The sequence below is a fragment of the Hyperoodon ampullatus genome (assembly GCF_949752795.1).
Source record: "Hyperoodon ampullatus genome assembly, chromosome: 4".
Lineage (NCBI taxonomy): Eukaryota > Metazoa > Chordata > Mammalia > Artiodactyla > Ziphiidae > Hyperoodon > Hyperoodon ampullatus.
The window spans coordinates 148,965,924-149,110,102 of NC_136917.1; the positions used below are offsets into that span (position 1 = coordinate 148,965,924).

Sequence of the window (144,179 nt, forward strand, 5' to 3'; positions counted from 1 at the left end):
AATGGGATTTAAAGAATGAAGCCCTTGGGGACTGACCAGTTCAGCTGAGTTACCATGGGCTTCTCAAGCAAGGGGTGAGAAGGCCAGGTCACATCAGGAATCCTGCTCACCAAGTGGAGTGAAAGAATTAGCGATTTTCATTGAGATAAGGCATGCCTGGACTCTGTATCTTCTACATGATATATGAGAACAGCAATATAAAATCTATTGAGGTTACCCAGATAGATCTTCTCTCTTCGAGTTCTGTGTTAAACTAACAGTGTACTACGCTTCCTATGCTTTTCCATATCCTGTTTGGATGTAATAATTGTAAAGACGAGAATCATGTGAACATCTAACTGGCCCCCAGCCCTCCAGAGGGCCACTGGATGTACTCACTCTTTCTTGCCTATTCATAGTCCTTGATTTATATAGCAGAAAGAGTCATTCATACTTTAAAAATTCAGGAAATCATTGCAATTTGAATACCCAAGTCTATGGCTTGGTGGGAAGAACACTCCCTGCTCTTTTTTATTTAGCATAACATTGCATCTATGTAAACAGTGTATATTGGGTTCCTCAACAGAAACATTTACAATGTACCTGAATTCCTAAAATAGAAAAGAAGATAAAGTTTGGGTTGTTGTTGGAGGTTAGGTATGAAATTGAGAGTCGAATATTGAGTCAGAAATTCCATCACAGAAACATAGATATGATACCTGAGGAGGACTGAGCATGCTTAGCAGTGAGGGCAGAGAGAGGAAAATGCCAGTCCTTTGAGGCAGTAGCTGGGCCATGCAGATAATAACCTGAAAATTAACTTATTATCAGCTATTACAGTCATTTTATTGATTTTATAGGAGTAAAATTAAGTGTATTAAAAACACCGTTTGCTCTCTAAGAGATTAAAAGAAGATGGTAGCCAGTCTCTGAGAGTTTATATAGTTCACACAAATGGTTTCCAAGATGGAGGCTGATGATGGAATTCTCATTCTATTTAGGAAATTATATTCTTTTCTCTTGGTGAAGCCTGTAAAAATTTCTCTGCTCTACTATGAGTGTGCTTAGATCATTTCTACATTAGAATACAATGTTTAAAATGTCACAAGATGGTGTTATGCAAATGGTATGGACTGAGATCTTACTTGGAAGACCTACTATATTTCAATTGTTTTGAATTGAGTTACTTATTTATTATTTATTTACTTATTTTATTTTTGGCTGTGTTGGGTCTTTGTTGCTGCACGCGGGCTTTCTCCAGTTGCAGTACACAGGCATCTCATAGCGGTGGCTTGTCTTTGTTGTGGAGCACAGGCTCTAGGCATGCAGACTTCAGTAGTTGTGGCACACGGGGGCTCAATAGTTGTGGCTTGCAGGCTCTACAGCGCAGGCTCAGTTGTGGCGCACGGGATTAGTTGCTCTGCGGCATGTGGGATCTTCCTGGACCGGGGATTGAACCCGTGCCCCCTGCATTGGCAGGAGGATTCTTAACCACTGCACCACCAGGGAAGTCCCTTGGATTTTTATTTTCTATATTTTTTATCATGTTGCTAACTTTACCATGTGTGCCATGTGGTGAGTGGGGGTGGGAGTACATTTAAGGAGGTGGGAGAGTCTAAAAAGTTCAACAATGAAGCTTCCAATTATCAGATCCCCAGGGATTCTCATCCTTTTGTGCCATTCTCCCTTTGCCATCCCACAACTTACAATCCATACACAAACCTCACTAAAATACTAAGGGTTTCTTGTGAGACAACAATTTGGGAGTATTAGCTGAGGCTGCAAAAACATTTTCATATTTTAAGGATTTCTGTTATAAGAATCGAAATCTTTGCTCTCTTAGCAGACCCTTAGGGCAGAACTCTCTCCAGGGCTCTTGTTAAGCTGGGAAGTTCATCCTAACACTCAAGATTCTTTTTTAGGATCTGAGATGTCTTTCATCCACTAGTATAAAAAAAGCACTAGACTTTTGAAGCCCTGGGTTCTAGACCTGAGATTATTGTTTGTCAGCTGTGAGATTTTGAACAGATCATTTAACTTCTCAGAACATCAATTTCTTTATCTGTGAAAGAGAAGTGTCATTGTTGGGTTGAGTTCTGGGTTCACCTACTAGGAAGACAAGAATGACAGACAGTGGTGTGCTGGTGAGCATTTAACAACCGTGTCTCTGAAGGGAACGTGCCATGGTTTGTAGTGTTTGTTGATTTCCGTGGTGTAAATACTCGTATCATGACCCATTTCTAGCTACTTGTGTGACATCACTGAAGGTGGAGCTGGGAAGAGATGTACTGTAGCAAGCACACCATTATTTTGTATTTCCGTACAGATACCTTACAGATAGAGTAATGTAAATAACCTCAAATGCATAGGTAATGGGAAAATGTAGTAATTAGAAAGTGATGGTTTGAGTCTTTATTTCCTTTGCTTTTAATAAGATTTATTTAATTGTGATCTAGTTTTTAAGAATGGCTTTATTTACCCACCAGCTCACAGAGTTCCTGAAAATGTAATAAATTTTTCTTACAAGCCAGTAGGAGCCAGCTCCAACACACCACCAGTGGGTTTGGTTTCTTTATATGACAGAGATGAACCAGTTGGCAATTAATTCTTTTTTTTTTTTTTTGCGGTACACGGGCCCCTCACTGCTGCGGCCTCTCCCATTGAGGAGCACAGGCTCCGGACGCGCAGGCCCAGCGGCCATGGCTCACGGGCCCAGCCGCTCCGCGGCATGTGGGATCCTCCCAGACCGGGGCACGAACCCGCGTCCCCTGCATCGGCAGGCGGTCTCCCAACCACTGCGCCACCAGGGAAGCCCGGCAATTAATTCTTAAATAAAATATAAGAAAGGCTTTCAGCCAAGGCTTACTTGAATGAGAAGATACAGGATCTTGGATGGGTAGAAGTGAGAATAAAATGCAAAAAAGCATCCACAGTGATATGCAGGACTTGGGCATCAGGGGCTATTCTTTTTTCTCTTAAGTCAGAGCAGCTAAGTTTAAAATGGCTTAAAGTAAGGAAAAAACAGTTTCAGTGTGATGGTTTGGAAGGACACACTGAGTGGAGGTCTCTAATATGTTGTCACATTATTGTCACTATCCTTATTGTTGTTATTATAATAAGCTGATAAGTAGTGATCTGTGTCACTATAGAAGCTGCTTGTAAGGTAGCTAAAAGTTCAACATTGGGGACTGGTTTTGAGAAACAGCTATGAAGCCTTTGAAGGAAAGAGCTTCAGTCTGAGATGTTTGTTCTGCCAACAGTTTGGGTTTGAAGATGACTTAATCATGACTAGTCAGAATGTGAGGGGTTGCTCAAAGAAGGGCAAAGATAAACTATTAAGAATCTGGGCTGGAACACAGGTTTTGTGTGGCCCTTAAAAGAATCAGCCAGCAATTTTTACTCAGCAATATTTACTCAAAAAATATCTCTAAGCTCCTGGGATACATAAAGGGGAGAAGGCTGACCCAGAAGACAAGATACAGTCTTATGTAACAATGAATAAACAAGCGGACATTTTGTAATTCCATCAGACAACAGACTATGTTTCTAGACTGGTGGATTTCAGGAATTTCAACCATTATTTGCCAACTTTTTATTTGTCTAATAAAGACATTTAGAAAAAAACAAAAACTGGGGCTTCCCTGGTGGTGCAGTGGTTAAGAATCTGCCTGCCAATGCAGGGGACACGGGTTCGATCCCTGGTCCGGGAAGATCCCACATGCCGTGGAGCAGCTAAGCCCGTGCACCACAACTACTGAACCTGCGATCTAGAGCCCACGAGCCACAACTACTGAAGCCCGTGTGCCTAGAGCCCATGCTCTGCAACAAGAGAAGCCATCGCAATGGGAAGCCCGCTCGCCGCAACTAAAGAAAGTCCGCGCGCAGCAATGAAGACCCAACACAGACAAAAAAAAAAAAAACACACTACTAGTGTCACTACCATTTTATAATAGAAAAGGTATTTTTTTCACAACTCAGACACAAAATCACTAAGTTATAATCTCAGAAAAAGAGCCAGTGCTTTAAATACTGAATCAACTTGTGTTAATGAACATTTCCCTATTATTGTCCTAATTTTTCATATTTCAGCACAAACTGGTAAAACTACATGGATTGACACAAGTCTGCAAATGGTATTGATACTTGGGAACCTCTGAGCTACAGTCCTAAATTCTGCTATAAACATACTATCCTTTTCTTATCATAGTGATTGATGTGTGATAGGACAGGAGGTGACAGAGGATTAAAGGTGGAGGGTCTTTGGGGGTCTTGTAGACATACTGAGGACATTAGGACACCGAGTGTGCCTCTGGTGTATTTCAGAGGGAGGAGAGCTTGGGTTCTAGAACCAGATTTGTTACTTTCACGCCTTGGTGCTGTCATTTCCTGACTGGGGATCAGGGCAAGGTGTTGAAGCACTCTGTGTCTCAGAGGTGACCACAGTGCCAGCCTCGTAGGGCTGTGGTAGGATACGGGACTGCATAAGATACAGGACTTAGAACAGCCTCTGGCAGAGGGTCTGTGTAACAGACGTGAGCTATTGGAGCTGCTCTGTGCCAGGAACCTCACAGCCACAATCTTGGTACCCCTCAGCATCCTCATCTATGAAATGGGGATAAGGTTAGAAGGATGCATGTCTACCACAAGGTTCATGGCAAAAAGACCCCACGTCCTCTGTTTGGGACCAGGCTTGACACCAGGAACCAAGAACTTGAGGCAATAAGTAAAGCTGCCTCATGAAAATAGTAACAGCTCCAATTTATTGAGCTGCTACTGCATATCAGACATCGCTTGAACCCCACAAAGTAGTTAATATTCTCCTGATTATACAAAGGATGAAACTGAGGTTGAGAGAGGCCTGTGGTTTGCTGGGCCCCAGAGCTAGTAAACAGAAAAGCAGGGATTTAAGCTCTGGAGTCCTCCTTGTGGGAAGACACTTAAGAATATCCCAGTTTTAAGAAAATTTCCCAAAGCAGAAAGATTATGGATTGAGTATTAACATTACAAAACTACATGGAGTCTCTTTGGGTAATAATTCCCCTGGGGAGGGAAATATTTTATTTTGGAATCACTTAGCACTTGACAAAGATGATAAAGCAAGAGAAACAAATTTAAAGTGTCAGAGAAATTGTTGAAGACCAGCAGCTTGGAAGTTATGATGTTGAAAAGATAAGTAAGGTGGCAATAGAAGAAATGGGGTAAAGCTCCACGTGATTGTCCAGATAGCTGTACATGCAGAGTTTGCAAGCCCCAGAGCCCTGATGTAAATCAGAAAACTGGGTGTAAGAACATCAAGACTGTAAGGATCTGGCAAACTGGAGAGCATTTGTCCCATCCAAAAACATTCAAATTCCTTTTGTTTTTTTTTTCCTTTCTAAACACTGGCTGGCCAAACAAAACACATCTGCAGACCACCCATTCATAACCCCTGCGACAATAAATGCCACAAAATAGAGTAGCGCTCATCCGAGGCGAGGGTGGATAAGGAAGCTTACAGAGGAGTTGGGATGTGAACTGCAGATAAAGGATGGATGGACCTGATTAGGAAGCAAAGAGTTTTCCAGGTGGGAGGAACAGTGGGAATAAAACGCTGCTGGCAGGAAAGTGCAGGGAATGTTTAGTGGATGACAAGTAAATCAATCTGAGTAAGTCAATGTCAGCATAATTTGACTGAACAAGGAATAGTGAATAATAAGGCAATAAAGGAAGACTGAGGGGGTAGGGCTGTGACACCAGGAACTGAATATGGAAGCTGACCTCTGAGGATTGGGAGTCATTATAAGTTACTGAACAAGAGAGAAGCATTATCACAGCAGTATTGTAGGGAGACTGACATGGCAGTGGTGAGACAAATGAGTTAAAGGAGGAGAGCTCAGAAATAAGAGTTAGGAGACTGCCCCCTGCTAATTTGGGGTGAGGTGATAAAGGCCTGGTTTGGCGGGAGTAAACATGGAGAGGGAGAGATGGATGAGACTCTGATTGGATGTGGAAAGTGAAAAGGGCGCGAGGTCTACTGATAGAGACTGAACTGACCACGAGCCACGGGATTCAGTTGTGGCTAAGGCCACCAGTCTGCCTTCAAATCCCAGCCCTGCTGCCTAGTAGCTGGGAGGCCTTGGGCAAGTTACTTAGCCTCTCTGTGCCTGAGTTGACACACCTCTAAAGTGAGGAGGATGACCATAGTCCTGCTTCGTAGGGGTGATGTATGGATAACCATGTCTGGTGAAATAAACGAGCACAGTTTAGCTGCTCGGTGCAGTCTTGGCATGTAGGGAGCGCTCCATAAATAGCCACTGGGGTTGGATTGAGATGGGGACACGCTCCTTCTCATTCTTCATTTTCCTTCCGAATAAAATGCTGAGAGTAGTCATCAAGGGTATATGACTAAGATACCAGGTGGCAAGTTCTATTTAGATAGGGCCTCTTGCTGGATTTTTGCCTGAAAGCATAAAATAACTTTGACGGCACCCAAGACGGCCACTGCTGGGGGAGCACAGCTCTCATGCGCAGCTGGTGCTTCTCAAGCATTTTATGGAGCTGGTCCACCCCCGCCAGAGGGTGCCCAGTGCTGGCCCCTGCAAGAAGGGATGTGGAGGAGGGGCCACAGCCTGGAATGCAGCCTCCCAGACCTGCCTCACCCGACCCTGTGTACTGTGGCAGGCTTTCCAGAAGAGCGCTCTGTCTTCATCTGGTCTCTGGGGCCGCTAGGTCCCATGGGGAGAAGCCCCACAAGCACCAGGGATTCCATGGCTTTGATGAGGTAACTTTCCAGCAGCCAGCATGATGCCTGGTCTCTCTTGGCCCACTGGAGTGGCCATGAAAAAAGAACCCCCTTTTGTCTACACTGGGAAATCCCCCCCATCCACTAACACACTTATGAGGTGCCACTGTTGCATTTGGGACAAAATCCCAGCATTCTCAGGGGAGGCCTGGGGTGAGGGCAGCCCCTGGTGGGAAAGATGTTCTTTAGGGCCCACGAGAGCCCCTCATGTTGCAGGGGAGAACGTACTGCTCTGACTGATCACAGCTGCTAGCGTCGTTGCCCGGGGGGATGAGGTCCAGGGAGCGGTCCTTAAGGTCCTCTCAGCCAGCGGCGGAAATCAGGATGTGTGTGGCAGGTGTGACACACGGGTCCAGCTGAGGAGAAAACAGATTTGAATGAAACTGCTCACGCCCTCTGACAGCTTCATCACTGTCCCCTCCTGTCCCTTGTCTGGACCTTTTGGCGGGTGGGGGAGACAGTGTACAGAAAAGGGACCTCTTTCTCTTCATAGTCTCTCATTTCATCCTCTAAGAAGGCAGGACTAGGTGTCATCAAGCCAAATTGTCTTGAAAAGGCTCAAAAATGGCCAACTGAGAGTTTTGTCTCCTTATCCAAGGAAACAGGAGAGTGTGGTAATCGTTCTTTTGAATGCTTCACTGTGTGGCAAGTTTGAAGTCCTTCCAGCAGCCTGATGAACTCGGTACTATGATTATCCCCATTGTCACACAGGTTACACAGCTGCAAGGATCAGAGTCAGGATATAAATCCCAGGAGTCTGGCTCCACTGTGTCATCATCTATGAAATGGGAATGATAGGGCTTTGGCAGCTATGACAGTCAGAGATGCACAAAGCCTGCAAAAGGAATTATTTTTCATGGTTCTAGTTCGGTGATAATAGATGGCTTATTAAATTGCTATTTTTTAAAGACCCACAGCCATTGGTACCTCTCCCAATAGTAGATGCTATTTAAGTCAACCTCAGAAGTCCATGATTTAGGGTTAGGGTGAGGCCCTAAATCAATGGTTTTTGGAGCTCCCAAGGGTTCTTCCAGGGACATACCCCCCTCTAGTCACAGTCATGAGGCATCTTTGGCCTATTGTGGGGTGTTGGGTGTTCATGAAGAAATTCAAAATGGGTAGGATATGGAATGGAAAGATTCAGGGAGGTCATGGTCCCCAAAGTGATGTAGGAAAGTAGTGATAATACTCTGTGCTATGGACTGAAAGTTTCTGTCCCCCTTAAAATTCATATGTTGAAGTCCAAACCCCAGTGTGGTTGTATTTGCCTCCAAGGAAGCAATTAAGGTTAAATGAGGTCATAAAGATGGGGCCCCATCATAGGATTAGTGTCCTTATAAGAAGAGACACCAAAGAGCCTCCTTCCTCCTTCTCTCTCTCTCCCTCCCTCTCACTCTCCACACACACACACACACACACACACACACACAGGACAGGCCATGTGAGGATGCAGGAAGAAGGCAGCCATTTACAAGCCAGGAGGAAAGCCCTCATCAGGAACCAAGCTTTCCAGAACTGTGGGAAATAAATATCTGTTGTATAAGCCCGAGCCTATGGTATTCTGTTACAGCAGCCCAAGTAGACTGAGACACCTGTGTTTCCTGGAGGTTTCCTGGCCCCACCCTTCATTCCTGCCAGGACCCCCACTCCAACCTCCAACCCTAGAGTCAGCATCCTGATGCAGAATCTTCTCAAACTCCAGTACCCAATGTGTCATTGGTGGCATTGCCAGGGGACCTCACTGGCGGTGGCAACAGCAGCAGCAGGGCCCGGGGCACATTGATCGAACCCTGAGGATTGCTATGTGTTTCTTGGGCCTAAAATAAATCATGACTAACTTCCCAGAAGTGAAGCAGCTTTTTACAAGCCAGAGTCACCTATAGATGCTCCAGGCTATTGACTTGTTTAGTACCCTAGAAACTGAGGAGCTCTTTTTTTTTCTTTTTTTTTCTTTTTTTTATTAGTTTCTGCTTTATAACAAAGTGAATCAGTCATAATATACATCTGTTCCCACATCCCCTCCCTCATGCATCTCCCTCCCTCCCACCCTCCCCATCCCACACCTCCAGGCGGTCACAAAGCACCGAGCTGATCTCCCTGCGCTCTGCGGCTGCTTCCCACTATCTATCTACCTTACGTTTGGTAGTGTATATATGTCCATGCCTCTCTTTCGCTTTGTCACAGCTTACCCTTCCCCCTCCCCATATCCTCAAGTCCATTCTCAAGTAGGTCTGTGTCTTTATTCCCGTCTTACCCCTAGGTTCTTCATGACATTTTTTTTTTAATTCCATATATATGTGTTAGCATACAGTATTTGTCTTTCTCTTTCTGACTTACTTCACTCTGTATGACAGACTCTAGGTCTATCCACCTCATTACAAATAACTCAATTTCGTTTCTTTTTATGGCTGAGTAATATTCCATTGTATATATGTGCCACATCTTCTTTATCCATTCATCCGATGATGGACACTTAGGTTGTTTCCAGCTCCGGGCTATTGTGAATAGAGCTGCAATGAACGTTTTGGTACATGTCTCTTTTTGAATTATGGTTTTCTCAGGGTATATGCCTAGTAGTGGGATTGCTGAGGAGCTCTTTAGAATGACAAAACTGACTTAACACCTCTTCAGAGTGGGCAAGGGACATAATAATATGAGGCCAACGTGTAGCTACGTGGTGTCCTCAAGCTGTAGAGACTCAGGATATCATTCACAAAGATTTCTCCCCTTACCTGCCAATTCAAGGTTTGCTCCTCATTTTAATAATATATTCTTTTCTTATTTCTGCAAATTTCCTTTTCCTGGGAAGAAATTCTTGAGTTCTTTCATGGGTACCATTCAGACAGCACAATTCATCACATCTGCTAATTAATCTTTTACTTAAACTGGTCCTAGGAGACCAGAAAGTCCTCGGAGAATATGGATATGTGCAGTGTATGTTGGTTGAATTATAAACAGGAAAATGTTTCTGTGGGATGTATTTTTTTAATGAGAACACATTGTTATACTGTGAGCATGTGGCATTCTTGCTTAACAGAAACATTTACAAGAACACATACACATTTATATCCAAACACCAAATGAAGATATCTTAAATGACCAATTTGCACCAGAAATAAAATATATTATACAAAACAGGGGTTATATCCACAGTCATTAATTCTCGTTTTCTACACAAAACAACAATAAATTAAATCACATTATATGCAGATAGTTCTACTTACATTAGAATAATAAACTGTATGTAGTTGTCAGCTTTTACTTTTACTTTTATACCAGACTCATGGTAGGTATGTATTGTTCGGTAGTCCTATATAGTAAATTATCAGTGAATAATATGGCCCAGAAGACAAGGACTGCAGAAGTAATCTCCCATGTGTCTGTTCTGTGTCCTCTTGGATTCAATTATGCACCATGCACAGGGAACAAAGCTCAGATTCCCAGGGCCCTCCAGAAAGATCTGCAAACTCACAGCATCTCCAGGCTGTTACGGGCACCTCATTGCTGTCTTGTAAGACACACTACACTGAACATTTTAAGATCTTGGCATTGAATACTAAATAGGATATCCTGTCTCAAAATCCAAATTTTCCTCTTTCTCAACCTTCTCTGAGCAATTATTGTGTGCTATGACAGCTTTGTTCTTCTAGCAAATAGAAAACACTTTGGTAGCCTATGTTGTGACTTACCCTGGTGAATGGGCCCTTTCTTCCTTGCACGTAGAAATTTAGGTCTTTAAACATGTGAATCAAAGCAATGCAGCACTTTTGCTAACTCTTAATTCTGCTTGTTCAAATATGTCCCCTAGGAATCATCCCACACCTGATACATCAAAGAGTTATTGTAACATATGGATTTTTACTTCTGAGACTCAGCTCCCACTGAAACCCTTTCACTGTGTTTGAAGTGGCTTAAAATATGAACACTAACAACATCAGCTGGTTTAGAATTGCTTTGCCTTTGGTATGAATTAACATTAGTGGTTAATGAGAAATTTGAACAAACTCCAATCCAGCACCTTTTGAAAGTCGATTTAATCCTGGAGTCTAGCTATGGGGCACACCTGCAAGCTCTACATGCTGAAAACCGAAGCCAGGTTTGTTGGAGTATATGCACATCAGAGGCTTGAACTGCCCTGGGAGCCCGTGATCAAGTTAGGTAAGGGTTCTGATCAAAAGCCAGCTACATTCTTACAGCCAGCACGTTGTCTTCTTTCCCCCTGAGGAAGCATGGATGTTCTACTCGCAAGCTGATACCTGCATGGGCACGATGCTGATGCATCTTTGGAGCCATGGTGGACAGTGGATAGGGTATTGGGGGGAGGGGTGGTAAAGATGCTGGCAGCTGGCAACACTACCCTCTTCTGTTTCTTTCGGAAGAGCTTGATCCTGATTCTTCTTGCTGGGTGTGTCCCAAGCTTCTTACTGAAGATGAACTAAATTATAGGTTATTCTTTAGTTCTAAAGATCAACTGAAAAAGAAACAGATTCCTCTGAACAGCACCATCTCATTCTCTGTGCTTCCGCACTGCCCCCAAAACATACTCCATGTTATTAGTTTCCACTTTTTCTACTGAAGAAGAAACTCAGCTCATCTTCAGCTTCCTTATGAAGCACTGAACCACACGCATAACTAAACAAACCCCATGAAATGTAGACTGAGGGACCTGATTGTGGTTGGTGTTTGGCTTTATGACTGCATCCACTCAGGATCTGAATACTTTGTGTCCCAGGAAACATAGGTATGTGTTCCTTTCAGTTTATAAACACTCCCTAATACCAGTGGCATAATATTCTATTTGGTCTCCTAAGAGACTTCCACAAACAGCTACTTTATGCTCACTCACAAGAAGGTGGTAAGCCCACTGGACCTACTCTGAATTCCTGTCTCTGTCTGTATAAGGTCTATACAATGGCCTTACTTTCACTCTCAACAACAAATCTCACACTCCCAAAATCAGCGGCAACCAGAAGGAAAGTGGTCAATTAGGGGAGCAAAGGGCACAGATGCCTTGAATAAGTGAATGATACCAGGAGCATGTGAATAGGGAGAAGTGCCTGACATTCCAAAGCAAAAGACTTTGAATTTAAGGAAGAAGAGAAAAGGAGGCATTAACTTTCCCTACCTTTCTCCCCTTCCTCCATTAAATATAGCTTCTGAAGTGTAAAGAACCATTTTAAAGCCTGTGAAACCATGTCTGTGGTTTAGGAAAGGACAGGCTGATGGTTCTTCCAAGAAATGTAGTGTTTACAGGGACTTCCTTGTGGAGCCTGTGGTCATTCTGGGGGAAGCTCCACACTCTACACAGAAAGTTCTTCCTGGATAGAAGTGATCACCTAGAGAAAGCTTTTATTTCTGAGTCCAGAAAAGAAAAAGTCTAAGATGATGATGATGACCATAAAAACCTATACTTATTTCCAACACCAAGAGTATACACACAAAAAGTATATACTCATTCTGACCTGTATCAATGTCAGCTTATGTTTGGCCAGATAAAAAAATGCTGATAAAGTATCCCCTTTGAAATCTGAACGCCCTGAATTTCAGGATAATAATTTATGAACGATTTAAGATCTAAAGTCCTATTTATTTTACCATATGAGATGTGGCTACTGGAGAAGTTGCCACATGAATAACTAGTTGTCAAACATGTTAGCAGTTAGGAATTTCAATCCCGATTTATAATCTCCAGAAGTCTTAACCCAGGGTAACCTTGGGCCAAACACCTACACTTTTAGCAAAGGTTTCCCAACTTAAGGGAGCTTTCAGAACTTAATAGAGTTTTGTAACTCATGTGACAATTTCAAGGAAGAAAGGATAGCAAACAGACATGTAAATAAACAATCTTAAGAACACTAGAATCGCTTTAAGATTGGAAGAGAATGGTATTCAAATATCAGAAACCTTATGATTTGCTCTACCATTTTTTTTTTTTTGAGGTATGCGGGCCTCTCACTGTTGTGGCCTCTCCTGTTGCAGAGCACAGGCTCCGGACGCGCAGGCCCAGCGGCCATGGCTCATGGGCCCAGCCGCTCCTCGGCATGTGGGATCCTCCCAGACCGGGGCACGAACCTGTGTCCCCCGCATCGGCAGGAGGACTCTCAACCACTGCGCCACCAGAGAAGCCCTGCTCTACCATTTTTAGAAGACTAAATTCTCACTTAAAATTTTTAATATTTTACCTGGGAATATAATATTAAGTTTAGAACTATTCCTCTACCTGAAGTAGAAATAAAAGACATTTGCTTTAAAAAGATTAGAGTTAACAGCCCCTATATAAATTCTAGAAAGGTTAGAAATATTTCTACCCAAAGACTGCAGCCAGGTAAGAGTGTTTTTTCCCTGTAATAAGCACATAGGCTCAAAATTTTAATGTTTTTTACAAACACAAGATAATAGAGAATGAGTATCTCTAAAATACATGGAAAACATCACTGAAAAACATAAATGAGAGAGAAATAGTCTCTCAACTCACAAAAATAAGATGGATGCAACTCTTCCATTCTGTTTTCACGTTGAGTCCTGAGATGTTATACGCGTCGCTTTCCTGGATTTTACTTCCCAAACTGTCTTCCTGTGTCAGAATTTCTGAAGCTGGCCACTCTTGCCTTCTTTTTCCATCCTGTTTTGAATTCAGCACTTTTTCATTTGCACCCAGCATGGAGAACTACAACATAGTTCCTTGAGTTGATCAGAGTTCATTCTTTTATCATGTTCTCCAACAGCCTGCGTTCCATTTTTAAGCAATAGAGGGGGAATGTGCCTCACGCAGAAATAATCCATTCACTTTGACTGGTTGAAGTACGAGTGGTGGATGCCTCCAGGGAAGCAAGCTCAGGCCAACTTCCAGGACACACGGCTCTCACTCGCCCTGCCTCATCTCCACCATTACTAGTGTGAGCCACAGCCTCCATCACTACCTAGGAATTGCTCCAATTCCGGTATTCCCCTATTTTCTTAAACTGCCCTATTTTCCTCCTATAGATGGTCTTTTCCAGACATTAAGATAATTTTTAAAACTATTTTCCAGCTGCTCAAAACATTATTGAGGAAAGACCTTTGTGACGTCATGATAAGATGGTACACTGATCTGGCAACTTCCCATTCTTCCCTCACTGTCTATTTTCTCCACAAATTATACATGAAAACGGCAACCTGAGTTTAAACCCATGAGCAGAGTACTAGGCACAAAGTAGGGATTTGGTATATACTTATTCAACCCTGTCCAAATTCCTCATATCCCCACTCCTGTTACATGGGTTATTAGTGGATGACTGCAAGCCTCTCTGGAGTTTACTAAAAGGGAAGATAGTAGCTATTTAGATTCCCTCTTTTAACCAAAATCATCATTGTGAATTTTGGCAAAATGTCATTTATTAAATGTATCGTTTCTGTGCTACTGTCAAGTTCTAACTCTATAAAGTTCTTCTTGAGAAAAAAAAAAGACTGCCTCCCTTTTATAAAACCTGACTTAATTCTATTAAATTTCATCCTTGGTCTTGATACTCATCACTGGCCAGAACTGGAAGGAGTCTATCACTAAAACAAGTTGCATTTAAAACAGGTAACTTGATGTATTCCTGTAGAGTCTATAATCTGAATACATTTCCAGATCTCTGTAATTAAAGCAGCAATTCGTATTGGGCTACAGCCACGGGGAAGAGGAAAACACGGAGAAAAAGAGAAGCATCTTTCATCATTATTGGTTTGTTGTACACTTTACCATGCTTTTAAAATATAAGTGAAATTTAATCTTCAAAATGAAAAAATAGACACATTTTCTAATAGTAAAATATAAGATTAAAATACTTAAAAATAAAGTGTTAGTGTGAAATAGGGCTTTTTTATATTAAAAAATGAAACCTCTTAGATTTGCTTTTCTTGTATAAATCCTCTTAACTTATTAATAGTTGCAACTTTCCAGAGTAGCTTTCATGAGATGCTGAAGGAGGCGGGGGGCAGGGGGGGATTCTTTTTCGAGATATGAAGTCAGGACCTGAATGTATACATCGGACAGAGCAGTTTTCAACTTCAGATCTGTCCACCAGCACTAGACAAAGGAATGATGTATTTCCTACTTTGAGATTTTTCATTACGTTTTCTTCTTCTTGGGGTTAAATTCTTTTCAAGAATATTCTACTTGTAAAAATTATTTTATTCTAGCTATAAAACATTTCATTTAAGAAAAACACATTTTATAGCCTTGCATAAAATCCCCACAAAAGCCATCAAGATATGGAGACATCAGACCTTCAAAACATAAATCTGATCATGTGCCCTTGAAAAAGTATGAACATTTAACAAAGTGACGTTATATTCTTATATTTGTTTGTCATGAGATGAAAGGCCGGGAGGCAGATGGCAATTAATAACAGTTCCTGAGCTTCTGAAGAAATTTTACAACGAAATGACTAACTGCTTAAAAGACTGAGTTTTTCAAGAGCGCCCCTTCTGTTCCATTGATGTCTTTCATCCCATTTATCTCCTTAAAAAATCTCAAGCCAAAAGAATAGGCTTCCTTTTAAGCCACCGAAAAATGGGATCTGATGGAATCTTCCCGTAACTCCCGATGTTTTCCAACGTTGCTTTCTTCTTGCTGGTTTCGCCTCTCAATGGTTATTCTGTATTTTTTCCTGGGTAAAGGGAAAGTGAATGTAGTAATAAAACCTCGCTTGGCTACAAAATACTATGGTTTCTCTTACAAAGAATGCCCTCAAGGGACATCTGGGTTTGGGTTAATAAATGAGAAGTGACACAATATGAAACCCTGGTCAAAGATTAAAGTAGTGTGCCCTAAGGCATTGTGCCCTTATTCAAGGAGGAAAATTGGCCTGCTTTCCCAGATGCCATAAAACAAGCCTTCCCCTTCTTCCCTGGGTGCCTCGTGGGTTAAGTCTTGTCTATTCTGCCACAGAAGCTCTCCCCAGCTCCCAGGATATGCCCTAGATAAAGATCAGATGAAGCGTACAGGAATACAATTGTCCCCACAAAGAGTCACATACACCTGGAGTTTCAGTTCCATACAGAAATGAAAAAACTCATGGTCCGCTGACTTAAGAATAAGCCACAAACTCAACCACCAAAGACTGCAAAGGAATGAACAGGTCTCAAGATGCGAAACTATTGGCATCTTGAACACACATAAATATTACAACTTTACAAGACTCGGGGCTTAACCACAGTGGTCACTAAGCATGTGGGTTCTCAAATACTGAGCACAGACGTCCTGAGAACATAGGCTGCTTGGAGCCACTACGTCCTCTACAGAGGGTGAGCCCAGCACCTGTTTCTAAACTGGAGGAAGCCAGAGACTGGGGAAGTTGATTCTCCCTTTGTCCAGATTCCCTCTCCACTTTCGCATGTGGTGGGTGGTAGGAATGGGGTCAGAATATTTGTGAGCCAAGGACAGCATTGGCTCTGTGGCCCATAGGGGGAGGCAATAGAAACCCTGACCCACTGCCTGGTATGCTAACCCACTGACCATCAAACCAGCGTCACACCAAAGGAATGGCTCAGTTCTTCTCACCACATGCTTTTTGGGTAAGAGCAAGAGAGGCACAGGTCACAAGGAGGATCGTTCAAAGGCAAGTGGCAAAGGCAATAAAGGGGAGTGAATTTTAAAACTTTATAAAGTGGTCCTAACCTGAAAAAGTAGAAGGCCATTAGCAAACCAGCTCCTAGTAAGGCTCCCACAACAATTCCTGTCACCGCTGACTCTTCTAGGCCACCTGCTTGAAAAAGAAACAGAGATAATCTGAGTTCATGTTGAGAAATAGCTAGAAATACCTCATTCTGACGTTTCAGTCATTGAAAACTTTCATTCATTGGAAGATGTTTCTCAATTTCCCACTTGGGGCAAATTTTCCAATTTTCCTTTCTTTTTGAGAACTATTTTCTAGGGTATCCTGTTCATTGTTGTGGCAGTGGTGGTTGTGGTTTGGTTTTGGGTTTTGGGGTTTTTTACCAAGTGCAAAGCTCAAAAAGCACTTAAGAAAATCCTAGATGAATGACTGTTACAAAAAAAAGAAAGTGAGCACAGTGGGAATAAAGCAAGTTCAAGGAGGAATTGAAGAAAACTGGAAACTGAAGTTTTCAGATCTAGCCACACTCTTGAGATTACAGTCAGAGAAGACAACCATGCGGACCATGGGACTGAGCCAGCTCTTCTCATTTTCAGTGTCACTTGGATGGTGACACTTCCAAGTGCTGGAAGATTTGGTGAGAAAATTCATTGGGTCAATGTTCTGTTTTTAGATGTTCTCTCACCAAAGCCAGAGTTTCATGTCAAAATGTCTTATATAACTTTGTGAAAATGTAACAGTTTGAAACAATCAAGTTCAGTAGTGTCCCAGTTATTATATAAAAATGATAAATAGCTAGCTTGTGTAGAAAGAGTTTAGGACACAGTCTTATATGCATTCGTATTTAATCCTCAAAGCAGTCCTAAGAGTGGGATACATTTCTTTCGTTTTACATATGAGAAAACTGAGGCTTAAAGAAATGGAAGGAATGCTCCTGGGTTCACAAAACCAGTAAGTGACAACTGTGGGATTCCAAATCCAGGCCCAATAACTCCAGAGACTGTGTTCTTAACATATTTCTGCCTTATGCCTTCCCGTAATTATTGCATATACACAAACACCTCACAGGTTAAAGACTGTTCCCAAGACATAAGGAGCACACATACATTAGCCTAAAGTGAACAAGTTCCCTGAAAGGTCAATACTCACTTTGCCCTCCCTCAATAGTTTATCAAAGGGTCTCGCTAAAGCAATGATTTCCAACCATTTTCCTACTTTTAAGCTCCTTATGAGACCCTCCACTTGCTTCTATGTTTATGACAAGGCTGCTCATAAATAACAGATTTCACACTTATTTGCCAATTTGTAAATTTTCAGGTGCCTAAGGGACACTGGTTCTGAGGGATAAGAGGATAAATACAAACTTTGAAACAAGGGATGAATAAGTGAGTGACATTTAGTATTTGATATTTTAATCTTCCCTAAAAGTGTAAACCTCAAATACTAAGAAATTATAGTAAGAGATGTAAAAATAGGGAGATGCCTTCTACCATTTTGGAAAAGAATAGAAGGGAAGAAGGACCTAGAAGCCTCTGCTGAAGGCAGATGCCAGTTTGTGAATTGTTCCCACGGGTTTTACCACATCAGAAACAGTAATCTGCACTTTCAGGGCATGGCCCCTGCATTATACTGATACCATAGGTGATGAAACACAGAGCGAATTAAGTCTCTAAACTTACATGCTTTGCAAGGAGAGCTGTTTGTGTGCTCCACCATTCTGGTTTCATCTATTCTCAGCTTTAAAGGTCCCCAAGGATATTTGACATTCGGCCGCATTTCAAAACGACCTTCTTTTCCAAAGTAATCACCAATAACCTATATAAAGGCAAAAAATATATACATATACACACTGAAAGGTCAAAGTTATCTGGTTCCAAAGGAGGCACAGAGTGGGCTCCTCTGTCCTTCACACTGACTACAATGGTGTGTTTCTGAGGACTTTGTAGGTCAAGATTTGCAGGCGCCAACAGCGCTCTTAAGGTGAGCATAATTTATGGAGAGCGGGCTCCCAATGGCAGGGAAGGTGGTTATACAGAAAGCAATAAGCTGGGAAGGCATGGCTTTTCCCCTGCTCACGGGAGAGGGTGCTGCTTCTCCCACCTGCCACAGAGCAGCCCACGTGGTCAGCCATCTGTCAGGCCCAAGTTCCTTTCAGGGGTGAGTGAAGTCAGGACCCATCTTACGGGTCCCAGGCTAAGTGGGCCTCACACCACTCAATTAGCTTGGCATATAATTCAAGCATTACAGAGTGTCTTTAGGAACTTCCCACTTCACCCTCCTTTGGTTGCAAAACTATTCCCCATCCTGACTTCGGGGATTAACGTTCTCCTCTCTGATGAATTTACCCTATTCACACCCCACCTCCAAGCTGAACTCCTTTTCAATTAGTTCCTGTGGACCCTGAAAAAAATCAGTATTCTTTTATGGGTCAGTTCAAGGTTCACTCTCAGTTTCGGGTTCAACAGCCGTTTCATCAGCTCCCTGAGCCCTGACCTGGAAGTACCTTCGCACCCAGGTTCTCGGGATCCGTTTCCCTTTTGTCTGGGCACCGGCACCTGCTCCTGAGCGGCCTGTGACACTCCCTCCCCCTCTCTCTCCTGAAGGAGGCCCAGCAAGCTCTCATAGGCCATTTCATGTCAGAATGAAAAGAATTCTAGATAACAGGGAGATCAGCTCGGTGCTTTGTGACCGCCTGGAGGGGTGGGATGGGGAGGGTGGGAGGGAGGGAGACGCAAGAGGGAAGGGATGTGGGAACAGATGTGTATGTATGACTGATTCACTTTGATATAAAGCAGAAACTAAGAAAATAAATAAATAAATAATAAGAAAAGAATTCTAGATAATCACCAAACTAACAATCACTGGCATGTACTGAGCACATACCAAGTACTTTACACACATGCGCTCCTGAATCCTCACCACAGCCCTATCTATAATAGACCGTTACTATCCACCTTTTATAGAGGGGGACACTCGAATATACACGAGACCCAGACCATCGAAGAGTAAAAAAACGTGCTGTAAATGCAGCAAGTGCGGGTCCTGCCGGCTCAGCCCCTCCCACAAAGGCCAAGTATGTGTGGACTGAGGGAAGAAGAGCCAGTCCTTTATGCAGGGTCGCATGAAGTGTGACAGGAGCATCAACTCTGGGTGAGAGCCTTCAGAGAAGCAGAGAGGGAGCCGCATTACGTGACCTGAAACACTGCATATTCCGATAATCTTTATTTATATATTTATCATGTAAAGTTTATATAGTACTTTTCTAGGTTCCATTTTATCTGGTGCTCATGATCGTCATGTGAGATCAGCAAGGGAGAGATTATGATTTCTTCATTACAGCCGAGGGAGCTGAGGCAAAGAGCTTGCACCCCAGGAAGTGTCAGAAACTCCTCTTTGTGTCCAGGGCACCCTTTTCTCTTCGTGATGCTATCCTGAAACTCCATCATCTTTTACTTTATTTATTATTTATTTATTTATTTATTTTACATCTTTATTGGAGTATAATTGCTTTACAATGGTGTGTTAGTTTCTGCTTTATAACAAAGTGAATCAGTTATACATACACATATGTTCCCATATCTCTTCCCTCTTGCCTCTCCCTCCCTCCCACCCTCCCTATCCCACCCCTCTAGGTGGTCACAAAGCACCGAGCTGATCTCCCTGTGCTATGCGGCTGCTTCCCACTAGCTATCTATTTTACGTTTGGTAGTGTATATATGTCCATGCCACTCTCTCGCTTTGTCACAGCTTACCCTTCCTCCATCATCTTTTGAAATACTAATGCATGTCCAGTTTGTACCCAGCCCCGCCAAAAACAATTTTTTTTTCAAATTTTTAGGGAGGAAGTAAATACACAATTTCACTTTACGTCTCTCAGCTGATGATGCTGTCCTGCATCTTAGGACTGAGGTGTGATTCTTGGCCACTTGAAAGGTAGGATTGCCCCACTTAGGATAAACGTGGAACCATTTCCTGAACTCTTCCCTGATACCCTCAACCAGAAGGAAGCCCTCTCTTGGAAACTCCCTGTGTGCAGCTCATTTTTATTTGGAGGCTGCTTTGGGGGCAGTTATTTGGACACCAGGACAAATACATTCCCTGGAATCTCAACAAGCAGAGGAGCGGCTGGGGCAGCAGTCCTGTTTGCTCACCTCCTGGGTACCCGCCTCCGTGTCGGTCATGGCAATCACGGAGAAATCCCCGTACCGGTCTCCGCTGGCATCTATGGACACCTGCCCGGCAATACCTGGAGGATGAGATGTAAAGAACTCCAGTTGGTTACTTAAAATGCCTCTGTCCGCCAACAAAAACAAGAAAATGAATTGACAGGACTTTTTTAAACAAACTCATGCCACAGGGAATCTCATCAAACTCGGAGCATTTTTGTTGGCATTTGAAAAGACATTGTAATTTCATCTGTGTCTGCATTCCTAAATTCTTAACATTTCTCCATTTAAAAATGAAAAGAAAAAGAAACAAATGACCTTCTTTGGGGAATATGTTAAAGAAAAAAAAAAAGATTAAGCCTAATCCTGAAAGCAGTATGCTTATCCCGGAGTTTTGTATTAAGTTTTTAAAAAAATGCAGAGCGAGAAGTGGAGTTGTAGTACAGTTCCTAGACTTGTCATGGGTTCACATTATCACTGGGCAAACATTATAAAAGAAAACCCATTCCAGGCCCAGGACTCAGTGAATGTGCTTGCCTATGGGCTCCTTGGACGCCCAGGAGAGCAAAGGGCCTGCTTCGCAGGTCATGGGAGCCAAGGGCAAAGATGAGCTAGTTTTATCGCACTTGTGTTCATTCATTCATTGTTTTGGGGGTTTTGTTTCTGTCTTCCAGTTTAATGGAGATGTAGCTGACATATCTCACTGTGTGAGTTTCAAGTGTACAGCATAAAGGTTTGACTTACAGATACTGTGAAATGAGTTTGACATTCATCATCTCATATAGATACAATAAAGCATTCCTTGTTTATCCAGTGATAACTAGGGGCTGAATTTAATGCTGAGGCAAAGATGATCTGGACACAGTGTCTGCTCAAGAGAGAGGCAGCCTGGACAAGGGGTTTATTTTGGTGGTGCTGGAATCCAACTGCCTGCATCTGAATCCCAGCTTTCACATTTCCTAGCCTATGACCTTGGGCAAGGATTTAGCCCACTGAGCCTCAGTCTCCAGGACTGTAAAAGAGGCATAGTAGTAGCTCCCTGCCAAGAGGCTGCTGAAAAGATTAAGTGAGCTAAAATAGGTAAAGTACTTTCAATATGGGTTTAAGAGAAGTCGGTGGTTTTCTTCTTTTGTTATTACTTCTATCGCTATGCCTGGAATCTGGGAGAGGACATTCTGACTATGCCCACACCACTCAGAGGAGGAGCTGGCACATCTAGTTGGAGACTCCTGGGGGACTCAGTAAAAGAGCAGGTCTTTTATAGGAATGTTGGTGAAGCCTCTGATTCAGACAAGCAGCCAGCAGAGTGTGGGAGTGTTCTAGGCAGAAAGGCAGCCCTGTTAGTATTTGCAAAGACACAAAAGCTGAAAGGAACCCAAGGGATGGTGAGGTTTTGGGTGAGGTGGCCCATGTGTATGGAAGGGAACAGTGAGATGTAAAGCTGGAACAGCTGGAACAGGGTGGCCAGAGCATGGAGGGCCTTGAGTGCCACACAAAGGATTTGGATTTACTTTGGTGAGCAATGGTGGCTTACAGCAGCTAATCAATAAAAGCAAATATGTATATAATATTAGTTGATATTAAATATGTCTATATTGCAACTTTCATTAACTAAGAGAATTTATATGTCAGCCACATTCTAAGTATTTGTTTTCTTTCAATTTAAACTGTTGCAAAGTTCAGTGTAATTCTTAATTGACACCTCTACCGATGTGGTTCTCTCCGGAAGTAAAATGAATGTCTGGGTAAAGGGATCCCAAGGGAGAGCTCCATCCTCTAGTGTGGTTTGGAGAGGGCAAGTGTTTGGGTTTACTGTCCTCTGGGTTGCTGTTTGAAGGCCCACTGATTTTTCCAGACTTTGGTCTACTTTGCCGGAAACAGAATGGAGCTACTATTCATCTTGATTTCTTTGTCTTCTTAACATAGACTGATTACAAAGGATACACCTATCTCAAGCTAGCTTATCCTTGACAGTCTATACAACTTTTAAGTAATTAATGTCATTTAAATATATATACATTTATCTGCAAACCTATTGGCTGTCCAAAACCATATGCCGTTCTGTTCAGAGGTGTTTATGATGGTGTGTTCTGCTGCGTGTTTTGCAGAGTATTTTATAAGGCAAGGTGGCCCTAGTAATCCAAGACCTCATTACACTTTAAGCTATTACAATTCTCCCAAGAAATGGGGTGTGAACCCTCAGGGTGGCCAATTATCAAGTGAGACTTCACCTGAGAGTATTGTACATAAGGTGAGATCGTCAGGCTGACAGCAGAATTTTCCTGTACATAAATAATGAGACTTTCCACCCTCATTTCTATTGGCCTGTAGCAGAGCTCAAGGTTTGAGCCACAGTCCTATTTACCTTGTCACTCTGACCTCTCACACAGAGAGGAAATTCAGCTTCTTCCCAGGCATTTATTGAAAGCCTTGAGATTTGGTCATAGGTTTAACCGTAATGAAATCCAAATCTGTCAAATAACGTCCAGAGTATTTTTCCCTTGACAACTTTATGGTCACTTACAGTGACCATTAAAATTTAAATTGTTTTTAATTTTAGAACAGTTGGGGATTTTTTTTATAGTTCTTTTGGGGGCTACCCTCAGATTGATCATTGTTTAGCAAATAAAATGGGCTCTTCAAACACTTCAAGGTCAAAACTTACCTTGGCTTCAATTATCTTTACATTTGGACAAATGAGATTCTACGTTTAGACTGAACTATACAGTTGATTGTTTTGGGACTCATTTCATATTGCCTGTGTAGACCCAGCCCTAGAATGGAAGTATCAGGTTGGCCTATGGGAAAATTTAGTCCATGTCCTCTAAACAACACTGAGTTCCAGCCATTGTGGGCACCTGCCCTTCCCTTAACAACCTCCCTCAGATGACCAAGAGCAAATGACTACATCGTGTAGTGAAGAGTAACTAGGAACAGGATGTGGCCTACCAAGGTCATGTCCACATATGCCGGTTTCTTAGTGCACAGGACACACAACTTCTGGGAAATTTGACTCAGTCCTAATATGCCCCCTGACTTATCCTATTGGATTCCAACTCCTCAGCTGAAGCAGTCAGAGGTTGAGCAAGATAATCCTGGAGGCTTATTTTATTTATTCATGTCCTACCATCTGTCCAAAGTTAAAGCAGATGTCACTCTAGTTTTGAGTAAGATGTGGCATCCACTGAAACCACCAAGGAGAAATGAAATCCACCAAATGTCACCATAGCTGTTGCCCAGACAACTTTTGCTGGAACTTGACCTCTCTGTACCATCCTACCCTTTCTAATAACCAAGGGCAAGACGAGGCAGTGGAGTGGATGGGAGTCCCAAGGGAAAAAAAAATATGTGCCCCAAATCTAGCCTTGATAAATACATATAGGCATAGCCCCAGTGCATTAAAGGGCTCAAAGGATGAGTTGGCATGATGCAGAACTGAAAGGGTCTTTGTCAGTCATCAGCTAGTCCAACCCCCTTAGTACTGGTGACAAAGAAGAAGTCCAAAGGACTGAGGTCACAGCCAGTGGCTAGGTTGTGGGTTTCCTGACCTCTGGTCAGTGACCTGTATGGCAGTGGTCCTCAGATGATACCCACCAGAATACTACAGCTTATTTTCCTCAGCCCCCAGAAAGCCCCCATCTAAAAAAGACTCAATACAGATCCTGACCCTCGACACCCTCTGGTGGCTTTCCATCTCACTCAGGTGGAAACTCAAGGTCCTCAGTGCAGCTTCCAGGCCCACAGGATCTGGACGCACTACCTCTGACTCTGGCTACCATCACACTGCGGCTCACATACTACTGCAGCCACACCGGCCTCCTTGCTCTTACGGGGGCCCTCAGCACTCTCCAGATACACTCAGGGTCTCTGCGTTTGCTGCTGCCTCTGGAATATTCTCTCTTAAACATCTACATAATTTCTTTCACTACTCTGAGGTCTCTACTCAACCACCGCTTATCAGAAAGACCTTCCCGGACAACTCTATTTAAATTAGCAGTCCTACCACACCCCTCCCTTCACTTTCCAGTTCCCTAACCTGCTTTACTTTATAGCCCCTGAAGTGGTGTATTTATTCATTTATCACCAGTTCCCCCTACTACCATGGAGCTCAGTTGATTGCAGGGAATTTCTTTTTTCTTTTTTTTTTTTTTTTTTTTGCGGTATGCGGGCCTCTCACTGTTGTGGCCTCTCCCGTTGCGGAGCACAGGTTCCGGACGCGCAGGCCCAGCGGCCATGGCTCACGGGACCTGCCGCTCTGCGGCATGTGGGATCCTCCCGGGCCGGGGCACGAACCCGCGTCCCCTGCATCGGCAGGCAGACTCCCAACCACTGCGCCACCAGGGAAGCCCAGGAATTTCTTTAGTTCACTGCTGAATCCTCAGCACCTTGACCGGTGCCTGGCACATAGTAAGTGCTCAAGAATATCTGATGAATGAGTGAATGAGTGAATATGAAGTTGCTATCCGCAGGGCTCCAGCAGCTGGATCATTCTCATACTGAGTCTTATGTTCATTTTTTTTTTGACTGATGGGGAGGTGAGAGGAAACTAGCCTTCCACATGCTGTTAACAAGAATATGGACTGGTAGACCTTTCTGGAAGATATTTGGCAATACCTAATGCACTTTAAAAGGTACCAACATACTTTTGGACCCAGATAGGCCATGACTAAGAATGTTCCCTATTGGATGTACTCACAAAAATTCATCAAGATGTGTAAGATCATAATAGCATTTTGCATAATAGCAAAAACTGTAAACAACTGAAGTGCCCATCAATAGGAGACTGGTTAAAGAAATACTTGTACAGCCAAACAGTGGAAAAATATGGAACCATCATTTAAAAATGTGCTGAATCTATGAGCGCTCATATGGAAAATTCTTCTCCTTGACATACAAGTGAAAAAGCTAAGATGAGGAATGGCATTCATAGTATGACCCTTTTGTGTAAATTTTTTAGATAAGATATACAAATGCATATGTGCTGGCAGAAGGCATAAAATATTTTTAGGCTGAATCATAGGAAATTGTTAATAGTGATTACACTGGGGACAGGGAACTAGGGTGTGAAGGGAAAACTTTCACTTTTCATTTTGTACATTTTTGTAGCATTCAAATTTTCCAGCCAAGAATGGTCTCATTCTTGTACAATGTTTAAATGTCAACAGAGATTGCTTGAGTGATGAGAGGATGAGCCATTTTTTTGTTGTTGTTGTCCTTATACTTCTCTGTTCTTAAGCAGCAGCTCGTATTCAACATTTTAAAAAGTAAAATATAAGCAGAGAGCTCAAATGGACCTCCTTATCATCTCAAAGCCCCCAGTTTTGAACAGAGGAATGTATATCTGGGATTATTCCTTTTAAAACTGATCACAGAACTCTTCACAAACTATTTGTTGTGAATGAGGCTTGTGATTAATTTTAAGAAGCCTAGAGTTGTCATCTAGTAATCAGGAGACAAGGCAATTCCTATTTCAGTGGGACTCTTTCAAAGCACTTTCACAAGCTTTATCTCATTTAATTTTCACAACAAGCCTGTGGAGTGGGTTGATTTTGACTTCTTATCCTTTTTCTACAGCTGAGAAAAGTAAGACACTGGCAAGGTCCCAAAGTTGTAAGAGAGAAAAACAGAACCAGGAAAGAAGCAGCTTGATCAGCTGCAGAGTGTTGTTGCCTTGTAGACTGAAACCTCACCTTCAAATGTTCTGTTCCAAGTCTGCTGGATAATTTTCCCTCCATCCTTCTTACTGTAACCAGCTCTGAGTACTTCATGTAAAGCCAGGACGTAGAGGAGGATGGCATCATGGAATCCTTCAACAAACATGTTAACCTGGAAAGGAAAGCCCAGCTGGGTGAGCCCAGACAACAAATGACTCACATTCGGGAATAATGTGGGCAAATCCAAGTGGTTAACAAGTTAGACTCGAGGCCCATAAGCGATGGCAGAGGTGTGCAAAAGAGTAGCTAACAAGACTCATGCCACAATTTTCCTGGCACTGGCTTAGTCAGGAAAACCCTTCCCCCGTTTGGGAGTTTGGAGAGCAGACAAGATATTACAGAAGTCAAGAACATTGTACCTGTGGGCCAGGTTAAGTATTCCAGGTGCATCAGCCTTTGCCCATAGATGCCTCTGCACACGTGCCCTCCTTCTTCCCACATCTGCTCTCTACCTCAAGCCAGCTAGAGTCCAACCTTCCCCCTGAGCTCTTCTCCATCTTCACCAGCCCCTGTGATCTCCATGCTCTGAATGTGGAGCATGGCTAGAAAAGCAGTAGGGATCCATTCATTCATATTCAAATACTACTGAACGCCTAGTAGAGCGCAAAGGGGGCAAAGAGGAATGGACGACGCCATCCCTGCCTGCCCAGCATTTCTGTCCTCTCCTCTTCCAGCATCAACATCTCAGTTTCTCTTTCCAATTTGTGTTCTGAGTAGTTCCAGGGCATCTGACCACTCCCTACCTCCAGTCCCTGCCAGGCTCCAAGGACAAGAATGGAAACAGGCCATTGGTTTATCTCAGTTGAGTCCTGGCTCAAGTAAGATAGCCCTTGCGCTCAGAAACATAACAACTTCATGTGAAATTGGAGAAGTCACTTAATCCTTCTGAGCCTTGTGTCCTATAAGCACCATTTGGCAAGTTCTGATACCACATTTAAACCCACTGTAACATTCATTGAACATGAACTGAGCAAATACAATCTTGAAACACTTAGTAGCTTATAGATTAGGTATAAGAGTACCCCCAAATTCCAGCCTTCTTATTTCAGAAGAAAGCATCAAGAATGGAATTCCATGCAGCAGAGTTAATTGGGCATCCCACAGACAACCACGGTGAGGCATTGAGAGAGGCATTCCTGCCCCAGTCCTAGAAAGAGACCCCGGAGGAAGAGAGCCACCTGGTTCAAATACACAAACATTCACAGAAGACATGGCTCAACGTCCAGTTCTTCTTGGCCTCATCCCACCCTGAAGGACAATAAGTCCTGTTTGCATCAGAGGAGCGAATATTTTGGAATTGCCAAAGCCTAGTGCTGAGAGGCAGGCTAGAATAATGGTTAAAGAGCCTGGGCTCGCTACCCAGCTCTGCCACTTCCTGGCTGTGTTTTTGCACCACTCCGGGTCTCAGTTTTCCCCATCTGGAAAATGAGGAAAATATTTGTGCCTATCTCAAGGGGTTGCTGTCATGTTTAAGTGAACTAATAGATGTAAAATATGTAAAAGTCAGCACTCTCTGTTAGCTTTTGTTGTTATTGTCTAGAGACAGAGAATTATAAACTTAGGAATCCTGCTTAGCTTCTAATTCCTAAGAGCAGTGTTCAAAAAATAAGGGATCTGGGCTTCCCTGGTGGTGCAGTGGTTGAGAGTCCACCTGCCGATGCAGGGGACATGGGTTTGTGCCCCGGTCTGGGAAGATCCCACATGCTGCGGAGCGGCTGGGCCCGTGAGCCATGGCCGCTGAGCCTGCGCGTCCGGAGCCTGTGCTCTGCAACGGGAGAGGCCACAACAGTGAGAGGCCCGCGTACAGCAAAAAAAAAAAAAAAGAGGGATCTACTTACTATTACAACATATCTCATTGACCCACTTTACACTTAATGGAAACTAAGCCTCCTTGCTCATGCTTTCATATTCCAAACAGTTCTCTTCCACAAAGTCACGTCCTTAATTCCACCCAACTGCGATGAGTGCAGCCCAAGCTAGTCAATTCCACTGACCCTCTGGGAAAGGCAGAGGACAGAAGAGTATGGTTTACAGGAGACCCCTCAGTTAGCTGCTAGACCCAGAGTCTAATCCTGGCCCTGACATGTTAGTTGATCTCTCTAGTTTTCAATATCCTTATCGACTAAATGGGGGTTTAGTATCTACTCATCTCATAGAGCTCTTCTGGGGATTAAATGAACAAGTGCATGTAAAACATCTAAAACAGTTCTTGGGACTGTGAAAGCAAATGGTAGACATTAGCTCTTACTCTTAGCCATCAAGCTTAAGTCTCAGAGTCATTATTTTTTTAGGCAAAGCAGAATGGTGTAGAAATAAAATCTACTAGTCAAAGATAATTTTCTGCTGATTGTGCTATGCTAATTCAATTTTCCAGGGGAATATGAAATTTTCACTTAGGCCACAAAGTCATCATGGCTTGAGAAAGTAGCATGCTGATGAGTTAGTGAGTTTTAATGAGTGGACTTTAGCTGTGTAACTTAATCCTCAGGCCACAATAAAAACTAATTTTTCAAAAGATCAATCTTCCCTTTGATAATTGTATAAAAACCACCCTGCTACAGAGGGAAGCATCATAGAATCATGGAATATGGGAATCATAAGATGCCTTTGAAAAGCCCTGGTCCGATCCACTCCTTACTTTGAGAACCTGAAGACATCGCTCACCTGCCATCTCCCTGCATTCTGTAAGTGAGAGTTGTTCCATCTATAGTCCTTGTTCTGAGGGAGCCTAAGACGGCCCCTACTTAGACTGTGAAGTACCAACTGCTGGACACCACCTGTCCACCCCTCTCCCTCCTCCTCCTCAAAATCCTAACCCCGGGCTGCCACGCTGCCATTGGCCACCCGAAGCACTGGACACGTGTCCCAGCACCACCCTCTGTCTGGCTCTTGAGCTTCCTTCCTTCTTGATATGCCCTCTGAGCTGCCCCCTCTACAATCAGGATGGGAAGAATAATTATCTGGCTGAAAAACATGAACTTGGATGACTTCTGTCCTAACAGGCTTAATGATAGAAGAGAATAGATAGGCTCTCAATTCATGCCCGCGTCCGAAAACTCATTTTATCTGGGTTTGCAAATGAATCGCAAAATTTACCTTCTTTCCTCTCAAAGTGGCTGTGTCTCCCTCTCCTGCCAAAATTATCAGGAGAGCTGCTGACCCCCACTGAGGTTCACTCACACCCCAGCCCGCTGCAGGGGATGTTTAATAACACCTACCTCATAGGACCTCAAGCCAGAAGCAAAACCCCAGAGGCCCTCTTTTCTCTAAGAGAACATTCTCACATCCACACATGTTTTTTAATGGGAGGAAAGCCCATTAGCACATTATAGACACTGAAAATTGGAAGTGCCAATTTAAAAAAAATGAGGGAGAAAAATAAATCCAGAGTATTAAGTTGTCTTTGGAACACTTTCCGCTGGCCCCCAGGCTGAAAGGAACGAGGTCATCTGGTCCATCCCCCCCGCCTCTGGCCAGAACAACACTGGGACTTCAAAATCCTGCCTGATAGATCAGGCGGTGGTTACTAAAGGAAGAAAACAGCGTTCCCTCTTATGACCGACCTGTTCTAGTAGTAAGCCTCATTTCTAAACGGAAAGCCCTTCCTTACTGTCATTAGCCATGAGTCTTCCTTAAATTCCTAAATGCAGCCATTCCCCTGCTCGATGGCAGAGTTAAGAGAACAAATATAGTTCATGAGCCCTAGGAGTTTCGTCTCCACCAAACAGCACCGCCGCTCCCCACTGGCGCATAGACTCCACACAAGGCAGCTGGTGAAGTCGACCCCCATGAGGGACCAGCTCCAGGATGATAATGATTTGTGCTGTGCATCAAAGTGTCTATAGTTCAAACAAGTTGGAAATCGTTCACCATCTTCCGCTCATTCTGGGGAGTTTGCCCAGAACAAGGAAGCATGCTCTCCCATCATTTCGTCTCAGTTCCCTTGATTTTGTCCTCTGGTGCTGGCCAGTGGCAGCTATTCCACGTAAAAGAAAGCCATTTTTGCCTTTGGCCTTTCTCCCTGATAGCACCTGTCAGCCATGTCTATTTGTTAGTGTGGTTTCTTCTTAATTCTCTATCATGGGAAAAGCTGAATACAAATCTAGTTCTTTTCCAAAGCGGACCCACAGATATAGAGAACAAACCAGTGGCTACCAGTGGGGAGAGGGAAGGAGGGAGGAGCAACATAGGAATAGGGGATTAAGAGGTACAAACAATTAGGTATAAAATAAGCTACAAAGATACATTGTACAATGTGGGGAATATAGCCAGTATTTTATAATAACTATTAATGGCATATAACCTTTAAAAATCATGAACCACTATATTGTACACCAGTAACTTATATAATATTGTACATCAGCTATACTTCAATTTAAAAAAAAAGAAATCTAGTTCTTTTTTAACTGAGCATAAAGAGTTGCCATTCCTGACATGGCTCCTATCTGTGACAGTGAGCAGAGTCTTTCTCATTTCTCTTTGGGGAGACAAATTCATAGGTGAATTCCTCAATGCCTGTGCTCCAAACAAGACAGCAGAGAATGCTACATGCCTCAGCTGTTCTTGTAAAGTGAGAGTGGACAACCCAGCAGTAATCTCGCTCCCAGGGTCGTCTGGATATCTGAGAAAGCCTGTAAAGCTCTCAGATGGAGACTAGTGGGAGAAAGCTACCAAAGTTAAGCACAAGGCTAGGCTATCCCAGGGCTTCGCTTGTAGTATTCACATGTACTCAAGCATATCGTAAGGTGGTTCTGTCTTTCTCACCACAAACCAACAGTTCCAAATGCAAATCAGGAAAGCAGAGGGTTTGGGGCAGTGTTTCTTAAGAGTCTTTTGAAAAGACATGACCCTTAACGTCCCCATCAGTTAAAGGGGAGATCAGGGACAAGGACATTTTGATGGCAGGCAGATAAGAGGAGAGATGGTCCAGGACCTTCCTCTCCCTATCACAGCAGAAACAGTGGCAGCTTCATCTTGAATTATTAGTAATAAGACCCTGAAAATGAACCTTGTCCTGCCCTCCTAGGCCACTGCAGATGGTAGACACAGAAGAAAGTGGCCTGGCCATGCTGCATGGGGAGGCCGAAGGTTAGAGGACATGCATTTGATGAACACTGCACACATGACCTCCATACAATAAAAATATAGATCCTATTTGTTTTCATTCCATTTTCTTTTGAATCATAAAATTTTAAATCTACAATATAGAGTAACAACAGCAGGAACTTCCATAAATCAAGTGATATCACCAATTCAACATCAAAATAGGTGTTCTCACTCTTATTGGCATACACCCCAATGTCTGCTCTTCTATACTGGGCCTGCCTTCATGGAATTCACACTTGGTCACTTGCTGACTTAGTTTAGCCTTGAGGAAAGTGAAGTTGAAAACTTTTACCCTTATCCTAATAACTCCGAGGAAATGCAAAGGGCAAGTGTCTTACCAACAGTCAGGCAGCAGCCCTGGGAGAGAGCCAGGGTCCAGCCCTGTGCTTGGCCGAAGAATTGCCATATTGTCTGGCAGACTTCTTTGGGGTGGGGATAGGCCCTATGTTGCCCAAATGACTGTCTCCATCCCAGGCTTAGCCCTGCCCCTATAGTAATGCCCTAGACTGGGAAACTAACTTGGGTCTCCTAGCCTAAAGTGTGGCTGCCTACACAAAGAAGCAGATTTTTTTCTCTCTCTCATCACCTAAAACAAAATGGATCATTAAACAAAAGCAGTCCTGGGAAGATCATTAAGTCAAGTTCTGACCCCTCAGGTGTCTCCCACGCTACCACAATCGGCTGCCCTTCTAATGACGGGGACAGCAGTGCAGGCTGCACACAGGTGTCACGGTGCCGGTAGACAGCATCCACTTACATGAGGCAACCTCAGCCAGGAGAGCCGCCCTGAGAAACGAGGTGGAGGAGTACTCTGTGGAACTGGACTCCTGGAATTAGTGGGTGTGGAGCACAAGCAGGAGAATGACTTTTTAAAATTCTCCCAGTGCTCATACAGGGAATTTGGTCATCTGATACATGTGCCCTTTGAATGTGTCCCACACACACGTCATATAAGAATGCTTCTCATCACCTATCACTCTTGAAGGCTTAGTTGAGAAATGCACATACCTAATGACATAATCGTCTCTGGCTTTCAGATGATCAGGTGAGCAATGTCTGTCCTTGGCCTTGATGTCCCACCAGTGCCCGACCAGATGTGCCTCCGGAAAGCCTGGGGACCCGACCCCCACAGACTGCTCTGGACACTTGCTGGCCTTCTTTCCAGGGGTCTATGTTCCTGTCAGGCACAATGTCGAGGTGGGTAAACACACACACCAAACCCAAGGGGGAAGGGCCGAGGCAGGAAACAAGTGCCCTGCTCACTCTGCTGGGCGGTGAGGCAGCCCCAAGACTGCAAGTGGGGTGACCAAGCCAGAGTGAGATGGAGACCGGGGGACACAGGGGGACAATTTCTGGCCTCTCTGAAAGGCCAAAATCAGAAGAAGCATGTAGACTCTACTTTATCCACCTTGACGACATCCTTGAAAGCTGATCCTGAGAACTTCACATAGCTTTCCTTAAATTTCTTGAGTCACCTGGAGATGTGATTACAAGGAAGAAATAAACAAAAATCTAGGCTTTGTATAAGGATGACTTTTTTTTTCATTTCTGTCTTGTGTCTTAAAATGAAACCTCTCCTTCTTATACAAGCAGTTTCAAGGTGTGGTGAGGACTGAGTTAAGATCCAGAAGCCCAACTCCCAGTTCAAGCAGCACTGGTTTATTCACTCACTGTGAACAGTCAGCAGCTTAATTTAGTTCAATTCTTAATTCAGAGTTTCCGAAGCTGGATTCCATACAGCAGCAGCATTCCTTAAAATGTTAACAGATGGCTCTAGAAATAGCACTATCATGGTTAAACAGGTTTACAAAATGCTAGATTGAACAAAGTCAAGCAGTTCTCTTTACTTCCAGGTATTAACTATGATATTGAACATCTCCTATATTCTAGGAGCTGAACTTAATAGAATTTAAGTTCTACTGTGTTTAGTCCTTACAAAACCTTCATAGATGGACACTGTTATTTTCCTATAAGAGACACTCTGACTAACATCCTAAACAGAACCGAGAGATCTTTGTCGAGAGATGGGGTCAAAACTGCAGAAACTGTTGGGTGGGCAAGTTCTTAAGTAGGGGTTCAAACCAGGCTTGCCTAATTATGACGTCTATCCAACTGGCACATATGTTCAGCCAGCTAAGGTTGTAAAACAGCTTTGTGCTCTGGTTTCTGCTTCTAACCGGCTAATAGTTGGGGAGTTCTACAAGTTGAGCGCGTAGGCTGGAAAGACCAGTGAGGGTCTATAAAAGAGAAGACTAACAATGTACTTGAAGATGAGGGAGGGACAGAACCCACACCTAGAGACGGAACGAGAGGGCAGAAGATGGAAGAAGAAAAGAGGAGAGGGAACATGAGGCAACACACTAACTGTTAAGCAGATATTTAAACCAGCAGCTCAGATCAAGTGAATCAGGATTTCTGACTCAGCTAAAGTGGCTCTTGCCCCATCTGTGAATAAAAAGGCCTATTAAACCTATTAATCCCACTTCTGGGTATATATCTGAAGGAACTGAAGTCAGTGTCTGGAAGAGATAACTGCACTCTGTTCATGGCATCATTATTCACAATAGCCAAGCTATGGAAACAACTGTGTCCACTGGCAGATGAACGATTAAAGAAAAGGTGTGAGAGAGACAGATAGAATTTTAAAGAAAAGGTGTGAGAGAGACAGATAGAATTTAGTCATAAAAAAATATGGAAATCCTGCCATTTGTGACAACATGGATGAATCTGGAGGGCGTTATGCTAAGTAAAATAAGCCATACAGAGAAAGACAATGCTATATGATCTCACCTGTGTGGAATCTAAAAAAGTCAGATTCATAGAAAAAGAGAGTTGAATGGTGGTTGCCAGAGGCTGGAGAGTGGGAGAAATGGGGAGATGTTGGTAAAAGGGTAAAAACTTTCAGTTATAAGATGAATAAGCTCTGGGGCTCTGATGTACAGCATGGTGACTATTGTTAACAATACTGTATTGTATACATGTAATTTACTAAGAGAGTAAATCTTAAAATGTTCTCACCACCAGAAAATGAAAATAGAAAAGGTAGCTATATGAGATGATGGTGTGTTAACTAACCGTATTGTGGTAATCACTTCACAATGTATACATACAACAAATCACTATGTTGTACACCTTAAATTTATGTGACTTCATTTGTCAATTATAGCTCATTAAAGATGTGGGGGGAGGAGAGTGGTTGCTTATGGGGGTAGAAACTGATTGGAAAGAGACATGAGGAAACTGAATGTGGTCATGCAAATCTCCTATATCTTAACAGGAGTAGTAGTTGCATGGACACCCACATTTATCAGAGGTGATCAAATAGCACAATCAAGAGCTATGGATTTCATTGTGTATAAATTTTACTTAAATAAAATAATAAACTTATCTTTGAGATACATATTAAAATGCTTAAGATGACACAAGGATGCCTTAGATTTGCTTCAGAATTACGGGGGCCTAGGGGTAAGGGTGGGAAAAAAGTTAGAGATGAAATTAGACTGACTTGGTTAATTATTGAAGCTGAGTGATGAGGACACGGAGTTTCACATACTGTGCTCTCCATTTTTGTATGTATTCAAAATTTCCCATAATAAAAATTTTCTTAATTCCCTAAATGAATATCCCAGGTCTGGAAAATTGTGGAAAACTTTCCACAGTAACTTCTATAAGAACATATGAAAATACATAATCATAAGGTCAACATTCATGTTTTGTCCAGTCCAGTTCTGTTTTCTATCATTGAATTAAATTCATTTTTAATTTTTAAATGAATAATTATTTAAAGGTATTTGTATATCTCAAATATCAACTTTAAAGAATAGGGCCTCACACCAAAAGATCAACACGCCCTGAATCCCATTTGGGATGCAGCATAATGAACTGATCTAAATCATTCTGGAACCCATGTTAAGACAGCCTTTGGAAAATGTGCACGTAATGAGTTTCATATGCTTACTAACTAGCAGGAAAAATAGTCATTCCTTGTCATTATCCTGAAAGTATCCCTTCAGGTCTACTGATTGAGAATTCAGTTAAGTCTTCAGATTTCAAGAAATGCCCCATGGTCTTCACAAGGTTGGATGGTGCAACATTTCAAAGAGATTGATTTTTTTTTTTTTTTTTTTTTTTTGCGGTACGTGGGCCTCTCACTGTTGTGGCCTCTCCCGTTGCGGAGCACAGGCTCCAGACGCACAGGCTCAGCGGTCATGGCTCACAGGCCTAGCCGCTCCGCGGCATGTGGGATCTTCCCGGACCGGGGCACGAACCCGTGTCCCCTGCATCGGTAGGCAGACTCTCAACCACTGCGCCACCAGGGAAGCCCCGAGATTAATCTTTTTAAGTCTATTTCCTAAGAAAATTGTTTCACTCCCTTGGGCAATTAAAAGATACTCTATTTCTTTTTAAAAACATTTGGGGCTAACATATGCTACTAATGTGAGGAGACTCGTTTCTCTTAAGAAAGTTACCAGAATTATGCAGAGTACTCTAGATGCAGATGTATCATGATTTTGAATCATGGATAGAATGACACTGAGCTTCATAAATATATTGGCCACAATACAAGAGAGACCCTTGGGTACACATCTTAGGGAGATGCATCATTTTAACCTCACAGGCATTCTTAACAGCCTAAAAGAATTACAGAATCACAAGTTTACAACTCAAAAGGAATTTAGAGCTCATATAGTCCAACCAACATATTGTGTAAATGAGAAGCTGAAGCCTGTAATAGTTGCCTGATTCACTCAACGTTGCACAGTTAGTAAGAATAGAGCTGCGACTGGAACTCAAGTCTCCTGGCTCCAAATCAGTACCTGCATCATCAGTGTTGATTTGTCTATCAAGCAAGGCACCTCCTTAAAGACCAAACTCACACCCAAGGATAGAGCATCAATATGAGTTCTCTAACATGTATAAGATTTCCAAGATGTTATATGCACATCAAGAGAGAGAAAAAAAGAACGAAGAAGTTTGCCCTAGCAAACACATTTTTAGTTAACTGTCAGGAAAGTATAATCAAAGGAGGGGGGAGAAAAGGTGATATTGGATACCAGATTGTTTAAGTTAGCTCCAGGTTCCCTTTAAAAAAATGTAAATTGACCAAAAGCCTTAATCTGTTTAAGCCCACTGCTCATAAAGTCAATTCATCATTATTTAAGGATCTGCTATATCTTTTTTAAGAGCTGAGGCACAGAACTTAAAGGGGGAAAATCCTAATCAGAGGCTCTGTTCTCAAAGAACTACAACGTCAAAAATCCTATGTCAAATATCACTGTCATCTGACGCAAGGACCCTCCCTCACTCCCAGGGCATAATGAATGCATTAAGGAAGTTGGCAGTCAGCTCACATTCTTCCTCTCCACCCACATTATTGCATTCGTACTGAACCATTTCAATCTCCCTGGGCATTATCCATACATTGAACATTGAACATTGAACATTGAATATTTCATCTCCACTGAACTTCATCAATTCACTCTCATGCACATACCCTAGGCCAAAGCTTCTCAGAACTGTGCACACAGTTCACCTGCAAATCTTGTTCAAATGCAGATTCTGATTCAGCAGGTCTGAGGGATAGAGCGCTACACCTCCTCATTTCTACAGTCTCCCAGGTGATGCTGATGCCACTGGTCCATAGACCACCCTTTGAGTAGCAAAGATCTTATCATCACCCAGAAGTGCTGTACTTTCAAAATCCTTGAAAATCTCTTTTTGACTACAGTCTCCTACTTTCTACGTTCTTCTCCGTGCAGAATAAGTTCTTTGAACTCGGAGCTCCACCCTCCTTGACTCCCCCTCTAGGCTTGGTCCAGCAGAGCTCAGAATGGAGCAGTTCTGAATGAAAGGATGAGGCAGGTAGACACAGTGTTATTCAGGCAGAGGTGCCCATGGGCAATTGGAACTCGGGGTCTGCCACTCAAAGACAGGCTGGAGTTGGAGATAGAAATTTAGGTGTTATCCACATCAAGATGAACATCCTACCCAGGCGAGGGGATGTGCTGCCCAGAAAGTGTTTAGAGAAGAAAAAGGGCCAAGGAAAGAATCTGGGAAACACTAATATTTGTGGAGCAAGGGGAAAAGGGGAGTCATGAAAGGAGACCAGGAAAGTCCACAATGTAGGCAGAGAACTTAGACACGGTGGTGTCTTGGCGGCCAAGGGAGGAGTAAATTTCAAAAATGAGAGACCTTTCCAAACTCTTCCTCTGCAAAATCCCCTCATTCAAGCCAGGTGACTTTGCTCACTATTCCCTAAATGTGTCTACTGCCTCCTTCTTCTAAGCTGGGATTCCCTATATTGGCCTCTCTGAGGAGGCTCTTCTGTACCCATCCTTCAAGAGCCACCCACACAAGTGATGAATTGTCCTCAAAGGACACAGTGCCTTGCCTGAAGGAGGTGCTCAGTAAGTGTGCAATGGCGGACATACAGGTTCAATGAACAACCGTCTGCAGGCTTAACTGTATGCCTGGTGATACACAGGGTCATATGATCAACAAAAACGCACATGCATCTAGAGGGCATACGTGCTGTATCTGTAATCTGTTCTACCCAAGAAATTCTTAAACATAGGGTTACCATAAATATACTGCTGAGTATATTTCAGTCACTGCTGAGTTACAAAAAGAGAAAATGGCCCCAAATTGAAATGAATGTAGTTTGTAGAGCAACAATGGGCAAATTAGAGTGCCAATCTGATGCAGGACTATTTACTAATAAATGAAATCTCTTTAAGATCTTTAGGATAGGGTAAAAACAGAGCTGGCTGACTTCAGTGATTTAGTAATTATCCCACATAGAGATAACGGTAAAGGAAATAATACAGGTCCCCAAATTTAGGCCAGTTGTTAAATTGTTCATTATACACACACAAATTCTCTGCTCACCTCCTCCCTATCTGTAAACCACAGTCTGTGGGAGCAAGATTTTTAGAACCAGGACTTCCCTGGTGGCGCAGTGGTTAAGAATCCGCCTGCCAGTGCAGTGGACATGGGTTCGATCCCTGGTCTGGGAAGATCTCACATGCCTCACAGCAACGAAGCCCGTGCACCACAACTACTGAGCCTGCACTCTAGAGCCCGTGCGCCACAACTACTGAGCCCGTGCGCCACAACTACTGAAGCCTGTGCGCTAGAGCCCATGTTCCGCAACAAGAGAAGCCACCGCGATGAGAAGCCCGGGCAACGAAGAGTAGCACCCGCTCGCCGCAACTAGAGAAAGCCTGTGTGCATCAATGAAGACCCAACACAGCCAAAAATAAATAAATAAAATTTTTTTAAAAAAGAAGAGAGAGGGACACGGTGGCTGATGCCTTTTGTTTTTTGTTTTTTTTTTAAAAAAAAAGATTTTTAGAACCTTATAAAATGAAGCAAGTTCTCTCCAGGGGGGAAATCAGATGATAAAGACTAATCCAAAATAATTTCCTACAGCTTAAGCCACTTTCGAATTTCATAACCAGGAAGGGGTTGGGCCCCCAGCAATATATTATTCTAGTTCCTCCCTTTTAACAATTGGCGGGACCCCAGAAAGGATGCCACTTGACACTGCTGCTGCACACTGCTCACAGGGCCACAGGGATGCTCTGCTCTGTACCGCTGGGGCTGTTTTCTTCGGACACTGTCAGTCAAAGTGCTTAAGCTTCGAAAACCCTTTACAATCATTCTTCATAACTTCCAAGAGCAACCTGGTGTGGTTTTCTCCATTTTACAGATTAACGTCTTCGGCACACAAGGTGGCATACCCCCGGGTCATCGATTGTTTTAATGCCTATCAATTAACATTTACTGAACCCCTACCTTGGGCTCCTCTGCCATATCCACTCACACAGACAGAAGCATCAATGGCCAGGCCTTATGAACCCAACTCTGCCCACGGACTTTCAAAACTGTGGCTGCACTCAGATCAAACACCAAGAGTCCTCTGTTAGTGCAGCGGCCAACGAAGCCGATGGGGCCCATCGGCCTCCCTCCCATCTTCCAAGGTGGAAGCCTGAACACATGGGCACTCCTTTCTGGTTCCTGTCAAATTACGTGAAATGCAGCCATTTTGCTGCTGCTCTATTAGTAAAATGCAAAGCTTCATGTAAGTTTAGAAAGTACCACGCTGCTCTAGCCACAGGGTGGCCTGACTAAATAAATGTTTCCTGAGCAGAGCTCTCTGGCAGAAAGACTAAAGCCTGGCATTTGAAAGACTCACTCATCTCTTCCACGGAACAGAAAAGTATCACCTTTAGGTTTACTTATGTTGTCTTCCTTTTCCAGGTTCCTCCTTTAAATGAAATGCCCTGGTAAAGCTAATCTACCGAACCCCCAATATCTTTGTGGAAATGAGTTCCTCACCAAGTGGACAAAGAAGGATGCTGAGGTCCCCAGAGCACAGAGATGTTGGACGGGAGGAGAAAGGCAGAAAAAAGAACTCTGAGCTTTCATCGTCTACAGTTTTGCCCCATGCTTCTTCACTTATGCTAATGGGTATAATTGTGCCAGCTGATGTATGTTCTTTCTGCAAGCTGAACTGGTAATGAACTGGTCTCTAGTCCATATTTTAAGTGACCTGACTCTTCTAGAAAGAATGTGCTTCCGCTGTAAAGAGTTTGGCCAAATGCGTGAAACTCCCTTCTACTCCATTCAGTGACGATACAGGAAGAAAAACAAAGGAAAATAGCTTGGCTTTTGGATTGTGAAACTTATTTCCACACTGCATTGCTATTTTAGTCATGCGCATTTGAGTACATTGTCACCATTATTGCAAAATATCTTTCTAACTGAAACTACATCGCCGCACATAATGGAAAAAAAATGCAGTGATTGTCTTTTGAAAGGTCAAAATGAAGTCTACTGCTTGGAAAAATCATGTCTCATAGGTGCTGTGGATCTTCCTTGAACATTTTCCACTTGCACCAGTTCAACAACATTTTTGCAGTTAATAAATCCACACCTGCCAATAGGTAGAAATTACAAGCAAATGGATACCTATTTACAATCAAACAAAAATACTTTAGCCAGGAGATTCCCAAGTTTTTTTTACTATTCTAATTTAGCACAACTAAAGCTATTTAGAAGTTACAGAAACAAACAATTTTAAAACATTTTTCCCTTTTATGTCAAGAAAGTGAAATTGATGTATTTTTTTAGATTTCAGTACATCTTTATTTAAATGTGCTTTGAAAGCCGACTGATATTTCTTTAGCTAGAAAATAAAAGAATGGCTTTTAAAAAGCCATTCCTCTTGCAGTCCTTATTCTGCCTGATTACATCTTCCTAATAAAACTAATCTTATTAACATGTTGGTATGTGAACGCATTACTTTTCTGTTGTTAAAAGCCAACTTGTGGTTTGCTTTGATTCTTTCAAATACAATTAGCAAAGCCCTCCAGTGCCTGAAAGGGCCTTTTCATTTGGACAAATTATTCCCTGGCTGACTTTAAAGAAAGGGGGTGAGGGCACAGGGCGGGGTGGTGTTGGGGGGATTCTCCTATTCTGATGCAGCTCTGGCAGACACAAAAGGCTGCCTGTGCACACCCTCACCAGAAGTGGGGCAAATACTGCTTGTGTCCGCTGCATTTTTTTTTTCTCTTTCATTGGTTTTACTGAAGAGCTAACTGAAAATTTTCAGTAAGAGTATCCAGTTCCAATTAAATGATATTATATAAGACAATAAGGGCGGAAGTGCCCGGCCAAGATTTCACTGATGAGCTGATAACTTCTCAACTGATATCACCTCCCACACTGCATCTGTGCAAAACCAGTGTCAAAACACAAGCTGGATTAGACAGCTTTACTGCTGGGCCTTCCCCTCATTGAAGGAAATGAGAGTGTCGTTTTTCAACATTTTGGACTTTCCAAAATGTAATGCCTGGCCTATCTAAACAATGTTTTATTAAACCTTGTCTCTTTTCAAATACTGTGACTAGATAAGCTGCAGGCTCCAGGCTCCCATTTCGTTTTTGAGTGTCAGAGGGAAACCTGGGAGGGAGGGACGGCCCAATACACATCCCACCTCCCTAACAATTCTGCTGTGCATCAGACACTGCCGGAATATTTGTTTAATTAGTTAAATTTTCAACTTTTAAATAAGGAGAAAAAGCAAGCTACGGGTGGCCTGCTAACCTCAAATGAGCAAATATCCAAGGTTATAAAATCACCTCCTGCTCAGAATACCTGGTTAGAAATAAAAACAGCATTTACCAAATTCTACCCCAAGTCAAGAACAGAGGTCGCATTAAGAAGTATGAAACTGAATTTGAAAGCCAGAGCACCAAGGATGCAGTATTATTTCATTAAAAAAAAAATGGATTCTGCACATTCTCTATAACTAAAACACCTTTCTTTAACAACAACATCAGAAAGCCATCTCTGAGGTTAACTGGAGAAACACTTTTTTAAAAAATGCATCTAAACCACTCTTAAAAAACAGGCTTTAATTTTGTGTTTGCAAAACGACACTTGCAGCTGGATCCCTGCAAATGCAAATTGGACGCAGAACATTGCAATTACTTAGTTTGTGTACACAAAGATGAGTTTTGCATATACAAAGGGTTTCAGGCTGCAGAATGGTGACCAGTCTGGAGCTGAAGAAAAGTTGGTCCTTTTATTTTAAGGCTGGAGTAACGAAAATTTCCAAGAGACTTTTATGATGTAATGTTATAAGCAGCAGAATACTTTACTGGAATAAAATCCTCCTAAAATGCAGGTGGGTGGGTTGTGATGATTGTTACATTGTGATTTTTCAATAAAGCGAAAGTAAATTCCATATCCCGATATTGACAATGAAATAGCAACATCTAAATTAAGACTAAAGTTAGAAAAACACTTTCAACATATAATAACAGAAACCTGGGAATGGGAAAGCCCCTTGAGGTCGTGGCCCCAATCTCTGGTTTTACAATAGAGGAAGCCCTAAGAAGTAAAGAGACCCAGGCGAGGGCCTACTCAGCCCAAGTCCAGGGTGAGGAGCTCTGCCTTCTCTCCTACAGCTCCTTTCCCAGCTGGATTGCCTTTGGTTCTAGAATAATGCTGTCTGCAACATTGGAGATTACTAGGGAACAGATCCTATTCAGAGGAGATGGTCTCTACTACCCAAGGTTGCACTGGAAGGTGACTGAGTCCCATGTTGGAACCCTCTATACAAGTTTATGTCTTCCAATGTTTTCACTTTTTTCTGAAGTATTTTGTTGTACAATAAGAGAGTCCTAAGAGATTCTAGAAAGGGTGCAAAATTGCTACCACTGCATTGTGATAAATAACCCACCAGCACACAAACAGTTCCAATTATTTTCATGTAAATATTCCATTTTTTAACCTTAAAACTTAGCTTTTTAAAAGATCCACTTTAGAACCTAAACTTCTACTTACACTGGCAACAGGATTCCTAGATGATATTCCTATATGTGTTCCTTTTTCAAATGACACTGGCATAAGAGCTATATTAGAAGAAACAGTTTAGCCCTGGACATAAAGTAAAATAAACTCTTCAAACACTAGTATGAAAAACCTGTAAAAGAACAAGCCTTTTCTTAGTGAGTATATATTATTGTTAATGTTTGTTGCTTCTGTACAACTGCTTTTGAAGAATCACAGAGGGCAGGCATATCTGTGAGGGCAAGAAAGAAAGCACTGAGCTAATAAATCAAGATTCAGTAGCCACTAGAAGAGAAACTGTAACCAAGTGGGAATTTCTAAAGGAGCAAGAGCATTCTGGACTAAAATAAATACACTGACCCCTCTTTCAAACACACACTCTGTCTCTCTTTTCCTCTTCCTTCTTTGCTTTGAATATAACTAGATTACCACAACCACCACCACCCCCAAAAAATAAAGATGGCACCACCATCTCTGCATACTTGCATGGTACTGAGAGACTTCAGTAAGTCACAACCATTGAAACATACATTCCCTGCAAAATCCCCACTAAAATGACAATGAAATTTTTAAGATGTAAATTTATAAGTTGAAAGAGTACAGGAAGTAAATAGTAGATGAGGAAAGTCAAAAAAATTTTGAAAGTTGGAAAGGGGTAAGTGACTCAATAGACCTGAGAAACCTAAATCCAAGTGTGCATGGGAGCATGACAGGGAATTCCAACAAGAAGCAAAGAACTCCAGTCCAGAGGCTCTAAACTGGAGACACTAGTTACCTCTGGAGGTAGGGATGCAGTGGGGTTGGAAATACTGGGATTAGTTGAAAATCTGTACAAGAAGCACTTAAATGTCAGATCCCCCACCCCCAAGCCTTAAACAGAGAAGAAACTGTCCCTTCCTATCCAGGCAGAAGACAGCAGATTTATTGTCTGAATATGTTGACACAAAGATCCGACTGGGAGGGTACAAGGCACAGCTGGAGGTTGGGTGAAGCATAATACTGAAAATTGAGGTGTAAGTGAAAAGCCCTCAGTCCTAAAGGTGAGAGTCCCCCCTTTCTAGGATCCCAGAATGTAGGGCAGGCTTATGACTCTCAAGAAGTTATTTGGAGGAGAATTATTTATTGAAACTGACCAGCCTAAGAGAAACAACCATCACATATAATCATATTTGGGATAACCCTTTGAAAAAGCCAACTTGACATGTTATTACCGTACAATAAAGTCCACCACTAGACAAGTTCCCATGCACACAGAACTTAGATAAGGATTACCAACAGTTTAAGAAAAGCTATAATATGAAAGAGAAAGAATTCAAAATGAATATTTTTAGAAAGGAATTTGAAAGAAATAAGTGAGCAGGAAGTAAAAGAAAACTTTTTAAAAATCTCAACAAATATGAAATATCTGCAATTATATGAAGCACCTTTATTATATGTGCCCTTAGAAAGAAAAAATTATGACAGCCCACCAATTATAAAATGAATCTCAACTTTAGATGAGTTAAAATGTGAACGAAGTATATTCTAGAACTGATGAAAGAGTATACTCAGGAAAAGAAAACATTGCATCCAGGAAACAAGGTGTGTGTTATTTTTTAAAAAGAGAGGCACTCAGAGAACAAAAAAGAGGTCTTGTAAATTAAAAAGATGATATCAAAAATTAAAAATTCAATAGACAAGTTGGAAGATAAAGTTGTGGCAATCACAGAAAATAAAAGAAGTTGGAAGAGTTGAAAAAATGGGGGAACCCAAGGAGAAACACTCCAAGACACATATTAATCAAACTAACAAAAATTAAATTCAAAGAAAAAATATTAAAAGCAGCTAGGGAAAAGCAAAAAGTAACATACAAGGGAATCCCCATAAAGTTTTCAGCTGATTTTTCAGCAGAAACTCTGCAGACCAGAAGGGAGTGGCAGGATATATTTAAAGTAATGAAAGGGGAAAACCTACAACCAAGATTACTCTACCCAGCAAGGATCTCATTCAGATTCAATGGAGAAATCAAAAGCTTTACAGACAAGCAAAAGCTAAGAGAATTCAGCGTCACCAAATCAGCCTTACAACAAATGCTAAAGGAACTTCTCTAGGCGGGAAACACAAAATAAGTAAAAGACCTACAAAAACAAACCCAAAACAATAAAGAAAATGTTAATAGGAACATACATATCGATAATTACCTTAAATGTAAACAGATTATATGCTCCAACCAAAAGACACAGACTGGCCAAACGCATACAAAAACAAGACCTATATATATGCTGCCTGCAAGAAACCCACTTCAGACCTAGGGACCCATACAGACAAAGTGAGGGGATGGAAAAAGATATTCCATGAAAATGGAAATCAAAAGAAAGCTGGAGTGGCAATACTCATATCAGATAAACTAGACTTTAAAATAAAGACTGTCACAGAGACAAGGAAGGACACTACATAATGATCAAGGGATCCATCCAAGAAGACATAACAATTATAAATATTTATGCATGCAACATAGGAGCATCTCAATACATAAGGCAAATGCTAACAGCCATAAAAGAGGAAATTGACAGTAACACAATAATAGTGGGGGACTTTAACACCCCACTTACACCAATGGACAGATCATCCAGACAGAAAATAAATAAGGAAACACAAGCTTTAAATGACACAATAGACCAGATAGACTTAATTGACATTTATAGGACATTCCATCCCAAAGCAGCAGAATACAATTTCTTCTCAAGTGCACACAGAACATTCTCTAAGATAGATCATATCTTGGGTCACAAATGAAGTTTCAGCAAATTTAAGAAAATTGAAATCATATCAAGCATCTTTTCTGACCACAACGCTGTGAGATAAGAAATCAATTACAGGGGGAAAAAAGCCGTAAAAAAAAACACAAACATATAGAGGCTAAACAATATGCTACTAAATAGCCAAGAGATCACTGATGAAATCAAAAAATATATACAGGGCTTCCCTGGTGGCGCAGTGGTTGTGAGTCCGCCTGCCGATGCAGGGGACGCGGGTTCGTGCCCCGGTCCGGGAGGATCCCACGTGCCACGGAGGGGCTGGGCCCGTGGGCCATGGCCACTGGGCCTGCGCGTCCGGAGCCTGTGCTCCACAACCCACGGCAGTGAGAGGCCCGCGTACCACCAAAAAAACTATATATATATATATATATATATATATATATATATATATATATATATACAAACAAATGACAACGAAAACACAATGACCCAAAACCTATGGGGTGCAGCAAAAGCAGTCCTAAGAGGGAAGATTAGAGCAATTCAATCCTACCTTAAGAAACAAGAAAAATCTCAAATAAACAACCTAACCTTACACCTAAAGCAATTAGAGAAAAAGAACAAACAAAACCCAAAGTTAGTAGAAGGAAACAAATCATAAAAATCAGAGCAGAAATTAATAAAATAGAAACAAAGAAAACAATAGCAAAAATCAATGAAACTAAAAGCTGGTTCTTTTTATTCTTCAATTTGTTAATATGGTGTATCACATTGATTGATTTGCATACACTGAAGAATCCTTGCACCCCTGTCCTTCAAAACTAAGGTGAAATTCAACAAAGAAGGAGATTTGATATCCAAGAAAAAGAGGATCTAGTACAGGAGAGAACTAAAGGTTGATATTCAAGAAAGCAATTACTCTAAACTAGAGCAGGAAGACAAAGGGGGGAAAAAAGAAACATCATTATCCAAAATTCTTGGCTGAGGGAATAAGAATGAAATAGTGAGAATTACATGGAAGCAAATAAAAAACCAAGGACATTACTAACTGCAGAAAAAACAAAAAGCTAGGCAGGAAAAGAAATGTAATCATAGAACACTACATGATTCAGTTGTAAATACATATACATACACATATATATGCATGTCATAATAATAAAAGCTCTATTTTTTTAGCTTCAAATTTTATTTTGTGACTATACCTTTAACGAAAAATTATGTCACAAAATATTGGGAGGATGGGAGGAAAAAGAAGTATTGGTAGAGGAAGAGTGTATAAAGGAGCTAAATCTTTTTCCATTTTACAAAATCACAAAATAATATCAAAATTTTTAATATTCAAAACATCAATATAAATAAGCTATTTAGAAATATAAAGGGTTTCCCTGTATATTGGCAGAGGCCAATAAAAACGTTAAGGATTATGGCCTCCAAAGAATGGGAGTCAGGAGTGGGGAAGAGCAGAATGGGGGACTTGTGTTTGTCTTAACTCTCAGAGTATCATGAATTTATTTTTAATTCAGTGTGGGTCTCCTTTCATTGTATTCAATCTAGAAAATCATGTATTGTTTTGATTTAAACAACTACAACATCAAGGAAAGAGGGTGAGCTTCACCCAAGGGCAGAGCCAACTGTTAAAGGGCCAACCAGTGAATGGGTCTCAGAAGTGCCAAACACAATAGGAGAATGGGGCAAAGCCAAGAGTGGGATTTACAGGACCGAGCGGTCAGAGCAGCTGCCAGAGGGGAAAAGAGGTCTCCAACATTGGCTCAGTCTAACCTGAGAAATAGTAGCTGGGACAAATTTAAGTCTACCTCTTAAAGACATTATGTGAAAACACTGGTAGTTGTAAAGACTGGACTGACTCCCTAGTTCAGAATGAAGGAATAAATAAATGAATTAGTATGTCTTTCATCTCAGAAATAAAACGAATGGTTTTAGAATATAAGATTAAAAAATATTAGAGCGTTCAGGTGTCTCTTCATTTTCTTCCAGGGGAGTTATTTTTCAATGCAGCCCTGCTTGCACAATGTTGTACCCTATCCATAGGAATAAATAGGGCTTGGGGCAGTAACTGATTAAATGGTATGCTGACTAACCCTGGTCTAGTTCAATGATTCTTACCTTTTTGTGACATTGACCCCATTAAAAATCAGATGAAGGGTGCTGACCCCTCTCTCCAGAAATATACACATGTGCACTTACATACAAAATTTTGCACAGAATTGTAAAGAGTTAATGCCCCCTAACTCAGGAAACCCTCATCCACTTAAAGAGGTCACGGAAAGTTGGATGAATTTGGCGGGAGCCTCCTACTAAAGAACTAAGTGAACCCACTCCACCGTGTTTGATTTCATTTCTCTAGAAACATGGATATTTTCACACATGTGCCGCATTTGCTCTACTGCAAGATAAACTGTCCAGACTTGTGTGAATGCCATCAGTGTGTCAGAGTGCTGACACTGAAGTGAATGATGTTTCACATCCGTGCTGGCACAGGAATGCAGCTCTTGTAGCCTCCCAGAGCTCATGGCCATGGATATTTATATACTTGCTCAAGTATTTTTAGGTGATGAAGATCCCACCCAAGATGGGACCATTACATGATCCAGGATCAAGTTCACAGCCATGGTCCCTGGGGTGCTCAATAAACATCATCTGCTGATTTAGGAAATGGTGGTTTACACTTCAGAAGAAAACAGGCAAAAGAGATCGCTGCAGATGGAGAGGAGACAGAGTCCTAGCCGGACTTTGTCAAGTATGTGAAAGAGTAAAGAGAAACTGATATCTTAAAAGTGTGTATTTGGGGCTTCCCTGGTGGCGCAGTTGTTGAGAGTCTGCCTGCCAATGCAGGGGACGCGGGTTCGTGCCCTGGTCCGGGAAGATCCCACATGCCGCGGAGCGGCTGGGCCCGTGAGCCATGGCCACTGAGCCTGCGCATCCGGAGCCTGTGCTCCGCAACGGGAGAGGCCACAACAGTGAGAGGCCCGTGTACCGCAAAAAAAAAAAAAAAAAAATTGTGTATTTGGGCAGGCAGGGGGCAGGGAAAGGAAGGAAGTGCTCCTGCCTGTGCCGCCTGCCGGGCTCACTTGTAGGGCCTGAGACACTTAATCTTCGGGTCATGGGTTTGCCCCCATATTGGGCACATTGTTGTTAAAAAGGTCAGACTGATGTAGTGGATAAAGAAAGCCACTGACCAGGAGTCAGGGGATGCAACTAATCTTGGCTTGGCCACCACACAGCGCATTCTAAAACCAAATACCAGTGCTCTAGAATTGGAACCATTCGGTGGCAGAGGCCAAACAGCTCCATCCAGACACCCTGGAATGCGAGCCACTGCACATGTGGGTGACCCAATATAAACCACCAGAGAGCGTCCAATAATGACTCCGGGAACCCAGCAAGTAACGTGACTAAAAAGAAGCTGGAGAATCTGGGCATCGCTCTAGAGATCAATGGGCTGTTGAAGAAGCTGTCACAACGTCGGAGAGACCTGGAGGCTGTGAACTCCAGGCTCTATGGGCCGAAGCTGAGCTCAGAGGCCAGGAGGTCTCTGGAGAAGGAGACAAGCAGCCTGATGAACAAAGCCTCCAACTATGAGAAGGAGCTGCAGTTGCTTCGGCAGGAGAACCGGAAGAACATGCTGCCGCCTGGGGCCATCTTCCTCCTTCGGACCCTCATCTACGCCTACTGGACGCTGTGAGCCTGAGATTTCTCCAGTCAGCACAGGCTTCCCCTCAGCTCTGTAGTCACGGCCAAGCAGGCCCGTCAAGCCTCAAGAGGACCAAGGTACAAGGGCCATTTCTGCCTGACCCAGACACCGGAGCAGGGCTTCCTGTCGGCCCAGCCCCTCTCACCTCCCGTTCCTGCTGTGGGGCTTGAGTCTCCAGAAGGATTTTGTGCTGGCTTAGCCCAAGGGAAAGGCAATAAAGACCACCTTGGCTGCAAAACAAAACCCCACCAGAGGAGGCTAGACAGATACTTGGCAAGCACTTGTCTGAGCCATGCTGGGAGTCCCACCGATATTTGACGGCCTCTCCAGTGGGGCTTTACTTCTAACTTTATTTTATTTTATTTTATTTTATTTTATTTTTTTTGCGGTACGCGGGCCTCTCACTGTTGTGGCCTCTCCCGTTGCGGAGCACAGGCTCTGGATGCGCAGGCTCAGCGGCCATGGCTCACGGGCTCAGCCACTCCGCGGCATGTGGGATCTTCCCGGACCGGGGCACGAACCTGTGTCCCCTGCATCGGCAGGCGGACTCTCAACCACTGCGCCACCAGGGAAGCCCCTAACTTTAGATTTCTGATGCCACACACTAGAAGTTCTTCAGAATCCCCACTGGAAAAACCCATTACTAGCCCCCAGTACCATCTCCCACAGTATAAGTGGACTTGAACTCCTGGCTTTGTGTACCTGATAAGGTCTAAGCACAGGACTCTGTCACCACCCAGCATTGTTGTACTGACTGCAATATAGTGGTTACATTTGGAAAAGCCACCTCACCTCCCTGGGCCTCAGTTTTCACCACTGTACAGGAAGGGGCTTGGATTTGATGTCTTCTGGTCCAATAATAACCCCCAATAATAAGCCTAATAATAATAGCTTACATTTATTGGCTGCATCCTATGTGCCAAGCATACAGTAAGGGGGATGCAAGAGTGAACAGAAACAGACATGGTTGCTGCTCTCATGGAACTTACTCTCTGGCAAAGGAGGCCAAGGTTAACTTTAAAAATTCCCACACATAGACATGTGGTTACAACCAGAGAGGCATGCTATGATAGAAAGGAGCAGTGTGTGAGATTCGTCTGGAGTGTCAGGAAAAAACATCCTGAGAAAGTGGTATTTGAGTCAACATCTGAAGGATGAGCAGGGGTGCTGGGGAGGACATTGACATGCAGAAGCCTCATATACATTGGTTACATTGGTCTGGAATATGAGAAACAAAAGTAAGAGAAATAATGGCTACCATGTATTGAATATTTACTTAGTGCCTGGCATTGTGTTCAATATTATTTATATACAAAGCTTGAGTTCTTTCAGGGACCTTGTCAGTTAAAAATTATTTATCCCCATTTTAGAGTCAGTAAACTAAGGCACAGTTTCAGAAACATGCTCAAGACCAAAACAGTAAGACGCAGAGCTAGGTCTGTGAAACCCCAAGCCTGCACACTTAACCATTAGGCTATACCACCTCCCAATATAATGGGCCCTATTAAAAGATGATGCATCAGAATAGATTAGGTTTCCAAATATACTTTTAAAAATACTATTATAGTACCCATAGGAATGGCGGAGACACTGTCATAGATACATTTGGTAATAATGAGACAATTACAGTACATGCAACACCCAGAGCCCCAATGATAGCCCAGCCCTAAGCAATCTTATTTTCCATCGCATCGCACACATGTACCCACCCAACTACCTACCAGAGATGAGTGAAACAGGAGTGGACTTCCAACTCAGAGAGCCTAATATACAGGCTGCCAATAGCCTTTGAGACAACCCAGCATGGAAAGCTCCACCAAGGCAAACTTGTACAGGTTCAACCACAATTATATTCTCCAAGATATGAACTGGGAAATAGAGGAGTTCAAGACTTGGTATAGAGAAAGAGCAGAGTTATTCCAGGAGTGCAGAGATTATTAAAGTTAGAAAACTCGGGCTTCCCTGGTGGTGCAGTGGTTGAGAGTCCGCCTGCCGATGCAGGGGACACGGGTTCGTGCCCCGGTCTGGGAGGATCCCACATGCCGCGGAGTGGCTGGGCCCGTGAGCCATGGCCGCTGAGCTTGCGCGTCCGGAGCCTGTGCTCCGCAACGGGAGAGGCCACAACAGTGAGAGGCCCACATACCGCAAAAAAAAAAAAAAAAAAAAAAAAAAAGTTAGAAAACTCTAGTAATGAAGGTGGTTCAAAGATACAAATGTCCAATTATAAGATAAATATCAATACATTCCAGGGATGAGATGTACAGCAAGATGACCATAGTCAATAATACTGTATTGTATATTTGAAACCTACTAAGATAGTAGATTTTTATAGTTCTCATCACCAGAAAAAAATTTGTTTGTAACTATGTGAGATGATCATCAATGTTAACCAAACTTATCATGGTGATCATTTCTCAATATACACAAATATCAAATCCTTATGTTGTACTTACACTTATACAATGTTATATGTCAGTTATATCTCAATAAAACTGGGGTTCAGGGGGAAAACCCTGGTAATGCAACTCACCACATTATAACAGAATAAAGAAAAAATATGATTATTTCCATAGATGTAGAAAACGCATTTGATAATATTCAAACTCCCCAACCTACACAGGTGATAAAATTCCACAGAACTGAATACCCACACACATGCACATACACACATAAGTACAAACAAAATTGAGGACATGTGAGTAAAATTAGTGCATTGTATCACTGTCAATATCCTGGTTGTGATCTTACATATAGTTTTCCAAAATGTTACCACTGGGGAAAACTAGGCACTATATACGAGGAATGTCTCTATATTGCATCTTAAAACTGCATGTAAATTTGCACTCATCTCAGTTAAAAAGTCACTTTAAAAAAAGAGAAGGCAAGAGTTGGAGATGAAGATAGGGAGAAAGAGAGAAGGAGAGAGAGAAGAAGAGAGGGGGGAGAAACAAAGTAACATTAATAACAAAATTTGGTAAGTTTAAAATATATAATAATAATTTTATTAAAAAATACCATTGCCATTCCATCTTTCTAATGTTTCAGTATAGCCTTATAAAATTTTTTAAGCTCCAAATGTTTGCATCTTGACAAGATCCTAAGCTTTCCAAAGATGCCAACCACATGCTAATCTGATGACTGTGATACTAGCATACATGACAAGGGGTCAAGGATATCATATAGTTTACAATGCCTACAATCAAAAGCTGTGTCCTGACACAGAGAACAGAAATGTGGTTGCCAAGGGGGAGGGTGGTGGGGGAGGGATGGAGTGGGAGTTTGGGATTAGCAGATGCAAACTAGTATATATAGGATGGATAAACAACAAGGTCCTACTGTAGAGCACAGGGAACTATATTCAATATCCTGTGATAAACCATAATGGAAAAGAACATGAAAAAGAATATATACATGTATAACTGAATCACTTTGCTGTACAGCAGAAATTAACACAACATTGTAAATCAACTATACTTCAATTAAGAAAAAACCTGTGTCCAGATCCTTTCCTAATCTACATTATGTGAATCTTTATGTTTTCTGTGCTATTTTTGTTTCAGTTATCCTAATAAAGGGTATCATTTTGCCAGAACAGAACTTCACCAACAAATAAAAACAAATAAAAGAGAACTTCCACATCTAATAAAGACTCTTTCCCCAAAACCCCAAGTAAACATCACACTTAAATGGTGATATGAACAGATATGAAATCTGTTATATGCTCTTCACTTTAAAGTTCAGAACAAGGCAAGGATGCCCACTACCACTACTTATATTCAATACTGCATTGGGATCCTAGCCAGTATCATTAGAAGTTTTAATTTAATTAATTATACTTAATTTAATAGACAATGTAATTAAATATCTCTTAATTAAGCATGCTTAAAAGAAGAACTGAAAAGAAACAAAATTGTTACTATTCAAAGGTCTTGTGGTTGTTTAGAAAATGCATGGTAAAACTTTAGAATAGAGTCCACCAAAGTTGCTGGATTTGAGATCCAGTGACAAGGACTGAAGAGCTCACGATGGGTGTCACTAACAGAAATTCTAAGTAGATGAGACAACCCATTAGTACAAACAAGAGAAGCAGCAAGAATGAGGAAAGAGCTGAAGCTTAGGATGAAGACCACCAAGTCTTGTTATTCCGCTCCAGCATCTCCCGCTGCAGGAGATCAAGCTCTAGCCTCTGCGAGGCCCCGTATCTCCCTCTTCCACGATACTCACCACAACCACCTGTCTAAACTAACCTGATAAACAGCTGCAGTGGCACTCAAAAGAGCACAGCTAAAACACACATAACTATGAAAGACAGAATAAGTCATTATGAGGAACTCCAATTTCTACTTTACATTATCATTTTTATTTATTTATAAAATCTGTTTTAATGATCCCACCATCAGAGGGAAGCGATATTGTAATCTACAACTAAAAATAATCTCTAAAGCAGCAGTATTTGGTTTGGAATGTATTATGGATCTTTATAGTAGGTACACCTTCCAGGGAGATTTTGCCTAGACTACCATTAAAATAAGATTTAATATTCTGAACACAGGATAATTAATGACCAAGAAGATGTACCTGATAGTGCAATGGAATGCCAACTTTTGCCCACTAAGTCTCATAATGTTGGACGACCTGTACTGAAATACTTGAACTTCAACAACCTTAGGAAAGAAGTTAGACAAAAGGACACCATTTCTGAGTTTTTAAACCAGAAAATTAATATGAACCTAGTAAAGTAAAATAACATACAGTGGCATAGGTAAAAGACTTGGATGTTTTCAATATTGACATAGGCCACCTCTGGCAGAACTACTGAAGAGAACTACACTGTCCTTTGTGTCCTTTCACATTCCTGAGGCAAAAGATTTGGATGATGACAATACTATCATAGGTTTCTGTAAACTTGGGCTCCACTTCTTTCATAATTAAGAACACCCTGTCCAACATGGCAGCCACTGGTCCTGTATCACTACTGAGCACTTGAACTGAATTAAGATACTCTGTAAGGGTAAAATACACACTAGATTTCAAAGACTTCATACAAGAAAAAATATATACAATCTCAGTCGTAATTTTACATTGATTAAATGTTGAAATGATTTTTTTTCTATTTAAGTGAAATAAAATGTATTATTAAAATTAATTTCACCTGCTTTTTTAACTTTTTCTAATGTGATTACTAAAAACTTTTTAATTACATTTGTGGCTCACATTACATATCTAGAAGGCAGTGTTAATTTAGAAAGTCAAAAGGTATTTTAAATGATACGTGTATAATATATAAATCACATTTAAGACATGAATACATGTTTATAAGACCCTTTGTATGTCTAGTAGCAAATTCCTATAAAGACAGGTATGATCTTATAACAATAGTACAAAAGAGACACCATTCATTGAGTTCCAACTTTTTGACCAGACAGTGCTAAAGACTTCAGCTAGATTATCTGTAATCCTCCCATCCTCATCTGAAGGAGGGAGACTGAGGAATCTGCCCCAGATCACACAGTTAGATGTCCCTCTACTTAATCCTGAGCCTGGCCTGAGCTCCTGACTCCAGTCCACTCTTGGAAGATGCATGAGTAACAACCTCACTAATGGTGTGCGACACTCTGAAATACTTCAGTAGGGAACAGCCTGCAGCAGAAGGAGGCAACAACACGGCCACAAAAGAGAGAAGCAGACTGGTCATGAAGCTAAGACAGATTGCCAAAAGAAGGAGCCTTCTAAAATCCAAAATACCTTCCTCCACCAAGCTCTGGAAAAATCAGGCATGCAAAACTTTGGCAATCCTTCATCCGTCTTCTCCCCCAACATGCTCCTAGCAGAATAGGTGATGGAAGTCTCCAGATCTCTGCTCAGCATGACCACAAGTACCCACAGAAAGCAATTTCCCTTCCTTCAGCAGCTGGCAAAGTGTAAGTGAAGCGTGGGGTGATGGGCGCCTGGTGGGGAGGAGGGAGGAGAGATGGCCAGAAAAAAAAAACACACAGGAAGCAACAGTGACATTCAGACATGAACCTAGGAATGGTTCAGAACAGGACGCTTTATCACACCTGATTTAATTCAAAGACTGTTTTCAGGATGCTGAAGGTCTAGGCTCATAATCAATTACTTACGTAGTCCTCCTCACTGAGCCCTTGCTTCTCAACAGAACTTTTCACCTCCATGGAAAACTTCTCAAACTCAGGTTTCACTGTCCTCAGTAGAGTGATTGTTTGGAGGGATGAGTACGCTTGCTTAGCTTCAAAGTCGTGTTTGTCTCCTCTCTTCCACGAGCCATCTCCTACGGGAGAAGTAAAAATATTTATAATTCCAAGCCAGTCACCATAAAGGAGCCATTCTCCCTTTTCAACTGCGACGTGTCTCTACATGTTTCTTTTGGTGGCTGGGGCAGGAGGTATTGTCACAGTTTTGCACTTGGATAGAAAGTGACAATGTCAAGATCCTCAAAGGAGAAGAAGGCCCTTTGGACATGTGTTCCTTTGAAATGTGAAGCAGAAAGAAAAGCACTGTTGGGTTAATTGCCTTATAATAACCCTGTAACTAATTTTCATCCCCCAAGAATTGCAGCACTGCAGGAGTAAGCAGTAGGTCTATTCCTTTCCATTCACACTTAGTTTTTAATATTTTTTAATCAACTGTGGAGGTCAACCAAGATGTTACTGCGCTACAGTAAACCCGACACTACGTAGATGTGGAAGGCAGGGATGGTTACGTACGACAACAGATTTACACGAGTATTATAAAGTTGGTGCTAAAAGAAAAAGGTTTGAGATTATTGATATTTCTTGAAATGTTTCTCGAATCTCTTCAGACTGAAAAGTAGCTTAGGTGAACTTGAGGATTTATATCTCTCTAGTGATGGCAACATCAAAAAGGTTATTTATTGGACAAGTCGATATGTGCATCAATAGTAAAAAAATAAAAATTGCTAACATTTATTGAGTATATATATATATATATATATATATATATAATAATAAAAGCCTAGTTATTGAACACTTTATATTTATAAACTCATTTAATCCTCACAAGATCCCGTGACTGTGAGTACAATTATCCTCTCTATTTTACAGGTGAGGAAACTGAGGCATTCAGAAGCTGGGTACCCCACTGCTTCATGGCTCTCCCTTTCACAAAAGCAAAGGCAAATTACATGGATAAGAATCATTCTTCTTCTCTTTATTATTTCATTTTTGAGAAAACATGTGGCTTGCAGGACCCCAACTGGAAATATGGACCTCTAACTTTTGACCATAGTAATAATAATTCTGTGAATTATCATTATGATTCCTTGAGATCTCTGCAAATACAACAAGGAATTCAACCGGCTGGAGTCCAACATCACAGTCATTTGTTTGCCCTGAGCCCAGAGTCCATAGCAGATGCCCAGAGCCCAGAGGCTAACCAGAGAGGGTGCTTCTGGAATGTGCAGCCAGGGCTCCGTGGCCCTTGCTCTACTCTTACAGAAGAAGTTCAGTTAAGAGCTGGTGGTTTTGGAATTTCTATCATAGCTTAAATCAGACAAACAAGGATTAACTGAACTACGTGCAAGTTTCTGTGACAGCCAGCACAGGGGGCATCATAAGTGTTTTGAACCGTCTCCACCACCTTCAAGAGAGGGATTTAGATATGGGCATGTAAACACCTGAAGTCATTACAGGGTAACAGTTAGCTTACTATGCGGGGCGGGGAGTGGTACATGGAAACCACGCAGAGTACAGAGGAAGAGGTAACCAGCTCCAAAGAGGGAAATTTCATGCCAGGAGGAGGCATCAGCCTGGCCCTAAATGTGTGAATAGGATTTTAATAAGAGGAGAAGAGGATGGAAAAGCATGCTTGGCAGAATCTACAGCACGGGCAGAGGTGCAGACGTGTATGACATCCAGTGGGCAGCTGGGAGCCTCTGTCTGGAGCATGAGAAAAGGCAGAGACAAAGAATTTGTTTGTGGAGGCATCTGTTTATCATAATCCTAATAATAGCAGCCATTTATTAATTGCTTAGTATGTGCCAGGGAGCTGTTAAAAGATAAATAAGACAGAGTCAAGGACAGAATTCATTAAGGGCTCGGTCCATTCGCAATGAGCACAAGAGTAAATTTCAAGCCACTGAACAAAACTTGATGAAGTCCTCCCCCTCCTCCTCCACTATGAAACCTCCCAAACCCCAGTGAGGCCACAGCTATGCCAGCGCTTGCTCAGAGGGCAAGTGAGCTGTGTGGAACTGTCATCGGCCAGGGCCAACCCCTCTGGGTGCTCAAGACATGGACAACGCGACCTTTTGTCAAGGGGCCAAATCCATTTGCCAGCAAGGCCCCAAATTCTAAGAATGTCCATCTTCCACCCATGAAGGAACCCATTTCTTCTAGGTGTGCAATCCATATGTATTGATTCTTTTTTAATTGACTCGAGGTATCAAGAATCAGCAGGAATGGTGTTTCTTAGGCAAAGAGGGTCAGAGTTCCTCGGCTTTGGGTAAGAGTCCCGTCCGGGCACAAGAAAGGAAATAACCCTATAGGGTATTATGCTGTGTAATTAGAAAATACACATAGAACTGGAAACAGCAACTATCTTAGTTACTAATATGGAAAAAACTTTTTTTAAAAATTTTGAAAGAAGTGAAATACAGTACAATAAATCTGTCTACCACAATCCAAAAGGTAATGATCTTGGAGTTTCGTTTTCTAGAAAAAAAGAATGAAGGGACTTCCCTGGTGGTCCAGTGGTCAGGGGGCATGGGTTTGATCCCTGGTCGGGGAACTAAGATCCCACACTGCCACGTGGCATGGCCAGAAAATAAAAACAAACAAAAATTTTTAAAAAGAAAGAAGAATGGAAACAAAAGTGCTTAGTAAATGTAAGCCAAACTAAATAGGTATCTAGTCACAACCATAACCAATACTATGACTTCCTGCTTTGTGTGTGTTTCTTATTGTACTGTGTCAGTAACCTCTCGGGACCACTGAACCCTAGCAAAAGCAGAGGTCGGCTTGGCATGATGCCCCATCAGTGGGGACAATTTTAATTCAGCAGACACTGGGTGCCTCTGGAGATTTACGAGCGGAACAGAAGAATGACATGATCAGACTCATGCCTTGGGAAATAGCAATGGATTAGACTGGGGAGACACTGAGGGCTCACAGCCACAGTAATCCAGGCAAGGGGTTACCAGCGGTTATATGTGGGAAGTCACACCCCCCAAAAAATTGAACATAGTTCTCCAGATGGTTAGAATTACAGGCATCTTTTCTTTTTTTTTCTTTTCTTTTTTTATGTGTTTTTCTGACTTTAGCAAATTTTCAGCAGTATATTTATTGCTTTTATAATCATAAAAAGAGGGAGGACCCTTGAGAATGAATGCAGAGGGCTGTGCAAGAGGAATCTGAAGACTCTACAAGAGTGAGGGAGTGAACGACAGCCGAGAGGGACGCGCGTCACCAGTGATGCCAGAGAGGAAAAGCAAATGGTTGTCAGAAGAAATAGCAGAGCCAAAGGGAGGAGGAGGGGTTAGGTGGACACGGAAATGACAGTGATTTCCGTTAGGGTCATGGTCAATCCAAGGTGACTGACTACAGAGCACCCAGGTGGCAGCACCAGGCTGGGGTTGGAAAAAGGGATCTGAAGCCAGCAAGAGGAGTGAGGGCTAGAGACAGTGCTGGATGCCACATCCATATGTGTTATACTTAGTACCCAGAAGCAGAGGGTGGAGGGTGAGCACACACACTTCGGGGACGTTGTTTTTAGTGGGCAAAGGACTAAAAGGAGACAGAAGAGCTAAGAGAAAGCCCGAAGAATGCTGTGCCACCAAAGCTAAGACAAACAGGGTTTCCAGAAAGAAATGGATAGAAACAATATAGCAAGGACTAGAGCTGTATATAGCTCTACTATGGCAGCCACTAGCTCCATGGGTGACTGCTTACATTTCAATTACTCAAGATTAAATAAAATTAAAATTTCAGTTTCTCTCTTGCACTGGCCACATTTTAATGTGCAATAGTCACATGTGGCCAGTGGCTCCTGTACTGGGCAGCAAAGAGTAGAACACAGCCAGCATCATAGAAAGTTCCCCTGGAGAGCACTGCTTTAGAGGCAGGTAGGCACGGTCTGCTCTAAGGCTGGTGGCTTTCGTGCTGAGAAGGTCAGCGGTGACCTAACACTCTCAGAGGAGTGGTGGGTCTTGTTGTCATACTCTTACAATGGTCCTGAGCAAGGGATTAAGAAGAGGAGAAAGAAGTCAGCTAATGAGAAGTAGGGCAGAGAAGGTGATTCTTGCAGTTGTTTCAGGAATAAGGGAAAGTGAATTTGCTTTCTTTGTTTGGTTTGGTTTTAAACATCATGGAGCCCCAAGCTTGCATTTAGAGTGAGAAGGGTACAGAATATTTGTGAAAGAGGAAATAACCTGCTCAGCACCAAGCCCTGTGCTTGGCAATCCTGTGGCCAGGAAGCTGGTGAGAGTCGTCAGTACTGGGATAACTGTGTCGCCCTGTAGCTCTCAGTACTTACCAAGGACCCAGCACATAGAAAGCCTTCGGTAAATGTGAGCTGAATGACGAGCTGAGACATCACAGACTACATCCAAAAAATGATGCCTGGAGCACACCTGGGCTGGCTGCAGAGTACATGGCTCTTGCCCTCTGGAAGCCAATTAAGTGAGACAAAAGGATTGGCCACCCTGCCTCACCCCAACCTCTCCAAATACCCAGGAGTTACCTGCTTGCCTTGAGCTAGGCTGGTCCAGATTCTCCCATCAGTGATAACAGCACCACTTACTGAGCGATGCCATTGTGAATGGCTTTGCCTGGAGCATTTCATTCTTTAATCCTAATGAAAACTCTATGAGGAATATTTAAGTATGATCCCCATCTTACAGATAAGGAAACTGAGGCTCAAGGAGATTAACATGCCTGAAGTCACTTGGTTAATAAATAGAAGCAGGATTCAAACGCAAGCCAGTCTCCAAACTCCAGTGCTGTGCCTGTTCCTCATTCATCTCATCAAAGTTTGGTGTGTTCTAAGATTTAAAACTTCAAATTCAGTGGAGTACAAGAATGTTAAAAATAAAAGTAACAGAGAAAGAAAGATCAGAAGAAGAAGTGTCTAAACGTGGTTTAACAACTGTTATAGTTGAAAGATTGTGTGAGAATTCCTTCTCTTTTCTCACTACCCTAAACTGACTATAACATGAATATATCACTTTAATAGCAAAATATAAATCCAACCCTTCCCCACTTTTTTCTGCCATTTTTCTACTTTTAGCAAGTCAAGTAATTTATGTGCATGACCAGCCCTGGAATACTCCCATCATCACCTTAATGAGTGCCTCTGTGTTCTCAGGAAGTCAGGAAAGCTCTACAATAACCTTACATTCCCAGACAAGATTGCGCAAATGACTTTCCACCTAGCTTACATCCAAAGAACATAATGCCAGTGAATGAAAATGCCAACAGGTGCTATTCAAAACTCTGCAGCACAATATATATCATCTTCACTCTGGATTTTTTTAAAACCTATCCTTTCAATCTTATTTTCCATCACTTGAATTCCCTCATAATATATTCAGAACTCCTGTAACAATATAATTGGGGCAGATCTGAGAATTTTTCTGAGTGCTCACCATGACAATCTAATAATCAGTAAATATGGACATGCTATCAATATGTTTTCTTAAAAAAACAATCTCAAGTATTATTTAAAACAGAGCCTTTTTCTAGAAGTGGTATAGACTTTGATGTGACGAAGCACAGGGAGAGGAGGATGTTGGAGAACTTTTCATGAACATATATCTGATTCTTAGAGTATAAAAATCTCAGAGAAAGTCCTTTATGAGCGACAGACACCAGAACCTTGGTCTAGGTCGCTGTGCCTGCCATAAGATTCTATTTACTGCTTCTACTCTGAAGAGGAAAAGTGCTTCAGGGTCTGCAGCAAACCTCCCTACATCCATTCTCCCACCCATTCTCTCTGTTACTCCCTTAGTAACAGATTCCTGAATTGATGTGGGGTAGCAGTGAGCCCAGCTAAAAGCACACATTTACTGGCCCCCCTCCCAACCACGGGTAGCAAATGTTACATAAGCGAAAGTTAATGAGTGGGGCTTCCAGAGAGCCCTTCAAACAGAACTGAGTCAACTGAAAAGGATCTCTTTTTGCCTCTCATCTTTCCCCTTCTGTCTTGCCTAGAATTAAGACACAATCCCTGGAATCCTAGCCACTATCTCATGATCTTGAGGATGGATGCCATTCACTAGGATTGAGGGAGCAGAAAACAAGAAGAAGCTTGGATCCCTGATGACATTATGGAACCATCATTCTGCCCCAGACTGCCCACCTCTGCACTTCTTACAGTTGAGAGAATAAACCTCTACATTTGTTTAAATTACTATACCTGGAAGTCTTGGTTATTTGCAGGCAGATATAATTCCTAATGCACCCACGTCCTTAGGATGTACTAGATAAAAGTTGACTAATTTAGTAACAAAAAAAATGTATGGCCTAAATCAAGCTATAAAACTGCACCACAAGAAAATGTACAAACTTAACTTATCATTTTTAAAGTACTATATGTAATGGTCAAAGTAAACTAAAATTAATAGTAAATATAGTGAACATTTACTAAACACTCATCATGTTCCAAGAAGTTTTCTGTGTCTCTCACATACACCACCTCATTTATTACTCAGCCTGATGCCATGAGATAAGTACTATTATTATCATTAGAAGAAACTAAGACTTGCAGGGGAAGGGCAGGGTTATGTCAATTTGCCAAGAGCTAGTACATGGCACAGACTCTCAGGCAGGCTGACAGCCGAGTGCAAAGCCTAAGCAACCAGGCTGTAAAAGGGAAAAGAAAGGGGATATAATCAGAAAAACCCTGACACCACAGAAATACAAAGGATCATGAGACACTACTATAAGCAGCTGTATGCCAATAAAATGGACAACATGGAAGAAATGGACAAATTCTAAGAAAGGTACAATCTCCCAAGACTGAACCAGGAAGAACAGAAATATGACCAGACCAGTCACAAGCACTGAAATTGAAACTGTTGTTTAAAAACTCCCAACAAACAAAAGCCCAGGACCTGATGGCTTCACAGGCGAATTCTATCAAACATTTAGAGAAGAGCTAATACCTATCCTTCTGAAACTGTTCCAAAAAATTGCAGAGGAAGGAAAACTCCCAAACTAATTCTATGAGCTCACCATCACCCTGATACCACAACCAGACAAAGATGTTCACAAAAAAAGAAAATTACAAGCCAATATCACTGATAAACATAGATGCAAAAATCCTCAACAAAATACTAGCAATCTGAATCCAACAATACATGAAAAGGATCATACACCATGATCAAGTGGGATTTATCCCAGGGATGCAAGGATTTTTCAAAATCCACAAATCAATCAGTGTGATACACCACATCAACAAATTGAAGAATAAAAACCATATGAGCATCGTAATAGATGCAGAAAAAGCTTTTGACAAAATCCAGCCCCATTTATGATAAAAACTCTATAGAAAGCAAGCACAGAGGGAATATACCTCAACATAGTAAAGGCCATATATGACAAAACTACAGCTAATATCATACTCAATGGAGAAAAGCTGAAAGCATTTCCTCTAAGACCAGGAACAAGACAAGGATGTCCACTCTCACCACTTTTATTCAACATAATTTTGGAAGTCCTAGCTATGGCAATCAGAGGAGAAAAAGAAATAAAAGGAATCCAAATTGGAAAAGAAAAGTTAAAGTGTCACTGTTTGCAGATGACATGATACTATACATAGAAAATCCCAAAGATGGTACCAGAAAACTACTAGAGCTCATCAATGAATTTGGTAAAGTTGCAGGTTACAAAATTAATTAATACACAGAAATCTGTTGCATTCCTATACACTAACAACAAAAGATCAGAAAGAGAAATTCAAGAAACAATCCCACTTACCATCACATCAAAAAGAATAAAATACTTAGGAATAAACCCACCTACGGAGACAAAAGACCTGCACTCTGAAAACTATAAGATGCTGATGAAAGAAATTGAAGAAGACACAAACAGATGGAAAGATATATCATGTTCTTGGATTGGAAGAATCGATACTGTCAAAATGACGATATTACCCAAGGGAATCTTCAGATTCAGTGCAATCCCTATCAAATTACCAATGGCATTTTTCACAGAACTAGAACAAAAAAATCTTAAAATGTTTATGGAGACACAAAAGACCCTGAATAGCTAAAGCAATCTTGAGAAAGAACATGGAGCTGGAGGAATCAGGCTTCCTGACTTCAGACTATATTACAAAGCTATAGTCATCAAAACAGTATGGTACTGGGCTTCCCTGGTGGCACAGTGGTTAAGAATCCACCTGCCAATACAGGGGACATGGGTTCGAGCCCTAGTCTGGGAAGATCCCACATACCATGGAGCAACTAAGCCCATGAGCCACAACTACTGAGCCTGTGCTCTACAGCCTGCAAGTCACAACTACTGAGCCCGTGAGCCTAGAGCCCATGCTCCACAACAAAAGAAGCCACTGCAATCAGAAACCTGCACACTGCAACAAAGAGTAGCCCCAAATCACCACACTAGAGAAAGCCCATGCACAGCAATGAAGACCCAATGCAGCCAAAAATAAATAAATTTTTTTTAAAAACAGTATGTACTGGCACAAAAATAGAAATATAGATCAATGGCATAGGATAGAAAGCCCAGAAATAAACCCACACTCCTATGGTCAATTAATCTACAACAAAGGAGTCAAGACTATACAATGGGGGAAAGACAGTCTCTTTAATAAATGGTGCTGGGAAAACTGGACAGCTACATGTAAAAAAAAAAATGAAATTAGAACACTCTTTAACACCATACACAAAAATAAGCTCAAAATGGATTAAAGACCTAAATGTAAGACTGAACACTATAAAACTCTTAGAGAAAACATAGGCAGAACACTCTCTGACATAAACTGCAGCAAGATCTTTTTTCATCTGTCTCCCAGAGTCATGGAAATAAAAACAAAAATAAACAAATGGGACCCAATTTAACTCAAAAGCTTTTGCACAGCAAAGGAAACCATAAATAAAACAAAAAGACAACTCACAGATTGAGAGAAAATATTTGCAAATGATGTGACCAACAAGGGATTAGTCTCCAAAATTTACAAACAGCTCAAGTGGCTTAATATCATCAAAACAAACAACCCAATCAAAACATGGGCAGAAGACCTAAATAGACATTTCTCCAAAGAAGACATATAGATGGCCAAGAGGCACATGAAAAGATGTCCAACATCGCTAATTATTAGAGAAATGCAAATCAAAACTACAGTGAGATATCACCTCACACCAGTCAAAACAGCTATCATCAAAAAATCTACAAACAATAAATGCTGGAGAGCGTGTGAAGAGAAGGGAACCCTCCCACACCGTTGGTGGGAATGTAAATTGATACAGCCACTGTGGAGAACAGTATGGAGGTTCCTTAAAAAACTAAAAACAGGACTACCATATGATACCTCTATCCCACTCCTGGGCACATATACAGAGAAAAACATGGTCTGAAAGGATACATGCACCCCAATGTTTATTGCAGCACTGTTTACAATAGTCAAGACATGGAAGCAACCTAAATGTCCATTGACAGAGGAATGGATAAAGAAGATATGGCACACATATACAATGGCATTTTGCTCATTCATTAAAAAGGATGATATAATACCATTTGCAGCAGCATGGATGGACATAGAGGTTGTCATACTGAGTGAAGTCAGACAGAGAAAGAGAAATATCATATGATATCGCTTATATGCAGAATCTAAAAAGAAATGATACAAATGAACTTATTTACAAAACAGAAACAGACTCACAAACTTAGAGAACGAACTTCTGGTTACCAGAAAGAAAGGGTGGGAGGAAGGGATAGTTACCGAGTTTGGGAGTGACATGCACACACCGCTATATTTATTTATTTTTGTTTGTTTGTTTGTTTGTTTTTTTCTTCGGTACGCGGGCCTCTCACTGTTGTGGCCTCTCCCGCTGCGGAGCACAGGCTCCGGACGTGCAGGCTCAGCAGCCATGGCCCACGGGCCCAGCCGCTCCGCGGCATGTGGGATCTTCCCCGACCGGGGCACAAACCCGTGTCCCCCGCATCGGCAGGCGGACTCCCAACCACTGCGCCACCAGGGAAGCCCCACACCGCTATATTTAAAATGTATAACCAACAAGGACCTACTGTATAGCACAAGGAACTCTGCTCAATATTATGTAACAACCTAAATGGGAAAAGAATTTGAAAAAGAATAGGCACATGTATATGTATAACTGAATCACTTTGCTGTATACCTGAAATTATCACAACATTGTTAATCAACTATACTCCAATATAAAGTAAAAAGTTTTAAAAAAATAAAATAAAATAAATAAATTTTTAAAAATTAAAAAAAGAAAAACCAGGGATTTGGTAGATTGTATCAGAGTACATTGTATAACTCCATGCAATTCAGTTTTCAAGAAGCAGAAAAACTGAACTAATGGAAAAATAAGTTTTAAAAAGTTGTCCCCCAAATCACCAACAATAAGTCATATATACATAAAGCCAATAATAAGTCATATACATATGTATATACAAATACATGACTTCTTATGCACTCATATTTTGCACTGAGAAGGACACAGCACCACTTTTGTAGTATTCTTGCCAAAAATGTGTAAACTCAACTTATTTGAAAACACCAGATAAATCCAAACTGAGAGACATTCTACAAAATAACAGACTTATCCAAAGTGTCAGGTCATAACTAACAAGGAAAGGTTGAAGAACTATCACAGACTGGAGAAGATTAAGAAGACACAAAACTAAATGGATTGGATCCTGGAACAGAAAAAGAGCATTAGGAGGAAAGGTGGTAAATTTCAAATAAAGCCTGTAGTTTAGTCAGTGGTATTGTACTAATGTTAATTTTCTTATTTTGATCATTGTACTATGCCCATTTAAATTGTTAACATTAGAGGAATCTGGGTAAAAGGTATACACAAACTATATTTTTTAAAGTTCTCTGTGCATCTAAAATTATTTCAAAATAGATGTGTTTTTTAATTTTCCAAAAATTACCTCTGAAAAGAAGTTAGGTCCAGATAGAGAGTTGAATTGTTTCCATATTTCAAGGAATATTCTTATGGTATATAAACTGTTCTAGAGCATAAAAACAATGGAAAGTGTCCCAATTAATTTTATAAAGCTAATATTAACCTGATATTAAAATCTGATAACACCACCTAAAGGCAAGAAAACTATCCAATCTCAAGAGTATAGATTCAAAAATCGTAAATAAAACACTAAAAACTTAAAATCAGCAGTACTTCTAAAAAAATCATGACAAACTATGCTTAATTAGAAGAATACTATAATGGCTCAATACTAGGAAATTTATTAAAAGTACAGATAAAGTGTATTTGATAACACTCATCACTCACTTCCAATTTTTAAAACCACACTTAATAAACTAAAGAATATTTTAACATCTACTTCTGACAAGATATTAGAAATTAAGTATCACCATTGTTATATAATATTATTCTAGGGACTACTGCCAATGCAGTAAGAAAAGAAAGATAAATATAACATTCAACTATCAAAATGGAGGAATACAGCTTCCCTGGTGGCGCAGTGGTTGGGAGTCCGCCTGCCGATGCAGGGGACACGGGTTCGTGCCCCGGTCTGGGAGGATCCCATATGCCGTGGAGCGGCTGGGCCCGTGAGCCATGGCCACTGAGCCTGCATGTCCGGAGCCTGTGCTCCACAACGGGAGAAGCCACAGAAGGGAGAGGTCCGCGTACCGCAAAAAAAAAAAAAAAAAAAAAAAGGAGGAATAACGATTGTTATTATTTGAAAGTGATTAAGAAAATCTATTAGAACAGAGGATTTAATATGTGGAATTCTTGTTTTCTATATAACAACTACAGTTACAAAATGTAATAGTAAAAGGTCATGAACATAATAACAACCAAAAAACATAAAATGTCTAAGAATGAACTCAGCAAGAATGGTGCAGAATTCAAATAAAGAAAACTACAAATCTTTGCTTATGGACATAAAAAGAAATTCAAATAAGTAAAATAATTTAAAAGTTAAATGATACGTTGACAGAAGTGCAGGAAAACAAAATATCTCATACACTGTTGCAAAAATGTAAATTGGCAAACCTCTTTAGAGGACAACTTTGGCAATATCTATCAAAATTTAAATGCATGTAACATTTGACCCAGAATTCTACTTCTAGAAGCTTGTCTTACAGATTTTACACACATACATACGTGTGTATGTATGTGCACACATGAATGCACATGGAAAGGCAACTCAATATAGCATTGCTCTTATAGCAAAAAGCTGGAAACAACATAAATATTAAAAAACAAAAGACTGATTAAGAAAGATGGCATATCAGGGCTTCCCTGGTGGCGCAGTGGTTGAGAGTCCGCCTGCCGATGCAGGGAACACGGGTTCGTGTCCCGGTCCGGGAGGATCCCACGTGCCGCGGAGCGGCTGGGCCCGTGAGCCATGGCCGCTGAGCCTGCGCGTCCGGAGCCTGTGCTCCGCAATGGGGAGAGACCACAACAGTGAGAGGCCCGCGTACCACCAAAAAAAAAAAAAAAAAAAGATAGGGGGAAAGACAGTGATGGGAGCAAGCAGGGGAAAACTGGGTGTTTATCCTGCAAGCCTCAAATCTTCAATTTTATCCGCTACAAGAAGCAGAGGTTACTTCAACAACTTTGCTTTATTCCCGTGAGAAGTGTGATTCATTACGTTTATGCACAATGATCTACAGCTTAAGCCAGGAGCTTATCAGAGCAGGAAACTGAGGCATATGCTTTAAGGTTTAGATCCCATCTAACTATATCTCGACCATGATAACTGAGAAGTGGAGCTCAGCATGAACATGCTGTTCGTGATACACACACTTACAGTTCCCCTGTAACTGCCAATGTGCAGTACTTGAGAAAATGTTCCATAGCCCTACACTGTTTACTTCAGAGAGAGCCCTAACCACATTTGGGGAAAATGTTTTATACCTGCGATCTTGATGACTTCCTTGAACACTCTCCATCACAGGAACCCTGGGAACTTCCCCAGATTCATTTTAAGGAGTGAAATGCTTTCGATTGTACCTGTTAGTGGCTACCCAACTTTTCATAAGAGAAGCTAAGAGACAGTAATGTGGAAGGAGGAGAGGCTGGGAGCAGCACCTTTCAAAATTTTTTACCTCGATTTACAGTAATGGTTATTTTATTTATTTCACATTGTGGCCCATTACAAATACATGTGTAACATGCATAAATATATACACACAGACATGTAATCGTATTCCTAAAATAAAAGTTGTATGAAACCATACATATGCTATGTGTGACACACTTTGACATGTTCTATTCTATTACTTTGATGTGTTCGAGTCTATTCCATGCTACTAAAAATTCTGCCCAAATCTCTCTAAAATTATTCCAGCAGTCCATCATGGTGGCAACCCAAAGTTGGAAATGCACTGGGGAGGGGTCCTCAGGGCCTGGATTTATGATCCTTTAGAGTGCTGGAGTGAGCTCTGTTCTCCCCAAGTCCCTTGGCATCACAGTTGGTGGTAACTTTGTGCTCTGAGTTCTCAGAGAAGAAAAGCTTGAGACCTTATGAGAAGTGGGAGTGTTCAGAATCACAAATTTCTAAAACCCTATCTATGGAAATCAAATCTACTAAGATGACTCAAGTTTTTGGCGCTGTCTCACAATCCCTTTTTGACACCCTGGCAGTGGGAGGGGAAACCGGAGGCAGAGTTACCGTAGGAAGAGCTGTTGAAGAGCTCGATGTTGAAGAAGGCGTAGTCTCCGCTGGTCATCCCGTGCCTGTGCGCCGCCAGCATGATGCCCCGGATGGTGTCGCCGCTCGCACACATGATCACCACTGCAGGGAGGAACAAACAGACGCGTGAAACGCCCCTGCACGGAGGACAGCATCTGACGAGGAGCAGGGCACGGTTAAAGTCCTAAAGAATCCTCACAGGGCTTCCCTGGTGGCTCAGTGGTTGAGAGTCCGCCTGCCGATGCAGGGGACGCAGGTTCGTGCCCCGGTCCAGGAAGATCCCACATGCCGCGGAGCGGCTGGGCCCGTGAGCCATGGCCGCTGAGCCTGCACGTCCGGAGTCTGTGCTCCGCAACGGGAGAGGCCACAACAGTGAGAGGCCCGTGTACCGCAAAAAAAAAAAAAAAAAAAAAAAAAAGAATCCTCACAAATTATTCATGAATTACAAAGGGCAGAATAATAGCTTGACAGTGGAGAAAGCTATCCATCGCCACCATAACCAAGTGATGGACGTCAACATCACCCACCATGGGAGCAGACTCAGGAGTCCCCTGGTGTAACACACCCCGGGCCCCAAACCTCACAATGGGCGACCTGAATCTAATCAGAAGGAAGCCGCTGCAAACCCAGCTTGGGGGACAGTGTATAGAATAGTGGACCTGCGCCCTTCAAAGTGGTCACTTTCATGAAAAACAAAGATGGCCTGAGGAAATGTTCTAGACTAAAAGAGACTTAGAGAAACAGAAAGCTGACTGCAGTGTGTGGTCCTGGATTGGATCCTGGACCTTAGAAAAATAATAATAAAAGCTTTTCTATAAAGGGCATTATTGAGACAACTGGAGAAATTTGAATAAGGTCTGTGAGTTGGATAATAGTATTGTGTTTGTGTTAAAGTTCTTGCTTTTCATAATTCTACTGTGGTTATATGAGTGAATGTCCTTGTTCTTAGGAAACACACACTTCAGTTTTCAGGGGTAAAAGAGCATGAGAGCTCTATTTACTCTCAAACCGTTCATAAAAAGATAGTAATATTTGTGCATGTATATGTACATGTGTATATATTTGGAGGGGCAAGGGAGGGAAGGGAGAGATCAGAATGACAAAGCATAGCAGCAGAATGCTAACCTTTGGTGAAAATCTGGGTGAAGGCTATAGGAGGTGCTTTATACGTTCTTACATCTTTTCCAAACATACACAATTGTTTCAAAATGAATTTCTTTAAAAAAATACTTCAAATAAATTCCCAGGTTTGCCCAATATAAGATAGTGAGGCTTGTCAACTGCTTTTTATACTTTTACTAGCATAGTAAACATATTTTCCTGAGAAAGCTTTCATTTGGCAAATCAGAGGATGCAGCGAGTGCCACAGGCTTTCTGCAGCCTGAATGTAGAACCCTTTTTCTCAAGCTGTCTCAACATATATAGGAAATAGTTACCAAGATTCCAGGTCCCTCCCCACGTGCTCTCAGTTCACAGCCACACTGTCAGAGCTGAGAGGCTCTAAGCAGCTGCAGAATAGTGTCGCCTGCCACGTAAGAGCTGCAACGGACTAGAGGGAAGTGGGGACCTGGCCTCCATCCAGTTATTTTGATCACTGTTGATGGCCCCTGGCCCCCAAGACAGTGCCCGCTGTGCTTTTCTGCACACATGGAGGAGAGGAGAAGCCTGGGTGCCATAACCACATTATCGCCATGCGTGCCAGCCCTGCAGGTTATGTATGTTCTTTGTAAAAGCATGGGTGCTGAAAGATGCAGAACAAACTTCAGGCTGTGCCAAAGCCTCCTTGGCAGCCTGCATGAAGGGCCAGGCGCTTGTTGACATTTCGTTGACTGCACAGGTTAATTCAGAGTGTTAGATCATGACTCTGACATTTCTTACGACAAAAGGGCTCAGGGGACAGGCTAAAAGTCTGCAGAACAAGTTTTTAAAACAAAACAAAACTCCGAAAGATTTATAACTGTGGGAGTAGGTGTTGTTTGTGCCTGGAAATATAGTTATATATTTGGAATAAATAGTCAAATTTCAAGATGTCTCAGTAAGGAAGCTTTTGAAGAAACTCCTGATTGCTCACTATGACCTAGACACTTGTTTTAGCTCCGATTTGATTCTAGTCCTTTACATGACAAAAGAGCCAAGGTGTCTCACAAAACAGCCTGGGCTAAGGCTGGACAAGTTTGAAGAGTGTGGATTCTGAGGGTGGGCATCACCAGGAGGGTCCAGGAAGCTCTGGCTGACTCTCCACTGGCAGACCTCATCGTTTTTTGATCACTTGATCATAGTCCAGAGTCTGGCTCTAAACCTAAGACACAGAACCTGATTCTGTCAGCACATAAACAGTAGAGTCATTGCTTGGGGGAGCAGAATCCTGATAACCTAACTCAGACATTTTTAGATAATCTGAAGTGAAGATTCATTTCAATGAGGACCAAAATGGTCACAAACATGTTTGTGCCAACATAGACCTGGGAGTGCTCACTGAGTAGCCAAATTATAAGCAGAAGGATGTTAGTGAGGATGAAGTCAGAATCAGGGAGATCAGCTGCAGGGTTCAAGCATCCAAAGGCATCAGGTCTTGATAACCCAAAGCATCCATCTAAGTGCTACACCTGGCCCAGGCCTGAACAGGCTGTGTCCTCAGGCCAGAGCACAGGCTTCCCCAAGTCCTGGATGGGCTGTGCCCAACACTGGCCTCTCTGTCACTTCTTTTCTATTGTTACAGCCCTGGCCCTTCTCCTCCTCTCTCTTCCCATCACCCCTAAGACCAACCCCTTGTGATAGACACATTCTTTCTTTAAATGTCAGTACCTGCTTGGACCGAGCAAGAGTGACCCAGAGCAGCACTGGGCCTATCTGAGCAGACTGGAGTTATTGTAGATCTCATCTGTTTTGTGTGGACAATGTGGTCCAATTCTGAAAATGAAATCCTAACTCCCATCTTCATGGGCCAGGTATTGTCTTTCTTCCACAAAACAAACCCATAGTGCACATTATTGCCCAGTTTAAGTTGGAGCAAGCACTCAAAGACACTGGCCGAGCAGTCAGAATGCAGAGTCCTTCTAGATTGGTAGAATGTTCCCTAATCTGTTAGGGCTTTTTCATTCATGCCTAATTCAACAGCAAGTATTTTTAGCAACATGCCTCTATACAATCTTTCGGAAGGTTTAAAATAGTTTTCACTGAAATAGCTTTCTCTTCTTACTCATGTTTCATCAGTTTACATAATAACTAATTAACTTGCATACTTATAATAATAAGTACAACTGGTATACACAGATTTATGAGAAATGTGCTGGCAAACATGGGAGAAGTATACCAGCTACCAGCGTTCACCAACAGCCAATGAAGTTTATAGAGAAAAGGAGAGCTTCAGCTAATGCTGCAATCTGCTTAAGTGGAGGTCAATTAAAATAATTTCTGCTATACTTAAGTATATTTAAATATATAAATATTTAAATATATATGAAGTATATTTACATATATTAAATATATATTTAAATATACAGGTACTAACTTTTTTGGTCAAATTGTTAAACTTCTAGAAGAGGAAATGATGATGCAATTCCAAGTTTCTGGATCGACTTTTCATCATTCTGCTCTATTTTTTCCTCCTTGCCAAAGAACTTGTGATGTTCCATGTTACCCACCACTATCTGATTCCCACAATGTCTTCTGTTAAGTGGCTTCTCCCTACTGCAACACGTTCTTGCAATCACTCTAGGAACACCAGAGAGAAGTACAAAGGGGTGGCTAGAGAAGTCAATTCAGAGACCCCAAAACAATCCAGGAAGCATACCTGAGTTAGGGTGATACCCTTTCCCCCTTTCAGGTTTACATTTGCAGCAACCTCTAACAGAAGGACACTCTTCATCTCCCCATGTGTCTTCATTTGTCTCTCTCCCCCCATTCCCATGGGGGAGGAGAAGGAGGGAATTGTCTGATTGCTGAGTCTGGAAAAGACAACTGGGCATACTGGACTCAGCCCTTTCTTCCTTCCTCTTTGGGGTGTGTCTGCTTGCAGAGAGTACACATTATGGGCAACTTTCACCCTGTAGTAAGGGGCCTGTCCTGGAAGGGGGCCTGCAGCACTACCTGTGATTTAGTGGATGACCCTGCCTAATTATGAGGGGGAAGTAATAGCAGGCAGTCCCTTTTGGCAACAGATCTAAACCCATGTTCTCCAATAGGTTATCAATAATAAAAATGACATTTTCATATCCTCCATCTGACTCTTGCGTCCATCTTCTATTTAATTCTAAACTTACAAGGGAAAAGAGAGGTTATTCCATGGAAGCAAAACAAGATATGCCATGTGCTACAAATTGAAAATATGACAGCAGAAATTTAAAACTAAAACTCAATAGTAACTGTGGGAGTAGCCAAAGAAACATCTAAGTAAGAGGAACTTTTTTTTAAAAGACAGGTGGTAAATAGGAGAAAAGGGATAAGAAAAACAGAGTCCCAAATCAGAAAGCTTAACATCCAAATAAAACAAATTGTAGAAAGAGAGAACAGAGAAAATGAGGGGATATAAGAAATAATTTAAGAAATTTTCCTGGAACTAAAAGACATGAGTTTGTGAACGGAAGAGACTTACACTTCAATACCCTAAAGGGCATACAGCAAAATATGGGCACAGAAGTGCAATCAGAATGAAATGTTAAAACACTGGGAGAAAAAGGGGATTCTAAAAATTTACAGAAAAAAAAGCAAATAGCAAACAATAGGTCAAGAATCCTAATCAAATCAAACTTTCCAATAGCACCACTGGAATGTAAATGATAATTCTTCAAATTTTGAGGAAAAATTATTTCCAACCTAGAATTCTATAATTATGTATAAGGGTAGGAAGAAGAAATTTCAGTCATGAAAGGTCTCAAACTTTAGCTCTCATCCATCCTTTCTCAGATAGCTCCTGGAGGATGTGCTCCACCAAAAGAAGGGCATAAACCAAGAAAGAGGAACACATAGGGATCTAGCTCAAAAGGGAGAGGTGATAGAGTTGCAGAGGATGTTGAAGAAAGAATCCAGAGTGGCAACCATGTGGTATGCTTAGAAAATAACCAAACTGGAGCAACTAAGGAGGCTTAAAATAGAGAATTGGTAGATGATTTAGTTATAAGTTCACAGGAAACTAAGCAAAAATAGACTATTTTTTTAACCACAAGGAAAACAAGTAGGGCAATAAAGAAATATCATTGTAGTAGCTTATATGGCTCAACTACATATAGCATTTAGAATGTAATAATAATACAGACACTGAATACTGAGCTAACCAAAAAAAAAAAACCTGACACAATCATATTGAAAGGATGACTGGAAGGAAAGCTTGAGTGTGTGGTTAACAGGCAGTAGAAGAGAACTAAATCACTATCTTCCCCTGAAAAAGATAAAAAATAATGTTATTTAGAGGTATGAAGTCAAATACCTACAGACATAGCTACAGGAGTTGAAAATAGTTGCCCCTGGGAGGTGAGATATGGGGAGCAGGAGATAGGAAACTCTTGTTCCTAGTAAGACGTGTCATTTTCTGACTTTCTAAACTACCTAGCTGTATAACTTTCATAAAAATAAAATCTATTATTTAAAAATATATGTTTCTCTCTGGCTGTTTTTACTTCACATAAGCAATAGGTTTCATTTGCAAAATAGAGACTGCACCTTTATGTTTTTTGTTCACAAATTTCCATCTACTCCAAAAGCTTTCAGAATTTCTACACTGCAGCCTACAATGCTTCTTTTACCCCCTACTGTGAATTAGTTATTTTACATTTATCATGGGTTCTTTGCTTAAAAACTCTGACCAACCTCTCTGTCATTTACCCCAGACTAATTCTAAAAATAAATGACTCTTCTACTGATTAAATACTGTTATCACTACAGTTGTTATGCAGGCCAAGAATAATGACATATTAATAACTAAAAAGATAAAACTACAGTTCTTCATACAAAAATGTTGTGTGCACACACTTCTAGCTCTGCATCTTATGAGATGTATAGACAAAACAACTGCTGGCTTTTATTGCTTAAAAAATATTTATTTTTAAACTTCCCTTTTTAAAAATAAATTTATCATTGAGTATAGAATATTGAGGGTAGTAGTTGACTTTTTAAAAATAATATGTGCTCAGGTGTGCGTATTTTAGTGATATATGTTATCTAAAAAATGAGAGAAAAAAATGTTAATTATTGATTTTGATAGTAAATCCCTAAGAAGAATAAATAATACCCCTCAGTTTTTCATTCTATAGCACACACAAAGCCAAATGAAATTTTAGTTATATTATTATTAGAGATGGTGGCATTATCCGTTTTACCCTTTAAGAGATTAAAACTTTTGGGACTTCCCTGGTGGCACAGTGGTTAAGAATCCGCCTGCCAATGCAAAGTACATGGGTTCAAGCTCTGGTCCGGGAAGATCCCACATGCAGCAGAGCAACTAAGCCCGTGTGCCACAACTACTGAAGCCCGCGTGCCTAGAGCCTGTACTCCGCAACAAGAGAAGCCACCGCGATGAGAAGCCCGTGCACCGCAACAAAGAGTAGCCCCTGCTCCTGCAACTAGAGAAAGCCTGCACATAGCAACGAAGACCCAACGCAGCCAAAAAGTTAATTAATTTTTTTTAAAAGAGAGATTAAAACTTTTGCGATCTGATTTTAAAGATGAACTTAAGTCCAAAAAGATGCTAAAAGCATTATCTTCAAAAGGCGGGGGGACTCTCTAGTCCTATGATATTTAATATGGAATTTTCAAAGACAAAAATAGAGTCAGTTCCATTTTACACTTGAGTGAGCAGAAATCAGAACCACCAAATACCAGTCTGAAGAGGCCTGATTCTTATCCCACCTCAGTTTCACAGAAGAGGAAATTCAGCCTCTGAGAAAGTAAGTGACTTGGGCAGGCCCTGCAGCAGCTGAGTGCAGCCGCCAGATCCAGAGGGTCTGCTTCTCACCCTTGACATGGTCTCGCCTTCTGGTAAAGGAGATTATCACCATATATATAAAATAATTACAACAACTCTAATAAAACCTAGGTTTATTGAGCACTCAGTAGGCATCTGCCCTGTTTCAGGGCATTCCTGTAAGACAGCTCATTTACTCCTCCCAGCATCCCCCACTTTACCTGAGGAGCCTGAGGTACAGAGGTTTATGGCAGCCCAAGCTCCCTCCCCAGTGAATGCCTCAGCCAGGCCAAGAGCTCTGAAAATTCAAACTCCACTAAATCCTTGTACTGGACCCCTATTTAACCCATTAAACACTTATGGTGAAATAAAGGTGATTAGTAAAACTAAAAGACCCCCAGAGAGAGCTTTGTTATCAAGCAGCTTTCTCTCCTGAGAGTAGGGAATTTCAGGGGAGGGAAGAGGGCTTAGGGGAGAAATTATTTTGTTTTATATTTCTGAACAACTGCCAAGTCACTGTTGGAAATGTATTTTAGAGTAAGAATGGTAACCTTATCACCTGTAAAACATACCGGTCAGTCAAGCAAACTTTCACCACTAGATTCAAACTTGGGGGGAAAAAAAAAGTAAAGAGGCTTGGGAACATCTACGAGGCTTTCGGAATTAAAAAATAATCAGCAGCAAGACTGCAGCCCAAGCTCTTTGAAGCCCCCAGGCCCACTAGGGCCCTGGCGCCCTCCCTACCCTCTGGCTCAGCCACACCCTTGTGAGGCTGAGGGGCCCCCCGGTGGCTTCGATCTGCCCTCTTCTGGGCTGACCTCGGCCACGAATCCCAGGCCACGTGCGAGGAGATCACCGCTGGCATCGAGACCTTCAGGGCAGTAGCATCACGGACGCATTGGCAGACCGCGGATCTCGCCCGTAGGCGGACACACCCCCATCCCCAGCCCAAGCTGGGAAGTCCCCAACTCCTAGCTCCAAGTCCTCGAGAGCGAGAGCTGAATAATCAGGTTCGGGGGCTAGAGCAGCCCGAGGTCTGCAGGGGTCTGCAGGAACCTGGGGACTGGGAGTGGGAGAGCAGATGTGGCTTTCTCAGACTGGCGTGGCGAATCCGCAGCCATTGTATACAAGTGTCCTTTTTCATAATCAGCAAAGCCGGCGCCCCGCCTGCTTGGCTGGCAGGAATTCGGCGCAGACAGCCTGGAGTTCGAACGCTCAAAACTTGGCCGTGCATCCCCACTGTCAACACTTCCCGCCTCTTCGCTCTGAAGAGTGCGTTCACTCCGAGTCCGAAGTAGTCACACTGGGAAGGGGGATGACCGCAGCGCCATGCTCTTTGGAACCTTTACCCACTCTCACATGTTCCTGAGGCCCCCTGCCTCCGCTTGCGCTGTCTCCCACGGCCAGCGCCCAGGTGCCCAGCCGTGCCAAGTCTTGGGCTAGCCCCGCGCCTGGCTCCGCCCCTCTCCCCTTCCGTCTCCCCGCGTGGGGTACTGGGCCCCTCTCCCCTTCCGTCTCCCCGCGTCCGGTAGTGGGGAGCTTTGCTGGGGTTGCACCCCACTGACAATCGAGGCGCGTGCGCGCCGAGCGGGAGCAGGCAGGATGCCCTGAGCGTTATGCACCCAAACCTGACATCCGTAAGGAGGGAGATGCGCTCTGCTGGCATCTCCGCCCGCCATCCCGCAGGTCTACTCTGCAGTACAATGAGACAGCCGCACTGGGGGGTTCCGCGATTATATATCCGTGAGCGGCCACTTCTCCTCCCATTCCCTGTAGCCATAGACACTACCCTCAACCTTGAGCTCTTTGGCCAGTTTGGTGGTTATTCAAACCCCCAAAGACCCGCGGAGAAAACTACAAGGGGGCGGGGGCGGGGGGACGCGGAAAGCAGGTTCAGTGCCCGCTTCTCCAGCGCGCGCGCTCTAGCAAAGCCTAGCTGCCGGCGCTTTAGACCGCGATGACGAACGCGCCGGGGGCAGTGAGTGTCGCCAGAGTCCAGACACTGCGAGGCATTTTTGATGGAAACCACAGAAGCCCGTTCATAAGCGGCTGGAGGGGCCAGAGGAGGAAGGAGAAGGGCGATACAATGAGCCTTTAAAAGAAAGCCGGGATCTGTGCGAGGAGCATCCGGGAAACCCGGAGACCGGAGCGGACCGTGAGGCGGAGCGTCGGCTGTAGAGCGTACGCTTCCGCACTCGGAGGGGGCGGGCGTCGGCAAAGACCGGGTAACCAGTTCTTTCGGCCTCGTCACGCTTTCAGACCCTGGTTGGAGAAGGGCACCCGTAGTGAGCCCCTAACCACAAGCCCGGCGCCGGAGCCAGGGAAGCGAGAAAGAAAAAACCCAGGAGCTTTGACAGCACCCGTTGGACCAGAGCACTAGCGCGTTGCGGGCTCACATGCCCCTCCCCCAGGCTCCACCACCTCCCCGGGACGCTCTACGTACACCCCACCACAGCCATGGATGATGGTCAAAGGTCTTCGCAGCCAGACAGCGCACAGCCCGGCGAGTCCAAACGCACGCGCCCTCCCCGGGTCCGCAGTGCTGCAGCGGGTAGTGGGGTCCCCAGAGGAGCGGACGAGCGTGTAGGGAGAGCCGCGGAGAGCGGTTGGGTTAGGGCCTGGGGCCCGAGGCGCACTCCTGCTCACCTCGCTCACTGGCCTGGATGTAGCGCACGATGTCGTCCACATCCAAGTCTTTGGTCTCATCAAAATTGTAGGCGGACGTGTGCAAGCCTTCCTCCTGGAAGACCTCATGGACCCCCTCGAGGGTGAAGTAGCAGTTCCGCTCCAGCTTGTCGTCGCTGTAGACCAGCACGGCGCGGCTCCACTGGTGGTGGCGGAACAGGGCGAGCATCATCTCGCCCATCTTGGCGTACGCGGGCGCCACGCGCGTGAGGTGCGAGTACTCCGTGTCCTTATGCCGGAAGCCGGCTGCCAGTGCCCCGGCCGACAGCATGGGTAGGTCCCAGTGCGACGCTAGCCGGGCCACCGGCGCCGCCGCGTACTCGCACACAGGCCCCAGGATGAGGTCGGGCTTGGCGCCCCGCGCCGCCGCCACGCGGTCCACCAGACTGAAGAGTGCGCGGTTGCCGCAGTCCGAGTCTTCGTAGGCCACCTGGAAGCGAGTGCCGGGTGGCAGAAGCCGCCGCCCGGTCCCGTTGCCCTCCACGCTGCGCAGCGCGTATTCGATGGCCGGCCGCACCCGAGCCAGGGAGAACAGGTACGAGTCGTCCTGGGGCAACAGCACCAGCACCTCGATCTTCTGCGGCGGCAGCGCCTCTCTTTCCCGGCGCCCGCCGCCCGGGCCCGCGCCCCCGCCGACACCGCCACCCGTGCAGCCGGCCAGCAACGCCCAACCGAGCAGGACGCACGCGGAGAAAGTGAGCACCAGCAGGGACGGCATCGTGCCGCAGGAAAGCGCCTGCCCTCGCTGCGGGCTCGCCCTCTGCCCCCCACCGACCCTTCCTCTTTCCTCCCCACTCTTCTCTCCGAGGTCCCTGCGCCCCCTTGGGCGCTCTAAGAAAACAGAATACCCCCTTCACTAACTCGCCAAAAGATAGAGAGGAAGAGTCCTCCTCTGCAATGCCACTCGTTTAAAAAAAAAAAGAAAAAGAAAAAGTTCACCGGGTGTAAACCTGTACGCCTGTAATATATTTATATATATACTTTTTATAAATATATATATTCGCCCTTCCTTTATATATACTATTTTGCTTAGAGGTGGCTTCTTATTTGGGCATTGCTAAGGTTGCTTTTGAAAGCGTATTTGTAAAAGAAGAAAAAGTTAGACTTGTCCAAGTGCTTGTAATTGACGGTGCATCTCCCTCGCGTTTGATCTCATTGATTCGCGCCGGTTCCTGGATCCATAACCCGCGTTTAAATAGCGTGGCAGCGGCTGAGCGTGTTACCACACAAGGCGCGCCGAGGCCCGGCTTGTATTTCCAGCGGGTGGGGAGGGTGGGGGGTGGGGTGGCGGCTGGGCTAGGGGAGCCTCTCATTAACATTCTTACATCAGGACTCCTCCCCGCACCCCTACGCTTCCCACCCCCTCCCCTGTCCCTAACTCCCGCTCCCCGCCAGACCTGGGCCTTTTCCTTAAAGCCACAGTCGCTCACTTCTGTACCGGCGGGAGCCCCCAACGCGCTACACCGCCACCTGGGTGTAACGGGGTCCCCGCCTCTCCCTGGTCCCGCACGCGGCAGCTCTCTTTCCAGTTCTGGGCTTTAAAAATGGAAATATGTTTGAAAGTAAAGAAACGCGCGCTGGCGCGCACACACACACACACACACACACCACGCCGTGCAAAAAACAACAGGATTAAAGGAAGGGGGTGGCCCTGGAAATCGGTGGTTTCGTTGCAAAAACAAAAAACAAAAAAAAACCACCCTAGGTCCCGCTGACTCTCACCTCTTTCTCACTCCAGCCCCATTCCCTCCTGATGCGCCCACTCGGGGCGTGCACTCGACCTTCCCGGTCCCCTGGCGCAAGGTCAGGGAACAGAGTCCAAAGTCCCGGGGCAGACGGCTCTGTCGCGGACCTGGAGCGCCCAGCCAGCCCGGGCGTCCCCGCTATCCCTCCTTCCCGCGCTCCTCACCCCCGCCGGCCTCCTCCCCCTGAGCCGCGCGAGTTCGCGCCAGAGTCGCAGCGCTGCCGGGCATCCAGTGTCCCCGCGCACGGACACCTCCGCCGGCGCGCTGCGAGCAGAAAAGCTAAACTTGTTGCTTCCAAAGGCGAGAGAACAGTTCTTCTGAAGGTGGCAGAAAGAAAGCTTGAAAAGCATCTCCAAGGCGTCCTCTGGGCTTTATTTGCTAAGCCAGGTAATTAAGTAAAGAGACCTTCTCCCTAAAGCTTCACCCCGAGGGTCCCCCGGGTGGAGGCGCGTCCTCCGCTCCAATCCGTGCGCTCGGAAATCCCACCGCTTCTCCTGCGGGCAGCGCGAGACCATGTGCTCCGGCTTCGGTAGTGCCGAGGAAGGTCCTGCGTCCAAGACCCAGTCTTGCCACTTGTCACAGGCACAGCAGCGGTGGAGACGAGGGTGGAAACGGCCGTGGAGAAGTCGCTGGCCAGAGGAGCCTCGCCGGAGTCCGCCGCGCTGCAGGGCGGGTCCGAATGGAGCTTGACCCTCTGGACGTGGTAACACACCGAGGTCATTTGCAGTGGGAACGTACTACATTGGACGGGTGAATTCTGACACTGAAGTCCAACAAATTAAAATAAATTGAGAATGTTTTTAAATGGTCTTTCATTTGGGCGTCCGTGTCCACCAATTTCTATTAGTCTTAGACCAACGCCCTCTTTCGGCAGAAACTTGTAGCCGACTTGTAACCCCGATGCCACCACCCCAGGCGCTGAGTTTGCTTTTTGGTCTTTGTTTTATTTTTTCTTGTTTAACGCCGAGGCCTCAAAGAGCAGTCGCTCTCATTTGTGACGATAAGAAGGCAAATTGGGGCTTCCGGAGATGTGGCAATTTCAGGCATCAGCGTTCGACACCTTTAACAGCACCCTCCTTATCGCTCTTTCTGGCACCGTAAATGTAATTATGAGTAACGTCTCATCCTCCGGGGCATTTAGAGTTCAGATTATGCCCTGTGATCCCTGACTCTTCAAGTAGGACCTTCTTACTCCTGCGAAAACGTTCATTTATTTTATTATAGCTGCTAACCAGTAGCAAACGAGGCATCTGTGTACAATTTAATTCCACACAAAGGGTAGTCCTCACATACTGGAAATTGAGATTTAGAGCTTCACAGCGATAAAATCCCCCCTGAACTCCTAGGAAGGAGGGAGGGAGGGAGGGAACGAGGGAGGGAGGGAGGGAAGAGAGAGAGAGAAACAAGCTAAATCCCGAATTCCAAGGGTCTTAATGGATTTCGAAACTGGTTGCCAGGAGACGTGAAGGAACCAAGGTTTACTATTGCTGCTCGCTATGCCCCGTGTCTGGGGAACACTGGCCAATGGCGATATGATTCCGCACACTGTGTAACGTGGGCTTAGTCGGAAAGGCTGGGGTTTCAGTGGCACCGGGTGTGAACGCCTCTCCCCTAACAGGCGCTGCCCGTTCGCGCCAAGGGTCACGGACAGGGTAGTCAGTGCATTTATGTTAGAGCGAGTCATCGCAGCCTCTCAGTAGCCTTTGGATCAGAGCTCTCAACTTCCAGTTTGTCATTCAAGACCACTGACAAACCGTGTAAGGGAGAGCCCCCAAACTAGGCAGCAGAACCAGAAAAGCCAATGTTACCTCTCTTGCTGATGCTCAAAGCACCCCTTACATTTTTCCATTGAGCAGAAATGTTTCCATTGAGCAGGATTTTTTTTATTGAGGTATAGTTGACATATGACATTATGTTAGTCTCAGGGATATAACACAATGATATGATATTTGTATATATTGTGAAATGATCACCACCGCAAGTCTAGTTGACATTTGTCACCGTAGAATTACAAAAACTTTTTCTTGTGATGAGAACTTTAAGACCTGCTCTTAGCCACTTTCAGATATGCAATACTGTATTATTAGCTATAGTCACCATGCTGTACATTACATCCCCATGACATCATTTTATAGAAATTCAGATTTTTGAAGAAAGTTTTTCAAATGAAAATAGCCACAAGATTATAGGAAGACCTGCCAAGTAATATATGTATATGGATTTAACATTACCAGTTTATTCACTTTCCATCAAGTTAGATTTTCCCAAGCAGCTGAAAGTGTGCATATCATGAATATCATGAAGTTCTCCAATCTTAGGGCTGGAAAAATTTTAGAAGTCACCTAGCCTGAGACCCTTCACTCTCTACGTGAAGAATCTAGGCCAAAGAATATAAATGGCATACTTAAATACCTCTTCATCCCCAGAGAATATTTTTAAATGGGATTGGATTAGAAATAAGTATTTATTATACCATGTAAAAGAGTGTTGGGAACAAAGTTAAATTTCATTAAGGAGTAACATGCTTTATATCAAACTTTGATTTTATATGAAGCTGTTTTGAAAATATGCATCATAGTAACACAATTACTAATAGATTATAGTATAACTTTTGCAGCATCATAATCACAAAGATGAATCAAATCAAGAAGGTAGGAAAAAAGAAAAAATAGAAATAACTCATCCCTTGGACTCAATTTTTCAATATTGTTCCCTTCAATTCTGTAAAACTTGAAATGGGGAAAAAAAGAAGCAGTTTTTTTTAACATTCAAAAGATTGCTAACCTTTTCACTGAGTGCATTCTTTCTGACTACAATTACTGAATGAAAACAAAAGAAAGTTACAGGGAAATGCTGCAAAATAAAATAAAATTAGCCAAATAAAAAGCAATGTTAACCCTAAATGTGATATTACAGAAAATATCAATAATAGACTTTTTATAGGATTTAGAACTCTCATCAATATCCACAAATCCTGTTTTTTAACTTTGTTACTAAAATCAAGTGGCAAGTTTTCTATAAAGTATTCAACTGTTTGCTTTCCATCTGTGAAATGAAATCATGTCTCTATGGCATTCCTTTGCCACCAGGGAAGACAACATTCTATAGGGAATCTCAACCGGTGATTCTTTGAAATGTGTTAGAAATGCTATCAGAAGGAAGTTTTCTCCAACTGTCACAGTCTGTGTGATCTCCCTCAGAATCCAGGCAGCAACCTCTAAAGTGTCTTTCAAAGAGTATCTCCTCTCCCTTGTTAAGCCAGCCCTGAAGTCATATTGAAGAATAACCCTATGAAGCCTGTAGCCCACAAAGAAAGTGTCCTCTGGGGACAGAATTGCTGAAAACACACTTCCCCCTAGAGGCAGAAAAGATGAAAGAATATTACACATAATTCAAGAACATTTCTGTAATTCGATAAGTGTTGAGATTTTGTTTTTAACATATAGTTGATCTTTTAGAGGGAACCATCCATTCAAGACATGGGAGGAAAATCAATAAAGGGCAAAAAATTAAATTGCCTCTAGGTTTTAGCTTTCCTTAGCAGGGACTCTCTTAATTGATCTCTTTTCTTCTTTTATACAAATCTACATTTTTTTGCCAGCACTGTAAGTAAAAGCAATTACATATTTTTTCTATTTAAATTTATGATTTAATTTCATCAGAAAATGCAGTTAAATGTGGCCTCGAGGGATTCTTTTGAAAATGCAGCTCTAGCAGATTTATCTCCTCATGATCAGATTTGTTTCTGTATTACTGTCCTCCTAGGTTTCCATCAACCGCAATCTCTCTTCATTTCTTTGGAGATGTCCTGAGATAAAATGACATTAGAAACACTTCCGAAAAATGTAGAACTCATCTGTGATTTAACCTGAGTTGCTGGCATGAGGTTTTCTAGGATTTGCAAGCTACATCAAGAATTCTCACCGTTGATTTATAGACAAGTCATTTAATATAAATCATTAGATTCACAAAAACAAGTGTATGTGCCTCAACTTTATCCATAACAATTCTGACTCCATTTAATTGGTTTAGTTAGTTGTACATGGCATTATTCCAAAAAGGACTTAAGAAGGTATGTAAAAATATAAAATGGAATTTTAGAGAATTGTTCTCAGGGTAAAATGCACAGCCATTGCATTCTACTCTCCTACTTTTTTTCTTAAGGTTTTACTAACAGTTGCAAGCCTCAGCAACAGTCACCTCTCCCATCTGAGTTCCCACAGCATCCCTCGGGGTCGTGATCACACTCAATTTTATTTCCATTTACAAGGAAGCAGTCTGGATAGGGATCAAGTCCTCAGAGCGGTGTCCTGCGGGAACAGCACTCACTTGGAAGCCTCACAACATGTCCTGAGATTATCTCCTCACTATTTGCCCTTCAGTTTCCTCGTTTCCCTCAGTTTTCTCCTTCTAACATGGAGATAATGGTCTTGCCCTGGTGCTGTAGAAGTAAGAGTCAGAAAAAAAAATATTGATAGACGCACAGTGCTTCGTATACAGTAGGAAATTAATAAATGGCAGCTCTTGCTATTACATTCCCTTCAATGCCTGGTGAAGAGTACTATACCAAGTAAATGTTTGATCAATGTTCCATAAATTCATTATGGAATGAGTGAATGAATGAATTTAAAACCCAAAACCAAGGTGGTTTATGCGTACCTTGTTTGGAGTTATCTATTGCCTGATCACAACAGACTTTATTTAATAAGCCTTCTTTTTTTAACTTTAGCAGTGGTTTTTTGGAGGAAACTTTTTGGCAATCACTTTGATATTGGCCCTGGATTCCCAGACTCAGGTATTTCCTGATAAGCTTGAGGCAGGAGCTTGTTCAGTGTTCTTTCCTCTGCATAGTGGGGCAAAGAGAGCAAGAGCTCATGCGCACAGCTACCCTTCACAGCTTTGAGGCTCCTCCAGAAACTCAGGCTAAATGGAGCAAGTGGAGACGGGGTAAATCAGAGAGCAGTTTTAAAAATGGAAGAAATAGAAGTGGCTGGTGCCTGCAAGGGGCCGGACCTTCAAGATAAAGGGGAGCAAATGCTGTATGGAAGCACAAAGAGGATTGTACTGGAAGGAATGTATTTAAATTATAGATCATGGATATTACCATAAGTAATGAGAAAAGAGTAGAATGTCCTAATGTATTAAAACTGAGGCTGTAAAAATGTCAGACCCAGGGCTTCATGCTCTTGTCCAATTCAAAAAACCTTTTTAAACATCTACAGTGTGTCAAGGGCAGTGGTGTTCTCTAGCTTAAACCTATTGCATCAGACATTCACTTGTTTTATTTGGGGATATGATTTGACCCAAGTTATATTTGAATCTATGTGATAGTCATGTTATAATAGTCAAATGTGCAAAGTTTAAGAGAAACATTATCAGGACAAAAATATATCAAATTTCACCTTATAAACATAACATTTTGTAAAAATCTTATAAAAATCATTTTCCTGATGTTATTATATCACAATATTGAGCAGTTTATACTCCAAATTAATCAGCATTAGTCCACTAGAATGTAAACTCCATGAGGGCTGGGATATTTTTTTTCTTTAATCCTGCATTCTCTCCTTCAAGAATGATGTAGTAGGCACTTGAAATTTCATTTCACCAATGATAAATCCAAAAACATGCAAGTTTCCTATAAAACCGAATTTAGAAGAGAAATAATAAAGCAGTGAAAGGAAAAAGATAATTCAAAGAGAAATAAGCTCATATATATTCATATATATAACTTCTAAAATAACTTTTTAAATATTCAGATATCATCATGTTGGAGTTATGATTATACAAATAATATCAGAAGCCAAAGATCCTAAATACTAACTTCAAGAGATCTTAACACATTGACATACCAGCACCTCATCACTCATACCTAATTCTTGATTATTTCCTCGCTAAGAGAAAAATTCAGTATTCTAAAAAAAAAAAAAATCAGTACATTATCTTTTATAACGCTGTGAACAGGAATTAAAGATTATGAGGAAAATTTGTGTTACCACCATGCACAATGTTGTGAGATATAGTTTTTTATTTCTTTCCAGCAAGTACATTCCAAGAGGTATTCAATCTTGGAAAGCTGATGCATGAGACTAAAATAGAATAGAATGCCATGAGGAAAACATCAGGAAAATTCTTGACATTTGCCCTCTCGTATTTTTGGTGATCATGTTGTGACATCAAATTTCGCCCTGACATTAGTGGAGAAAACTGTTTCATCAAGCTAACATTGTTACTTTTCAATTGTTGGTAATTCCTGTACATTAAATGCTCTTCTTTTCTCTTCATCCTTCCCACAAAAATAATCCCTTTTCAGCCTTTATGTTCTTTTTCCCTTTACTAACTGCCTGGGGAAAATAGTAAGAATTATTTTAACATAAACCCTGTTGCTTTGCAGACTTTTGGAAGTCTGGAGGTGAGATATGGAAATGACTTTCCACTTGGGCAAATTGTCATATTCAAGTGTATATAAGTGTACAAATTGTCTCAAATTGCAAGTCATTCATGTTCTAGTGAATCATTTTGGGGTTTTTGTTTAACCTCAGGTACAACTGTTTTAATTAACTATATCCTCAGTTCTTGGCCCATTCATGATCAATCTGTACGGTCCTTGTCTTATTTTAAGTTCTCCCCTTCATTGCTCCCTTCATATTCCTTTCACTGTATAAGATCCTCTGTATGTGTTTAATACATGCTGTAAATAAGTCTATATTCTTAAAAAAGAGTGTGTCTTGTGCATACATGTGTTATTCTAATACAGAAACTGTATTATGCTACTTCTTATTTTCACAGAGAGTGTCAAGGATTGATCTTAACAAAACTATTAGGGGGAAAATCTACATCATTAGTTTCATTTTGTTTAGTTTTTAGAACTGGTCATCTCTTTATTGATGAATAATTGTCAAATATAATTATACATATTTAATGTACAACGTGATGATGTGATATACATTGTGGAGGAGTTACCAAGATCAAGATGATTAGCACGTATATCACCTCATAGAGGTAACTCATTTGCGTGTGTGTGTGTGTGTGTGTGTGTGTGTGTGTGTAGTGAGAATGCTTAAAATCTACTCTCAGCAACTTCCAAGTGTACAATACCAGACTGTACATTTGATCCTCAGAACTTATTCTTCTTATAACTGAAAGTTGACACACTTTGACTGGCATCTCCTCAATCCCCCTCCTCCTAGCTGCTGGCAATCACTATTCTATTCGCTGTTTCTCTATGGAATCAACTTTGTTTTTATTCCACGTATAAGTGATACCATACAGTGTATAGTATTTTTCTTTCTCTGGCTTATTCACTTGACATAAGGCCCTGAATTTTCATCCATGTTGTCGCAAATGGCAGGATTTCCTTTTTTATGGCTGAATGATATTCCATTGTATATTCATTGTAATACATATATACATATACATATACATATATATCACATTTTTGTTATTCATTCATCTATCGAAGGATATTTAGGTTGCTTCCATATCTTTGCTATTGTGAGTAGTGTTGTGATGAACATGGTAATGCAGATATCTCTTTGAGATACTGATTTTATTTCCTTTGGATATATACCCAGAAATAGCATTGCTGAATCATATGGCAGCTCTATTTTTAATTTTTTAAGGAATCACCACACTGTTTTCCATAATGACTGTACCCATTTACATTCCCACCAAAAAGTGTATGTGTTCCCTTTTCTCCACATCCTCACCATTTGTTATCTCTTACCTTTCTGGTAAGAGTCATCTTAATAGGTATGAGGTGATAATCTCATTGTGGTTTTGATTTGCATTTCCTGATGATTAGTGATGTTGAGCATCTTTTCATATACCTATTGGCCAGTTGTATGTCTTCTTTGGGAAAAAAAAATGTCTATTCAGGTCCTTTGTCCATTTTTTAATTGGATTATTTGCTTTTTCCTGTTAAGTTGTATGAGTTCTTATATATCTTAAATATTAACCCCTTATCAGATATATGGTTTACAGGTATTTTCTACTATTCCATAGGTTGCCTTTTCAATTTATTGATTGTTTCCTTTGCTGTGTAGAAGCTCTTTAGTTTGATGTAGCTCCACTTGTTTATTTTAGCTTTTGTTGCTTGTGCTTTGGTGTCTTATCCAAGAATCATTGCCAAGACCAATATCAAGGGGCTTTTTCCCTGTTTTCTTCTAGGAGTTTTATGATTTCAGGTCTTACATTTAAGTCTTTAATCCATTTCAAGTCACTATTTGTGAGTGGTGTAAGATAGAGGACTGCTTTCTTAATTTCTCTTCAGATAGTTCATTGTTAGTGTAAAGAAACACAACTGATTTTTGTTTGTTGATTTTATATCCTGCAACTTTACCAAATTCATGTACAGTTCTAACAATTTTTCAGAGAGCCTTTAGGGTTTGCTATATATAAGATCATGTTATCTGCAAACAGAGATAATTTTACTTCTTCCTTTCCTATTTGGATGCCTTTTATTTTTTTTCCTTGCCTTTTCCTTGTGAGAGTGGCCATCTGCTCTTCCTGATCTTAAGGGGGAAGTCTTTTTAACTTTACAGTGTTGAGTATGATGCTAGCTGTGGACTTGTCATATATAGCTTTTATTATGTCACCACAGTGACAGTTTCAACCCTGGGGAAGACACAGCAGTGGGGACTCTGGGCAGCTCCATTAGCTGGGTTTGGTGCTGGTGAAGACTGCGGGGGTCCTCAGTAGCAAAGCTTGCAAATGTCCACAGCAATGAGGCTTGCTGTGTTTCTACTGCTGTCCCTTGCCACTTGGGGTAAAATCCCTCCAAGGGGATCCCGCTCAGTGCCAAACTGCTTTGGACTGGGGGATGGGTGACACAGGTAAAATGCTTCCTATCCTTTTTTTGTTTTGTTTTGTTTTTTGTGGTACATGGGCCCCTCACTGCTGTGGCCTCTCCCGTTGTGGAGCGCAGGCTCCGGACGCACAGGCTCCAGAAGCGCAGGCTCTGGACACGCAGGTTCAGCGGCCATGGCTCACGGGCCCAGCCGCTCTGCGGCATGTGGGATCTTCCCGGACCGGGGCACAAACCCGTGTCCCCTGCATCGGCAGGCAGACTCTCAACCACTGCACCACCAGGGAAGCCCAATGCTTCCTATTCTTTTCCATGTGGCCATCCTCCATTTTTGAGCCCTGCAGAGTGTCTACTGCTTCTTCATTACAGTCCAGAGCTTTCTCAGAGCTATTTTCATCAGTTTGTAGTTGCTTATTTATTGTTTGGTTGTTTTCGTTGAGCAGGCAAGCGTTGAGACCTCCTAGCCTGCCATGTTGCTGGCCTACATCATTACTTTTGAATGCCGCATAGTATTCTACCATATTTTACTTGTTCACTCCTCCAGTTTCTTTTTCTTTTTGGCCTCCCTGTGCAGCTAGCAGGATCTCAGTTACCCGACCAGGGATCGAACCCTGGCCACTGCAGTGACAGTGCCAAATCCCAGTCACTAGGCCACCAGGGAACTCCCATTCTCCTAGTTTTTGATACCTGTGTCTGTTCTCTGCTACCAGAAACTGCTCTGATGAAGATCTTCATCTGTGTCCCCTTTTGGACTTATATTAGAGTTTCCCTGGGCTATATTTTGCTGCATCAACATGTATATGTGTTTTTACTTTACTTATTATGGTCAGATTACAGCAGAATGGCAGCATCAATTTATACTCCCTCCAGCTCTACATGAGGGTTTCCTTTAGGAACTTCTTTACAGTAAAAATTCAGTATGTTTCTAGTGGCTATTTGGTATGTCTCCATTACCAAAGAGGAGGGCCAAACCAGTTTCCTCAGATCTTTCATAACTTCAGAGTCTGCTTTCTAGATGAAAAGAGAGTTTGAACAAAAGTCCTGGACCAAACCTTTAATTGTCTGAATTAAGTCACCTACTTCTTCCTGTCTAAACACTGTGGCCAAAGGAATCACATGTGAGAATTGAATAATTGATTGCCCTGAGTAAAATCCTAGTGTTCTTACCAAACGAGGGAGGAATGGATGCTGGGTGGCCAAAAACAACACGTGCTTACTGAAGAGCACATTCTTAAAACCATAGCCTTGTGGTTAGGGGATATGACCAACCCATAACCCTAACCCTAGCCATAACTTCTCTGAGCAATTTCCAATATGTCTCAGTTTTCTGTTTCTACGTAAAGGATCACCTCAAACTATAATGGCTTAAAACAGCAACCATTTATTTACTCATGATTCTGAAAATGAGCTCAGCTGGGTGGTTCTGGGATTTTTCTCATTTATGATTTCTCACGTGGCTACAATCATATGGTAGTTTATCTAGGGCTGGAAGATCCAAGAGGGCCTCTCTCACATGCCTGGAGATTAGCTGGGGCTGCTGGCTGTTAAGTCTCAGTTCTCATCCCTGCAACCTCTCCAACAAGATGACCTAGCTTTCTTACACATTCTTACAGGTGATCCAAGAATACAAACCCCAGTACAAATGCACATATCAAGTCTCTGGCTTGACATTTGCTGATGTCTCATTGGCCAGAGCATGTCACATGGCCAAGGCCAGAGTCAGTGTGGGAAGGAGTGAGTACCAGATGCATGATTCATTGGCAGCCATTAAAATAAGAATCTACCATGCTAGAGGACAGAAAATTCCACAACATACTACCCTAAAATGGTGAGTTTTACTGAGAGTCACCTAGGGAAGAGGTATGACTCCTTGACCACAAACTGAAACCAAGTAGGACAAGCCCAGAGAAAAATTTGTCTCTTCTGGCTTGAGCCAGCGTGGGAGACTGAGGGAGCACTGAGGTGATGGGTTCTAAGATGAAAACTCCCCATGGATTCTTGAGAGGAGCTCAAGGTACAGACAAAATACAGGCAATGTGGCTTTGGATTTTTCCCAGTTCTTTAAAGCTGAAGGACATCTACTGAATATAGCTTCTGAGCCATGGATGCCATCTATGGCAATGGCAGACAGGGCTATTGTCCATCCAATGTCCATTCTCCCCTTTGTCCTTAGAACCCCACTTTATTCAAGGAAACAATCTTCTCTGCTGATAAACTATTATTGATCATCCTCCCTTGACACTTAGCATGGCCATGTGAAATGAAGTTTGGCTAATCAAATGTAACTACAAGTTACATTAGAAGTTGGGTAAAAATTTCAGGAAGGCTCTTTTTAAAGGGAGGGCATACACTAAGGCCCTTGGTCCTCTCTATTCTTCCTTCCTGGTATATGTACATGATGGCTGGAGCTCCAGCAATCATATCAGACTATAAAATGACCTTGAAAATAGAGCCCTCATGTTAAGGATGGTGGAATAGAAAAATCAGTGTCTGAGTCCCCTATGATAGACCTGCAGGCTTCTTTTACAAGAGTGAATGAATTCATAATTTTATGCCATTCTTTGTTTGAGTTTTTGGTCAATACACATGAACCTAGTCCTAACTAGTACATCAAGGTAGGTTGAATAACTTGTATTATGTAAATTGGGCTGTTGTGTTTTCTTGAAACTTGGTATTTACTTTCCTTTTGTTCTTTCCTGTTATACAGAAAAGTCCTTTGAAGACTTTCCTCACTGGTGGGTTTATAGAACCCTCAGATCCACTGTGAGATGGACCTGAGTCAGGACTCCACTTATTACCTGGTCTCCCATTTGCCCCCACTATAAAAGTGGTCCACAAAAATGTTTTGGTTCCCTGGATAGCAATGTTAAATTGTACCCCAGGTCCAACAGTCCTTGTAATGTTTGGGTATTGCCTTTTCCCCAGTGATTGGTTATCTGCGTAAATGCCATAGGTGTCCTTGGGAAAGGACTAGGGGGATTGTTACCATATACACTTGCTATGGTATTGCAGGGTCCTTCCTCCTGAAGATATGGCCTCTCCCTTAATTCAGGGGTTCTAGGTCTTAAAACAGCTCGGGGTCTGGAAACTGAGCAAGGGATCATGACTTTTGGGTCTGGCTGCATTCAGCCTTTTTATCATCCATCCTTGATTTCTCTTGATTGCATAAATTAAGCAATACCCTTATTGCCTGCCTTCTGTCTTGCTCCTAGGGAAGACATCTTCTATTAACCAACTCTGAGCCTTCTTAGAGGTCAAACCCAGTCACCCAATGCCCCTCTGATTTTGTAGCCTCATTTCTTCTGATGATTAAAGACCAACAGGTCTTTATTATTTTAGAATCCTATTATCCCCTTGTTACCAGGAAGCTCAGTTCTATATCGGCATCTCCTATCATCAAGGACAAATACCAGTGAGCATTTCAGTGAATCTGCTGCCCTCTCACCAGAGCATTTTTTTAATACATTGATAAATAGACTGTTCTCTGGGCCCTTTCCCAGAACATAATCAGCTAATGGGCTCACTGACCTTAGATTGTATGTTTATTCTAGCATGCCCTCTTCTCTGAAACTTCTGATCTGTTTTTCACTGCCTACCACAACAGCTCTGGGATTTCTATTTCGCTTGATGTGAGCCTTCCCTTTCTTTTCAGGGTCATTGCCAATATTGTTAAATCATGTATCATGGAAACGTGCTCCCATGATAAACTCCTTTATTATGCTCTAACTTCCCTTCATGCAGCACCCTCAGGACCCAGTTCCATACACATCCTCCCAGCAGCAGCTACCATGTTAGTAAGTTCTTGCACTTCCTTCCAGGTAGAGTTGCTATCCTTCCTTAGCAGGTCAGCACTTCCACAGATGAGTTTTATTGTGATTTTACCCTAATTATTGACCTGGTAGCCAGGATATGAGATGGGTGTGGAGCCCAAGGGGACTTCTTATTGTCTTGCATGGCAGAGGCTTCCAAGTTGTTTTCAAGCAAGAGGGTGGGAGGGAAGGTCCTTTAACAGGGATTAGTGTGCCTTTTCTGCAGCCCTAGGAAGTTCCGATTTCCCCATTTCATGTCATAGGCTACTAGTCTTTCCCAGTCAGGGCCATGGCCTTGGTATCACAGACTTTCTAATGTTAAAAATTCAACCTCTGGAGCACTAGTATTCTTATATGCACTATGCCTGATCCCTTTGATTTTTCTGCCCTCCAGCTGCAGGAGGTGTCTGCTTATATGCTGCCCAAAAGGCCTTCTGGCTTTCATACTTAACCTTTAATTAATAATTAATATCCCTCAGTTTTCATTGTCTTACTCTATTTGATTAAATTTCCCCAGGAATAGCCATCCAATTCCACAGTTCTTATAATTACTACTTCCACCAAACTTCTCAGACACCTGTGGTATTGCCCCTACCTCTGCATTCCTTTCCACAATCCACCCATAAATTCCTTTCCATTGGTATCCCATCCCAGTACACCAACCGTGACAGTTTTAATGAATGCATTGCTACAAGCCTGGGGTGATCCGTGTTCCACTTGCCACCACTGATGCTGTCCTCAATGCCAGTCAGCTGGCAGATGATCCTGCTCCAAAATCTCGTTGTAGGGTTGGCTTCCTCATACCACACCTGGCACCAACTCTCATAGATATGGTTCTCTGGGAAACACACTCTAAGAGAAGATTTGTATGCAGGAAATTTACTGGTAAATGTTTTCATGATGAGAATATCTGTGGGAGAGTGAAGCGGGAGAATTAGGCAGAGAGAGGGATTGAGTTGCAATACAATCCCACCAAGAGTTCTGGAACTAGGATGCCCAAGTTTGAAGCAAGGTATCCAGCTTCACCTTGAAGTCTGACCCCTACGAGACGCATGACCTTGGATGAAGTGGCTTTCTTCAGCTTATAAAGGCAATTCCTGGAGAGCAACTCAGCTGACAGTCCTCAGCTACCAACATTCCCAGCAGCTGATGGAATGAGTGCGTCTCTACCCTAAAACGGGGATCTGGAAAGCACAGCACACATTCACCATAGCCAGGGAGACACGGCAAGTGAAATGGTCTCTTCAATATCAACAGGAATGAATGAATCCAATGTGTTAGAGATGTTGGAGACCCAGAATCAGTACTTAGCAATCCAAGGTAAAGTAGAAACACATGATTACTATTCTACAGGACTGGGACTAGGGTGAGGCAATCAAGACACACCGGACACAAAATTTAAGGAGACATTCACTCTCAACGTTGTGCCAGTGAAGGGCTTAACACTCATGTTATCCCCGGCAGTGAGTGCCTCCTTAAATTTTGTATCCTAGGCACCTTGCTTGCTTTACCTTCCTCCCCTTCCTGCTATTATAGACAGTAAAGTCATCATTGTAATTAAAATGTTCTGATCCATGTGAAACTTTGGTGACTTTTAATTTATTATTTGGTCCCTAGAATAAAAATATAAAGTTAAACTGCTAAGGTCCTACTTGACTTGAATAAAAATACACAAAGTCCTAAGAGTAACAACGCTTTGCCCAATTTTCGGTCCTGAATCCATTCAGAGTTGGTGAAGAAAAGTCTGGGTTCCACTGAGGAAAGAAGGAAACTGAAGTAACACCACAAGTGGGTACTGTGACTCTTCTTCCAACTCTTCTCCAAAGGGACCTTTAGCTATTCATCAGTATAACCATGCACTAGGAAAAAAGGGAAATACCCAAAACTTTGGAAAACTATTGTTACACTGAATCAAGGGTAATTCTAACTCCCAGAGCTCCCAGATGTCACTACAGTCTACCAATCACAGTAGAGATAATCACAGTCTACCAATCACACATGATATGCTGACTTTTTCTTGAACTTTATCCACCTCACCAGAGGTCCAATGGGACTGCCATACTATCCATGATTACCAAAAATATAGATATCCTCAGCAACTCAAGAATAGTTTCATTGCCTTCTAACCCATAGAGTAAGGACTATTTTAGTAGACAAGACCAAGTGGAAACCCAAGGATTTCCCCTCCTTTCCAAAATTGAAAACCAAAAGCAATTCTGCATTTCTGAGAAATTACCAAGATTGGAGGCATCATGAAATATTTTTTATATGTGAGGGAAGAGAATGATTCCTATCACATGTCCATTTATATGTCCAATTTGGCTGGAATGAAAAGAGTATAATTCTTGGGAAAATGACAGTGAATTATTTGATGTTCAATCTGGTAGAGACAGCATTTGTAGTCATCTAAACAGATGTGGGCAAACCAAACAGCCCCCTCGAAACTGTTATGCAACTACTGACTTAACAAGTTATTTCTCCAACCCAGGATTTAGAAAATTTGCCAATAAAGATGGTAAATATTTCAGACCTTGCTGGCCATATAGTATGTCTCAACTACTCCACTCTGTCCTTGTAGCATGAAAGCAGCCATAGAGAATCCATAAATGAATGCATATCACTGTGTTCCAATAAAACTTGATTTACAAGAACAGAAAGCTGTAATTTGCTCACACCAGCTCTAGCTTAATAAATTAAAAACCCCAGATCAAGTTTCTTTGACCTGGCAGGGAAAGCAGTATACTTTTATGACAGCACCTCAGGTGTATTTCAACTCACTAGCTTGAAACATAATTAATTTTGCAGGGACCTTGACTGTCTTAATATCTCATAGGTCATCACACTGATCAAGTACTTTTGTAACATATTAAGTGTATCTGGAAACATAAAATGACAAATACTATTCAGACCATTTAAAATATATGGTTAGGTGAAGACAGAAGATAGAGCCCATGAAAATACAAAAAGGACAAATTTATGCATCTTATACTCCATATTCCATACTCTTAAGAACGAAAGATACATGTCACTTGCTGGGCCTCTTTGAATTTTGGAGGCACTGTATACTGTGTTTGGGTTTGCTACAGTGACCCAGCTAAACTGAAAGACTGTTAGCTTTAATTCGGGACCAAAGTAAAAGCAAGCTCTCCAACAAGTCTAGGCTGAAGTATAAGAAGTCTGCTACTTGTCATTATGATGTAGGAGATCCTTGAAGTGTCTGTGGAAGATGGAGATACTGTCTAGATACAAGCTTCATTAGAAGCATCACAATAGCTGGCCTTGGAGTTGGAGCAAGTAAATACTCTCCTTGTGAGGAGCATTCCTCGGCTTGCTGCTGGACCCTGATGAAGACAGAATGTCTGACCATGGACCACCAAGTGACCGTGTGACCTGAGCTGTCCATCCTGAACTGAGTTTTATCTAACCCCTTCACATAAAGCCAAACATGCCCAGCAGTTCCCCACATCAAATGGAAGAAGTATGTATAAGTTCAGACCCACCAGATACTGGAGGGTCATGGGGAAGATTTTTACTCTCTCTGAATAAATACTACTCATTCCATACTAATACTTCTTCCTTAATTTACACCTTTGGCCTCATAGGAAATGTATTCCAGCCAACTCACTGGTGAAGGGGAGAAAAAACAAGCCTGGTTTAAGGATAATGCTGCAGGGCTTCCCTGGTGGCGCAGTGGTTGGGAGTCCGCCTGCCGGTGCGGGGGGCACGGGTTCACGCTTCGGTCCGGGAGGATCCCACGTGCCGTGGAGTGGCTGGGCCCGTGGGCCGTGGCCATTGGGCCTGCGCGTCCGGAGCCTGTGCTCCGCGGCGGGAGAGGCCACAGCAGTGAGAGGCCCGCGTGATGCAAAAAATAAATAAATAAATAAAAAATTTTTAAAAGGATAATGCTGCAAAGTATATTAGCATCAGCTAGAAGCAGACTCTGAAGTTACAGCCCCCATCTCACCCACCTGCAAGTGGCCTCGAAGAGACAGTGGAAAAGATTTTACATGTCTACTTTACCTTGAAGGAGATATGGCCTGAGTAAGAATATTTGATTTATGTATATGGGAGAGACTGTTAATTGCCTTTCAAGATCCACTGTCCCCTTCAGTCTTAGTGATTTTAGCTAGGCACATTGCTTGACGTAGACATGTGATTAATGATGAGATGTAAGCAGCAATGTCATGTGTCATTTCCGGAGAGGTTTATGAAAGAAATCAGAGTTTGCTATCTACCCCCTTCCCCCTTTCTCCAGTTAGAAGGAAACATGATGTCTAGAGCTCAAGAAGCTATCATGGGTCAAGGGATGAGGATCACACCTAAAGAAGAAGAGGCAGTGATAGCCCTGAATGGTACAGCTGAAGGCTTCTCTAGGTAATAAACTTCTTTCTTGCTTAAGCCACTAAACTGAGTGTCTCTGTGATATGCAGATGAACTTAATCCAAATTCACATGATGGAAAAAGATTAATGGAATGACTCCATGGTCAGAGCTCTGGTCGGAAGAAGATTTGAAGATTGCAGACAAAGAGATGTACGGATAAGGTATGTTGATAGACTATTTGAATGGGCCTAGAGTGTGAGAATATTTGTGTTCCATGTCAATGCTCAGCAGAAATTTCCTACCCTGGAGGAGGGCCTTAGTTATTCACGTGGGAAAGATGACCTTGTCTAGCAACTTCCTTCCCCAGCCACTCCATTGCTGTTCAAAGGACTCAGAAACAAACTGTCCACGCTGTCAGGAGCAGAGGCTATGCATCACCTCCACAAAATAGACTTTGCCTTGGCAAAACTGGCTTAGCTACTGCTACTGTGAGTATCCAGTTTGACAATAGCAGGGACCAACCCTGAGATAACCATTCTCTGGGTGAAACATCCACCTCTCTGAAGGGAAGCTAACTACACTGAATCCCTCCCTCTGGGTAGCAATGTAATATTTTCACTGAAATGTATACTTATTCTGTATTTGGATTGATTTCCTTATCACAATGCTTCTGCCAGCTCCATCATCTATGGAGTTACTGTCATGGTATCCCACACACCATTACTTATGACCAAGGAATTAACTTTACAATGAAAAAAAGGTAGGTAATAATCTCATTCCCATGAGATCTGCAGGTTTTATCACGTACTCGCTATCTGTCAGAAGCAGCTAGTTTTAAAGAACATAGGAAAAACCTATTTAAGTTTCAATCAAAATACATTGCTTTTGCTTCCACAGCCAGAACACATGGCTCTAGGAATGAAGGGACAGAAATGGGATTGTCCCATGTCATTATTACTCCTAATGACCCACTTTCAAATATTATGCTGCCATCTCTGTGACTCTGGGTTCTGCTGGTTTTGAACCCAGGAAGGAATGATTTCACAATTGACAATGGCTACTTGGGATCTGTGTACCAATGAGTAAATAAGCAAAATATAGGATGAGTCCTAAGTTGGTCCTATATTGTCTAGAAGGGTTAATCCTAACTATTAAGGGGAACTAGGTGTGCCGAAACACAGAAATATGAATGGAATTAAAGGGTTCCCATGAGGTCCTCCTCGCATGAAAATACCAGTGATAAGCAGACAGGGCTGACTACCAGAACCCTCAGAACACAGGCAGCATATCTGAGCCAAGGAATCAGACTCCAGTGGATTAAAGGTTTTGGGGTCAATTCATCAGGTGAAGAACACTAACAAGCTGAGATACCGGCTGAAGTCAAAGGATCCACGGCATGGCAAAGTCCCTAAACCCAATTATAGCCTCCTGATTTGGTACAGATTTGAGGGTTCTAATCTCTACTCTTGTTTCCATCCTCATTCTATCCCGTGTATGTTTGGATATTTTACCTACTTTCTCTTTTTCTCTCTGTTTGCTCCACTGTCACATTGATAACTTTACAATATGGTCCATCAGCTGTGGAATATTGAGATGGGATCACCATAGAATTAGAGAAATAATGGACCCTATTGAGAAATCCTGATCCAGAATCTGGTTACTATGACCAATGTGATTTGAGTTGTTCTTCCTCAGGAGAAAGAGTGAGTGCCTTTTTAGGCACATGAGGAATAACTTATCATGTTAGGTGATTTTCTTGTTTGGCTGTGAGGTATGGGGATACCCTTGAGGGTGAAAATCGAGAGGCCAAAGTGATGGCTGCACTGAATATTTGTCAGGCTTTTCTTCCCTTAGCCTCCCCAACCTTCACCCCTCCCGATTTTAAGGTGATATGGGTGGGGTTCAGCACTCTGCCTCCTGCTGTGGAAATCAGGTCATTTTTCATTTATTACAAAATGTAAGTTCATGCATCTATTTTTTCAGCATATATCAAGAGTGTTAGGTACTGCTAATAAATTAAGAGGAAAGGTCTCTACTACTGGGGGCTTCTATTTTAAGACCTAAAGATGGGCTTGGAACAGTCATAGAACGAATCCCAAGTAAATTATTAACATGTCAAATTTTTAGAAGAATTCAGCCAGTCCCATCTTTTCATTTCACAGATGAAGGAGAGCCTAGAAAGTTCCGTGAATGGCCAGTGTCACCAAATGAAGCCAAGCCAAGAAGCAAGGCATCACGACTCTATCATCCCCCAGTAGGATATGTCTTATTGTGTTATCATACATTGTTATTAAGAACTTTGGAGATTTTTGTTCTGAGCCTGAAGTGTGTGGAGGTGTTACTCGGTGATTGTTTAGTATTTGACCTAATTTTCTAAATTTTCTATATTCAGCCTTTTATCAGGTAAATCATTTTTAAAATCTACACATCTTATTTTTCAGGAATAATGGTTTTAGTTGGGTTATATTTCTATTTGGTTTATCTTCCTAATGAATCACTCATTCTTAAAAGTTCCTGTGTTTCCTAGTATCATCATGAGTAGACACTCTTCTATTTCTCAACGGGAGTTATTTTTAAGCTGCCAGAGCCACAGAGATCAAACGGAGGCTTTGGCTGACACATCTTTTACATGACTAGTAACTGGACTTTGGGGAAAGATTCACATTGTGTAAAATTTGCATTTGGGTAGCCGTAGACATATTTTCGTCATAGAAAATCCAGGGGGCCTCTTGTTTCATTCAGCTATTCAAAGATGATGAAGCAAAGTAATAGATTGTTTTCTTCTTCTTTTGAACAAGGAAGAACCATGAAGACCTAGTTAAAAAACAAGAAAAATAAAAAACAAATTGCAATATCCAAAAAGCATTCTATATTATGGAAAAAACTTTGCCCACACAGTGTGCAGAGCCTCCTGGCTTGGGCAATCCTAAAACCTCAGATGCACACTGACCCTGCCTGGATGTTGCTATAAACTGGAAAAGCACACTGAGGATAGGCATAGAATTGGGACCCCAGGCAGCTTTGGAATATTTATGGTTAAGAAGAGAAAGAAGGTGTTCTAAAATGTACCTGGGATTTGTTTTAATCAGGTATGGTGAAGTGACAACTGCCTTTGAAAGAAGAGTTTATTGCTTACATTTCCCAAGAGAAGGGGGCTTGACGCACCACGCAGGGCCACGTGGGGAAGCACCGAAGTCGGTGGGTCAGGAGGCAGAAGGAGAGAAGGAAAAAGTATGGCCAGAGACTTTTTTGTGGTTTCTGAGGGAAGGAATGGGCGAGGCAGGGTTGGCAAGTTTGAACAAGCGTAGAATTGAATCATTTGAATAATTTGTAGGGCTATGGGCTGTTGGAGTGGTCTCCAGTTGTCCAGTATCTGATTTTGAGTGCAAGGAAATTGGTTTGGTGTGTGAGTTAAACAAAGGAGGTGGCCAGGGACAGGGTCTTCGGATGGGTTAGTGTGCATACGAAAGTTAAGCTCATGGAAAAGTTGTTTGCTGTCTCTAGGAAGCAGCTCATCCTGGAGGGGCAGTCTCTCCCAAGCCAGCAAGGGCTGCCAGAGATGTCAAAGCAAATAAAGATCACGATTAATACAAAAGGCAACTATTAAGTAAGTTATTCTTTGGTGGAGTTAACCAAAAACAAAATATCATGGTAGAACTGCTCTTCGATATTCATTAAGTCTTATGGAAAAAAAAAAGAGGAAATCTATACAATCTCTGGATTTTATATGTGGTTCTGTCCCAAACATTGATCAATGCTGGTAGAATATATTACTGAACTAATCACCTAAATCACAGAAGTATAATTAAGTTCAGGAAGTTTTACATTATTGTAAGGATAGATGGATGCTTTACCCTCCTCCTCCCCAGTTTAGAATGTATATATGGATAGAGAGGCAGACATTGGAATGAGGCTGCCACCAACCAAGGAATGCCTGGAACCACCAGGGCTGTAAAAGGCAAGGAAGGATCCTCTCCCTACAGCCTTCAGAGGGAGCATGGCCCTGTTGACACCTTGATTTTGGACTTCTCCTGAACTGTGAGAGAATAAATTTCTGTTGTCTTAAGCCAAAAAAAACAAAACAAAACAAAAAAACTGTACATATGTACATATTTATTTCCACATTAATATTTTTTATTTAAAGGTATATTACTTTTCCAATAGCAGTTTTCCTTCTTTTCTAGGCTGTGGTTTAGTTGAATAGAATAAAAATTAAAATGTGTTTATCAGCAACACCTATCAGAGTAGCTAGAAATTGAAAACAATCTAAATACCCAAAGCTAAGAGATTAAGTAAATCATGAGATATCCATACAATGAAACATGAAACAGGTATTTAAAATAATGTTGCTGAAGAACAATGAATATTTTCAATATACTTAATGAAAAATGTAAGTTACAAAATTCTGTGTTCTATGTGATCTGCTTTTCTGAAAAAAAAAACTATCTACATGCATTTAAAAAAAAAAGAGGCTGGGAGGATACAGAGAATGTGCACCAAGATGGGATCCACCATAGATATGGGCTGTGAGATTATAGTTGATTTATTTTCTTCTTTCTCCATATTTATATTCTTAAAATTTCTATAAGTATGTACTATTTTATAAAAATGAGAAAATAATGGGAAAAGATGAGACGATAAAAATATATATATTTTTTTATTATACTGGAGTTTCTTTTCCCAAAGAAATTTTCTCCTACTGCTGGTTCTGCTGGGTCACAAGTCTCCAGTGGCAGGGCAGCCAGGGTCAGCTGGGGTCAGAGCCTAGACCTTCTGCAGAGCCATTTCTTATTCCAGGTCCCATTCAAAACTGTTGCCCTATGGGATATGCCTCCAAAATCCACAGAAGCTCACCAGTTCTTATTGGTGAGCAAGGAGTGGTGCAACAACACGTCTCTCACTGTAGAAAGAATATCCCCAAATACCCAGATCACTGGACTCTAGAAATTCACCAAGATGGCAAAGCCCTAATCTTTCTCAGTGCTTATTTTTCATGCTGGGGCATGCAAAGACATTAAAAGAATTTTCTACTTCCTGATCACCAAGTCCCATTAGCATAATTCCAACTACTATGGGAATATCAAAATGACCACTATTTCTCCAAACTATACTGTGATAGCAAGAGAACTGACATATACGGGATGGGATATATATTCCAAACACCTTGGACAATACACCATGCTGCCGTACCATGGCTGAGTCTAGCCAGCAAGTGAAATCTGGAATCCTGTAAGAATGCTCCAATGTTAATAAATTCAGGCCAAAAGAGCCTTAAATGTTGTCTTATTTGGTCTAACACCTTTAGAATCCACTCTCATGTATGTTCCTCAGACTCTTGCCAAGCCTGATCAGTGACATCTTGTAACTCTGTATAAACTCTCTCTTCCAAGACTGGTCTTTGTGCCTCTCCGTCAGGGCTCTGTTGGATTTTAACTCGTGTTACTGGCCTCAAGGCAATAAGTGGTAACATTAGTTTAGGAGGCAATCACCAGATGTTTCCATTTTAAAGGCTTTTAGCAGAGGAAGGCTTGTTCCCTCGGAGAGGGGTGAGGTTTTCTCTGCTGGCAATGGAGTCGAGGGGAATTTACAGGTTCCAAGTTCTCAGCCTTGTCCTAATGTCTTCAAGCCATGGCTCCTGTCCCACTCGAGCAGCACCAGTGCCCTTACCCTAGGCTAAGAAGCCTAGCAATTTAAGCATTTAATTGACTTACAATTCTTCATCCTTTACCCCTTAGCTGTATCAACCCTGAAGTTAGAAGGGATGGAGAATTCCTTTAAAGCTGCATGGAGGCCTTCTGGTTCCCTGTGAGTATTCTTAAGTCTATGATCATAGCTTTTCATTTCTCTCATACTGTCTAGGGTTCTCAGAAGCCAAGTGACTCCACAGTCTTTACAAACACTACTGTCACTATAGCAACTAAGTCCCACGGCCACTTGATCTCCCCACGCCTTTCCTGCCACCTGCACTTCACTCCTGGATACCACGCAGTGATGACTGGAATAGTCATGATGCCACTCCAGGCCACGAACTACCCACAGCCCATACTCCCCTGGCCCCTGTCAAGGAAGTAATCTCTGTGCTTCTTAAACATACACACAACCCAATCCCAAAATCTGTTTCGAGGATCTGTTTTCTATGTATAAAGTGAACGAATACAAATTATAACTGGATTTGTCCCTTAGTTCAATAATCCCACATAGAACGCCAGAATTAAACACAGATGGCAACTGTCCCCTCATTTTACATGGGCTGGATCATATTACATCACTTTTCAGTCTAAAATCTCTAATCTGTCATTCCCTGGCTAACGTCTCTTCTCTCTCCGTGCTCATTTGACTATTAATTAAGCATTTCCTTGAGGGTACTTAATTCCTTGCTTTCTACCTGAAATAGAATATCAGTGTGTTGCTTCAAACAAAGTCAATGCTTTTTCCAAGAAGAATATGAGTGGATTTAATTTCTTTTATTATTTTTGCAGCCCCAGCATGTAGCTCAACTGTGGCCTCATAAAACGACCTCTTATGATATCAAAATTATCTTAACAATAATCTTTATGTTTTGAATGTTTACTATATGATTTATATACCTTGTCTCATTTAATGTTCACATCAATTCCATGTGGTATACACCATTTTAATCCCCCATTTATCCATGAAGAAAACTGAGGCTTAGAGAGTTTAACATAAGTAACATTGTCAAGGTCACACAGCTGGTAAGTGAAAGAACCAGCTCTTTGACGCTAAAGCCACAAGCCTCCATGGCTTCTTTCAGTAGTGTTTATAGAATGAATAGCCAGATGAGGAGTCCCAGTAAATGTTATCCATAGCATTTCCACATTATTTTACTGACCCCAAACAAAATTTCCTGGAATTATCACTAACCCTTTATATCAGACTTCACTCTTACATCCCCATCAATGGTTGCTTGTTAAACAGAAACCAACTCTTGGCTAAATTTACCAAAAATAAAGGGATTTGTTGAAAGGTCAGGTTAGTCCACAGAATTTAAGCAGCAGCTGACCAGCAAATCTTGGAAAGGACAGAATCCAGGCAAAGGCAGGGAATAAGGTAACAGGAAGTAGTAGACAGACTCTCGGGGCCTCCACCATTGGGATGAATCAGCTTCAACTATTTTCAGTCCTTATGTCACTCTGCTTCAAGCCTCAAATTCCAGGGAGAGTATGACTGACATCATCTGGATCCTCTGTCCAGCCCTACGCCAGGGGATGGGGGTGGAGGAAGGATGGGGCACCGTGATTGGCAGCTCCACCAAGACTGCATTCCAGAAAGGAAAACAGAGGGGAAGTAACCAAAAGAAGGCTTCGCGGGTGCTAGGCAAGCAAATGCAAAAGGTCTGCTGCAATGACTTTAACACATCCACGATCAGAGAGAAAGATTTATACTCTTGAAAATATTCAAAGAAATGCACAAGGAGGCAATTGATAAAGAAAGAGTCCAAAACATTTAAAGCACTGTTTCTCAAAAGGACCACTTTTTTTTTAATACATAAAAGATTATAAAACAAACGCCCTCATGGATCATCTAGTGTTGTCTTCAATTACCTTTTTACTGCAATGTTACTTAGATGTGTACCAATAAAAACTAGGGGTAAAAATCTTTAGATTTATAGCACTTATAAAATTATAAAGCCACAACAAGGTTTAACACAACAAGCCACTCAATTCAAACAAAATGACAAAACCAATATAATTCAAATTACTTACCTAAGTTTAACTTGACAGGTGATATTTTTCTGAAACTGAGCTGCAACTCCCGACGTGAACGTAGTACTGATGGCTATACTGCGGGCATCCTGGAGCTCAGCATTGCTATGTCACTGCGTGCCTTATGATGATTCAATTCCCCCAACATTTATCCCTTCAATCCACTGGAAAACCTTGCGACAGCTGGGCCAGTTCATTACTTTGCCTTTGTTTGGTGTGAAAATATCTGTGCTGTCCTCCTATTAGCCCATGATAATTAGAGTGCTGTTACTTGCTGTTAATGAATTGAAAACCCAAATGCAAATAGAGGCGTAACAATTCTTGGCACTTCTCAATTACGAGCTGGTCACTCAGATGATCATAACTGAGTGCTGATATGAAATTTTTGAGATACCTTAGAAATATAAATGCGACTTTTAAACTATCTAATGGAGGATCTGAGACTATGTCCTTGGAACCCCAGGAATCATGACCCCCAATTTGAGAAAAAGTGGTTTAGAGCAATGGCATCACCCTTAGTATAAATGTGTACCCTCTTAAGATAAACCCTTTGAAGGGTATGACAATGATTTGCTGCTATAAATTCCTAGATAGGTATTTAGTGTAAAATTTCCACATGCATTCTGATAGTTCTTAGGCCCATGATATTCTGCAAATGTATTTTAAAAAGAAAAATACCTTACAGCCTTCAGATAATCTCTATTAAGTAGGTGAAAGCTCTACTTTCCATGAATATATTAATATATATTTGTCAAATTGTATTAAAAAGCATGTAAATTGAGGTCATGAGTACAGTTTAAGTTTCAGACCATTCTTCTAGTTATGAAATTGCTAATAATTAGCTATTCTCCTGAGTAAATGCACATGTGGAGAATTTCACTGACTAGTGATCGTGAAACACAGTACTTGATTTTGAAATATTTCTCATCCAGTAAGATTAAATGACATTCTGCTCTATTTAAAAAGATCAACTCAACATAACCAAATATTTTTTCATAATATTCTTCTTTTCATCTTGTTTATGGTTTCCTTTGCTGCGCAAAAGCTTTTAAGGTTCATTAGATCCCATTTGTTTACCTTCGTTTTTATTTCCATTTCTCTAGGAGGTGGGTCAAAAAGGATCTTGCTGTGATTTATGTCAGAGTGTTCTGCCTATATTTTCCATTAAGAGTTTTATAGTGTCTGGCCTTACATTTAGGTCTTTAATCCATTTTGAGTTTATTTTTGTGTATGGTGTTAAGGAGTGTTCTAATTTATCCTTTTACATACAGCTCCCCAGTTTACCCAGCACCACTTATTGAAGAGACTGTCTTTTCTCCATTGTATAGTCTTTCTTCCTTTATCAAAGATAAGGTGACCATATGTGCATGCATTTATCTCTGGGCTTTCTGTCCTGTTCCATTGATCTATATTTCTGTTTTTGTGCCAGTACCATAATGTCTTGATTAATGTAGCTTTGTAGGATAGTCTGAAGTCAGGGAGCCTGATTCCTCCAGCTCCATTTTTCTTTCTCAGGATTGCTTTGGCTATTCGGGGTCTTTTGTGTTTCCATACAAATTGTGAAATTTTTTGTTCTAGTTCTGTGAAAAATGCCATTGGTAGTTTGATGGGGATTGCACTGAATCTGTAGATTGCTTTGGGTAGTATAGTCATTTTCACAATGTTGATTCTTCCAATCCAAGAACATGGTATATCTCTCCACCTGTTTGTGTCATCTTTAACTTCTTTCATCTGTGTCACATAGTTTTCTGCATACAGGTCTTTTGTCTCCTTAGGTAGATTTATTCCTAGGTATTTTATTCTTTTTGTTGCAGTGGTAAATGGGAGTGTTTCCTTAATTTCTCTTTCAGACTTTTCATCATTAGTGTATGGGAATGCAAGAGATTTCTGTGCATTAATTTTTTATCCTGATACTTTACCAAATTCATTGATTAGCTTTAGTAGTTTTCTGGTAGCATCTTTAGGATTCTCTATGTATAGTATTATGTCATCTGCAAACAGTGAGTTTTACTTCTTCTTTTCCAATTTGGTTTCCTTTTATTTCTTTTCTTCTCTAATTGCTGTGGCTAAAACTTCCAAAACTATGTTGAATAATAGTGGTGAGAGTGGGCAACCTTGTCTTGGTCCTGATCTTAGTGGGAATGGTTTCAGTTTTTCACCATTGAACCATGTTGGCTGTGGGTTTGTCATATATGGCCTTTATCATGTTGAGTTAAGTTCCCTCTATGCCTACTTTCTGGAGGGTTAATATCATAAATCGGTGTTGAATTTTGTCAAAAGCTTTCTCTGCATCTATTGAGATGGTCATATGGTTTTTCTCCTTCATTTTTTTAACCTGGTGTATCACATTGATTGATCTGCGTATATTTAAGAATCCTTGCATTCCTGGGATAAACCTCACTTGATCATGGTGTATGATCCTTTTAATGTGCTGCCGGATTCTGCTTGCTAGTATTTTGTTGAGGATTTTTGCAACTATGTTCATCAGTGATATTGGCCTGTAGTTTTCTTTCTTTGTGACATCTTTGTCCGGTTTGGGTATCAAGGTGATAGTGGCCTCATAGAATGAGTTTGGGAGCATTCCTCCATCTGCTATATTTTGGAAGAGTTTGAGAAGGATAGGTGTTAGCTTTCCTCTAAATGGTTGATAGAATTTGCCTGTGAGCTATCTGGTGTTGGGTTTTTGTTTGTTGGAAGGTTTTTAATCACAGTTTCAATCTCGGTGCTTGTAATTGCTCTGTTTATATTTTCTATTTCTTCCTGGTTCAGTCTTGGAAAGTTCTGCTTTTCTAAGAATTTGTCCATTTCTTCCAGATTGTCCATTTAATTGGCATATAGTTGTTTGTGGTAATCTCTCATGATCCTTTGTATTTCTGCAGTGTCAGTTGTTACTTCTCCTTTTTCATTTCTAATTCTGTTGATTTCAGTCTTCTCCCTTTTTTTCTTGATGAGTCTGGCTAATGGCTTATCAGTTTTGTTTATCTTCTCAAAGAACCAGCTTTTAGTTTTATTAATCTTTGCTGTTGTTTCCTTCATTTCTTTTTCATTTATTTCTGATCTGATTTTTATGATTTCTTTCCTTCTGCTAACTTGGGAGGGTTTTTTTCTCCTTTCACTAATTGCTTTAGCTGTAAGTTTAGGTTGTTTATTTGAGATGTTTCTTGTTTCTTGAGGTAGGAATGTATTGCTATAAACTTCCCTCTTAGAACTGCTTTTGCTGTATCCCATGTTTTTGGGTTGTCATGTTTTCATTGTCATTTGTTTCTAGGTATTTTTTGATTTCCTCTTTGATTTCTTCAGTGATCTCTTGGTTATTTAGTAGCATATTGTTTACCCTCCATGTGGTTGTACTTTTTACAGTTTTCTTCCTGTAACTGATATCTAGTCTCATAGCATTGTGTTTGGAAAAGTTACCTGATATGATTTCAATCTTCTTAAATTTACCAAAGCTTGATTTGTGACCCAAGATATGATCTATCCTGGAGAATGTTCCATAAGCACTTGAGAAGAAAGTGTATGCTGTTGTTTTTGGATGGAATGTCCTGTAGATATCAATTAAGTTCATCTTGTTTAATGTCTCATTTAAAGCTTGTGTTTCCTTATTTATTTTCATTTTGGATGATCTGTCCATTGGCGAAAGTGGGGTGTTAAAGTCCCCTACTATGATTGCGTTACTGTCGATTTCCCCTTTTATGGCTGTTAGCATTTGCCTTTTGTGTTGAGGTGCTCCTATGTTGGGTGCATAAATATTTACAATTGTTATATCTTCTTCTTGGATTGATCCCTTGATCATTATGTAGTGTCCTTCTTTGTCTCTTATAATAATCTTTATTTTAAAAGCTATTTTTTCTGAGATGAGAATTGCTACTCCAGCTTTCTTTTGATTTCCATTTGCATGGAATGTCTTTTCCATCCCCTCACTTTCAGTCTGTATGTGTCCCTAGGTCTGAAGTGGGTCTCTTGTAGATAGCATATATATGGGTCTTATTTTTGTATCCATTCAGCCAGTCTATGTGTTTTGGTTGGAGCATATAATCCATTTACATTTAAGGTAATTATCAATATGTATGTTCCTATTACCATTTTCTTAATTTTGGGGGGTATGTTATTGTACATCTTTTCCTTCTGTTGTGTTTCCTGCCTAGAGAAGTTCCTTTAGCATTTGTTGCAAAGCTGGTTTGGTGGTGCTGAATTCTCTTAGCTTTTGCTTGTCTGCAAAGGTTTTAATTTCTCTCTCGAATCTGAATGCAATCCTTGCTGGTTAGAGTAATCTTGGTTGTAGGTTTTTCCCTTTCATCACTTTAAATATGTCCTGCCACTCTCTTCTGGCTTGCAGAATTTCTGCTGAAAGATCAGCTGCTAACCTTATGGGGATTCCCTTGTATGTTATTTGGTGCTTTTCCCTTGCTGCTTTCAATATTTTTTCTTTTTATTTAATTTTTGATCGTTTGATTAATGTGTGTCTTGGCATGTTTCTCCTTGGATTTATCCTGTATGGGACTCTCTGTGCTTCCTGGACTTGATTGACTATTTCCTTTCCCATATTAGGGAAGTCTTCAGTTATAATCTCTGCAAGTATTTTCTCAGTGCCTTTCTTTTTCTCGTCTTCTTCTGGGACCTCAATAATTCGAATGTTGGTGCATTTAATGTTGTTCCAGAGGTCTCTGAGACTGTCCTCAATTCCTTTCATTCTTTTTTCTTTCTTCTGTTCTGTGGTAGTTATTTCCACTATTTTATCTTCCAGGTCACTTATCTGTTCTTCTGCCTCAGTTTTTCTGTTATTGATTCCTTCTAGAGAATTTTTAATTTCATTTATTGTGTAGTTCATCACTGTTTATTTGCTCTTTAGTTCTTCTAGGTCCTTGTTAAATGTTTCTTGTATTTTCTCCATTCTGTTTCCAAGATTATGAATCATCTTTACTATCATTACTCTGAGTTCTTTTTCAGGTAGACTGCCTATTTCCTCTTCATTTGTTTGGTCTGGTGGGTTTTTACCTTGGTCTTTCATCTGCTGCATATCTCTCTGTCTTCTCATTTTGCTTAACTTACTGTGTTAGGGGTCTCCTTTTCACAGCCTGCAGATTTGTAGTTCCTGTTGTTTTTGGTGTCTTCCCCCAGTGTGTGAGGTTGGTTTAGTGGCTTGTGTAGGCTTTCTGGTGGAGGGGACTGGTGTCTGTGTTCTGGTGGATGAGGCTGGATCTTGTCTTTCTGGTGGGCAGGGCCACATCCAGTGGTGTGTTCTGGGGTGTCAGTGAACTTAGTATGATTTTAGGCAGCCTCTCTGCTAATGGGTGGGGTTGTGTTCCTGTCTTCCTAGTTATTTGGCATGGGGTGTTCTGCACTGGAGCTTGCTGGTCATTGAGTGGAGCTGAGTCTTAGCATTGAGACGGAGCTCTCTGGGCGAGCTCTCGCCAATTGATATTACGTGGGGCCGGGAGGTCTCTGGTGATCCAGTGTCCTGAACTCGGCTCTCCCACCTCAGAGGCTCAGGCCTGACAGCCGGCTGGAGCACCAAGACCCTGTCAGCCAGACGGCCAGGTACATGGGGAGTTTCTTGCCTTTTGGGAAGTCTGAGGTCTTCTGCCAGCATTCAGTAAGTGTTCTGTAGGAGTTGTTCCACATGTAGATGTATTTTTGATGTATTTGTGGGGAGGAAAGTGATCTCTACATCTTACTCCTCCACCATCTTGAGGGTCCTCAACATAACCAAATTTTACATGCATTGTCTTTCTAAATAAATTCTAACAATTATTCTAAATTACAAGGCTGAGTTACAGTAAGAATTACAGCATCTTTTTTTAAAAAAAGGGCAGAGCACTGATAGCTGTGAAGAAATGTTTTCATATGTAAGATAAGAGTGCCCCGAGGGCTTCCCTGGTGGCGCAGTGGTTAAGAATCTGCCTGCCAATTCAGGGCATACGGGTTCGTGCCCCGGTCCGGGAGGATCCCACATGCCGCAGGGCGGCTGGGCCCGTGTACCATGGCCGCTGGGCCTGCACGTCCGGAGCCTGTGCTCCGCAACAGGAGAGGCCACAACAGTGAGAGGCCCACGTGCCGCAAAAAAAAAAAAAAAGAGTGCCCCAAGAATGTTTAAATTTTGCATTTATATATCTAAAATAATCTCAAAAAACTATATATTAGTATGTTATGGTTTATTTGGTTGATCATCTGTGTTATAACAATGAGAAATCTTTTTATTTTCACTGGTGAAATCAGTCTCTTTAATTTATAATTATGCCTTGTTTACAAATATATTGGAAACATGAACAGATAGCACTAAGAATATTTCGGTGAAGAATAGCCGAAGAAGAATATGATTCTTTGGTGAAGAATCATATCACCCATATAAAAAAAAGCCAATCTTGTGTGTGCTGATTATATTATAAATGACAGAATGATTCTGATGGCATATTAACAGAGCTATCAATAGTTAAAGTGCTAGGTTTGTGAAGAGAAGCTATACAGAAACCTCTTCTTAATATTTAGTTTCATTTTATGAAATATAATTATCTTTAACTTCCACAGTCAGATATTCAAAGAATTGGCCTTTATTAATAATACATTTAGGGCAAAATGTTCCACTGACATTTTATATCTCTGTATGAAAACTCCCGTGATGAAGTTGGTCATACTGAAAGAATGTAGGATTGGGCAAGTTTATTTGCACAATTCAAAATGAGATAATAGGTAGGTAATAACAAAAAAAAATTCTCTAGAGGTTTCTATATTATCACTTTTACAGTAACTTATGAGTGAAAATTACAGTAACTTACAAGAGAAAATTAGGTAATTTTCAAAATACCAGAAAATCTCTGGCTTATCCCTGGGTTAGTTGTGAGTTACAGGTGGGGGAAACATCCAGCAGAAAGTGTCAAGCATGTCAGGATCTTCATTTTCTAACTGAATGTGAATCAGCTTATGAGCACCACGTAATGAAGTACAATGTGTGGGCTTTGAAACCAGCTAGGTCTGGGGCTGAATACAGGCTTTGCCATTTATGAACTGTGTGATGTAATGCATGTCCTTAACCACTCTGAACTTCAATTCCTTTATCCAGGTAAAGAGGGTAACAAGGTTTATCTGTAGGTTTCCTTTCTAACTCTCTTATTTGGTCTGTAATTTCAACACATCATATGACTTCATCAGCCCTACCTCTCTTCAAGTGAAAATGAAAGTTTTAATGGTTCTCAACAGAACATTATTTCCTCCCACCTCGGGGTCATTTGGAAATGTGTGGGGTGTTTTTTGGTTGGCACAAAAACTAAGGGAATCAAAAACGCTAAATGCCCTGTAACGAGGTGGGCAGATGAGCAGGGCGAATAGTCCCATAAACAAAATTTTGGTTTGTTTTTGTTTTATTTCTGGAAAACCAACAGAGCCCTATTGTGGAACTAAACTAGATCATCTCTAAGTTCTTTTCACTCGGACTTTTCATCACTTTATTTTCTGTCATTGTTTCTTTACATTTATGTTGGATGAACCAGATAATTAAATGCTGCAAGCCACCATGACACACATGAGCACGTTTATCAAAATAAGGAATGTGGAGTAAGGAGTTGGCTTTGGTAGGTTGGAGTGAAGGACTCAAGGCAAGTCTAAGAGTCTGTGAGACAGAGGCTTCCGTGGAGATCATTCCTAAAGCAGCTCACTGTGCAAAGTAGAGGAAACTCACATTTAATGAGCAGTTACAGGTGTTCGGAGGTTACCCCCACTTAATCCACACAGTAACCCTATGTGGCCTGTCGTATTTTCTTTAATTTATAGGTGATGAACTCTACCCATAGCCCCAGGGATTTTTTTCCAACCTAGGTGACTTAAATTCTGTGTGTATGTTTCTGTCTGTGTGTCTGTGTGTGTTTTCAAGATCACAGAAAAGAAGTACAACATAAAGAATAGATTTGAACACTTCACCTGTTCTGGGTCCTTCCCCATCTGTGTTCAGGTCACATAGCCCTGCATACCCCACCAACACACAAGGTTGCTTCCACTTGTCAGCATCCAGTCCTGACTGACCCAAGGCCTCGGAGAGAAAGGACGTTCTTCCTCCTCCTCTTATGCTCCCACCTCCTTCCCCAGGACTAACCTCTTCTCAGGATGACTGGTGGTCAGACTCTCCATTCCTTTCAGGGGAGACTCCAGCCTCCACCCCCGGGACTGGATATTGTTCCTTAGCTCCGAAAGACATCAGAACACATTTCTAGATCAGGATGTTTGCCAAGTGGGTTCACTCTTTAATAATACCGTGTGGGGTCAGCCATAATCCCATCCGGTCCCTTTGCTCCCAGCAAAGTTTCTTGACACAGTCTCTCCTCCAGCACAAGGGGAGGGAAGATGTGGCCTGTGTGTGTTCCCAGGCTCTTCAGGATCTCCACTGAAGAGACCCTGAAGAATACACATTGCTCCAGTATCTGGAGCAGCGACGTACAAAACAACACAGCCTGGATCTGGACCTAGAAAACCGTCCCCTCCCTGAAGGGAAGAGAGCAGTGAGGCAGCTCGGCCCAGTAATGGCCCTTGTGTGCACGATTCGACAGATCTTTTAGCACACACCTCTCCATTCCAGAAGAGGGTCTTTGCTCCACCTTTCATTACTAAAGGCCGTTCTGACTGGTTCTCCCCAGAACAAAGGGACAACGTACTCAACAAGTTAAAAGTCAGAAGACTGAAAATGACAGTTTTTCTAGTTTCGGCTCAGGTGTTGGAACATTGTGGGCTATAATATCAAGCAAGATCACTTGTTATAATCCAACAAACATACACTGACTGCCTGTTATGTACCAGGTACAATGCCAAGTCTTAAAAGACAAAAACAATTACTTTTAAAAAAGCTTCAAACTCAGGAATAAACACATATAGAAATTCCGTCACGAGTTCCTGGTAGACAAATTCTAGCAACAAACCTTGACTGTTATCCATCTCTTTGGCAAGCCTGAGAATTTTGAGTCCAGTAAACCCAAGTCATTCCTGACGGGCACATTTAGATAAGGAAGAACTGGGGTGGAAGCGGGATTGTTGAAAATAGAAAACGAAGGTAAATCACAGAGCATTTCGGCAGTGAGCACTTAGGAAGATAAAGGAAGCTGAGAGAAGCCTACTTCCTTAGAATTGTGCTCTGGAATCGTACAGAAGGAAGGAACTAAGACATACATAAGAGGGCTTGACAGCCAGGGCTGAGCAGAGACACAAGGTGCCCGGGAAGGCCGACCATGTAGCACGTCTTCAAACCAATGCTATTTTTAAAAACGGCTCAACATTTATTTAGTGAGGTTAGGGTTAGGGGCTTTTTATTATTAAAAAGTGCATATAGGGCTTCCCTGGTGGCGCAGTGGTTGAGAGTCCGCCTGCCAATGCAGGGGACACGGGTTCCTGCCCCGGTCCGGGAGGATCCCACATGCCACGGAGCAGCTGGGTCCGTGAGCCATGGCCGCTGAGCCTGCGCGTCTGGACCCTGTGCTCCGCAACGGGAGAGGCCACAACAGTGAGAGGCCCACATACCGCAAAAAAAACAAAACAAACAAACAAACAAAACACTATGGATAATCCCTCTCAGAGCTGCCATGTGTGGTTGGGCAGGTTGTGCACTGCACAAGGGCATGTGGCCAGTTGCGGCTGTGTCCACCCAGAGAAAGAGTGCATTTAAATTTTGCACAGAGGAGCTGTATGACCTGGCAGCAGCCCTGAATGTATTATCTTTACTGCTCTAGTGAACAACAAAAAATTGTACAAGAACTGTTACATGTTCACTTCTGACTACACTCTCTCAGCTCTTAAAATCTTGTTTTTCAACTATAAATTCTCCTTCCCTGCAGAGTGTCAGGAATCTCACCCTTGTAATTTGGGAAGACTGGAGAAATAGCACAACATGATACTCGCAGAGTAAAGACTGTACAAAGTACCAGGTGACTGGAGAAGAACGGGCAGGAGGATTGGATTAAATTTCTAAATGACAGTTGCTTTTACACTTGCCGGTAACATTTTGTATAAGGCAGAAATGTAGAACTGGTGAAGCTGGATTTTCATATTATCATTTGGATAAAGTCATGTTCAATATTCAATATTATCATAGTGAAGAAATTCTGTATTCAATATAAAAATTTTACCTAACATATGTCTGCATCTAATTCCATGGAGAAAATTAACATCTGTTGCATAAGTCCCTGGTGGTGGGGGGGAAATTCTGGAACATTGATTTATCCTGCCAAAACAAGTCCTTGCTGGAATGACCATACTAGAGAGGTTTTCAGTAAGAATTACTGTTGATACAAAAAAAAAAAAAAAACCCTTTATCCCCTTTTCACGTGGAATTTTGTATGAAAGGAAAACAAGAGAATACATTCTCCCTGACCATGCTGTTTAGAAAGACAAGTAGGCAAATTACTAATTATATAATAATTGAAGAGTTGAAATTTGAGTCAAAGCAATTTTTAAGTCGGATACAGTGTTGAAAAACTGTAAATCATTCATTGGTTCGGTATGTAGTTTGACTCCATAATGAAACTAGTTCAAATTTCTTTTTAACGTTTTATTATAGAAAAAAATGTTGCTTTTAAAAGTAACCCAAATAACTATATTGTGTCTTATGCTTAGATTTTTTAATTAATTATTGCTCTATTATTAAACATTTCAAAATATACAGAAGAGTATAGAGAGTGTCCCTACCACATGGCTATAACAAATATTTCCATTTTGTCATATTCACTTCAGTTTTTTTGTTAAAGAAGTGAAATTTACCTATGCGGCCGCTGTTCTCTATGTGGCTTTATCCAATGCCATTTCCTCCCTCCCATCTAGAGGAAGCCACTATTCTGAAGCTGGGATATTTCCATCCCAAGCATACTTTTACACTTTTACCTCCTATGTACATAAACAATATAATTCTATAACTTGGGATTTTTTTCACTTAACCTTATGTTTTTAATATTTTTCCATAGCATTATGCATACTTCTAATTCATTCATGCTGATTGTTGTAGGGTATAGCAATAGTTTATCCATTCTGCTACTGAAGGAAATTTTAGTTGTTTGCAGTTTTTCACCATTACAAACAAGATTTTGGTGAATATTCTCATGCATTTTTCCTGGAACACAGGCAACAGAGTTTTTCCAGAGAGATCTATCCATCCCATTTGCTTTTCCATAATGGTTACTTAAGTATGGCAATATATATAGCTGTAGCTAGCAACCAGAGGTTGCTGAGAAATTCTTCCCTTCGTGGAGGAGAACATAATGGTCCCGGAAGGCTCTGGGTAACATGGGCCTCTCCTGTATGCAATGGCTGTTACAGAAGCCCACCTCACTAGGGAAAGAGCGTGGCCCTTCCAGCTCTATCCTCCTCCACAAGGATACTTCATACATCCAGGGCGTGCAGCTCGCGTCCTGCAGGCACCCAGGCAGGTGCTTCTAAGATCTGCAACAGACAAATGGAAGCACTGTGGCAATGAGATATGTACGTGACAAACAGCCAAAGCTGTCTGGAGGTTTAAATGAACATGACAGCTGTGGTAGGCTAATTAATCCCCCCTACCAAAGACATCCATATCTAATCCTCAAACCCTGTGAATATGTTTTCTCACATGGCAGAAGGGACTTTGCAGGTATGATTAAGTGAGGGACCTTGAGAAGAGGTGATTATCCTGGATTATCTGGAAGATTTAGGGTCCAAGGTAATCACAAAGGTCCTTATAAGAGGGAGGCAAGAAGATCAGAGTTAGAGTGACACTGGAAGATGCTAGGCTGCTGTCTTCGAAGATGGAAGAAGGGACCATGAACCAAGGAATGCAGGCAGCCTCTGGAAGCTGAAAAGGGCAAGGAAAGGAACCTTCCCCTACAGCCTCCAGAAGGAACACAGACACCTCGATTTCAGCTCAGTGGTTTTAGCCCATTTTCACTTCTGACCTCCAGAACTGTGAGATAATAAGTTCATGTTGTTTTAAGTCTCTGAGTTCATGGTAATTGATCACAGGAGCACTAGGAAACAATGACAAAGTTGGATGAGGATCACAAGGAAGAGGCACCCCACTCCTTACTCATCCAGAGAACAAAGTGGCTGCTGCGAAGACTGACCTGAAGACTGCCCACCAGAAACCAAGTTACTGGCACCAAGGGCCCCATGTGTATCATTATCTGGGATTTGACAACCCGTTCCTACAAGTAGTCCATGGTGACCTGTAGAATTAGTGGGTATAGTTGGTTGAAACAAATCATGCGTTGTCTGTTTTGACTTTCCCTTCAAGGCATTGGAGGAAATTCTCTCTGGCATCACTTGGCTCTCCAGTGAGTCCCAGACTTTGGAATCTGCAGCATTGTTCTCTGTCTCCCTGTTCTACATCTGGGGACTGCTCCCTGACCTCCACCCACCTGGGATCCTACACTCCAGCCCAAGTGGGCACATCTAGACCTCACTTTGGGCTACCTGTGGCTCTCACTGAGATTGGACCTCTGGAAGCTGACTCCTGGCCTGTTTCCTCTGAGTATGTTTGTGTTTTATGACAAATTTGGATCTCGCTGCCCCATTCCCTGGACTTCTAACCTGGTTTTGTTTGTCCTCCAGCTTGACCTGACCTCTGATACCTAGACCTTGACCTGACAGACACGTCTTGTTATAACACCATGGCTTTCATATGACGCACACTTCACAGCTAGTTCTTCCACCTGTTTAGTTTATCATCATCGTTCAAAGGAGAATATTTCTCTTCTGCAACCTGCATAGAAAAGTAGCCACGATGAACTGACAACCTACTCCAGTGCCTGGAACTATGTGGGCAGCTCTACAAACATCTCCCCTGTGATCCTAAAAGTTCCTGGGTGTGTCAGAGCTCAGAATGTCAGTGCCCCAGGCCTCTTCTGGAAAACACACCTTCACCTTTCAGAGAGTTGCTCCCATCACCCTGTAAAGACCATATTGATATAGCGGACGTGGCTAATCGCGGTTCCCCACTCTTCTGGCCACAGTAGCAGCACATGAGCTGAGCTAATAGAATACCCCACCCACCTGCCCACCAAGATCAGGCACCTGACCTCAAGTCAGGGGCTAACCGCAGCTCTTCTGCAGAAGGTTTTTAATAGAACATTAAGGCGGAAGAGGCTTTCTTGGAAATGAGGTGAGAGGGCAAGCTCAGAGGTGGGAGCCGGGTCTCTAATCTTATGGGGAGAGCTGAAGAGAATGAAATAGACTCAAGGACACAAGAGTCACACAGAGAGAATAAACTTTAACAGCATTTAAGTCCCTGGAGACACACAATGAATAGTGGTTCCAAGCGTGGGCTTGGAGACAGACTGCCTAGACAACCCTAGGAAACAACCTCTCCGAACCTGAGTTTCTACTTTTGTAAAAAGAAGATAATAATAATCCTTAACTCACAGAGCTGTTGTGAGGTTGAACAAATTAATGCACATGAAGCATGTTGAATGGTGTCTGGCACATGGTCACCCCACAATAAATATTAACTATTAGAAGCTGCTCCAGTTGGCCACTAGGCTTCCTCCACTCACGTCCTACCTTTGATTTGGTTCCCCGAGCAAATGGTTTCTAAGTTGATGTTTGGTCTCTATTATTTGCAGCCTGAAGAGTCCTGAGGAATATTGTCATTATTTCCCTGAATTCCTGAATTCCATGAGATGCTCTAGGAGAAAAAGTTTCCATAGATAAGTTTGGGCAACTCTTGTATATTCATTGTGCTTTAATTTACCTATTGCTCCCGCTCTTTGATAGTCTCATTCTATTTTAATATATTAAAGGCTCTGAGTGACCCTATAATTAAAGAGCCAGTTGAGGGACTTCCCTGGTGGCTCAGTGGTTAAGAATCCGCCTGCCAATGCAGGGGACACGGGTTCGAGCCCTTGTCCGGGAAGATCCCACATGCCACAGAGAAACTAAGCCCGTGCACCACAACTATTGAGCCTGTGAGCCTAGAGCCCATGCTCCACAACAAGAGAAGCCACCGCAATGAGAAGCCTGCACACCGCAACGAACAGTCGCCACAACTAGAGAAAGCCCGTGCACAGCAACGAAGATCCAACGCAGGCAAAAAAATAAAAATAAAATTAATTAGTTAATTAATTTAAAAAAAAAACAGTTGAACTTTATTCAACCCAGCACCTCCCAAACTTAATTAACTTTTGTTCCTTTTTCTTTCCTGTGATCTTTTTTTCCTATTCTACAAAATTAGCATGATACACTTTGGTATAAGGAACAGAACATAAAGATGAGAAACCTGAAGAATCTGCTGAGTGACAAGTTGAACCCAGATTTACTTAAATCTAAAACGTACGTTCTTTCTACGGTTCCATGCACATATACACACACAAGTACCATTAAATCATTTGGAAGGTAAGTGTTAAACATTCTGGTTTTGAGTTTGCGTTTCCATTTTAAGTGTTACTTTCCTAGAGAACAAAGTTATCTTTTTTTTTTGCAATTGACAAGGAAATTTAGTTATTTCTGAGATATACATTTTAAAGTAATAACTAGAATTATGACTTATAATGTTATACCAGAACATATAAGATTTTTAGAAATTTCATGTAATGTCTGAAACATTTATATTAACATATTTCCATACAAATAACCCAAAGAAAGTTTAGTATTAGTTGTTTTGTTTGTTTGTTTGTTTATACTGCAGGTTCTTATTAGTCATCAGTTTTATACACATCAGTGTATACATGTCAATCCCAATTTGGAAGGTAAGTGTTAGACATTCTGGTTTTGAGTTTGCATTTCAATTTTAAGTGTTACTTTCCTAGAGAACAAAGGTTTTTTTTTGTTTTCTTTTGTGTTTTTTTTTTTAGTGCTTGCTCTTGCAGATCTGTACATACCATGCAAAACTAAGTAGGATTAAATCTTTATAAGACAATTCTGAATAAAAATTATATGAGATATGCAACGACCTCTCCTTTGAAAAGTTACGAGAAAGATGGCCTTTCATTTTTGGTTGCCAGAGCAAACTGTGGAAGAAACACTAGCTTGGGAGATGTTTTCACTACAACTGACGCTGTCAGTACCTTTGTCTTCATTTGTAGGATGGCCAAATTATTTCACAAGTACTCACATTTCCCTCTGGACCAGATCAACTTCTGATTACCCAAAACTGTGTGTCTTGAACTGTAGGTCAAATCTGGGCAATGAATATTATTATCATTATCATTTTTATTGTTATGGTTTGATAGTGTTGGGCCCTAAGAATTGCCAGAGGGGACTTTTGGACCAAGGGAGAGACCTGGTTCCCTCTGGAAGCCTTACAATCTAAATTAGACTGAGTTGTATAACAGTTTTAGGCATCTGATATGGGACTTGCCAAATTTCATGGCTTCAGGCACACGGAATGCACATCCCTGTTCCAGGGAGGCTAAATATTTTTCCAAATCAGTAGATAAAACAAACTCCCTGACCTCAACTTACTTCCTGGCGCCTGGAGTCCTGAGTAGCTGATGAAGAGTGCCTGTCTGCGATCAAGTGACAGGACACACTCAGACTGACTCCTGCGCTCAGGACCTTGTGGTACCTGATCCCATCTCCATCTTCGGAGCTAAGATTTTGGCCACAACTTCAAGATCTAAGTCCAGAGGGCAATGGGCCAGGGTTAGATACTATTAGATGCCATTGAATCAGCCTTGAAGGGCAACTGTGGCTTCTTGGGGCATGAGGCAATGTGCTGCAGATGGCAGCCGGTGAAAGCCAGGGATTGCAGACCCCAGGGCAAATCACATCCCGAACGTCATATCTGAAATGAAGAGGTGGCCACACCACTGTCAGGTTTTAGACCTTACATTGCCAACCAAGTAAATCCATCCAAGGGAACCTGAAGCTTCTGGCCTAAGATTTGGTGGGGAGGACTCCATAACTACTCGACAGTGACATCTGCTGACTGAGTTAGACACAGCCACCTCCCAGACAAAACTGAATGAGCTCAGCTTTGAGGACTCAAAGGAATGTAAATGATGGGGGAAATTCCCATGGGTGGTTGAGAGAGAGACTAATAGCAGAAGTGAGATCGCAGAGATTATAAAATATTATAGAGTGATATAGACAATAAAAATTCATTTCATCGTATCACAAAGGCCTTGGAGTGTTTTCCAGGAGAGATGCTGGCCCTGCTAGGCCCCGTACCAGAACATTTCTGTGTTCAGCAGCTCACTCTGGTGGTGTTTACTTTGAGGTTTTCCCTTTTCAGTCAATTCCATTTGCCTTTTAGACTCTTCTGCCTTTGCACTGAGGTACAGATGCACGCTTTTCTCCCCAACTTCTTCTCTCCCTGCCCCATTCTCCTGTGAGTAAGTCATGTTTGATTAAGAGGTTTGGGTTCCTATCTCTTCTCTTTATTGAGTCATCTAAATAACTTTCTTTCTGAAATCCCCTGCTGAACCTGGGGAGCCACGAAGCTGCAGTCTCCCACTTGTTACCGAACCAAACTTGGGTCACTTGCCCACACTCACAGTAAAACCAATCTACTGACACCAGGTTGTGGTGAAAGAAAGTGCAGCATATGGTGCAGGGCGCCAAGCAAGGAGTCCAGGTAGCTAGTGCTTAGAAGGCCTGAACTCCTCGAAGGCTTTCAAGGAAATGTTATCAAGACAGGATGAGGGAGGGGGTTGTGGGGTGTGTGATCAGCTTGTGGACATTCTTCCGATTGGTTGGTGGTGAGGTAATTGGGAGTCAACATGGTCAACCTTCTGGTTCAAACTGGTCTAGGGTCTACATGCTTGTGGGCAGCAGACAGTTAACTTCTCCCACCTGGTGAGGGCTTCAGTCTCTGCAAAACAGCTCAAAGGATGTGGCTCAGAATATTATCTATAGTCATTGAGAAGGAACTAAATGTCTTTGACTTTGCTTAATGGCTAAATTACTATTATTTTATCTTGCTTGACTGTTTTCCTTTCCTTCTGCCTTTTTCTCACTTCTTTGATTAAATCTACTCTTTGAAACTCAGGGAAGGCCTAGGAGGCTAAAGTTTTCCTACAGACAAGAGGCATGTGGAGGACATGGGGGATGGGGGTCCATTTCAGGAAGCCCCCATAGGGCCCTGCTTAGTCACAACCTCACATCCTGCTTCATAGTGCTGTGGATCAGCCAGCAGCTCAGGTCTTAAGGGACACAACCCCACGTCATTCCAAACTGCTCTAAACCTGGTAGCCACCCTTCTCCCCACCAAGGCCATGAAACTGGCCACACTACTGAAGTGGGTTCCTTCAGGGCACTGTTCACCCCACCATAGGTCCTGACAGTTTACCCTCTGAAGGCTAGGAGGGCACCCCTTCCCACTCTTCATCCCTCAGGACCTACCTGGTACACTGCTACCCATACAGGTGGCCCTTGATAAATGCTTACTATAAGAATGAATGATTGAGAGGCTTGTTTTAATTCAAGGACATTAGTGCATTGAAAAGTTTTCACTCATAGTTATTGCCAGGCCCAAATACTCAAAACTGGAAACCTGGAAATTAAACATTTTCGAAGAAAAATTGAGTCTGTATTCCTGGCCTTTTCTATCATTGTCTGTTTAAAAATAAAAACAAAAACAAAAACCAACAACAACCACCACCAAAAAACTCCTTTTGGACATTTGTCTCAACTAAGACCACAACACAGTGCTCTAAGTTTCTGTAATTTTCTCTTTAAGAAAGTAAATTAGTTTAAGTTCTTCAAGGAAATGCTCAAAGAAGACTCCTGTGCAGGACAGTCAGGAGTTGAACCGGAAATTGGCGTCATCTCCCAGATCTCAGACCGGGGACCAGCTTTGGAGAGTGACAGCAGAAGGCTGAGAATTATAGCTTCAACTGATTCAGGAAAATAAATGAAACCTTGGTGGTTTGCTGTTAAAAGTCTCCTTTACAAGATGAAAATTTTTCTTTCAATTTTCATTTGGTAGTTAAAATGCATGTATGAAAAACAGTATTTTTTTAATGTTGTCACAAAGATTAGACTCATATAATGTCTAGGTATAGATATATATTTTTAGTCCTTTCATGATTGCCATGCAACTCTGCGGGAGCCTATAGGGATTTTAGGGTGGATTTTCATGTTATCTGAGGTTGTTTAGTAATTATGAAAAATAAACTCTCTAAGCAAGATCTGATATAAATACTTGGACTCCTCCCTCTTGACTTCTGTATTGTGCACATGGATGTCTGTCATTTGGAAGGAAGGATGATGCAAGAGTGACTTAGTTGGAGTAAAGTGGTGACTATCTAGGACCCAGAGAGAAAGATGACACTTGAGCAATGTAGTCCATAAAGGGTGCCTGGCACATCGTGGTGCTTGGTCTGGAGCACTGGGGAGGTATAGCTGAGACACCATGGAGCCACATCCACAGAGACAAAGGGGTGATGAGTCCCGGCAAAGGGCCATCCTCTTCCAAAATGTTGAGCGCCTCCTGTTCCGCATCATGACTTCCTCTGCAGAGGGGTGGTCACTGCTGGGAGAGCCAGCTGGTGGGGCAATGGGAAATAGAAAAAAATGGAGCTTAGAATTCTCTCGTGGGATAGAATTTGGAAGCTTTAGTTATCTCTCATACCCTGAGACTCAGGGAACAAGGCAGCTCACTCCAGTGGACCATAAACAGGGACAATTTGGCCAAAGGACTATGGTGCTTCCTGTTGCACTCAGTGATCCTCTGCCTTTTGCCATGTCCTAGCTCTTAGGAAAGCCTCTCTCCAGTGACATGACCTCGGCTGTGCTATCGAGCGTGAGTGGAAGGGTCATGCTTCCCTGTTTAGGCTAGTTTTGGCAAAGGGGAAATGATACTCCCCACCTTCACCCCTACCCCCATGGGGGCACTGGTGGTGCTGGGGCTGCCTCTGAGAGATCCCCCCAGGACAGTGGAACGTGGGGACAAACAACAGAGCTACAAGATCCATCTGTTCCTCTTCTCCAGGAAATTCTCATTCCAGGGTTCACCTTGAATGATCTGGTTATTGGGCTTTGGGAGGTTTTTTTTTAACAAAATTGGGCATGGGGGACAATTACGTACAGACACCATTTCCTAGATGAAACGATCTGATATGGAAAATGAAAGAAGTTGTTATAGACTGAACTGAACCCCAAACTCATATGTTGAAACCCTAACCCCCACTATGACTGTATGTGGAGATAGAGCCTTTAAAGAGGTGGTTAAAGTCAAATGAAGTCATAAGGGTGGGACCCTAATCCTATAGAACTGGTGTCTTTCTAAGAAAAGGAAAGACACCAGAGATCTCTCTCCCATGGGCCCACAGGGAAGAGGCCATGTGAGGGGACAGCTAGAGGGCAACTTCTACAAGGCAGGAAGAGCAGGCTCACCAGAAACCAAGCCCAATGGCACCTCAGTCTCAGACTTCTAGCATCCAGAATTGTAAAGAAAAATAAATTTCTGTTGTTTAAGCCACCTGGCCTGTGGTATTTTGCCATGGCAGCCCAAGCAGACTAATCCAGAAGGTAAGACCCCTAGCTCCTGGAACAAGTCTTGCCTTTTGCTGAGGTGCCTGTTAAAACTTGACATCTTCACAGGCTAATGTAAGTTCTCCAAGGACCTGGAAAAGAGGCATCTAACAAACTTGCTACTGGTTTGGACAAAGTGCAGTACATGCTCCAAGGCTCCCAGGGGAAAAGGCACTCCATGATCAAAAGACGATGGCATCTTTGTGCTTTAACAGCATTTCCTTTTCCAGAAAACATCTACATTTTGAGAGACAATCAATTCTTGTATCTGTAAACACCATGGTGGCTTTTTACAGTATTACTCAGCAAGCTACGTATTCCTGTCTGCATCCTGTAGGGACTTTCAAGTGCTTAGCATGTTGCCTGGAACACATAGACCCTCAGTCATTATTAGTCAACTTCAACTGAACTTCAGAAGAAAATAATATGACTGCATTTCTGAATTTTGAACTTGCTAAGGGCAGGAATGAGAGTGTTGAATTTATCCCTATGTCCCATCCCCAGGGCCCTTAATAGAGGGTATGCAATTGTCGCTCAATAAATGTTGGCTTACACATTGACATTTAACAAAACAAACACCCAGCCATTTGAAATATTTGGTGAAAACTGCTATTTCTTTTCACATTTGGATAAGGTTGCTCATGTTTGCCTGAGTTTGACTCAGGTTTCTCAATCTGGTTTTTTTTTTTTTTTTTTTTGGTTGGTTGGTTGGTTTTTGCAACATTCCTGGCACTGTGTCAGAAAAACATTATAAAACAGCAGTCTTAAGACAATCAGCAGAACATCTGAGTCATAACTAAAACATAACCCAGGAATTTGAAATGCAAATAAACCATTTTTTTCTTAAATTTTCTGAACCAGAAACACATAGTAAACACAGTCTAGTAATACAGATGGTTAAAGAGACTGGAACTTTAACATACAGCTTTTTTTTTCTGCAGTGTTGAATTCGTAAAACAGATACTTTCTGTATGATGCTTTTTACTTTTGATAATTTGAAGGCTGTCTCTAACCCTTATAAGTGAGAACAACGGGCTGAATTGGAAATGCAATAACTTTTATCACATAACAGCACGATGATCATTAGTTAAGATAAGTGATGTCTCTATAACTAAACTAAATTGTTCCCCCTCATCCATTTCTTTTGTCGAAATGTCTGTATTGTTATTTTGAGTTGTTTTCCTGTAATATGATTTTGAAGTTGTACAATGAAGATTTGCAGGGTGTGGCAGGCAACTAAAACTGTCTGCACTGGGGCATGGAAACTGTTGACACATAAAAGTTATGGTCAGTGGGGAAAATCGTCACCTCTAATTCAGGCTCCTGGACTTCCCTGGTGGTGCAGTGGTGGAGAATCTGCCTGCCATCTCAGGGGACAGGGGTTCGAGCCCTGGTCCAGGAGGATCCCACATGCCGCAGAGCAACTAAGCCCGTGCGCCACAACTACTGAGCCTGTGCTCTAGAGCCCGTGAGCCACAACTACTGAGCCTGCGCACCTAGAGCCCGTGCTCCGCAACAAGAGAAGCCACTGCAATGAGAAGCCTGTGCACCACAGCAAAGAGTAGCCCCCACTCGCCACAACTAGAGAAAGCCTGCGTGCAGCAACAAAGACCCAACGCAGCCAAAACTAAAATAAATAAATAATGATAATTCGGGCTCCTTGATGTTTGGAGGCCGATCCCCATTGTTCTCCATCAGCCTGTGCAAACACTGGAAACTTCTCTGACTTTTGATCCTTAAAAAAAAAAAGAGCAGCTTGTGTTTTTGTTCTGAGGGTTTGGGATTTTTTTCTCCTGCCACAATCTCCTTTATTTAGTCTGCCCATTTCTAGAAGCTCACGCCCAAGTTCTGGACTCTTACAGACAACATTCCTACAATCTCCTCTCTCCACACAGAGGGTGATTCCACAAAAGTTGTTTGTTTCAGGTGTTTGGTCCATCTGCAGAATTTGAAATCTGGGGGGTTGTGGGCTCATCTAAAGTTGAATTTTTTAAAATTCCTTATCAATGTCAAAAAAAAAAAAGGAAAGATCTGGCGCCCCTGGGCCTCCATCAAGTGGCAACTTCTGGCCAAAGCCATGCAGCAGCTGATTTCTGGACCACGCGTCCACTCTTCAGTTTGCCCGTCCCCACCACTCTCCTAGGACAGCTGGCCCCCCACTCCTTTTCCTTCCCTGTCTGGCTCCCGAAGGTCTTTGAGTCTGTGGCCTCTTATCCACATCCAATGTTGGTTAGTGGACCAGGTGAGAATGATAACGCCCTCCCATGTTCACAGGTGGCTAGTTTAACCTGTGTGGTCCAGGACAACGGCCACTAGCCTCACTGAGCACTTGAAATGTGGCTAATGTGGCCACAAACAAACTTTAATTTTTATTTAATTTTTCATAATTGTTTAAAATAATAGCATATTGGACAGTGCAGGTCTAGACCAAGAGAGGTCATGAGATTGAAAGACTTCGTTACCCACATGCAAGTGCTGGTCTATTATTATTTCCCTTGGGATCAGAGCAGGCATCTTCATTGCAGGCGCTCGTTCATTAGCGCGTCTCTACCACAAGGACATCACCGCCTCTGAGCAGAGAAGCTGATCAGGCCCAACGATTCAAAGTCCCCAGGCTCTCATCCTCTCTCTTCTACTCTCGATCGTCAGTGCACAGAAAGTCACTAGGATGTCATGTAAGTGCGGAAATTTAAGAGGAGACAAAAGTGACCAATTTTCAGAGCCTTCCCTCTCTACCTCTTGCCTCTTGCCTTCAAATCCTCAGACTATGGGAAGCACAGAGGGGAACTGGGAGGCATAGATATTGGCCCCTCCTCACTTGCCGGGCTGAACTGCGCTAATACATATTCTACAGACCAGCTTAGAAAACAAAGTAAACCCTTGAAAGAAAGGGTTTCTAGGAATGGAGGATGGGTTGAGCTTAAGGCCTTTCCTGCGAGAGCCCAGAGCCTCCTTAGGACTCCAGTGAAGGCAGAGACCCTCAAGGAGCAATAGCAGTGGAGCGGACGGCCCCCAAGGCATAGAGGGCCGCTTAGAGAGGTGAGGAGATCAAAGGAAGAACTGCTTTATGACTCCGTCTGGACTGGCTGCTATGATTTCCTAAAGCTGGCAGTGCTTGTGCTTCTGTCCAAATGCTTGCAACAGAAGCTCTTTCTCCACTTCCCCTTCTGCTTCTAAACATGACCCAAACCTCTCCTCTCAAACCCTGCTGGATGGTTACAACACAAAGTCCAACCAATATCCAAGGTGGAGGAGAAGACCGTGCACACTGGTGCATGAGGGAATACAGCTGGTTGCACCACATAATGAGCTAGTTTGATCAGCCACTTGCCTTACTATGTTGTCCTAAGATCCTAGAAGGAGAAAAGCAAGAATAATCCCTTGTACAGTGTTTACTGTACATGCTCACATATGATAAAGCATTCATTTCACTTCCACGGTACTATTAGTAATAGCATCCCCTTTCCGCAGATGAGAACATTGAGGCTCTGAGAAGTTAAGCAGCTTGATAAAGGCCCCACTGCCCATGAGTGGCAGACCTAAGACTGAAATCCAGGGCTCCTGACTCCAAATTCTATGTGGATGTCACAGTGAGGACAGTATAAGGAGACAACACTGGACAGGCGAACAAAGTCGTCCTGTTGTGAAACATGGAGGCATTTCTGAAAGCAAACACCACTGAAGCTCTTCGGATGAGTTCTGTAAGGCGTTCAACACGCTAGTGTGCAAGACAGGCTTGGTCCACACAGTGTGCTGAGGTCCACACGTGGCTTCTGCCCCCACCACGGGGCCCTGGTACTGTGGCCTCAGTTCCTGGAGATAAGTCTTCCTTTATAGACTTCAGAGAGGCCTGCAACTCTGAAGCAAAGCATGTGCAGTTCCCCAAGTTTTATTTCCCTCCTTCCCTTACAGCATTCCAACCGCTGGGCTAAGAATTCACATTTAATGAGTTCCTAGATGCAGAGAAGCATCCTTTCATTCTTGGTTCTCTCACAGCCTCTCCTTGGTTCTCATCTCCGCACACTGAAGAAACCTCGCCCTGTGCACATATTCTCGGAAGGGTGCCATGGACCGTAATTGAGTTTCTGAGGATTTCCACGAAATTTCCTGACTCTAAGACTTGTGAGACATTGGAAATTGAAGCTCTGTTGCCAAAGGCGTCTGTGGAATTTTGTCCAGTGGAAACAGAATGACAGAATTTTAAGGCTAGAAGAAAGCTTCCGAGTCTGCTCCCACCCAAGGCAGGCCCGAATTTAAACCTCTACTGACAGCACCTAACACGCTGCCCCTTCTGGATTTTTGACTCCCCAGAGAGACATGTGTAAGAAGAAAATACATAAATATTTCCTTTACTCACTTCTCTTCTTCAACTTTTCATTCTTTTCCTTTTGGAGCCAGCAACTAGGCCGTGATAGGGTTTCTAAGTACATTTCACCTTGTCCTTGACAAATCAAGAGAAGGTGTAAAGGAAACCGCAACTGGGATGTGACCGTGAAGGGTGGGCGGTGGGAAGGCTGGTGAGGACCCAGCCACGGACCTGCTGTTGGCCTCCATGCTTCCCATCGCGTCTCCTCGAACCCGGCTACTTAGAACACCTGCCTGCTGGCCTGAGGGGAACCCATGGTCTGGGTCAACCTGACTGCCTTTGCCTTTGGATGGCTGGCTCCCACTGGGCCTTGGCCAAAAGCTGTGAGGGGGTGGGAGCAGGATGGAATTTGGAAGCAAACTGGGCTTGGGATACAATCTTTGATCGTGTCCTCTTTCCTCCGCCTCCTGGGAGCAAACACAAGACGCTGCTGAAAATCATTGTGTTTACCAAAAACCTATGAAGGGTGGGAGGGACCTGTTCTTGGTCTTGGCTGTACTGCGGGGAAATAAGGGCCATGGGCAGGAGCACTGAAATGTTGGGATGGACACAGCCCCCCTCCAATAAGTGGAGGACACAACCCCCCATACGGCCAAAGAGGTAGTGATGCTGTAATTAGTAAGGGGGTCCCTAGGGAGAAAGGCACGCGCTATGGAGCCAGCATCCTGTGGAGACTCCCTCCACACAACCTCTGGGGACCCCCGGGTGGATTTTACCTGGGTGTTGAAGGGTTTCCTCATGTCAAAAGAAGCGTAGATCCTTCCTTTTTAGATCTCAAAGCATAAAACTAGGTGACCCCATCAAGCAAGAAACTTCAGCTTGAAATACAGAGAGTTACTTAAAGGTACCCACTTCCAAAAATAGAATTGTGTCATGAAATCACAGCAGCCTCCCATTGTATCAAACGTTCCAGAGCAACACAGATCTGACAGACAGGTAAGAGAAGGGATCACTGGGTTGGGTGTGAGCTTTGGCTGGTTGGCCTGTAAGCGCCTTACATAAATTAGAGAATATTGGAGCTAGAAAAGTACATCTTAAAAAGTAATCCTTTGAGATAGATTGTTCTAAAACTTTGGCCCACTTTTAAGTTTATTTTATTTATTTGTTTATTGTTGGCTGCATTGGGTCTTTGTTGCTGCGCACGGCCTTTCTCTAGTTGTGGTGAGCGGGGGCTACTCTTCGTTGTGGTGCATGGGCTTCTCATTGCGGTGGCTTCTCTTGTTGCAGAGCAGGGCTCCAGGCATGCGGGCTTCAGTAGTTGTGGCTCGCGGGCTCAGTAGTCGTGGCTCACGGGCTCTAGAGCACAGGCTCAGTAGTTGTGGTGCACGGGCTTAGTTGCTCCGTGGCATGTGGGATCTTCCTGGACCAGGGCTCGAACCCGTGTCCCCTGCATTGGCCAGCAGATTCTTAACCACTGAGCCACCAGGGAAATCCTGGCCCACTTTTTTTCTTGACAACTAGACTTGTTTCTCTTTACTGAGCTAAAAGGCATTTCTCATCCCAGTGTCTGCTCCACAGATGCCTCTGGCAACAGAGCTTCAATTTTCAACGTCTCACAAGTCTTAGAGTCAGGAAATTTCGTGGAAATCCTCAGAAAGTAAATTATAGTCCATGGCACACTTCCGAGCATGTGCACAGGGCGAGGTTTCTTCAGTGTGTGAGGATGTGGGCTGGGAGGAGAACCGAGATGAAAGGATGCTTCTCTGCCTAACCCCATGACTATATGGTCAGCTCTGAAGAAAAACCATATACAGAAAAGGAAAGAAAGACCCTGTGTGCAACTGATTCTTGCATTCATGTCTAGAGCACAGAGGAATGCAATCATGCCTTCAACAGGAGCTTGTTTGTTGATTGACAGCAAAAAGAGACTAGGTTTCACAAAATTCTAAAAGTCTAGTTAACACAAGGTTTTAGGTGATAGGCTTATCCTCTGAAAATATTAGATTTAAATTTTTCTGTTTTAGTCTTTGTTAAAAACTAGTAATACACTGGGATGACTATAATCAAAAAGACAGATGACAAGTGTTGGTGAGGATGTGGAAAGGTTGGAATCCACATAACATTTCTAACATGAACATAAAATGGTTTAGCCACCTTGGAAAATAGTTTGGCATTTCCTCAAAATGTTAAACATTGAGTTATATGACCCAACAATTCCACTCCTAGGTATAAACACAAAAGAACTGAAAATACATGTATGCAAAAACCTACACACAAATGTCCATAACAGCATTATTCATAATAGCCAAAAAGTGGAAACAAACCAAATGTCAATCAACTTATAAATGAATAAACAAAACGTGGCATATATCCATACAATGGAATATTATTTGGCAATAAAAAGGAATAAAGTACGGATAAATCTACAATATGAATGAAACTTGAAAATTTTATGTCAAGTAAAAAAAAACAGACACAAAAGTTTACATTTTGTGTGATTCCATTTATATGAAATGCCCAAGATAAGCAAACCCGGAGAGACAACCAACAAACATAAAGGTTGCCGATGGCTGAGGGGAGAGGAGGAAGTGGGAGTGACTCCTATTGGGTACAAGATTATCCCTCCATCCAGCAGCTTTTCATGAACTACAACACTTTTTCTCTCCATTTATCTCATGATTGGCTTCTCCATGAGGTCTTACCTCAGTTGTTGTGCATATGAAGTCCTTCTCTGACCACTGAAACTAACATTGTCTTCCTTTCCATCCCATTAACCAGTTTGTTTGTACTGCTTATCACTTTCCAAAATTCTCCAGTGTATTTGTTTATCAGCTTGCACTAGAACTTATCTGTCCAATACACTCACTAAAACATATCTATCCAACACAAAGGCCACGTTTCAAGTGTTCAGTGGCCACATGTGGCCAGCTGCTGTGATGGACGCACAGAGAACATTACCCGCACCTCAGGAAACTCTGTTGGGTAGCGCTGCGCTAGACTGAAAGTGCCATCAAAGCAGGATCCTTATTTTCTTTGTCACTGCGACTTCTCTAGCATCTAGAAGACTGCCTACCATATAGTAAACTCAATAAAGAATAAGTGGGACTTCCCTGGTGGCACGGTGGTTAAGAATCTACCTGCCAGTGCAGGGGACACGGGTTGACCCCTGGTCCAGAAAGATCCCACATACCTCAGAGCAACTAAGCCTGTGCGCCACAACTACTGAGCCTGTGCTCTAGAGCCTGCAAGCCACAACTACTGAGCCTGCATGCCACAACTAGTGAAGCCCGTGCACCTAGAGCCCATGCTCCGCAACAAGAGAAGCCACCGAAATGAGAAGCCCGTGCACGGCAACAAAGAGTAGCCCCTGCCCGCTGTAACTAGAGAAAGCAACAAAGACCCAACGCAACCAAAAATAAATAAATAAAAATAAAATTTAAAAAAAATTTTTTAAATAAAGAATAAGTAATGACTGATTTGAATGAATGAATGATTCATCAGATGGGCAACAGTGGAAAAGGAGATAAGGGAATGCTTAAAATAGCCTGAACAGGACAGAAAATAGGAGCATGAAAACAACATATTTGTTTAGGTTCTTCTCAACATTCTCTACTCCAATATTTCATAAATTAATTATGGTAGTCTCCATAGAGAACATTTTAATTACTAGATCTTAATTTCTTTCCCAAAATTTTCCTGTTGCAGAACATGTTCAGTATTATAATGACACCAAATAGCATACCATTGTGAAAATGTATAGAATGCAGTGAATTTTACGGGTTTACTATTAATTTCATTTTCATATCCAACCTCTTAATTCAGTTGAGAGTACTACCGACAAAGTAGAAATTTAGTTTGAGGGAATTCCCGGGCAGTCCAGTGGTTAGGACTCGGCGCTTTCACTGCTGTGGTCTGGATTCAATCCCTGGTCGAGGAACTAAGATCCTGCAAACCACATGGCACAACCAAAAAAAAAAAAAGAAAGAAAATTTAGTTTGATAAAGATCCTCTGACTCCTGAAGAATTTTTAAATAATCATTTGTTTCATCAAAATTACAATGTAAGAATTGTATTTACTTTATAACTTTTTCTCTTTTAATAATACTAAGTTCTACAACAGGACTATAAGACAAAAATCAAATATTAAATAAGTAGGTGACATTTCATTGTTTTCCCAGTTTGTTCTTGTTGTTTGTTTTCATTTGGTTTGGTTTGTTTTTTGTTGAGTGCTGACACTTTGAAAATTTTTACCCAAGGTCTGATTGTAACTTTGCTACCACCTTCTGGCAAAATAATGAACATCTTATGATCTTTGATTAGAATGAGTTTCCATAGTTTTGTTTACTTTACGTTGTATATTTATTTCACCCACATCTATCATAACAACAACAACAAAAAGCTGTTAAAAGGCAAAGATAGAAGAGGAATGCAAGATCACAGACTCTCTCTTCTCCAATACCTAAAGAAATGAATTTTTAAAAATGTCTTTAACACACAATATTCAACAGTGGCAATAAAAGAACAAAATGGTGGCCAAGAAAACAAGCAGAAAATCTGGGAGGAATAATTTTAAGTGAGAATGTGGTGCCCCCTGAGGACAATGACCTTGCAGCCTTCCTCACTGATGCTGGGGTTTTCCCTCACTTGCCAGGTAGCTTGGAGGCAAGAGGCTGGGTAGAGGTCCTCCTTCCTCCCTCCAAAGTATGCCCCTTGTCACACCACATTTCCTTGCTTGCCCCTTGAAAAACTAACCTGGCGGTATCTAGCAGACACCACTTTAACCAAGCTGTCAAATTTGGTACCAGTAATGGGACAAATAAACATCATGTACCTCCTGATAAAATGTACCGAGAAAGCTACATCCCCACTGAGGTATTCTTGCCAAAAATGCAGAACTTGAACTTTTCATCAGCATACATCGGACAACCCAAATTGAGTGACATTCTGCACAAAATAACTGGCCAGTATGTTTCAAAATTTCAAGGTCAAGAAGGATGGAGTAAGTGTTTCAAATTAGAGGAGACCAAGAAGGCATGATGAAAAATGCAATGTGTGATCCTGGATTGGATCCTGGACCAAAAATAAGGACATTGGTGGGACAATGGTGCAATCTGAATAATGTCTGTAAGATTACATAATTGTATTGTATCAATGTTAGTTGCCTGATTTTTATAATCATAGGTTGTATCAGATATTAACACTGTAAGAATCTGAGTGGAGCGCTTACAGAAATCCTTAGTATTGTTTTTGTACCTTTTTAAAGTCTGAAATTATTTCAGAAAGGATTAAAAGGTTTTTAAGTTACAGACTGCAGTCTGCAAGGCCCTCACCAAGCCTCCATGTTACTGTCAGTTACAGACGTCCTGGTCACTATCAAAGATGACTTCATCCACTCGATATCCTAGTCTCTCCTTTCCCCGACTACCTAGAGCAAATTTTCTGCGTCTCCTCAGCCGCCTCTGAAATCTTGAATTCAAGTACCCAAATTACAGCTTATTTACCCAAAGTCCCAGCCCAAAAATTCTTTTTTTTTTTCCTGGAAAACCAAACGATTAATTCCAACAAGTATTGCTCCCAATTAGACCAACTGAAAGAGGCACTTGACGAAAAGCGTCCAGAATTAGTCAACAGAAGACGCATAATCTTCCATCAAGATAACATAAGACCACGTTTCTTCGATGACTAGGCAAAAACTGTTACAGCTTGGCTGGGAAGTTCTGATTCATCTGCCGTATTCACCAGATACTGCACCTTCGGATTTCCACTTATTTTGGTCTTTATAAAATTCTCTTAGTGGAAAAAACTTCAATTCCCTGGAAGACTGTAAAAGGCACCTGGAACAGTTCTTACCAGGCAAGATAAAAAGTTTTGGGAAGATGGAATTATGAAGTTGCCTGAAAAATGGCCGAAAGTAGTGGAACAAAAGGGTATGTCGTTGTTCAATAAAGTTCCTGGGAAAATGAAAAATGTGTCTTTTATTTTTACTTAAAAAACTGAAGGCATGTGCTCACTTCAGCAGCACATATACTAAAATCAGAACGATACAGAGAAGATTAAAATGGCCCCTGCACAAGGATGACACACAAATTCGTGAAGCATTCCATATTTTTAGAGGGAGGAGATATGGGGATATATGTATATGTATAGCTGATTCACTTTGTTAATAAAGCAGAAACTAACACACCATTGTAAAGCAGTTATACTCCAATAAAGATGTTAAAAAAAAAAACAACTGAAGGCACTTTTTGGCCCACCCAATACAATTCTAGAAAATGTAAGCATTTCTTTTTGTAACTGTAATTTTTACAATAATGTTAATTTTTAATCAGGTTAATTTTTTTCAATTTATGGTTTTATACTACCACCTAAACTAGTGAAGCAATTTATGTTATTAGCTTGTACCATTTTAAAGGATTTACTATTTTAAAGGATTTAATAATGTTTACAGTCATGATAGTAGACAAAATTTTGACAGTTTGGTTACTCTCCAATTAAATAATCATTTATTTTTACTTTTTTTTAGTTTGAAATAATTTCAAACTTTCAGAAGAGTTGCAAGAATAGTGCAAAGAATTCCCATAAACCTTTAACCTAGATTCACCAATTTTTAATATTTCACCAGTTTACTTTATAAATTTGTGTGTATACATATATAAAGTCAGATGTTCTTAGTATGTTTATTGACAGAGCAAAAATTGTGAATGACTTAAAAGCTAATGCTTTGACATCAAGAATATTACCTTTATTATGTGGTAATATAGAAGCTAATCATAAACAACTATTTCTGTTTGCTGAAGTATGGTGGTTACTGAAATAGGAATGTTTGAACTCAGGAACAAACTCTTAATTTTAAAAGTTGGTTTCTACTTTTTAAAGATACAATTTTTAAAATTTATTTTTTTATTTTTATTTTTGGCTGCACTGGGTCTTTGTTGCTGCGTGCGGGCTTTCTCTAGTTGCGGCGAGCCGGGGCTACTCTTCATTGCAGTGCACGGGCTTCTCATTGTGGTGGCTTCTCATGTTGCAGAGCACGGGCTCTAGGCGTTTGGGCTTCAGTAGTTGCGGCACGTGGGCTCAGTAGCTGTGGCTAGTGGGCTCTAGAGCACAGGCTCAGTAGTTGTGGCGCGTGGGCTTAGTTGCTCCACGGCATGTGGGATCTTCCCAGGTCAGGGCTCGAACCTGTGTCCCCTGCATTGGCAGGCGGATTCTTAACGACTGCGCCACCAGGGAAGCCCTTAATGATACAATTTGAACAGCCGTGTTTACTTATTTGCCTGATAGCTTCAGTACTTTTAATGATTTTAATACTTTCATGCAACATGTTTTTCAATGGCAAATAAAATCTAAGGGTTATAATTTGGGAAAATAAGATTTATATAGACTGTAATAACATTACCATAATTTAACAACAATTATCAATCAATAGTTTAGATACTGGATAGAATGTTTTTAATTATATTTTTCATCAAAAGATGGAAATGTATCTTGAATTCATCTCTTTCGTGTCAATATACAATTTAACTGTAACAATACAGAATAAATTGTTAGAATTAACTACTTATGAAGAATTAAAGATCAATTTTGGAAATATAGCCTCACTTGCTTCATTATACATAAAAGTCAAAAATTAGTATCTTGAACCTGTCCCTGTGAACTGGTTTCTCTACTACATGTTATTAAAACAAAACACAGAAACAGTTTATATATACATTACCCCCATCAGTAACACTGTAATCAATTCAATCTAGATTAGATAAATTTTAACGAGTGAGAAACAAGTTCATTTAACACATTAAAAACCTATTATTTCTACATAACAAACAGTGATACATATTTACATCAAATACTTGGTAGAAAACTTGAACATTGGTACATATGGTGTTTGTTCAAAACTGCATTTAGGTATTTAACATGGGGAGAGAGCTGTTTCACTGTTTAGTCTTGTTTACACTTGCAATGAACTATGTGTACAGTTTTTATTTTCATTTCCGTGTTTTGTTTGTTCTGATTACATTTATTAAAATGTGTGTTGAATCGAATAATAAATTGCAATTTGCATTTTGTATTTTTTACATAAATTTCTTAACAATTTTTGTTGTATTTTACAGAAGTATTGGTCCACAATCGGTTGGAAACGACAAGTCTTTCACCGCAGATAATTTGAGCAGCACTGCTATCACCCTCGACATTCCCTAGATGGCCACTAGGTGGTGACCAAGGATCTTCTCCCTGATTGCTTGCGTGACCTTCGGAACGGCACCTCCAATGGAGAAGTAAAAAGGCACTTCATATGCTACAAACGTTTCCAGTGTAGCCTGGCACAATTGTCAGAACTTTCCTATTTGTCAAGCCCATAGAGAAGGCAATTCAGTCACCCTTGCATGGGACATTTGTAAATGTTGAGATTGACTGATACAAAGGAAGATGTGGATGTTCATATAAATATGTTTCGCCAGTTGTTGATAGGCCTCCGCATGCACAGGAACATATCTATACACTAAAGCTGTTAAAACAGCTGTCATCATGGCTCCCCGTGACCCTTACTGCCACGCCCTCAGAAGCCACTCACAGAATATTCCTGTATTTAAAAATACAGGGCTGTAGGAATTCCCTGGTGGCCTAATGGTTAGGATGCTGGGCTTTATATACTGCCAAAGCCTTTGGCTTTCCGTACATTCCTCCCTTGTAAAAGACTTGTACCCATGTGGCAGACAAGGATGAAAACCTGTCTGTGGCCAAAAGTTGACATCACCTCATGTAATAAATTATCCAGGCTTCCAGGTCTGCCACTTGAGACTGGGATTCTGATGTCCGACTTGGGTGCCCGCCTTGGGGATTTACTCTGGCCATGCTTCAAGGTGGCCAACATCTCCCACACCTTTCAAGCACTCAGAAACGTCCTCGTCTCCCTATCTAACTCTGACCACATTTGCTTGAGCCACTTGGCAACCAACCTTGGGGGCTGAACGTGCTGGGAACCGCTTCTCCGTCAAGGGACAAGTGCGGTGGAATGGCAGCCCCTGGCATTCATCCCTGCACAGCAGCAGGCAGTCACCCTAGTGATTGCCAGTAATCTCGCGTTCCCCCTGACAGCTGTGATTCTCTCTGGTACTGAGATGGGCCAAAGAGAATGTGTAGCTTTGGAGTAGAGAGGAGTTTGCCTAATTCAATTAGGAGACTAAACTTTGAAAAACTCTTCTTTCTTGGACTGATTTCTGGTTGATGATTTTAGGAGATGTTTATGGTCATGTATGTGACTGTTTTTAGATGCCACATAGCACGAGAGGAACAAACACTGTAAAACTAAGTGAGCAAAGTTTTTTGCAAGACCAGAGATTTGAAGACACACTCAGAGGGCCAGGCAACAGAGATTCTTCCCGAAAACAGTTCTGCTAATTCTATTTGCCAATTACCAGTTTCCCAATTTGAAAAGATATACTCAAATTAAGCTACTTCAAGGAGTATGTTTATTATTTACAAAAGTCTGGGTAAAGGTCAGGAAAACCCAAGGGTAACCATGCTATAACCCTGGACTACTAATAATGGAGGAACTGTCACCATTCCACGGCCAAAAGCTGAAGGACAGGAGCAGTTACTGGAGCCCAACACAAGAAACCCACATAGGGCTTCCCTGGTGGAGCAGTGGTTGAGAGTCCGCCTGCCGATGCAGGGAACACGGGTTCGTGCCCCGGTCTGGGAAGATCCCACATGCCGCGGAGCGACTGGGCCCGTGAGCCATGGCCGCTGAGCCTGTGCGTCCGGAGCCTGTGCTCCTCAACGGGAGAGGCCACAACAGTGAGAGGCCCACGTACCGCAAGAAAAAAAAAAAAAAAAAAAAAAGAAACCCACATGTGACCCCAACTCCACCTCAGTCTCCTTTCACCATGGACCAATCCCAACCAGAAATGAGAGGGCACAGCCCCCTGATGTGATCTATACATAGCAGCCTCACAGGACATAGAACAGGTACAATGGATCTGGAGAGATAGAACATATCTATATATACATATATATACATATATGTGTGTGTGTGCTGTGTCTGTGTGTGTATGTATGTATGTATACACTTCACAGTACAGATAGATGATTGGTAGATAGATAGATAGATAGATATGAGATACAGAGCTAGAGCTAGAGATACCACCCCACGCCTTTTTGCCCTCAGCATCCTTTCTGGTCCTTCGTCTAATGGAAAGATTGAGCCCCCATCACAGAGTGGGCATGAAGTTCTATCAGCTACCATGTCAGATACCAAATTGGTATCAATTTTCTTATACTCCCATCTAAACCTAAAACTTGGGACCTCTCTGGTGGTCCAGTGGGTGAGACTCCGCGCTACCAATGCACAGAGCCTGGGTTAGATCCCTGGTCGGGGAACTAGATCCCTCATGCATGCCACAACTAAGAAGCCTGCATGCCGCAACTAAAGAATCTCGTGTGCCACAACTAAGACCCGGTGCAGCCTAAATAAGTAAATAACAAAATCCTAAAACTTTGCCAGCATTGTTGTTATCCATATAACTTACTTCAGAGGAAAGGGAGGGAGACAAGAAACAATTAAGTTACATAAAACATTGTTGTGACACTCCTGACATCAAAAGGTCTATGTTGGTCATTGTTGCTGCCTTTTCCCACTGCCCATTCCATGTGCCCCTTAACCTCTCCCAGCATCTTGGCTGGACCAGGGTTCTCTACCAGATGGGGAGTCCAAACTCTTCACTGCTACAGTGTCTGTGTTCTTGGAAGTCTTTTCTCTGTGAGTCACTGCAGTCTTTTACTCACCAGGACAACTGGTCAAGGGAGTATAAAATAAAAGATCAATAAATCCCTGGTTTCCAAACATAGTTCTCCACAGTCTAGTTTCCTCGAGACAATCAAGATCAATCAATTCAATCCGTACAAAACCTCCCTATTCTGCCTATTATAAGTCAGTGGCATGAGAAGCACAAGATGGCCAGAGGGTAATCTCCACTGCCAGTTCACTGGAACCATTCCTCCCCTCCACACTAAGTCCCCCAAACTCACATGTTCTTCAAAGAATTTAATAAAAAGGATGAAGGAAGAAGGTATCTTAATTTAAAATGGAGAGATCTGGCAATCCCCACCTTAACTAGCCTAGTGATCAAACAGAGGGAAGCAACCTGGCCTGATGTGCCTTCCGGTGTGAAGAACCTCACCTCTGTAGTATTCTTGCAAAAGACATTTAACCTGACTTGAGTCATGAGGGAATAGACAAATCCAGAATGTGGGATATCCTACCAGATACTTGGCTTGGACTCTTTAAAAAGTCACGTTATGGAAAACATAAATAGTAGGCAATTATTCTAGATTAAAAGAGACTAATAACCAAATGAATGGCATGAACCTTGATTAGATGCTGCATCGGGGAAGAAACAACATTTGGGGGAACAACTGGGGAAATTTAAATACAAACTGATTATTAGATAAAATTACTGAATTTTTCCAAGTTGTGCTAATAGATTAGGTAGAAGAAGGTCTTTATTCTTGGGAAAGACACTGAAGTTCAATGGCTGAAAAAGCCTAAGCCTAAGCACAGGAAAAGAAAACACAGCTGTCTGGAACATGAACTGAACTACTGTTTCTTTCTACGGAGCACCACTTTTATTTGCAAGAACAACTGACAAACTGTGATTACTCTGACTTGTGGAATTAGCAGACATTTCTCAAAAAGGAACAAACTGAACTCGTCACTTCAAGGAAAACAACTGACAGCATTTGTTGCCAATGGTGTAATTCAAGCTTTGGAGCAAAAATGACACAGTGCAACTGACCTTTGCGAAACTACCACTTGTCAAGTTCTGTGGTTGCTATCGAAGAGTATCCACAATTATCTGAAAAGTCTATTAAAATACTCCTCCCTTTTCCAACTCCATATTTCTGGGAGGCTGAATTTTCTTCACATACTGCAACCCAAACATCATTACAAACAGTTCAGCAAAAAGGGAAACAGAATGTTGCAAAATAATAGGTGAAGGATATAAGGGTGTTCCTTTTACTATTCGTTCGATTTCTCTGTAGGTTTGAAAAGTTTCAAAATAAAATATGTGGAGGGAGATATTCAAGTCTAAGGTCACTGGGATGGAAAAAACACTCAAGTGGTCACTAGATGGAAGGGGCCACTCCCACCTATGACCCCCTGATGTCACACACTTAGCAGCTACTCCCACAAAGGCTCTCGAGGCTCCTCCAGCAGACTACAGAGATCTTCAAATGTCTTCCTCTGTTTATAGGTCCTCCTCCAGGAGGAGGCCCTGTAAGTCTAACCGGGACACGTTGGGAGTTATGGAACTAGAGGCAGTAGGGGTAGTGTGGCCTGCCTCTGCAGGCAACAGAGGCCCAGGGAGATGTGGAGCCCAAATGCCACCTCCTTTTCCAACTAGCGCCCTTAGAGGTCTCATAGGACTGAGCATTTAATGGGTGCTACAACTATGCAGCCCTTGCTACCAAGCCTGGGCTTGTCCCTGAACTGCTGTGACCACATATGAGGGAGCCCTTCAAAGCTGCCACAGGGGCTCTCCAGCTCCTCATGTGTCTTGCTTCTTCTATGTTCACAGCTTTTACTTCTTCCTTCCCCAGGTGCCTTCTCAGGACTGTCAAAAGCGAGGTGCCTGGAAAATCTTTATAATCACAACTAGCCATAGTGACGAGGTGCCACAGCCATTTGGTCTATCGAAGTCTTGCCCTCCAACTGGAAGCCTTCCATGCTACCACACTAATTAGCTTAAGTGGTTGTGACACCACCATATACCACAGTTTACTAGTGTCCCGTTGCCCCCACTCTGACGTTTCCTGGGGCCATCTCTGGTGCCTATTACTGTAGCAGTCACAGTATCAACAGGAAGCAGATGGCACACAAATCACGACTTGAGGAGACTTTTTTTTTTCTTTGTGGTATGTGGGCCTCTCCCGTTGCGGAGCACAGGCGCCGGACGCGCAGGCTCAGCGGCCATGGCTCTCGGGTCCAGCCTCTCCGCGGCATGTGGGATCTTCCCAGACCGGGGCACGAACCCGCATCCCCTGCATCAGCAGGCGGACTCTCAACCATTGCGCCACCAGGGAAGCCCTTGAGGAGACTTTAATAGAGACCAATTACAAATATGAGTATAGGAAAACCAAAGGGATAGTTAATACATTAGGCTCAAAGGGACAGGGAAAGGAGTGACTACTGGAAATCAGAAGAGAATTGGGTAGAGGCCCCCTTAAGAGGCCACATTTAGTTGAGGGGCACAGCCAGCCCAAGGTGACCTTGAAGGGAGAGAGCTAGAGGAATAAATATCTGACCTCCGTTCCTCCATCTCTCCAATTTCCTAGTGGGGCTCTGCACTGGCCATAGCCAGCCAGGAGCCAGAAGGCAGTGGAGCCTGTTGCCATGTCCATTCAGGCCAGCCAACCAGAGTGGGAGGGTGGAGAGTGGATCTGAAGGTGCCCAGAAGACAGCCCACATACTGTATACAGAGCCTCTAGGCTCCAATTTCATTATAACCATTAAAAAGTTGGGAGGAAAGAGAATCAAGTCTGATCTTACATAATTCTCTTCTCTTTCCCAGTGTCTTCATTACAAGTTAAGCTTTTCCTACACAATCACAAGGCCTGTGGTACCTCAAGTTGGTGGCCAAAAGGAAATCCTAGTCATTATACTCAAGAAGAATTCAACCCACCCGTTTCAGGAGTTGTGGCTAGTGGCAAAATCTAACTGCAGCAAACCAACACCAACTTTCTTAGAGTTTAGCCTTGATTAAAGGGTTCAGCAAATTAACCTACCCTGACACGCTACCAGGTGCTGAGGATGCAGGTACGGACAACAGCCCCTTCTGCTGCTGCTGGAAATGTGGGGAAATGGTTTTGAGAAACTCAACAAGAAGTGCTGAGTCAGGCACTAATTCTAGCTTATGAGGACCGGGGGAATCAGGGTGAGGGTTACTTCCAATAGGGTCCCTTGCTGAATCAGTGAACCACAAGAGAATTCTGCCACTGTCCAAGGTATATACCATAGGAACACAGTGAGGTAAACACAGCCTCAGGTTTTGGAATCAGTCAGATGTGGATTCCAATCCTGCTTCTTCAACTTACTGTGTCGCTTTGACCAAATCAACTGTTCCCTGGAAACCTCCATTTCCACCTGTAAAATGTGAGTAATGAGAGTACCTCCTCATGGGATGATGAATATTAAATGGAAAAATAAATAAAATTCCCAATATCTGCCACTGTCAACACTTCTCCACCTTAGCACTCAACAAATGGGAGTTATTATTCCACTGGGTAGTTTACGATAAGGGATGGTTTAAATAAGCTTACAATACAGTAAGATAAAAAAGATAAAAAATTTTCAAACATGGGAGGGTCTAACTCAAATCCTTTCCAATACTTATAGGAAAGAGTCGTAAGCACTCTAGTTTTTCCCCTCAGAGATTGCTAGAGTTTAAAAGGTTGCAAAACCCAGGTCTTCCCTGGTGGCTCAGTGGTTAAGAATCCGCCTGCCAACATAGGGGACATGGGTTTGAGCCCTGGTCCGGGAAGATCCCACATGCTGCGGAGCAACTAAGCCCGTGGGCCACAACTACTGAGCCTGTGCTCTAGAGACCTCAAGCCACAACTACTGAGCCCGCATTCCACAACTACTGAAGTCCACATGCCTAGAGCCCATGCTCTGCAACAAGAGAAGCACCACAATGAGAAGCCCGTGCACTGCAACGAAGAGTTGCCCCCGCTCGCTGCAACCAGAGAAAGCCTGCGTGCAGCAACAAAGACCCAACACAGCCAAAAATAAAAAATTAAAATTAAAAAAAAAGGTTGCAAAACCCAGACTATAAAGTATTTTTTAATTTCTTTTAAAGTTATCACACCCATTAACCTTCTGGAGGCAGTTTTCTAATGGAAGTGACTTGCTGACAACACTGTTTTGAATACTTCTTTACAGCAGGTAATAGCTTTCTTTCAACTTAAAAATTCAAGAACCATTGTTACAGGACTCCAATGTGTTGAAAATGTTCTCAATTGTTTCTAAGAGCTTTCTCTGCCTACCAGTTAACCGCTCTGCAGTGAGCAAGAAGCATTTCTCCATATTCAGGGGAAAAAAAGTTACAGATTAAAAAACAACCTATTTATGAGTGCCTGGATACCAAAGGACCTATGTTTCTGAACCAAGAATTTTAAGGAAAACCATAGGACTTCTGAAATTATTTTTCAATTAATAATTTAAAAAGGGACTTCCCTGGTGGTCCAGTGGGTAAGACTCTACACTCCCAATGCAGGGGGCCTGGCTTCAATCCCTGGTCGGGGAACTAGATCCCACATGCATGCCAAAACTAAGAGTCCACATGCCGCAACTAAGACCCGGCACAGCCAAAATAAATAAATAAATATTTACCAAAAAAAATTTAAAGAGTTAGTCTTCAAACCTCACCACCGCGATCCTAGATCGAGGGCTGAAATTCTTAAACTCCTCAAAATCCTCAGAGT

General features: G+C 42.1%; 2 protein-coding genes across 5 annotated transcripts; one reads left to right on the forward strand and one right to left on the reverse strand.

Moving 5' to 3' along the window:
* Positions 1-15,281: 15,281 nt before the first annotated feature.
* Positions 15,282-80,413, reverse strand: NPR3 (natriuretic peptide receptor 3; the record flags this gene model as incomplete). Of its 4 annotated transcripts, none has more annotated exons than XM_079701917.1 (8): positions 80,300-80,413; positions 68,974-69,096; positions 55,261-55,427; positions 26,198-26,333; positions 20,493-20,587; positions 18,021-18,156; positions 16,404-16,488; positions 15,282-15,393 (listed from the first exon to the last, which is right to left on the reverse strand). In XM_079701917.1, exons 2-8 carry the CDS (start codon positions 69,086-69,088, stop codon positions 15,282-15,284), a joined length of 846 nt encoding a protein of 281 aa, XP_079558043.1. In that variant the 5' UTR covers positions 69,089-69,096; positions 80,300-80,413. The 4 variants fall into 4 exon arrangements, with proteins under 4 accessions (XP_079558043.1, XP_079558042.1, XP_079558041.1 ...); XM_079701916.1 differs by having other exon boundaries at positions 16,404-16,491; XM_079701915.1 differs by lacking the exon at positions 80,300-80,413 and adding an exon at positions 78,539-79,656.
* On the forward strand, positions 32,399-49,129 carry LOC307052215 (coiled-coil domain-containing protein 167-like; the record flags this gene model as incomplete). Its single annotated transcript, XM_079703056.1, has 2 exons — positions 32,399-32,524; positions 48,797-49,129. 2 exons carry the CDS (start codon positions 32,399-32,401, stop codon positions 49,127-49,129), a joined length of 459 nt encoding a protein of 152 aa, XP_079559182.1.
* Positions 80,414-144,179: the final 63,766 nt, after the last annotated feature.